A 111,204-nucleotide genomic window follows, 5' to 3' on the forward strand; every position below is an offset into this window, starting at 1 on the left:
AGGAAGGTTTCTGATGGACAAATACATCAGATTAAGAGAGCAGATGCTAAAATGCCATTACAAAGCAGCAAACAGGTATTTGAAGCTGCTGGTACCTCTGGAGTCCCACCAACCTTAAGGTGTAGGATCCTCCAGAGGCTTGCAGTTGTGTGTAAACCTACTATTCAGCCCCCCTAACCAATGCTCACAAGCAGAAACGGTTGCAGTGGGCCCAGAGACTCATTTTCAAACAGTCTTGTTGACTGATGAGTGCCGTGCAACCCTGGATGGTCCAGATGGAGGAGTAGTGGATGGTTGGTGGATGGCCACCGTGTCCCAACAAGGCTATGACATCAGCAAGGAGGGGGCGGAGTCATGTTCTGGGCCAGAATCACGGGGAGAGAGCTGGTAGGCCCCTTCAGGGTTCCTGAAGGTGTGAAAATGACCTCGGCAAAGTATATAGAGCTTCTGGCTGGCCACTTTCTTCCATGGTACAAAAAGAAGAACAGTGCCTTCTGTAGTAAAATGCACCATCTCATGCTGCAGAGAATCCCTCTGTGTCATTGGCTGCTATGGGCATAAAAGGAGAGAAACTCATGGTGTGGCCCCCATCCTCCCCTGACCTCAACCCTGCTGAGAACCTTTGGAGCGTCCTCAAGCTAAAGATCTATGAGGGTGGGAGGCAGTTCACATCAAAACAGCAGCTCTGGGAGGATATTCCGACATCCTGCCAAGAAATTCAAGCGGAAACTCTCCAAAAACTCACAAGTTCAATGGATGCAAGAATAGTGAAGGTGATATCAAAGAAGGGCTCCTATGTTAACATGGAACTTGGCCTGTTAAGATGTTTTTGATTGAAATAGCTTTGATTTCAGTAAATATGACCTCCTAATGCTGCAAATTCAACAAATGACCATTTTCAGTTCTTTACAACCTATAAAATGTTTTGAAACTCTGTTGTGCTTAATGATGTGGAACAGTGCATTTTGAGGTTTTTTAATTTTTGAAAGAAAATAGTTATCATTGGGAGGTTTGATAAAATTTGAATTATGCTCTAAGACGAACACCCGCTCACATGAACTGGCATTGACACAAACATGCTAAAGAGTGTTACGATACCTTCTGATGGGGAAAACAATCTGCATGAAGTCGATGAGTAAAAGTAAAATCAGTCCTTAGCTTCAACCTGGAAACCCACCAAAGAAATAGTTCTCATAGTGTGTTGATTTACACTAGACTATCTTTAAACTGAAATGATCCTGAAGGAAATCTAATCACAGAGCATCTCTGAACTTTGGAATAAACCACCTGAACAAGTGCAGTTAAACATTAACAGAATAAAACTTTATCAGATGGAATGTAAAGGTCTAATCAGTTTCAGTCGTTTACAGCATTTAATACTTCAGTCTGTTGTTTGTTTATGATTTGTGTACCTGACCTCATTATTAATAAAGTATCTGACTCTAAAAGGGTAAAAATAATCAAAATTCTTACTCTAATTCACTGAGTTGCAGTGACAGTAGGCTAAGTGAGCTGGCACATACACATCTTTTCTAAGCAATGTTTCCAGCCCTGGCCTGTTAAGATTCCTGAAAATCCCAGGAAATCCAGTGTTACTTTTGGCACATATTTTTAATTTAAATCACAGTTTTAGTCTTTAAATGAAATGCATTTTAGTTTTAGTCACATTTTAGTCATTTCTATCTTTTTTAGTTTTAGTCTAGTTTTAGTCCATAAAAAGGACTCACATTTCAGTCTTTACTTTTAGTCCAAGCATTTATTTTCTTGCCTTAATCTGGAACCAAATCACAGTAGTGTTTTATGCACTCTACTAAACCTGGGTCCCTGCTTTCTACAGCTGAGAGGCAGAAGAGCTACAGATGCATTGTTTTCTGACAGATTTACCCCCATTGGAGAAACTTGACCAAAGCTGGTCACGGCAGGTCATTTTTAAGTTTTTTACACATTATGAAAGTGTAGGTTCCAAGCTTTCAAATGGTGTTTATACACCTTAATCTGAGCGTATTTTACAAAGATATGCTCATTTGAATGTTAACTTCTAGTTTCTGTTTGTTCTGAGAAAACCAGGCTCAAAGTTTCAGGACTTTTCTTACCTTCAGGCAGGCCAGGTAATGTTTGAATGACAGGGCCACATTTACATAAAGTCCACCCGAATCTAACTGGTGATGCTCATTCAAATATTCCCATAGGAAATCCGCTGTCATCAAACTTACACTTTCAAGTGATCCTGAAGTCATCCCAAGTCTTTTGATAATTCTTGCCGCTTCTTCATTGTCTCTTCTACTTTTCTTCCCTGCAGGGTGGATCATGAGGCTTGTTGATAAAGGTGATAACTAGAAACAGCTGTGTTTAGGTGCCGGGGGAGGGGTGGTATTTGAGCCATGCGGTGTTTGTTATTGTCCATCTCAACTGGCGAAACTGGTTGTGCTACTCATCGGATGATTAGTTTAAATGTCGGACTTGCATAAAATGAGAAAAAACAAAAAATGATAATTTTGAAGAAAACGACTTTGTATCCATTTTTCTCAACCACCAGAATGCCGACTTGCAGGAACTTTATCTTGCTTTGGTCACAAATATCGTGGATTTTGAATGTCCAGCGAAAACTACATTACATTTTAGTCCAGTTTTAGTCATCTTGATGAAAACTAAACTTAGTTTTTGTCAGTTTTAATCATCACAGATCTATTTTTGTTAGTCGTAGTCTAGTTTTTGTCATGGAAAAAAAGGCTGTTGGCGAATATTTTTAGTCATAGTTTTAGTCAACAAAATTAACACTGCAGGAAACCCAATTGGACATGCCCAAAGACCTCCTAAAAGAGGCCTGAACCACCTCCAATAGCACGTTGGCATGTAACGGAGTTCCGTCTAATGTCCGAATCCAGACACTCAGCAGAGGAAACTTGTAATCCCATTCTTTCAGTAAACCCAAAGCTCATGACCACAGGTGAGGGTTTGACATTGGACCAGATGGTTATCTTAAAGCTCCATCTTCACTGCAACAGGCTGGTACAGCGACTGCATCACTTTTGATGCTGCACCTACCTGAAGAGATGAAGATAGCTCCAAATGCCATTTATGCACAGACCTTAGACGTTTTATGAAATTTAGAGGCTGAAATGTTCCAGAGGTGTCCATTCAAACATGGAGTGGGCACAAGGGGAATGTAGGAGGGCGGGGAGGGTTCTGTGGTGTTCTGTTTGTGTGCCAGTATCACTACATGTTTAATGATGTTTTTACAACACACCCAAATGGGAAAATGCAGATTCTAGCCTTGGTTTATGACAGAGAACAAGCTTTCAGCCTTTCAGGTCTACTTGGGGGAGTATGGGAGATTAGTCATCCAGTCTACATGTATTTTCAGTCTCGTGTTTGGGGACATAGAAAGTCTCTGCTTTTTAAAAATGATGAGGTTCTGTTGGCTACTCTAGCAGTCATTGAGAGGAGTAGGTTTCTGCCTTATGTGAAGGAGTTCAAGTGTCTCTGGGTCTTGTTCATTAGTGATGATATAATGAAACTTCAGACTGACATAAGAGAAGGTAAGCATCAGGATCATAAGGGTGTTGTGCTGGACCCTTGTGGAGTCGAAAGACGAAGATTTCGATCTACAAGACCGCCTACACTCCAGCACTCACCTGTGGTCAACTGTGCTGCAATGAGTCCTCAGAGAGGGACCTGGGCTCAGCCTTAGAAATAGGTGAAGCAGCTCAGGCTCAGATTGGTCTTTTGCATCTTCCCAATTGGGACGAAACCCTGGGGTAGGGTTAGGATAGGCACTCTATGATGTTTAAGATAGGTCAAGGTCAGTGTTTAAAAACCATTTTCCTTGGTTCCTCAAAGTTTTTCTTACAAAACCTTTGTTTAAACTCTAAATACCTGTTTATTAGGGTTTTAGTCAATTTTATGCCAATCTAATTATGGCAGCCTAAGAGGAGGCAAAGCCTCGTGCCCCACTAAGATCTTAAGCACCGCCTTAGGGGGTTTGGGGACCAATGGTCTAGGTCACTGATCATCAACTGGTGGCCCGGGGGCCACGTCAGGCCCCCCAAAGCTTCTTGTCCGGCCCCCGAAAGATCATTAAATTCAGAATAGGAGGAAAAGAAGATTTTAAGAGTATCCTTTTGCTTGGAAATGTCTGCAGCTGTTAAATCCATCCCACAAACAATAACATTGAAATAGTTTTAGAATGGCTTAACATTTGATATGTTTTTTCAGAGATTTACAGTCATAATTAGTTAGTATTTTAAAAAGGGTTAGGGTTGGCAGAGGTGCTGCTAAAATGAAAAGAGGTTAAATGTGGCAAAAAATGGTAAAAGAGGAAAAAAGGCACAAAAGCTATCAAAATTGATAAAGGAGTGGCACAAAGAGGATAAAACATACAGGAAAAGTGTTTTAAATTGGGTTAAAATCTTTCAAAAATTGGGTTAAAGAGGCAAAAATATTAGCTAGGGTTAAAAGTGGGAAAATTGGTTTTAAAGTTGCAAAAAATGTTGAAAAAATGAAATGAAAAGGGGTTAAAAAGTGGAAAAAAAAAAAGAAGAGAAGTGGCAAAAACTGATGAGTGTCACAAAGGGGATAAAACATGCATGAAAAGTGGTTTAAATGGGGTTAAAATCTTTCAAAAATTGTGTTGAAAAGGCAAAAGAGGGCAAAAAGAATCAAAAAAGGGGTTAAAAGTGTCAAAATTGGTTAATATTGGTGCTAAATGGCAAATGGGGAGGGCTCATTCTCTGGGATTTTCAGGGGTCCGGCCTATTCTGTTGTCAGGCCTTTCTCCTTGTGGCCTGCTGCATTATAGATAATAGAGATAGATCTCACTGGTAATGCCTCAAATAATATAAAACATTTCTTTTTATTTGAAAGTCCTGCCCCCACAGTTTCTGTTGAGACTAAATCCGGCCCTTGTGCAGATGTACTTGATGACCCCTGGTCTAGGTCAACAACCAACATCTAAATCAACAATTGATGGTTACTTTGACAATGAAAGAGAGGTATTTTGGGTGCGGAGCAGCAGACTTTACATAAATTTAAACAGCAAATTATCTCACTTTCTTAAACGAGACACTTTTGAGGGTAAAGGATGTTATACTGTCAGGCAGCCCAGCTCTGAATCCATGCCTGCTTACTTCTGTTTTTGAATCTTTATGGGAGCATAATTTACTAAATGAACATCACCCTATAATTAAAAAGACCTAGAAGTAGAGACTGAGACCATAAACTCACAAGGATTATGTTTATTCAGCAAATAAATCAGGTATTATTACTGTTTATAATACAGAAATGTACAACAATGCAAAAAAAAAAAAACGATAAAAAATCTGTCATCTTGTATTTCTTTAATAAACATGCAATGATAAAAACTGTTAAAACAATAACAGTAATAGAATGAAACATGTTTTTGCAGTTAGTTTTATTTGTTATAAGAATTAAAGCTTAAACTGACACGTGCATTTAAATTAGACTGAGATGACTGTAAGGAATTATTTTGCCAACACTTTGGGCCATGTCTGCAAAATGTGTTTTGTATTTTTGCTGATCTTGCCCTGTGTACATCTTAAGCGAGGCATACACTGTGCAATTTCTAGCCAACAACGTGCATGATAAATATGCTTACACTAAACAGTCCGATGGTCGAGCATGACCTGAGTGTTCACAGTGTAAAAGTAAAGTTGGGATGGACTGTGACAAAACTCTGTGGAGTTTACTTTGATAAAGTCTCACATACTGGGGTTGAAGTCGTATCGAGTAATATCATTTCTCTCACCATCTCTCTATACAGCATTGCCATCTGTGTCAGCTGGAGGTCTGCTGTAGGCAATTTTCCTGCTTGGACATGTTCTTTAAAGTCATTACTGCTGATGTTATGGTGGTTTAGGATGTTGTCTGACAGTTTTTAAAGGTGAAATTCCTGATACTTGGCAATTGATGAAAAGACTTGATTTTCGTTTTAAGTGCAGAGTTTTAAGGTGGTTTCTAGTTAATGGAGCACTGGTTAGTTATTAGTTCTGATGATTCCTTGGTGTTTTCAGTGGAGGATGGTATTTGGCTGGCGTAAGCTGCTAATGAATGGTAGCAGCTAATGTGCTAATGGACTCAAATAGAGATAACTGTGCTAATGTGAAGCTAAGTGCTGCTGTTGGCATACATTTTGCAACTGCATGTATGTAAGGAACAGCTCAGGGGTTTTTTTCATGTTTAAGCAACCTTACACAAAGACAAAAAGTACGTCTTTCTCAGTCATTTCCAAGGACCACTCAAAAGTAATATGTGTCTAACAGGCTGCAATAACAGGGTAACAATGACTGGTTTACTGTTGGTTCGGTTTCTACTGTCTCGATCTTGGGTCCGGCTCAAGAATAAAAATGTGTCCCCAGTCCCGTTTTAGTGCAGACCTGAAACTGTAGCACAGGGTTTCAGTTTTTGCTGCCGTTAAATGCAGGTTACCGGTCATATATGGCTATCTAAAGCAAATGTCTGGGAGTTGTTCTAAACAGCTGGAATTCTTGAGGACTGTCTGCCATTTTGGCTGGAGACTACTGTCTTGTGGCAACCGTCTCAAAGTACTCTTGTTTTGAATATTGCAACTTCCTGTAGATATTTCCAGCAGTTTGGCATGATGTGTCTGTCGTCCTTTTTGCAGGAGACCTGGGACCATGAAGTTTTATTCTGATCTGTTGCTGAGCCTTGCAACCTCCAGACAAATCTCAGAGGAAACTTGATGAATCAAAGCTGAAATATGGCAGAACACCTTCTACTTACTGCCCATGTGATTAATAAATGTCTAAAATCAACTGTCTTTTACTTTGATGCAGCAAATGTACCCAATGAAGGGAGCAAGAAACAAACTGTCTTTGCAGTAGCCTTGCAGAAAGTATCTCACAGAGAGCACAGAGACACTGAGGAATCATAAGACCAGAGTGTAAACCCGGGATAGAAGGGTTCAGCAGATGTGGTGTTGAAGGTGTAGAGGTGGATCAGAGAGTCAGGGGTGACGCAGTAGAAGGACAGAGAGCCAGAGGGACAGTCCACATACACTGCTGCTCTGTTAGGGACAGGGAACAAGGAGAAAGGAACTTGAGTTTCTCTGTTGTTGTGATAGACAGAGAAACCAACATTAGAGCACATGAGACTCCAGGAGTGATCATTCCGTCCAAACACACAGTCGGCGCTGTCTCCTTTCCTTCTGATTCCTACGTGAGTCACTGAGATATAGACACTTCCTCTCCACTCCACCTCCCAGTAACAACGACCAGTCAGACCATCTTTGCCCAGCAGCTGAGGAGAGAAGTCAAATCTGTCTGGGTGATCAGGATATGGCTGATCCTCTTTCACCCGAGTCACCGTCTTCTTGTCTTTTGACAGTTTGAGGCGTCTGTGTGCCATGTCTGAGTCCAGGGTGAGTTCACAGAAATCTGATGGAGAGAAAAAGACACAACGCAGCAGCAGGTTATCATCCCACGCACCTGAAGGTTTTATTCAGGGAAATTAGTCAATCTTTACTTGTATAGCACAAATTCGTAACCAATGTTAGCCAAGGAGGACAGGTCTAGACTGTGCACTCCATTATACCAATCTGATTCCACACTTACACTTCTTCAGGCCAGGTATCAGCCTGTGCTCTCCACCGTGGTCCACACTGGAGGAAGAAACACAGAAAGAATGATTTTCTGTCCAACATGATGTTCAACATGAAGCAGTCTACTTCAGACAGAGAAGTCTGTGTAGGTTCTCATTCATCCAGAATATCAAGGGGGTAGCTGGACTTAATTAAGGTTCTTGAAGGTGTTTTGCCTTTACTCCAAAAGGGCTTCTTCATTTCTAATGAGACTGGGGCCAAAGTTGGAACTTATAGCCTCAGTTGACCACACATCTCTCTCAGAGGATCACTGGTTTGAGAAAGGTGGCAAGGAAGCCGTCTATGTCAAGCTAAAAAAAATATCCCTGAACAGAAGTGGTGGACTTAAGGCTCAGACTACACGAATTCCGCCAGATTTAAGTCCAACTGCAACGTTGCAGCTCATTGTCAAAACCCGGGCCCGATTTAGAGCGTCAGGAATGACAAACAGTCTTGTAGTGTGACATAATTAACGACGCATCCAAGACGCCCCATGACCATGGTTCAACAAGACTAGCATGTCAGAATTTTTCATACATCGTCGTCCAGTTTGACACCCTGACCTGACGTCAACGACGTGAATCCTGACGTCTACCAACAGGAGAACATTTGCTCATTATCTTTGCATCATTAACAAGATTTACCACTTTATCCCCTTTCATTCCCTAAAACTAATGTGTACATTTTATTTTATTTACATTATCACATGTATACTTTTAGTTCTCTCTGAAGGAGAGCCAGTCCATTTTTCCTCCTTTTGATACATCCATAACTCTTATCCATAATCCAATCTATAGTTGTTTCTCATTTTACTTTTTTACAAGCAAAAGACCGCTACAATCACACAGAGCGCTTCTGTTGCAGAGTTATTGACACTCTTTGGCCCGCCCCCGACAACCTGTGAACTCGCACTCAGTCACAGAGACGCTGGTGATGTCATCATACAGTGAGCGGTCAGGATCACTCTTGTAGTGTGGCCAGGCTTTCCGCCAAGACGAGACAAGATTTGGTCGCATAGTCTGACATGGTGCCATCGTGAATGACCAAAAAAATCGTGTAGTCTAAACCGGCCTTAAGACACCTCTTATCCTCTACGTTCAATGCAGCCTTGGATTTCTTTCACCAATCCAAACAATGCTTTTACGCTGGATCATAGGACCCAACATCATGCTGACATGGCAAACCAGAAGAGGCCCAGGAGGACATGCCTTCAGGTGAAACCAGGCCAACAACTCTGCCACGACTCTCAGGTGACCCAAGTGACTCAGCTGTGAACGACTCTAAGGTGACCACCCAGATCATTGACTTGTTTACATGTCAACAGAGGCTATAAATTCCTAGAAATGAACACACCTTTTAGAGGAGAGGCAAGACGTTGTCAAGAACCTCGATCAAATCTAGTTGCCCTTTTGATGAACAGGAATTTTCCTTTGTCTTTGTCATTTTATCCAAGCAGCTTATCTTCCTTCTCTACCTTCCCCCACACATGTCTAAACTGATGGAACTTATACTTAAGTTTGGGCTGTAGATTACCAGTTGTCCATTTTTTTATATTTTTTTCTCATCAGTTGGTTTTTCTCAAGCAGTCTTAGGGAACGATTGGGATGGGGACTCTAATGACCAACTGCCTGGTCAGATTTTCCTATCATCTCTTTTTTATGCTGTTTGACCAGCACTTTTTAGTTCTGTGAGCTATCAACACTTGCATTTTTGATTGGACACTTTTGTTCATTAAACTTGTCTTTATATGATCGGATCTCTATTAGGTCTTTCAGACTGGCAGGGTCCGTGTCGGTTCCAGTTCCTGAACCTAAATTTAAACTTGCATTCAAACTGGGAAAAAATTTGTTCTTAACCTGAAAAGTTGGTTCTCAGCTGGAACTAAAAATTGTTGGTACTTTCTTGGGAACCGTGTTCATCATCAGTGGGCGTGTTACATTCTAGGTTGTGAAAATGAGCAGAAAAAAATGAAAAAGTGGTCTGCTGGGGAGACAAAATGTTTGGTTGTGATCTGGGCATTGACAGAAATCCAGGTGAAGCTGAAGAGAAGAACAAGGAAGAGCACATTATATGCCGAACTTGCGGAAGAGATGGCAAAGGCTGGGTTCACCTGAACACCAGACCAAATAATTGATTGACTCAAGAAACTGAAAAAGGAATACCGGGACTGCATGAAAGACTTGGGCAAAAGTGGAGCAGGAGGTGGTTATACATGTCCATCATGTCCTCCCTCTTTGATTCTGATTCAACTGGTGTGAACACAGGCTGGTTCGCCAGAAAGCACCAAGGTTCTGAGACTACAGGATAGAACCAGTGCCAGAACCAGAATCATGTCTGTCTGAAAACACCCTTTGGTTTCTTAGCCTTAGTAGTTAAATTAGGAAGCCATAAAAAAGTGAAGTAAATAACATGATTGTACATTAGACAGTGAGCTCTTATTCATTCCTACCTGAGAGTGTCCAGTCTACAGTTTGAATCCTCAACTACTTCAAACAGCAGCTTCGTTCTTGAGCTCATTAAGTGATTGTAGCTCAGGTCCAGTTCTCGTAGATGGGAAGGGTTGGAACTCAGAGCTGAGAGCAGAGAATCCCAGCCTTTCTTTGTGATCAGACAGCCTGCCAGACTGGAAACAGAAAAAAATATAGTCAGTTTAGTGATTGTGGATATCCAACAGATGGTGGTTTTCACCATGTGAGCATGTGCACTCGTTGGAAAACATGCAATCATGAAAAAAAATGAACTGAAATACATCATAACTGAAGTCATTGATGCAAATCATAAAACTGACCATTTTCTTCTTTACAATAGACTATATTAAAATAGGTATTGAGAATAAAGTAGGGACATCTGGCAGAAGCCCCTATCCCCTGAAGAATTTCTTGTGTCTTTCAGGAGAGGTTTGGAGCATGGAGGCAGGATAGTCTTTTAAAAGCTTGGAGATGTGGCCAGAAGACTTTCATTACCTGTCACAGCAGCAACCCAACAGCCCAATGGTGGACAATAGCTGCATGGAAACTATAAGGCAGATGAAGGAAGCCTTTTGGACTTGGCTAGCCCAGGGGTCTCTAGAAGCAGCAGACAGGTATCTGGACGCTCTGAGGGCTGCAGCATTGATAGTTGGGGAAGCTTTCTATTTGCCCCAAAAATATTTGGCAAACACATTACTGGTTTGGCCCTGGCTCTGCTCGGGAGTGGAGAAATGCTAACCATGACTGGGGGATTGGGATGGGTGGGGTTTAGTTTTACCCAAAGCCGTTTGCAAAAGCTGCCTCCAGTGCAGTGATTAGCTCGGATATAGCTCTAGGATAGCTTTAATTTTACCAGAACTTGGCCATGTTTCTGCATGAAATGAAGAATAAAAACAACACTAATAGCTCTTAATGATGAGAAAGATGTTTTTGCACTTTTGAACCTGCTTTGGCATTACTGTATGAGAGTTACAGGGTAGTGGTTAGTTGTACTGTCAGTGGTTGTATACATTGGCTGCTAGTGGAGTGATTAGCTCGGACTTAGCCACAGCATAGGATGTGGCTGTAGGAAAGAGGCAGTTTAATTGGAACTGGTGCACATTCCTTTTTAAAACAAGAGTAAAGAGCCACACTGAAAATGTTCTTGCATGTCTCCCGACCAGCCTTGACATCAATTTTATCTACTGAGGAGCATCGCCATTAACAATTTATGGCAGCAGTAGCCTGTCAGCTCAAAATTAGCACATGCACACAATGTCATTTTGTTTTGTCACTCTGATTGTCCCATCATGAATGTGACAGACCGAATGTTGCTCCAATCACCTTGAGAGAATATTTTGAAAATTCCTGCCCTTCCCAAATGCTTTTTATGGGAGTTTTGTACCTAAGTTGATGACTGTTGATGATCCAGATGACTGTGAAGAACATCCATACAACGGATATTTGGAGCAGTCAGTGTGCCATGTCAGGTTATGCTCCAGCAATCACCTATAGTGACTTGAGCTACAATTTTCCCCTGAAGATTAGCTGGGCTCAGCCTTAGAAATAGGGTGAGGAGCTCAGACACAGGTTAGGGCCCGTGGTCTCTTGTATCATTCAAATTGGAAGGAAAGCCCAGTGTAGACCAAGACATCAGTGAATTGACTACATATCCTTTCTGGCCTAGGGCTCAAGTCTAGCTTGGAGCTCCTTGTCCACATGCCCAACTCTTGCATCCCTGTTTCTGACTCCAACCACCATTTTCCCAAAAAGGTATGTAAGGTAGGTAGATAAAAAGACCTGGATCCTGACCTGAGAGATTCCAGTTTGCAGTGAGGGCTGTCCAGCCCAGCAGACAGATGCTGCAGTCCTGCATTGTGCAAGTCATTGTCATTCAGGTCCAGCTTTCTCAAACTGGAGGACCCGGAGTTGGAGATTGAAGACAGAACTTCACAGCTTCTCTCAGACAGGTTGCATCCACTCAACCTTGAAAGAAATGGCATTTATCCGTAAATGTTTATATGTGAGTCAGCCTTGAGGAACTGACTGAATGTGGTTACATCTGTGTCCTCACAGATAATCTGAGAAACATCATGATCATGTGGAAGTAAATTTACTACAAAAAGATGTTGGACAGTGTGAAACTTTAAAAACAGACTGAAACTGACTTGAGAGTTTCCAGTTTGCAGTGTGGGCTCTTTAGTCCTGAGGACAGAAGCTCAACTCCTGAATCCTGAAGGTCATTGTGACTCAGGTCCAGCTCTCTCAGACTGGAGGACTGGGAGCTGAGGACTGAAGACAGAGCTTCACAGCTGCTTTTTGACAGCTTGCATCCACTCAGCCTGAAGAAGAATGAGTGATTAGCTTGCACAAAGTGTTTAATTTGTCATGAACTTATAAATTAGTGTTTGATTTATCCACCTACAGAGCTTTGTTGGATGCTTTGACCACTGGCAGCAGCTTCAGAAGAGTCTCCTCTGAAGCAGAGAATTTCTTCAGGTCAAATGCATCCAGATCTTTTACTGATGACAGTAAGATGAAGACCAAGGCTGACCACTGAGCAGGAGACAGTTTATCTGTGGAGAGACGTCCTGATCTCAAGGACTGTTGGATCTCATTCACTAGAAAACAATCGTTCAGTTCATTCAGACAGTGGAACAGATTGATGCTCTTCTCTGCAGACACACTCTCATTGATCTTTGTCTTGATGTACTGGACTGTTTTCAGATTTGCCTCTGAGCTCTTTCCTGTCTGTCTCAGCAGGCCTTGGAAGAGGATCTGATTGTCTGGGAGTGAAAGACCCAGGAGGAAGCGAAGGAACAAGTCCAGGTGCCCGTTTGGACTCTGTAAGGCCTGGTCCACTGCAGTCTGATGGAGATGATGAAGCTTTGGTTTGTCTATCACGTTTTTAGGGATCCAAGCTGGCGTTGGTTTCTCTGTCATCAGGTTGACTCCAGAGTTGGTGAAGATCTGATGGACATGAAGAGCAGCCAGAAACTCCAGAATGCTCAGATGGACGAAGCAGAACACCTTGTCCTGGTACAGTCCCCTCTCCTCTCTGAAGATCAGTGTGAACACTCCTGAGTACACCGAGGCTGCTCTGATATCGATGCCACACTCCATCAGGTCTGGTTCATAGAAGATCAGGTTTCCTTTCTGAAGATGCTCAAAAGCCAGTTTTCCCAGAGACTCAATCATCTTCCTGCTCTCTGGACTCCAGAGTGGATCAGTCTCAGCTCCTCCATCATACTTGATTTTCTTTATTTTGGTCTGGACCACCAGGAAGTGGATGTACATCTCAGTCAGGGATCTGGGCAGCTCTCTTTCCTCACTCTTTAGTGTGTAATCCAGAACTTTAGCAGTGATCCAGCAGAAGACTGGGATGTGGCACATGATGTGGAGGCTTCTGGATATCTTGATGTGGGAGATGATTCTGTTGGCCTGCTCCTCATCTCTGAATCTCTTCTTGAAGTACTCCTCCTTCTGAGGGTCTCTGAACCCTCTGACCTCTGTCACCAGGTCAACACACTCGGGAGGGATCTGATTGGCTGCTGCAGGTCGTGAGGTTATCCAGAGGCAAGCAGATGGAAGCAGGTTCCCCCTGATGAGGTTTGTCAGCAGCACATCCACTGAGGTGGACTCTTTCACATCAGTCAGGATCTGGTTGTTGTGGAAGTCCAGAGGAAGTCGACACTCATCCAGACCGTCAAAGATGAACACCACCTGGAACTGTTCAAACCTGCAGAGTCCTGCTTCTTTGGTTTCATTGAAGAAGTGATGAACAAGCTCCACCAAGCTGAACTTTCTCTCTTTCAGCACATTCAGCTCTCTGAAAGTGAATGGGAAGGTGAACTGGATGTCCTGGTTGGTTTTGCCTTCAGCCCAGTCCAGAGTGAACTTCTGTGTTAAGACTGTTTTCCCGATGCCAGCCACGCCCTTTGTCATCACTGTTCTGATTGGTTCATCTCTTCCAGGTATGCCTCTAAATATGTCTTCCTGTCTGATGGTTGTTTCTGGTCTGTATGGTTTCCTGGATGTTGTTTCGATCCATCTAACTTCATGTTCATCGTTGACCTCACCAGTCTCTCCCTCTGTGATGTAGAGCTCTGTGTAGAACTCATTCAGAAGGGTTGGGTCTCCTGCTTTAGCGATCCCCTCAAACACACACTGGAACTTCTTCTTCAGGTTAGACTTCAGCTTACGTTTGCACTTTGCACCACCAGTTCCTAAAGGACAACAATGATGTTTTTATTAAGGTACAGATTAAATTAGTCTTATTGATTTAAACTTGGGAAATATGTCTGGTCATTTTTTTGTTTTCTGGAATCTCTACACCACATCAGTTTTGAATAGTTTCCCACAGTTTAAAGCTCTGACACCAATGGCTCCTTCATAATAACATCAGATTTTTTCGCAGCACTTTATTTGAAGGGGTATGCATAAGACTGACATGACAATGTCACTATCATGTCATGACACCTACACATAATAAAAGCTTTAAGAACATTTATCAATGATGCCATTAAGTTTCTTTCAGTAAATTATGTCAACTTACATGCAAAGTTGACATTGCCTTAGAAATCATTGTCTTAACCAAAACAAAAAACTACCCTGTGTGTTTGTAATGCCAACTTGACCTGTCATAGGAGATGTGATAATCAAAATTGAAAAAAAATATTCTTTAGTTTTATCTTTTAACTATGGAAGCCCATTTAGTCACTTAAACAATAACAATATGAAAGTTAGGCACTTCTAAAAAAAAAAAAGAAGAAGAATCCTAAGTCACAATTATGAGAAAAAAAAATCATCATTATGAGACAAAAAAATTGTACGATAAGCCAAAATTATGAGATAAAAAGTCAGAATTAAGAAATAAAAAGTTGAAATGATGAGATAAAAGTCAAACTTTTGAGATACAAACTCAAATTTTGGAACTAAAGTTAAAACTACGAGATAAAAGTCGAAATTATGAGATAGAAAGTCAAAATTCTGAGATAAAGAGTCAAAATTATGAGATAAAGAGTCAAAATTATGAGATAAAAAGTCAAAATTACAAGATAGAAAGTAAAAAAAAAATGAGTTAAAAAACCAAATTACGAGGTATTAAGTCAAAATCGTGAGGTAAAAAGTCATAATTACAAGGTACAAAGTCAAAATTATGAGACACAAATTTGAAAAGAGTGTATGGTCAGGTGTCATAACTTGATTATGGCGATGTCACGTCAATCTAATGCAAACCCCTTTAAATTAAGTATTACCAGAATTTTTTTAACCTGTTCTCTGGTTCCTCCATTTTCCATCATATTAAATCTGTTAAAATCCTCTTACCGTTGAGCAGACAGTCAGCCAGCTCCACCTGCTTCATTTTCCTCAGGAAGTACTGAGCGATCCTTTGAAAAGCCTCTCTGCTGCTCCGCCTCTGCTTCTCCTCTGCAGCGTCCAAAACTTTGTCATCCTCTCCGCTACTCTCTAAGCATTCTTGGTTGTCTAGACTCAGAATTTTCTGGATCTTTTTCAGCTCGTCCTTCACATAACAGACAATTTTCTCCTCAAGGAGCTGGAACAGAGCATTATGTAAACTTTAGCTTGTAGAAGTCGTCATCAGATCTGAAGTCTAGCTCACTGTGAGATATCTATCCTTACAGACTTCTGACCATCATAAATGTGATACAGTCAATGAAATAACAACACAATGAAGGCTGAGAAGATCCAAGAAACATATCAGCAATTTAAACTCATATCTGCTTCATAGTAAGCACAAACAATCTGTAGATATTTACACACCTTAGATATGGAGTCCAGCTCTGTTGGATCATGCTGGGGAGAAAGGACAGAGGGAACCTCTGATCTCGTAGGCTGACCCCTGGGGAAAAACATCAATATAATGTAATATATGCAAGGATGGCACACACTCTAACTTCTTATAGATCCTGAAATTATCGGCCTGCAGTCCACATATACCCTAGTTCTCCAATCATTCATTACCTGTTTGCATGTGTTGACATATTTAGGCCATTTTAATAACTATTGCATTGAAGTATTATTTGTCCAGTGTGGTGCAGCTCAACTGATAGAGCAGGCTATGCTGAGGTCATAGTCCTCAAAGTGCTGGCCACAGGTTTGATTTCCGGTTTTGGCCTTTTTTTAGCCTCACTCTATTTCCTGTCTCTCTTTGGCTGTCCTCTCTAAAAAAGGCAAAAATGCTAAAAAAAAAAATAATAATAATAATCTTTAAAACACTATATTTTTCATATCAGGTATGAGAGCACATGCTGGTTGGTCATGTCCTGACCAGAGTTCAGTACATGACAATGATGGCAGTAATCAGGCCTGGGTGTGGCCATTGAAACTGAACTCAGCTTTCCAAGAACTGTGGTTAATCACAGTGAACTCATGATTTAACAAGGGGAATTACTTTTTCACATAGGGCTGGATAGGTTTGGATTTTTTATCCCTTAATAAATGAAATAATAATTTAGAAACTGCATTTTTGTATTTACTTTGGTTGTCTTTGTGAGATACTAAAACTGGTTTGACAATCCAAAACATTTAAGTGTGATAAATATGTAAAAAAACAGTCAGGAATCAGAAAACAGGCAAATACTTTTTCATGGCACTGTTTTCCCATGTATTCGAGATTTAAGTTTTCAGTGCCATTAATGAAGAGTAAAGACATCAATCTATACATTCATACTGCATAGAAATCTCTTCAGTGGTCTCTTTACCTGGTTGGATATTGTGTGTGCGGTAGACAGGTATCACCGGGACAGGCCTGATAAAAACACAGAGTTTACAGACGTGAAATACTGATAACTGCTGAGCTGAATCAAGAACAGTAAGAATCTATTTCTAGTAAAGCTTTCACCTTGGATCAACAGAATTGAACTTTATTTGTTTACCCACTGACCAAATACTCTTGATGTGTTCCTCCTTATTCAATTTGAGATGTGAGGCCTAAACAACAGATCCTGATCTGGCCTCATACCCAATTCAATTTTCAATTTTTGCATTATTTAATGTATACAAGGTGACATCAAGATGGTCAGTGCTCTGCCATTAAAAAACATATTTTCTCATAGAGTTGTTGGAAAACATTAAAATCAGACTAAGACAAAGTTTGACACTGGGAATGCTGAGGAATATAACATTGTATCATCTACGTAAAGATGAACTTTACAGTACTTTAATTTTTCTGCCATGTAATCAATATTTGATGTAAATAGAAGCGGACCCTAAACTGATCCCTGAGGGACTCCTTTGCTGATCACCTTGAAGATAGACCTTACATTGTCTACAACAGAGGTTCTCAACCTTGGAGTCGGGACCCCATTTGGGGTCACGAGACACTGAGAAGGGGTCGCTAGAGACCTTTAAAAAAAGAATACTTTTTGAAATTACACTGTAGCCACTTTCCACCAATTTTACCAAACTGTAGTCACTTTTCATCACTTTTTAACACAAATTTTGCCAATTTTAGAACAATTTTGCCACTTAAAACCCATTTGTGTCAATTTTAAACCCTTTCCACCACTTTTTTCTGCTTGTTTTTGTCACTTCTAAACTAATTCTTGCCATTTTCTGCCTATTGTTGCCTCATGATTCCCACTATTAACCACTGTTTACACCTCTTTTACCCCATTTACCACAGTTATCCCATTTTCACCAGTTTATATCAATTTCTCATCCCAGTCTACATAATTTATCCCAAGTTTTTGCACTTTAAAGCCCTTTCAGCCACTTTTTAATCCCCTTTTACCACTTTTTGTGCCTGTTTTTACCAATTTAATCCATTTTCGGTTATTTTTTGCCACTTTTTACCCCTTTATGTTCTTTAAAAATCTTTTGCCATTTTTGGCTATTTTAAGTATTTTTTTCACCGATTTTATGTATATTTTTAACAAAACTTATTCTCACTTTAAGAAGGCTATATACTACACTTTGATAAGAGTGGGTATTATTTAGGTCAAATATAAAATATGGTTTTCACAGCTTAACTTCACAATGAACCATGATTTTCCTGCCCTCCATGGGCCCCCAGTTTGGCTGGGTCCCAGAAACCTCCCCCTTTATCCCTCTTTATGGGCGGCCTTGTCTCCACATGACTGTTCTTGTTCATGGCTGCGTTCAACCTTTCAGGTACAGTGGGGGGGGGCCCAGTCTCTGGTACCTTTATTTTTGGGGGTCATGGCTGAAAAGGCTGAGAACCTCTGGTCTACAACAATTGTTTGAGTCCTGTCTGTTAATAATTTACCTGTGGTAATTACCTCTGATCATTAGACTGAAGCTCCTATTTTAAACCAAAATGCTGGGCTCTTTTTTGTTCACATCTTAAATTTACAAAAAAAGGCCAAAAACATGAGTTCACTATACAGGACAGATTAGACCTCTTACTCATGATCAGCAGACTGGTGTCCTTCTCTGAAGACTAGAGGTTGAGCAATAGACCGGTCACTCTTGAGAGACACACCGCTAGGAGAAGGTCCACGTCTGTTTGAAGAAGGAAGGATGGACTCCAGTCAGTTCACAGAGTTTTTAAGCTTTTAAACCAAAATCAAAATATTGGTGTTTTGAATGGCTGTCCTCTTTTTTTTTCTCAAACCAGCATCAAAATAGTCCTGTTTTTTAACCTTTATTTCAACAGGAGCATTTCTATTGAGTTGCAAAAATCTCTTTTACAAGGGAGTCCTGGCCAAGATGGCAACAAGACAAGTTCCACATATGAGAAACACCAGATCATACATAGAGCAAGAAAATAGCACAGCCCAACAATAAACTTCTTAAATACAGGACAACAAAGACTTAAAAGCTGAGGAGTCAGCACTTAAAAATGTCACTTTCAAGCAGTTTTTTTTCTAAGCAAGCCAGTAGCCACAAAAGACATATTTTGACTTGCGGTCTTCTTCAGCGTGGTGAACAAAGACATCTTCTGTTCTTTGTTCATTTGTATTTTAAATCCCGGGCTCAGTCATTTCCTTACATTTTCAAAATTTCAAAACAAACAAAATGTCAAGAACTCAAAGTGATATGAAGAAATGATTAAAATCTCAGCAGAGAGATGAATGTTTTACAGTCCTACCTTCCTCGAAAATCCACACGTCCATCCTTAGACCAGTCGCTGCTGAGAGACAAAGCACTGGGAGAAGGTCCACGTCTGTAAAACAAAGTAAAGTTGGAGTCCTGTCAGTTCACACTGTTTTAGATTTTCTCAAACCAGCATCAGAATTTCAGTGGTTTTGAATGCAGGTTTGTTTTCTTTGATCACATCTGCACATTCACAAAACAAGAAAAATGCCAAAAACATGAGGTCATAATATTCAGATTTAACTTCTTACTCATGATCAGCAGACTGGTGCCCATCTCTGAAGGCTAGAGGTTGAGCAATAGACCGCTCACTCTTCAGAGACACACCACTAGGAGAAGGTCCATGTCTGTTTGAAGAAGGAAAGATGGACTCCAGTCAGTTCACATTGTTTTGACATTTTCTTGAACCAGCATTGAAAGGCCTACAAAACTAACAGGAGACAGCTGATAATTTTACATTCCTACCTTTCAACACTAGAGTGCTGCTTATCACAAAAAACCATATCTCCACCCTTAGACCAGTCACTGCTGAGGGACATACAGCTGGGGTCAGGTTTTGGTCCAAGTAGCACATAGTGGGGTCTGAGTTTGTGCTCTATGCTTCAACACACAGCGTCGAGTGTGAATAATGATAGGCTAGTGATGGGAAGACTGACATAAGGAATCATGGACAGTTAGAGATCTTCGTCTCACCTCTTAGCTCTGAAACGGCTGTAATCTTCCTCATACAGAGCCGATTTAGAGGGATGGACTTCCTCTTCTCTGTCATCATAATAATCCATCGCAGATCATCCACCTTCAAACAAACAAGAACATTTTTACTTAATACAGCAAGCTTTAGTTCACATAGACACACTGCTTCTTACAGCATTGTTCCTGGTTCTGCCACAAGAGGGCACCAAAGATACACATGCTTATGAAGATTTCTACTGAGGATGCCTTAAGAACAAACCCTCAGCTGCTCTCTGTGCTTACAGGAGAGAACATTTAAGGGCAGTTTATTTCTTTTGTGTCAAAATTACTTTAGTTTGTCTTCAAAAATATCAGTTGGATTAAAATCACTGAGAAAAAAATAGTTATGATTCGAACAACATCTAAGTAAATCTTAGACCAGGTAAGTTTAGGGTGCACAGGACAGCAGGTCAGTTTAAAAACTAAGACTTTGAAATGGGAACTTCTGACCACTCCTCAAAATATGAAAAATCATTTTAGAAAACTGTCTCAGCAGCTAAACACACATGGACAAAATTCTTAGTACCCTAAAGAAAAAAATCCTACAATGGTCAGTGAAATAACTTCAAACTGACAAACATAACAATACAAAAAACTAAAACTAATGCAAAAGGTGTTTAAAGCACCAGAATCCTCCATTTATTCAACTGTTTCTACAAACACAACTTTGTTCCAATAATTATTTTTTTATTATTTCAAACCAACATACAAATCTGATGCCTTTTTATCACGGTACATTGCATTTTGTAAAGTTTGTTTCAAATTAATATGTTTGTAAGATTAGAGTCTGCTCTTCAAGTTCTTCATAAGGCTAGCAACAGTGGATAGTAGAAATGCAGTATTAACATGAATTATTCCCATCTGACTGGTGAAATACCCTTTGAAATAAATATAAAGAATACTGTAATAAATCCAACCTGTGGAATTAAATAAATCATAAATCAGACAACAAAGTCACACAAAGCACCACTCTAATCTGCACCAATCTCAGCTCCATTCTCACAAATATAATAAAAATGGTTACATTACCCTCTGCCTGTGAAGCTGCATGAAGCTGATGAGTGAATTTGATTTAATCCTGAAGTTCAATCAAGAAACCCATCAGAGAAAGAACAAGAATTCACAGCAGGAGGTTTTCAAAGAACCACCTGTACAACTGCAGTCAAACATTAACAAACAGAAAAGACCCTTATCAGGGGGCTTATTAAGGTCTAACGTTACAGCATTTATTACATCACAGTTTGTCTAAAAAGAGTCTAATCAGTACATGGTGAAGGGACTGGAACTTATCAGTGTGTTACACATCTTCAGACCAGTCAAAAGGCCTTTCACTGCAGGTCAAATCTCTGTTATCACACCACACTCACACTGATGGTATGCTGTGCATAAGCAGAGCGAGGGGGTGGCTTGTGGGACAACACCAAATGTTTTCTTCAAAGCCCAGAATCTTTCAGGTTGGGTAAAAACTACAGGTGCATTTCAGTAAATTAGAATATTATCAAAAAGTTTATTTATTTTAGTAATTCAATTCAAAAAGTAAAACTCATGTATCATATACATCAGTGTCAGGCATCAGGAGTCAACACCACCTCCTTCAGAGAAATTGCAACCCAAATTTTTGAAAATGTTCAACCATCCATCCATCCTCTATGTCGCTTATCCCATTGGGGGTCGCAGGGGGGCTAGAGCCTATCCCAGCTGTCATTTGGCGAGAGGCGGGGTATTGAACAGCAAAAACACTGGCAGCCTACCAGGGAATCTGTTTTTAAATTGAATAAAAAATGTTGAAGTCTGGTATGTTTCTTTTTACAACATTTATAGAAGACTTGTTATTTTAAAATATAAGCACATTTAACATGCAGGGCTCCTTTTAGGAATCTTCCCAAGACAGTACAAAATTTACACACAAGTGTAAAGATTTAACAGAGATGTGGCTTCATGTTCAATTGTGAAAAAATAAAAAGAAGAAAATTGTAACTACAAAGAGGTTTAAGGCAATCATATTTATTATTTTGATTAATGATAAAATGGTTAATCCTATAAAATAGGGCAGTACTGCTAAAAAATGAAATTATCCCCGTGTGAAAGAGTAAAAGACAGGTTTTTAAATTATTCTAAGAATCATATCTTTTCATAATTTACATCAAAAGGAAAGTTAAACACCAAAATAACTTTGTATGTTACTGCAACAACTGAGGAACTATCCCAGAAATACTTCAGAATAAAAATACCGTACAAAAACGCGAGTCGTCTCAACACAGAAACAAACTAATCAGGACTTTGAAAATCCCAGTGGAGGATTACCGTACCTTCATCCTGTCAGCCTGGAATGAATTAACAGACGAAGCACACAAACACTCGGGTGCAGAGATCTGACTGCAGCTCTAAGCAAATAACTTTTTCAGTCTCTTGAGTTCTGTCCGGACATTCAGCGGCTCTGGAACGCTCACGTTAATATTTTGAAGAATGAAGTGAATTAACGTGCTCATACACAACACCAGCTGCCATTGGTTGTTGACGACTATTGCGTCACTGAGAAACACAATTTGCATACAATTAGACTTAACACTTATGAGCAATATCAAATACATTTGATATTATCGTAAAGCCAAAAATCAAGGCCTATGACCACCTTACACCTAACAACTGAGACAATGGGAGCGAGCTACAACTTTAGAAGGACTCCCATGATTTTACTCCGACTTTGGACTTTTGTCTGTGACTTTGAAACTGAAAGAAAAGTCATAAGGTATAAGGCTGGTTTAAGACTCATTCTACCACTGGGGACAACAGTGGAGAAGAGTCTAGCAAAGTACATGGTGTTCAATTAAGAGCTGGGTCTGTTGCTCTGTCTTGAAAGTAGAAAGTGTCTCTGTGGATCGAACGGAGTTAGGTAATTCATTCCACCATTGAAGGACAACAGAAGTGAAGTGTTGGGCTTGTGAATTAAGAGTCCTGATGTGCTAGAAGTACCAGGCGGATTTCGCTGGCTGAGCATAGTGGGCAAGAAAGAGTGGTGATGAGGGTAAACAGGAGCAGTTTTAGCTACTGCTTTGTGAGCAGGGACTAAAGTTTTGAATTTGATACGAGCCAAAGCCACTGCAGAGAGATGAACAGAGGAGTGTGATGCCATCAAGGGTTGGTTGAAGACCAGATGTGCTGCTGCATTTTGGATCATTGCAGAGTTTTAATTGTGCATACAGGGAGGCCTGCCAGAAGTACAACATTGTTAAAACACTAAACACATGCAGGTGCAGTAGAAAATGTTTAATGCTGCCAGCATCCATAGTTGTCAGGATTTAAAGATAAAGAGATGATTTTTACTTTTGGTTAATTTCATTTACAGTCATGGACGAAAATAGTGGCATCCCTGGAATTTTTCCAGAAAATACACCATTTCTCACAAAAATTGTTGCAATTACAAATGTTTTGGTATACATGTGTTCATTGCCTTTATATGCGTAGGAGCAACACAAAAAATCTGAAGAAAAAAGACAAAATTGACATAATTTTACACAAAACTCAAAAAATGGGCCGGACCAAATGATTGGCACCCTCAACTTAATATTTGGTTGCACACCCTTGGAAAAAAATAACTGAAACCAATCGCTTCCTACAACCATCAACAAACTTCTTACACCTCTCAACTGGAATTTTGGACCACTCTTCTTTTGCAAACTACTCCAGGTCTCTCAGATTTGAAGGGTGGTTCTTGCAACAACAGTTCTGAGATCTCTCCATAGGTGTTCAATGGGATTTAGATCTGGACTTACTGCTGGCCACTTCAGATCCACCATGTTTGACCGTAGGTACTGTTCTTTTCTCTGCAGGCCTCATTCTGTTTTCTGTAAACAGTGGAATGACATGCTTTTCCAAAAAGCTTTACCTTAGTCTCATCTGTCCACAAAATGTTCTCCCAGAAGGATGTTTATTCACCATTCCAACTATCCTCCGTTGCATTCTTTTGTCAATTTTTCTCTTCTGTCAACGTCCAGGGAGATTAGCCACAGTTCCATGGGTTATAAACTTCTTGATTATTTTACGCACAGTGGATAAAGGAATGTCAAGATCTCTGGAGATGGTCTTGTATCCTTGAGATTGTTCATATTTTCCCCCAATTTTGCTTCTTAAGTCCTCAGACAATTCTGGGCTTTTCTTTCTCTTCTCCATGCTTGGTGTGACACACACAGGCACACAACACAAAGGTTGAGTCAACTTTTAGACATTCTAACTGGCTTCAGGTGTGATTTCTAGATTTCCAGCACCTGTTACTGCCACAGGTGAGTTTAAATGAGCATCACATGCTTGAAATAAAATGATTTACCCACAGTTTTAGAAGGGTGCCAATAATTTGGTCCGGCCCATTTTTTGAGTTTTGTGTAAAATTATGTCAATTTTGTCTTTTTCTTCAGGTTTTTTTGTGTTGTTCCAATGCACATAAAGGCAATGAACACATGTATACCTAAAACATTTGTAATTGCAACAATTTCTGGGAGAAAAGATGTATATTCTGGAAAAATTCCAGGGATGCCAATATTTTCATCAATGACTGTAAGTGGATGGAAAATTACAGGAAAACTGACACTGACAGCAAGAACAATAATGATTCTGATAAAATTTTATTTTCAAAGCATCTTTTATATAAGATATACAGCTTTAAATGGAATGTGAAGAATATCTGTACAGCGTTTTGTTGTAAATACAAACTAAATACGAACAAAATGATAAATTGACAGAATCTGAAAAAAATAAAAAAGTTTGCAATGAAAGAATTTCAGACAACCACTTAAACAAAAAAACTGTATAGAATATAATGTGTTCTGTATTTCTCTATTATTCAGACTGTATATACATATAAATGCATTTATTGTTTTTCCAGAAGAGGCTGTGATCTGGTCAGCATGGACATGACTTAGTCTTTGAGTCAGTTTCTGTCATTCAGTAGTTTATTTTTACAGAATCTCTCAAATAAATATGAATCATCACTTTAACAAAGATTCTGTCATTTAAGTTTGATTACCTCTTGTATTATACTTATTTTATTAATCCCTCTATGAATAATCTGATGACTGATTAAAAGAAGTACTGTACAGTTTCCTAGTTTCAGTGAAGCCAATGCAGAACAATCTTATACCTGTGTTTTTATCAGCCTGTAGGGGGCGCCTTCACTGGATGTAAATGATGGCTGTGAGGTCCATCCACTCATTTTCTACAACACTCATCCTGTTTAGGGTCATGGGGGCTGGAGCCTATCCCAGCTGTCATTGGGCGAGAGGTGGGGTACATCCTGGACTGATCGCCAGTCAGTTGCAGGGCTGACATAGAGAGACAGAGATTCAGGCACCCAACGACTGTGAAGTAATATTTACAAAACAACTGTAAAGCCTTTACGGTCACTAAACCTGTACAGGTGAAACAGAAAATAAATAAATAAATATATAAATGAGCTTCTTTGCATAGTAAGTACAATTCACAGGTAGCAACACTAAATACAAGCATACCTATCCATCCATCATTTATCCAGACTGTTTATCATATCAGGGGGTCATGGGAAGTTTGGGAAAATCCTTGCTTTTGTTGGGTGAGAGGTGAGTTACACTGCGCCAGGTGACTGGCTGTCAGTCAAAGGGCCAACAAGTAGAGAAAAAATATCAAACTCACTCCCACAGGGAGGAAGGATCCATAGCAACTGAGGGTGCAAGGGCGCAATTGGAGTTGAATGAGTTACTATTATTAGGGTCTGAGCACTGACAAAGGGTTGGCCAAGTCCCTATTGAAATTGAAATTGAAATTGAAATTGAAGGAATTCTTCTTAATCTTTTTCCTCAAAACAATTGCCTTTTTAAAATAATAATAATAATAATAATTCATTTTATTTGTATGTGCCTTTCAAAGCACTCAAGGTCACCTTACAAGAAAAGGTTAAAACAAGACACATAAATAAGTCCACAAAATATACAGTGCTTAACAAATGTATTAGACCACCTGTCATGTTTGTCTCAGAGACCATCCAGCATCATGAAGTGCTTTAATGTGGACTCTTTCATTTTCAGTGAGCTCTCCACGTTTTACCATTTTGAACAGGAATGAGGAATTTCAAATTGAATACACCCAAATTTGCTCACTGGGCTTCTCTGAGAAGTCAGAAATTAATCAAGCATAACATTCAACCACTAAATTTTTTTTTCTGTTCAGGAATGCAAGTAAATAACTATAATTTGACATATTAATCAAGAAATAATAATGTGCTTTACTATTTTTTCAGGTTTTTTTTTTTTTTTTTGTAAATCAGTGAATTTAAAAAAATCATGGATAACAATAATAATTATATTTTAGCATTAAAAATATCATTTGGGTTAAAGAGCTTCCACATATTGGTGTATTAACCATTGCAGAAACATAAAAAATGATTTTGGTAATTACCAATGCTGTTAATTTAGGGCAGCTGTGGCATAAACCTTACTTTAGTTAGGGTTAGGGTGGTCTTATAAATTTGTTAAGCACTGTACATAAGTTACACAAGTTAGCAATGAGTTAAAACAATGAATGAAACCATGTAGGTAGACTGAAAGACATCAGTCAGACTGAATATGCCAGTTTGAAAAGATGGGTTTTAAGATGGGATTTGAAAATGGAGATAGTTTATATTACAGATGTCTGATGCAAGGTTATAATAGTTTGGGATTTTTCATTAGTGTCTATTTTTATTTCGTTTTCATTTTTTGTGTTCGATTTTAGTTTAGTTTTTATTAGCTTTGACTGCTGGTTTGTTAGTTTAGTTTTCATTTGCAAAAAATGCTTCGTTTTTAGTTTAGTTTTATTGGTTTTAGTGTTAGTTTTAGTTTTTTACTGTTAGATGTTGGGGCTGAGTGAGCATCAGGCATTTTTAAAAACATATTAAAACAAGCTACTCTTCACTTATCATTTATGTATTTAAAAATGATGTTTGAATGCAGTTCCAGCCATAAAACTACCACTATGTGAAGTCTTAATCAGATCAGGCAATTTTACACTCCCCAGACTTGTGTGAAGGTGCCAGTCAGTATGGTTGTGTCAAAGACTAAAACTAAAGATATTTTGTATCCATGTTTATTTTATTTTAGTAAGTTTTGTGAGCGCACATTACAGTTTTATTCAGATTTCGTTGTTTTTTGGGGTTTTTTTTGGTAAAGATTAGGGTTTTTTTTACTTTCAGTTAACCACAATGATTTTTGAATTTTATTTTTACTTATTTAGTTAGTTTTAGTTAATTATAACAACCTTGGTCTGATGGGAGGCAGTTCCAAAGTCTGGGAGCAGAGCGACAAAAGGCTCTGGAGCCCATGGTGGTCAAGCGGGCAGGTGGGACAGCGAGGTGGGGAGAGGAAGAACACCTGAGAGTGCGAGAGGGGGCGAGGTTATGGATAACAGGGTCTCTGCAGGTTTCAACAAGTCAATTTAAGACTTTTCAAGACTTTCTAAAGACCATAATAAATACAATTAAGGACCCATTTTACATCCATACTGGCAAAAATGTTTTTAAAAAAAGACATGAAGGGAAATTGGAGGCCCAGAATAACTTGCAAAGTATATATAGGGCCCTATAACCCTGATACAAAATAAATATAACCAGTGTAACAGTCAGATATTTCCAACATTTTAAGACACATTCACATGTATAATCACATCCTGACTGATGTTTATAATGTAAATGAAGAAATCTTTCTGTTCTCTCAAACACTGAGTGATAGTAACTTCATAAGAAAGTCACATTAAAGTTAAATGGTTAAAAGTAAACCTGTTACCTAAACTTTTCTTTACTCTCTCAGTCTGTAACAGTCCATGCAGTTTGACGCTGCATTGTTCTACTCCTGACTGTAACGGTTCTCTCCTCATCTCTACATCCTCACTGTCTGTCCGTCTGCCTCACATTAGACCGCTACGTTAATGCAGACATGTGTTGGCTTGTTAAGCAACCAAAGGGAACTACAGTATCTACAGGAGGAATTATTAAAGTAACTGTTACTTGAATTTTTTTGAGCCTCTGAAGGGTGAGTGGTTAGGTAAAATAACTCAAGGCACGGATGAGTTTTCTTGAAGGTGCAACATTAAGTCCCACAGTACTGGCCCGTATGGGACTACGTGATGTTTGCCGGTGTTTTGTGTAGCCACTTTGACATGCTGTTATTGTTTAAGAGGGGGCGGGGTGAGTGAGGGACAAGTTGTGCCCCACTTTAGTGTTCCCCCGGGGACATATTCCTTAGATATACGTTCCTCTTTCTAAAAAAACACAGCATTTCAGTCAAATTCATTCAATTTCTGTATTAAATTTTATTTTTTTATTGGCCAATTCCGCGATTTCATTATGATAATACATTAATAATACATTTTTAAGACCCTTAAAATCGTATTTAATACATTTTATGAGATTTTAAGAGAATTTTTGACATTTTAAGGCCTTAAATTCAAATTACTGGATTTTAGACTTTTTAAGACCCCACAGATACCCTGTTAAAAGGTCAGGAGCAGAATCTTAAAATCAATGCGGTAGCTGACTGGGAGCCACTGTAGCTGCTGAAGAATTGGAGTGATGTGATTGCTGGATGGGGTTCTGGAAATGATGTGGGCGGCAGAATTTTGGACTAACTGAAGTTTGTGGAGGGTGGAGAGGAGGGAGTTTTGGGGGGTCTTATTATGCCCAAAACTCACCAAATTCCACGGCTTGTTAGACCCTGGTGAAAAATTTCACATTCTGTTGATTCCATTCATCTGAGGTAAAAACAAATGGTCCCATAGGGGCCCCAAAACCTGGTAGTCAGGAGTCTCACTAACAGGTTTCTCTCTGACGTGATGAAAGTCACCGAACAGGTTTGCTAACACCCAACAATTCCCACATAGCCGTAAGTGCTCCAGGGTGCGAGGGTCCTCCAGTGCTGCTTGCAGCCCTAGGTTTGTTTGGTCCTGATTAGTCTGATCAGACTTTTGAGAGTCACCATAAATGATCGTGACAATGATTCCCATGAATGACTCAAAAATAAAATGGTATCTAAATAATGTGTTTTGATGACTGAACATTATTAAAACTAGGAGTTGAATTTGTAACAGATTTTATATGATCTATGAACACTTTGAAATAGTTTTGTTCAATAAGTCAAGAGAAAGTTAATGCGGAAAATATCCTGTTTGCTGGTTCACTACAGTAGCAACTATTGTTCCAGCAGCTGTTTCTGTTTTTAGTGTTTGTGTAGAGGAGGAGACTCTACTTCCTCCAGAGAGCACAGAGACACTGAGGAACCATAATACCACAACCTAAACCCAGGATAGAGAGGTTCAGTGAATGTGGTGTTGAAGGTGTAGAGGTGGATCAGAGTGTCAGAGGAGACTCTGTAGAAGGACAGAGAGCCAGCAGGACAGTCCACATACACTGCTACTCTACCAGAGGAGGAGGACCAGGAGAGAGGGAGGACTGTTTTTCTGTTATTGTGCCAGACAGAGACACCTTTATTGGAGCACCCCAGACTCCAGGAGAGATCGCTAAATCCAAATACACAGTTTTGACTTTGTACTTTCCTTTGTTTTCTTCTGTAGGTCACACAAGCATTCACACAAGTTCCCTTTTCCCCCTAAATCATGCCAAAGCAGCTCAGCAGGGGAGTGAAAACATCCTTCCCCACATGAAAAGCTTGTAGGGTTGTTTTATTCTTTGTCATACATAAATGTGGCCCAGTTCTGGTTTAACAGAGGCTAAAGCTATATTGAGTATTTAGAGCAGGGGAGGCAGCCATTACAGGCCTTTCAGCACAAGTAAACCCCGCCCATAGAGCATCGCTGTATGGATGAGCCATACATGATTTTAACTGGAGCCTAGTTAACACAGTGGAGGCAGCCATCACTGCCAGCATTCAGTCCAAGCAAACGCAACTCTGTTATGTTAGGCCTTTGGAAGTAGAAGTAGGCTCACTCACTCAGTTACGCAGTCAGTCAGTCAGTATATGGACAGAGCCATTTGTAGAGCTGCCCTCAGCTGTCAGCCAAAAACCTTAGTTTGAAATAGTTTTGCATGATGGGATGGCAGAAGGATTTTATTTAGACAGCCATCTCTTCACTGGTTCACTAGCATAACTATTGTTCCAGCAGCTGTTTCTGTTTTTTTAGAATTTGTGTACAGGAGGGGAGTCTACCTCCTCCAGAGAGCACAGACACACTGATGAACGATATGAGCAAAATTTAAACCCAGGATAGAGAGGTTCAGTAAATGTGGTGTTGAAGGTGTAGAGGTGGGTCAGAGTGTCAGAGGAGACGCTGTAGAAGGACAGAGAGCCAGCAGGAAAGTCGAGATACACTGCTACTCTGTGAGAGGATGAGGAAGGATGAGGGATGGGTTTTCTGGCATTGTGACAGACAGAGAAACCAATGTCAGTGCAGTACAAACTCCAGGTCAGATCACTGTATTTACACAGACTATCCATGTTTTCTTTCCTTCTGATTTCTCTGTAACTCACTGATACATAAACATATCCTGCCCACTCCACCTCCCAGTAACAGCGACCAGTCAGACCATCTTCGCACATCAGCTGAGGCCAGAAGTCAAATCTGTCTGGATGATCAGGATATGACTGATCCTCTTTTACATATGTCACTTTTCTGTTGTTTTCAGACAGTCTGAGGTATGTGTTTGTTGTGTTTGGGTCCAGTGTGAGTTCACAGAAATCTGATGGAGAGAAAAAAAAAATCATCAGTTTATCATCTGACACACCTGAAGGCTTTATTCTTTGCTGTTTGGTCATCAGGAGTCAAACTGATTCCACACTTACACTTCTTCAGACCAGGTTTTAACCTCAGCTCTCCACCGTGGTCCATCCTGGAGGAAGAAACACAGAGAGAATGATTTTCTGTCCAACTGCTGTTTTCTAATAACCATGAAGCATGTTATGCAGGCTGTCATTGTAACAGAAATGGGCTAAAAATCACCTGAATACAGTTTTTTACTTTATCTGAATGAAAAACACATGAAGAAGATGGTGAGAGGACAAGATCATCATCACATTTTTGAATCAGTGTTTCCTGAAAATGTAAAGATCGCTCAAACCACCAGGTATATTGTTTAGCTATTTCCTCTGTTCCCTCTTAAAGTCTCATAAAAGAGCCTTGGTAGACAGACCAGGTCCAGGTGCAGACCCAAGAGTCATGGTAAGGCTGGCTCAGACAAAACAATTTTTTTGGTCGTTCAAGATGGCACCATGTCAGACTATACAACAAAAACTCTTGTCTGTCTTGGCTGACAGCCTGGCCACACTACAAGAGTGGTCCTGACTGCTCAGTGTATGCTGACATCACCACCGTCTCTGCGACTGAGTACAAGTTCACAGGTTGTCGGGGGGCAGGTCAAAGCATGTCAGTCTACAACAGAAGCGCTCTGTGTGGCTGTAGCGGTCTTTTGCTAGTAAATAAGGAAAATAAGAAACAACCATGGATTGGATTGTGGGTTGTAAGTATGGATGTATCAAGAGGAGGACAATATGGACTGGATTTCCTTTAGATAGAACTTAAGATACACATGTGAAAACATATAAAAAATTACACATTAGTTATCTGAAGGGAGAAAAGGGAATCTTGTAAATGATGATGCAAAGATAAGGAGCAAATGTTCTCCTGTTGGTAGACGTCAAGATTAATGTTGATGATGTCAGGTCATGGTGTCAAACTAGATAGATAGATTTCTTCTATTGTCCCAACTAGGTGATGATGAAAGAAAAATTCTGACTTGCTTGTCTTGGTAAATTGTGGTCGTAGGGCGTCTTGGACACGTTTTTAGTTATGTCATGCTACAAGACTGTTTGTTGTTCCCAACATCTAAATCAGGCCTGAGTTTTGATGATCAGCTGTGATGTTGCTATCAGGCTAAAATCTGGATGAATTCATGTTCAACTTTCAAAAAAGGCCACACATTTCGAGCATCAGAGCATTTGACAGCCTTGTGTGGAAACACATAAGCGTTTGTTACCTCCGCCAAGGAGGTAATGTGATCAGGTGGGTTTGTTTGTTCATTTGTTCATTTGTTAGTTTGTTAGCAACATAACTCAAAAAGTTGAGGACAGATTTTGATGAAATTTTCAGGAAATGTCAGAAATGGCATAAGGAAGAACTGATTAGATTTTGGGACTGATCCGGATCACCATGTGGATCCAGGAATTTTTTTAAGGATTCTGTACTATTGGGAGATAGGGCTAATGGTGGAGGTCTGCACTGTTACCACTTTACACCAGGAGATGGCAGACATGAGTAACTTCAATCCCAGCAGCAGTTTTTGGTGCAGCAGTTTTTGGGTGTGTTTCTATCCAAAGTTTTGGAGTTTATAGAGTTTGAAAGATGCACGCCTGGTTGAGGAGATGAGTCGGAGCGTAACAGAGAGAAAGACAGCGAATTGTAGCGACAATACTCACAATGCTGTGAGGAATAAAGGAATATTCACCCTCTGCCATGACTTCCAGTCGTCCGGTGAGACCATGGGTGCATCTGTTGGCACACGTAGTGAAGCCAGTGCTTTGCCTCACCATGTTTCCAGCCCACTGGGGAGGGAGTAATCGGCAAATGCCATGGTGGGGGGCACATGGGGACGGATCCAGGAAATTTTTGAAGGGTTCTTCACTATTGGGAGATAGGGCTAATGGCGGAGGGCTGCGCTCTCCAAGTGCTTTTCTAGTTCTTCATGTGAATATGGGTGAAATGTTATTGCTTTGTCCTCCCTAACTTGGATTTTGAGATGTGCTGCCATTTTTTAAACTTTTAGAACGAACTAAAACTTTTGAGCTTGGGCTTGGCACTCCACTGCTGGTCTACATTAATGAGAAGTACAACTTTCCTTTCCAACTAAGTCTTTATTCGCATGCTTCAAAATCTTCTTCTCTCATTTTTTGTGCATTTCTGTGGCAACATTTCAATGCCACTTACAGGCTTGGTATATATTTCACAGCGTTTTCAGTCGTTTTCTGTGCTTACGTGGACATCTCCTGAAACAATCCCGTGTTTATGGGAAACCTTTTTAAAACGAAACTGAAATCGTTTTCATCTCAGTGTGGACAAGGCCTAAGGATCCTGCTCTTTCTTACAGTGAGTGGACAGCTTAGAAGGAGCAAGTCTGGTTTCCATCCCATGTCCCATCTCCATTTACCGTTAGGGAAGCAGCCAGGTGCATATACTCCCCAACAACTGTTTTTGTTTTGAGTACAGCAAAGGCAGGAGGCCATGTTTTTACACACTCACCTCTTCAAAGACACATGAAAGACATCCTTAAAAAGATCCCCTTTTTCACCCCTGAAATGATTAATGCATGCTTACAGATTCACACACACACACCCCGGCATGCACACACCCACAAACACAGCCATACTCCCACACATAAAAACTCTCCATAATATAACGGGCAAAAATAAAAGAATTTCAGGCATGGTCCTACAATGGGTAAATGGTTGAATCTGATGGAATACGGTAAAAATGTCACTATATTTCACTATATTAATGCACACTGAAATGCTGACATTAGAGAATGCATGATTTTATACTGCAATGACAGTGAGATTAAAAAACATAGTTTTAATGGAAGTCAGTGGGGGCATGTTTGCCTCAAGAGTGTAAAGAGGGTATTTCTGGCACTACATAAAACTACAAATGCAATCAAATCAATTTTGTTGCTAATTTTTTACCCATCCAAGACTCTTATCAGCACCAAAGCCCCATCTTTCTACTATTCATTTTATGGAAAATAATTCACTTTTTGTATTTTTTCTAGTAAAAAATAAAACATCTCAAATAATCAAACTGGCATTTAAAGGGTTACAATTCTGAGAATAATCAAATGTTTTGTAGTTTTGAGCAGGTCTGAAGTTGTTAAAGAGATTTATAAAAAAAAAAAATTGAAAAATATATTGATGTATGGTGATTTAATAGCAGTTTTTTTGTGTACATTTTCGGCCATGAAGGTGGAAAGAGGGTACAAAATTCATTGAGAGAGTATAAATGACATGTAAGAGTAAAACATGTTGGATTTTAAAAATTTAACTAGAAAGAAAAGTTCCTGTAAAAATTCATGCCACAAGCTTTAAAACAGACAAAATGATCACAAGTTTAAAAAAAAAAAAGTTAAAAAAAAGGCCAAAAATGCCAGAGGAGGGCACAAGTGTTAAATCAAATTATGGAGGTTGGTATTGATGAGGGTATTGGTACTGATACTGGTATCGATAAAATCCTAATGATACCCACCTCTTAATATCACAGATTATGTGACAAAATAACTCATTAAAACAAATTCAAAAAATCAAATTAGATGTACAGATGAATTGAATACCAGCAGCATACTGCTCAAATGATATTGTAATTAAGTATATAGCTAAGTTAAATACACATCAAGTGTTGTCTACCTGAAAGCGTGGCTCAGAAGTTTCACTCCTGAGTTTCCTGAATGATTGTAGCTCAGGTCCAGCTCTCTCAGCTGGAACATGGAAATAAAAAAATATAATACTGAGCTTGTGATGTTTTTTATACCTGAGAGTGTCCAGTTTCCAGAGTTGATTCTCTAGTCCAGCAGACAGAAGCTTCACTCCTGAGACTCCTGGATGGTTGTAGCTCAGGTCCAGCTCTTTCAGATGGAAGGGGTTGATATTCAGAGCTGAGGCCAGAGCAGAACAGCCTTCCTCTGTGATCAAACAGCCTGACAGCCTGAAAGAATTTTAAAAAGGGGGGTGCACCAAATCAAAGTGTTTGGTACAAGGAAAAATATGTTTAATTCATGCAGAAACAGCCAGACTTTCCTGTTGAATATGTTTCCTTCTTAGCATTTACCCTTAGCAACTGAATATGTTTAAGTGTCTGAAAGGTGAAGACCACTGGTAGATAAATAAGTGTAATTGTTAATGTGGGAAGATTTCAACAACATTATTGCAAGACAAGTTTTAAACAAACTGCAGAATCCTGACCTGAGAATTTTCAGTCTACAGTGTGGACTCCTCAGTCCTCGGAACAGCAGTTTCACTCCTGAATCCTGCAGGTCGTTGTTACTCAGGTCCAGCTCTCTCAGACTGGAGGACTGAGAGCTGAGGACTGAAGACAGAGCTTCACAGCTTCTCTCTGACAGGTTACATCCACTCAACCTGTAGAAAGAGAGATCAGTACAAACCATAATGTTTTGTCTGTCTGTCACAACGCAGAACTATGGTTTTATTTTCATTTTGCAGTATTTTTACAAGTGTTCTATATTTGGGTTTTTTATTTTATTGTGATTTTGGTTTTACCTTGACTGTTTTAATTGTCTACCTTTCATTGCATTTGTTTAGAACCATTCTGCCTTGTCGGGACTGATTTTAGATTAACTGCACCTGTAGCTTTGTAAAATAACAGGTCAGCGCACCAATGAGGTGCAGCAGTGGAGTCGCAGTGGGCAATCAGTGGCCAGAGGGAGGGCCTACAACAGCAGGAGGAAGTAAAGGACACAGCAGAGAGGAGCAAGGCTGGCTTAATTCCAAATTTCTAACTACCAATTGTTTAATTTATGGTTAAAACTTATCTCAACTCTTCCAAAAATTCAGTCGATGATCCCAAATTGAAAATCTATCCGTGGTTGGACAGTTTGAGGTGGACGGAACCAATTAAAAAATGGGGAAGTCTTTGAAGAAAACTATGGCGGGTAGGCACGACTGTGTTGTGAATGGACCAGAGTGGGAAGATATTGATGGGTCAGATGGGACTGAGGACATGGAGATTACTCAAAGTGGTCATAACTCAAAGGATAAAGGAGAGAGTGAACCTGCTGAGGCGATGGTAAAGAAATTCAGGAGTATTCAAGGGGACGAGGAAGGAGGTTTGAGAAGAAAACAGGCAGGGCCAGAATTTAAAATCGTTCTGGGTTTTGGAGAGTTGAACGATGTTTCTTCAATGAGTCCAGTAAGGCTAACAAAAAGAAAAAAAAAAACAAGTTGGGGACATCCAAATGGTGAAAGTCCTGTGAGGTGCATTGACAACAGAGCTAAGTGGATTAAAGGTGTGATTTGGGGAGTACCTGTCGGTGTGCACATGGATGAGATCATTGCCAATGTAAAAGGAGGAGTGGTGAAAGACGTTTTTTGGCTAATGGACAAGAATTTAGAAGTTTGATGAGGATTTAATTTGTAAACCTGATATCATCTATGTGCAAGAAACATGGTTAATACCCATCTTAGAATTCAGGATAGCTGAATACAATTCTGTTAGATCTGATAGGAGGGATGGAGTAGGGGGAGGTTGTGCAACATTTGTTCAACATTTGTTTAGGAATGGAACAACAGTACAAAACTGTTGAAATATGGTCAGATGAAGGTGAATTTGTGATTATTAATTTCTATAATCTGTGTTTCAAACTTGATTTTAATACGTTTACACAAGTAGAAGGGCTAGATGGTAATAGGGTGCTTATATGTGGGGACTTTAATGCACATAGCACATTATGGGAAGGAGTGAAAACAGATGTAAGGTGATGATAATGTGAGGTAAGGGAAGAGCTCCTGGATGAAAGGAACACGGTGTGTTTAAAAGATGGTAGAGGAACCAGAATTGATGTGCGCACAGGAGAGACTTCAACGCTCGATTTAATGCACTGAAAAAAGTAAAACATTGGTTGAACTTTTTAAAAAAAAGTGAAGTAATCAATCACATGAAACATTTTAAATTTAATAATTTTTTTTTTTTTAATTAGGTAAATTTGCATTTTTTAAGTTCATAGAAACTATGTTTAAAGGTTTAGCAAACCTATTTTAGATTGTCCTAAACTAAAAATAAAAATTTCCCTTAATCAACCGATATAAATATTCCACTCATTTGAACTTAAAATGTTTAAGAGTACCTGGAGAGAACCCACACGTGCACAGGGGGAACATGCTAATTCCGCACAGAAAGGCCCAGAATGAGAAGCAAACCAGTAACCTTCTTGCTGTGAGGCAATAGTGCTAACCCCTGCGTCACCATTTCTCCCGCAAGGCTTGAAAGTCAACTCAACACATTTTCCTGAAAGCTCTTGCTACTTTGGCCCGATGGGAGAGCAGAAATGTATTAAAGGGGACATATTTTGCCCTTCAAGACAAGTTTATATTGGTCTCAGAGGTCCCCAAAACGTGCCTGTGAAGTTTATTGCTGAAAAAACACTAGTATAGGATTCTTGCAGGAAATAGATATCGCTCTCCAGATGTTTCAGGCACTTCTAACCGAAGTTTAGGACCTGACTGGGATTTGAACCATCAATCTCCCAGTCAAAAGTCAGCTGGGTAACTCATTGAGCTAAACTGGAAGCAGGAAGGTCAGCACTCAAAATATCCTTTTTAATGTTTATTCAGGTATAAAAGGCCACAACGGACGCGTTTCCACACGTAGGTCAACACTGGATGCCTGTGCTGGAGTGTAGAAGGAGAGCCACTCAGAAAGCGACGGCTGCTGTTGCATCAAGTGTTTTTTGAATCCACTCGGGACCTACAGGATGTTGTTACGAATACGCATGTGCACAGCAGGCTTAATGCAATAAAAATACATTGATCCAATTTGGTGTCCAGCTGCCAGTTTAAATAAAAATATAGGTTTAACCATTAAGATAATTTAGAAGATTTTGATTTAATGAACAAATCAATAATTTTAGGCTGTTATAAAACGAAAAATCACATCAATCCTACAACAGCATTGTTTTACTTTTTTCAGTGTGTTTGTATCTAAACATCTGGCAGAAAAATGTAAATGGGATGTATTTGAGAAGTCTTTCATTGGTAGAGATCACTTTCCAGTGTTTGTAGAATGATGTGTTAAAAAGTAAGAATTAAAGAAATGTGATGGGGAAATGAATGTTAGCTTATGTTAATTGGGAACTGTTTAAATTTATAAGTGAGTATGAAATACATAAAGCTGATTAAAATAAAAGCACAGAGGAAATTGAGAGAATTAAAACTGTATTACTAGATGCTGCCCATGAGGCAATTCCTAAAAATAAAGGAAAAATTAAGAGAACAGCAGTTCCCTGGTAGACTGAAGAGTATGATAAGGCAGTAAAAGAAAGGAATAAAGCTCTTAAAATATTAAAACAAACCCATAAGTTCCAAAACTTGATAAATTATAAACAAGCCCAGGCAAAGGTTAGAAAAAACATTCGCAAAGCAAACAGGGCAAGTTGGCAACAACTCTAGTTAGTGATGTATGGAATATGATATAGAGTAGGAGAGGGATCCAAAGGGAGAGACAATACCCAGTGTTAAAAAGTGGGATAGAAACAGCAGCCTCTGATGGAGAGAAAGCCGAAATGATTTCAAAAGCTCTTGTAAAAATCCATTGCTCTGAAAACCTGAGAGGAGGGGAAAAAGGGACAGAATTTAACAAGTTTATAAAACTCAGACCTTCTTGTAAAAAAAACAACTTCAACAGTTTAATGGATGCTCCCTATACAATGGAAGAATTGGGAAGGGCCATATTAAGATCTAGGTGCTGTGGCAAGTGCAAAATTGCTTTGATTGTATGTAGGCCCGGGTGATATGGCCTAAAAATTATATCACGGTTTTTTTCTTGCCTTTGACGGTAACAGTATTATATCACAGTATTACAAAATTAATAGGAGATAATCTTTTTAATCCAAATTCAAGTGTTATTTACCCCCTTCTCCCCTTAAAACGAGCCTTTGATGGCAAACTCCATTTATCTCCAAGTATAGGAACACAGAAAAAAATGTTGTTTTTTTAAAGTCTTTCTAGGTTTACTTCTAACCGCACTCCAATTTTCACATTTCATCTCTAACCTGATGTGGTGTTTTAAGCTGCTAATGACTTGAACGTTTCCAAGTTTCCGACTCTATCCACTGTCCTCCTCTATCTAATATAGGCACAAAAATGCCCAAAAATAAATCTTAAAAAAATAAACAATTACCGGTGATGGTATTAAAACTGGTTTACCGCCCACCTCTAATAGAATATGGGATGAAGGGATATTACCATCTGGGTGGAAAGAAGCTGAAAAAGATGGATCAAACCCAATGAATTACAGACTAATAGCTTTGACTTCAAATTTAGGTAAAGTGATGTAAAGAATGATTGCACAAAGATTAACATTCTATTTGGAAAGCAAGGTATTAGTGTGTCCTCATCAGAGTGGTTTTAGGAGAGGAAGGGGATCCATGGATCCTGGTATATGTCTGGAAACAGAAATAACAAAAGCTCTAGTTAATAAAGAATCTGTAATGGCTCTCTTTTTGATGTAGCGAAGGCATATGATATGGTGTGGAAAGAATTATTGATTAAAATAAGTAAAGTTGGAATAGAGGGTAAAACATTTAATTGGATTAGGATTTTTTGTTCAATAGGTTTATTCAGGTAAGGATAGGATCAAACCTGACACGCCAGATGCATTTTTTTCACACATCCATTTGAAAAACCTCTCATACACAGTGTTTGGGAAAGGGCAGAGCCTTGGAAAGAAACTCAGAGGGTGATTGGATGAACATTCTGTTCGTCACATCTTCATGGGCCAATCAGATCAACAAAACACATGACGTCGTAGCCCAAAACTGAGGTGAGCTGCTACCGAGAGTAAACTCCATAGAGAACTGCATGACATGAACCATGGTGACTGTAGACATGTCAGTACACGACTTTTGTCGTGTTTGAAAAGAAAACAGCTTAGTGTTGTTCTCTGTTCTTCTTTTAAGGAAGAAATGTCGTCAAGTTCTGATAAAACTGGTGTTTTAGCAGCATCCACGCTAATATCCTCTGCCATAATTGAGCCGGCCTCTTCTCACTGCCTGCTTACGTAAAGACTTAGGTAAAGTGCTGCCCCTCATCCCTGATTGATCCTGTGACTTTCTAACTGGACCCAAACGGTTCAGACGGGAGCTTTGCAAGATGGATTTGCCAGTGAAAAACAAGGAAACAGGTGTATCCATCTGCTTTGCAAGGTTAGATAGGATCTACATTTTCAGAGAAATACATGGTGGATAATGGCACACCCCAGGGGAGTGTCATTAGCCCATTTCTCTTTTCAGTCATGATAAATAATGTTTTTTCTGATGTTGAGGAAGAGAAAGGAAGATCGCTATTTGGTGATGATGGCGCCTTGTGAGAAAGAGGAAAAATGTATATATTATGAAAAAAATACAGAGGGCTGTTGATAAAGTTGAAGAGTGGTCAAACTCCTAGGGATTTAAGTTCTCTGTTGATAAAACTAAATCAGTTTTTTTTACAAGGAGAAGAGGAGTTAAAACAGATTAAGATGTATGGACAAATCGTAGAGGAAGTGAATTATTTTAAATTTCTTGGTGTGTGGTCTGATTCAAAGCTTATTTGGAAAGAACATATTGATATATAAATGTAAAACGGTATTGAATGTAATGAGATGTCTTATAGGATCAAAATAGGGGGCAGAAAGATCAGCAATGAGATATGTATATATGTGGCATTGATCAGGTCAGCGATAGATTATGGCTGTATTGCTTATGGATCAGCAGCAAAAACATTATTGATGAATCTGGACGTAGTGCAAGCCAGGCTTTAGGATTGTGCTGTGGTGCTTTTAACACTACTCCTGTGCTCTACAGGTAGAAGTGGGTGAGATGCCACCACCTCTCAGACGTAAGCAGTTAATGTTAAATTATTGGGTCAATTTTTAAGGGCAATCTGAGCACCACCTTACCACAAACCCTGAAATTTCCATATACAACGTGCACGCGGCACACCGAGGCACCGCAGGTTTTCTGTGACCAAAAGGTGAGCAACCTCGCCCACTGGAAGTGAGTCTAGAGTGCTGCGCTGCGGCACGCAGCCCTGATCAGCAGGAAGAGATCACGGGAGAACAGCGAGTTCACAAAGGAATAGCATGTCAACCGTGGACTGTTATACCTTTTGGGGTTAATTTATCATCCTTTCCAGTAAGGCCACGATATTATTGCTTCCTCCATTGAGTGAGTACATTAGGAAGTTCAAAGGTTAATGTTTGCTTAAAGGATCTGAGGTTTTATGCAAAATTCCTTGGCTAAATTTCCCCAAAAGTGAACTTTTCCTCATCAATGGCGCCATTGTAGCTCTGTGACCCACTGACCTTTGACCCTTTGCTCTCGCTGCAGGATGAGACATAATGTTGATAAAGTGATGATTTACGATTGGGAGTCTGTGCATTGTGTTTTATTTTGAATGAACCGGATGTTCTACGCTTGTGACTTCCATGGTTGGTGCTTCCTCAACAATAGTGAATTTACGAGGTTTGGCAGCGGCCAGTGCTGAAATAGACCTGCAGCGTATCTGACACAAAGTGGAGCAAAGTGCCGCTCCAGGCACACGCCGCTGCTGGTCTAGAGCGCCAGCTATGGAAATGCTCTGATAGACTAGAGAGCGGGCAGAGTGCTCCGCAGTATGATTCGCCAGCGTTCTGCAGCGGGCACGCTGTATATGGAAATTGGGGTTAAGGCAGTTCTTCCATGTTGGGAGAGGGAAAGAACAAAGCATGAATGTTTTGCATGGAACAGTGAAAGGACTTTAAAGCCTCGTATCAAGCCAGTTTTAGTGGACATTTTAGTGCTCTTCTAAATATATTTTAATCCTCTTACCCTGGCTGTTATTGTTGCAAAAGAAATATCTAATTACAGTTAAATCACTGTGTTGCACCAGAATTCTTGTCTGTCCTTTGATCACTGTTTTTAAGCTGTTCTAACACAATTTTAAAAGACCTGAGAGTTTAACTTATTTTATCCCACATTGTCAGCATATAAAAAAAAGTTTAATATATCCACCTTAGTGGGGCAGCTTAACTAGAAATTCCATAACAATTGTTTACTTTGTGATACAAGTATGAAATTTGGTACAGTTATAGCCAAAGATATTCCCAAAAGATGTGGGTATGGAGGCATCTTGAATTTTCAGCATGGCGCCCATGGCAGTCATTTTTCAAAATGGCCACCAATGATAACCGTTTTCTAATCAATTTTCTTATCAGGAATGGATATTTACTGATACTAAGGACCCATTTAGTTTAATTTGTCTACCATACCATTGGAGAGAGTGGAGGTTAGGTAAGAAATTGGCAGGGCTTAGATCATAAATGGGTGTGGCTTAAAAAGAGGTTGTTTTATTTTTGCAATTTCATATGACACATAGAAATTGGAAAGATGGAATGGAAATTGAGTTAGAAGTTGTTTTTTCAAGCCTGAAATTGATATAGTTTGAACAAAAGTTGCTACCTGCTATATTTTGTTTATTAGAAAATTAGAAACACCTCAGAATTGAGCTTCAGATCAATTCTTTTGATCTCAAGAGTAAGAGAACCATTTCAAATTTACACTTAATTTTATATGAACTTGAAACTTAAATCAAGTTTCAGATCAGTGTTTATTACAAGACTGAAAGAACTATTTACATTTTACCCTAAGTTTTATATAAACTTGAAACTTGAATTGAGTTTTCTATCAATTTTTTTGATCACAAGAGTAAAATAACTATGTACAATTTACACTAATTTGTATATGAACTTGCAACTTGAGTTAAATTTCATATCAGTGTTGTGTGTTGTCAGTGTCAATGCTTCTGCCTTGTCTTCTTGGCAAAATACAGAGCTTCCAGTCAGTCTTAGCTATCCAAGAAGTTGATGGTCTTTGACCATCAAGATGCACAAGTCTGAAGCACTTTGACAATGTTATCAACATTATCTGACAGCAAAGGCTGAGGGGTTATCCTTTTACCATCTTATCGCAGAAACACACATTCAAGTACGGGATACAACTAGGTTCAGATGTAAAAATTGACCTACACTTAGCCCGATCGTTCATCCAGTGCCATTTAATTCCTGTGCAATTGGTACACCATCCAAGTAACTACATGAATTCGGCAAAAACCCCTTACCTTTGGCTCGGCTCTCCCGCGCTAGCACATCCTGTCAATTCAGGTGCGGCTATCTAACTGCAGTCAAGGACGAAAAAATTGGCACCCCTGGAATTATTCCAGAAAATCCACCATTTCTCCCAGAAATTGTTGCAATCACAAATGCTTTTGGTATACACATGTTTATTTCCTTTATGTGCATTGGAACAAGACAAAAAAGCAGAAGAAAAAAGCCAAAATTAACATAATTTTAAACAAAACTCAAAAAGAGGCCAGACAAAATGATTGTCACCCTTCTAAAACTGTGGGTAAATCCTTTTATCTCCAGCATGTGATGTTCATTTAAACTCACCTGTGGCAGTAACAGGTGCTGGAAATCTAGAAATCACACCTGAAGCCAGTTAGAATGTCTAAAAGTTGACTCAACCTTTGTGTTGTGTGCCTCCGGTGTCACACCAGAAAGAAGAGCCCAGAATTGTCTGAGGACTTAAGAAGCAAAATTGTGGAAAAATATGAACAGTCTCAAGGTTACAAGACCATCTCCAAAGATCTTTAAATTCCTTTGTCCACTGTGTGTAATATAATCAAGAAGTTCATAGCCCATGGAGCTGTGGCTAATCTCCCTGGACGTGGACGGAAGAGAAAAACTGACAAAAGAATGCAATGCAGGATATGGTGGATAAACATCCTCAGTCAACTTCCACACAAATTTTTCTTCTGCTTTTTTGTGTTTTTCCAATGTACATAAAGGAAATAAACGTGTATATCAAAAAACATTTGTAATTGCAACAATTTCTGGGAGAAATGGTGTACTTTCCGGAAAAATTCCAGGGGTGCTTATAATTTCATCCATGACTGTACATCTAAATATGCACAATATCAACTAGATGTGGGACTAACATTAGATAGCATTTAGGAAACTAAACTTCACTACCTCTAAACTATCACTAAAAGGAGTAGATTGATACTGACTACAGAAATAATGACGTTAATGGCTAATATATTTAGCTGACGCTGAACCCCATGCTGATTTTCACAGCAGTGGTGTCACCAGTGTGCCCTGGCTGTGCTTCGACATCCACTCTATTACATTGTCTGTAACACATGACTATTGTCATAATAATTATTCTTCATTTATTTTTACTCTTTATCATCCTTTATTATCATCCCTGATAAGAAAATTGATAAGAAAACGGTTATCATTGGTGGCCATTTTGAAAAAGGGCTGCCATGGGCACCATGTGGAAAATTCAGGATGCCTCCATATGCAATTTTCTTTGGAATGCCTTTGGCTATAACTGCACCAAATTTCATGCTTGTATCACAAAGTGAACAATTGATGTGGTTCTCTCCTCCACTACCTACAGAGCTTTGTTAGAGGCTTTGACCACTGGCAGCAGCCTCAGAAGAGCCTCCTCTGAAGCAGAATATTTCTTCAGGTCAAACACCTCCAGATCATCTACTGATGAAAGTAAAATGAAGACCAGAGCTGACCACTGAGCAGGGGACAGTTCATCTGTGGAGGGACTTCCTGATCTCAGGGACTGTTGAATCTCCTCCACCAGAGAAGGATCGTTCAGTTCATTCAGACAGTGGAACAGACTGATGCTCTTCTCTGCAGACACATTCTCACTGATCTTTTCCTTGATGTACTGGACCATTTCTTGATTGGTCTCTGAGCTATTTCCTGTCTGTGTTATGAGACCTTTCAGGAGATTCTGACTGGTCTGTAGTGAAAGACCCAGGAGGAAGGGGAGGAACAAGTCCAGGTGTCTGTCTGGACTCTTTAAGGCCTTGTCCACAGCACTCTGATGGAGGTGCTGAAGTTTACGTTCTCGAGCAATTTTACAGATTCTTGAGGTTGTCTTTCCTTCTGCCATCAGGTTGACTCCAGAGTTAGTGAAAATCTGACAGACGTGAAGAGCAGCCAGAAACTCCTGAATGCTCAGATGGATGAAGCAGAACACCTTGTCCTGGTACAGTCCTTGCTCCTCTCTAAAGATCTGTTTGAACTCACTCAAGTACCGCAAGGCTACTCTTTCACTGATGCCACACTCCATCAAGTCTAATTTTTTTCCTTTCTGCAGCTGCTCAAAAGCCAGTTTTCCCAAAGACTTGATCATCCTCCTGCTCTTTTTATTCCAGCGTGGAATCCCAGTTCTTCCAGCATACTTCTTCACTTTGGTCTGAACCACCAGGAAGTGGATGTACATCTCAGTCAGGGTCTTGGGCAGCTCTCCTCCCTCTCTGGTCTTCAGCAGATCCTCCAGGACTGTAGCAGTGATCCAGCAGAAGACTGGGATGTGGCACATGATGTGGAGGCTTCTGGATATCTTGATGTGGGAGATGATTCTGTTGGCCTGCTCCTCATCTCTGAATCTCTTCCTGAAGTACTCCTCCTTCTGAGGGTCCCTGAACCCTCTGACCTCTGTCACCATGTCAACACACTCAGGAGGGATCTGATTGGCTGCTGCAGGTCGTGAGGTTATCCAGAGGCGAGCTGATGGAAGCAGGTTCCCCCTGATGAGGTTTGTCAGCAGCACATCCACTGAGGTCGATTCTGTAATATCAGTCAAGATCTGGTTGTTTTTGAAGTCAAGAGGAAGTCGACACTCATCCAGACCGTCAAAGATGAACATGATCTGGAAGTCTTCAAACCTGCAGAGTCCTGCTTCTTTGGTTTCAGTGAAGAAGTCATGAACAAGCTCCACCAAGCTGAACTTTTTCTCTTTCAGCACATTCAGCTCTCTGAAAGTGAATGGGAATGTGAACTGGATGTCCTGGTTGGCTTTGCCTTCAGCCCAGTCCAGAGTGAACTTCTGTGTTAAGACTGTTTTCCCGATGCCAGCTATGCCCATAATCATTATTGTTCTGATTGATCCATCTCTTCCAGGTGAGACTTCATAGATGTTTTCTTCTTGGATGGTTGTTTTTGGTCTGTATGGTTTTCTGGATGTTGTTTTGATCTGTCTGACCTCGTGTTCATCGTTGACCTTTACATCCACTTCCTCACTAATGCACAGCTCTGTGTAGAACTGATCCAGAGTTTCCAGAGTTGGGTTTCCTGCTTTAGTGATCCCCTCAAACACACACTGGATCTTCTCCTTTAGGTTAGACTTCAGTTCATATTGGCATTCTTGAAGAGTTTTTCCTGAATGAACAAACATGTAAAATGCAATTCAGCTCATGAAAATGAACACAGTCAGAAACTTTAAAAAGAAAAAAATATTCAGCATGATTCAAAGGGGCAAGTGGACTTGGTTGAGGTTTTTGAATATGTTTTGTCTCTCCTTCTAAAGGCTTCTTCAATTCTAAAAACTGACCCTGGTCCTGTGTAGAACTGAAGAATCCTTTTGGAAGAAGACAAAAAGGCCTTAAAAAATCTCAACCAAGTCCAGAAGCCCAGTTGAAATAAGCTTTGGATAATCTTGACTTGGATGAATGAGAACCTACAAAGACTTCAAGACATAAGGTTGTGTTTTTCCTCATCCCTAAAATCTCTTTAGCACATCAGTAAACAAATCTCTTGGTCATATTACCAACAGTGACTTTACTTTTTGCACCCTGCGTATTTATTTCTTTTCTTCCCCCATCATGTTAAATCTGTTAAAGTCATCTTACTGTTCTGCAGACGGTAAGCCAGCCCCTCATGATTCTTGATCTTCAGAAAGTCAAGAATGATCTTCAGAAATGTCTCCCTGCTCCTCTTCCTCCATTTCTCCTCCTCATCATCCCCTAACTCCTCATACACATCTTCAAAGCAGTTTGAGAAATACGCATTTAACTCTCCCTGGATCCTTTTCAGCTCACTTTTCACAAAACTGACAAGTTTCTCCTCAAGCATCTGGAAAAGAACAAATGTAAAATTCAACATGTAGAGGTCATCATCAGATCACATGGGGGAGACAGAAAGATTGTTGTTCGGCTGAGTGCAGCATTAAGATCACAGTAATGTGTCTGTGGCTGTAGCTATGTTAATTCATTTACTCACCACAAATATGGAGTCCCGATCTCCTGGATCCTCAGGTGACCTAAAACACAGAAGTTGTTCTTGCATAAGAAACCATGGTAGAAAAACAAAATGTACCCTTTTTGTGTCCAGTTCATCTGGTGAAGGTGTGAATGCATGAATGAAAAAAAGGTTTGAATCCAACAATCTATAGTTAAAAAAAAAAAAAAAAAACATTTCAAAAAACTGCAACTATTCATCAAAAAGCAATCCAAGGCACCTTGTAGGTTTGTGTGTTATTAAAATGCTTTTATTTTATATAACAAAACACACTTTTAAAAAGTCACCCCATTGCAATCTACTCAGTGTCATGATCCAGATTTTGATTTTGTTTAGCTTCTTAGTTTCCCAGGTGTTTCCTGTTGCCCTTGTGTTTCTGTGGACTGTGTGCTCTGTTATATCATATTTCTAGTGTTGTTTAGTTGACTACCTTTTGTGTTACATTATTTCTTACATAGTTCTAGTGGTTTATTTTGTGAATCCTTGTCCCTCCTTTAGTGTGTTCTTGTGTTCTCTCTGGTTATAGTTTGTTGTTGCCTTTGTATCCTCCTGTGTTTGCAGTGTTTCCTTGGATTTAGTTTCTAGTGTACTGTTTTGTTGCTTTTCAGTCCTTGTGTGTTTCTTGGTACTGTCTTGTAAAGTGTCCGTGTTTCCTGTTTTATTTTGTAGTTTGCATCTCTCAAGTGATTTCTGGTTTTCTTCCTGCCTTGGTTTCCCTCCAAGTTGATTGCCCTCATCTGTTTCACCAGTGTCTTGTTTGCCACACCTGTCTTCCTGTGTCTATTCACTCCCTGTGTATTTAGGTTCTTTCTGTCTTTGTCAGATCATTGTATGTCTGTCCCTGTATTCCTAGTGATTCTCCAGTGTGTCATTACTTTTTGGACTTTGAGTTTTTGTTTACTGTGGATTTAGTTTGAATTAAGTTCCTTTGGGTCCTTCCTTTTGTTTTTGCATTGTTTGGCAACAACACTCAGGTCTCCATCAGGACTATGTCAACAAGATCGTGCTGACAGGTTATGTTGGTGTGTCTTACTTATCAAGTGTCACCGAAACCTCAGTAGCATTCTATAAATTTTTGCTTCTTTCAGCTGTTCTTGGTCAAACTCTGCAGTCCACTGCTGTACTCTGTGTTGCTTTAACCAGGGATGGACTGGGAAAGAAATTCAGCCTGGGACTTTGAGACCTAATGCCAGGGCATGTAGAAAATAGTTTTTCATGAAATCTGTTATATGTACAGTATGTAAACTCACAGTTCTCGAACTGACTCACATAATCATTGCTGCAGTTCTCTAATGCTGCCATAAATAAAAAAAAAACTCAAGAAGAGTGGCACTCAGATTTATGGACATCTCATCATCAAACCCATGACAAATATTGGGAGACAGAAAAAACAACCACCTAGGTATAAAGGCTGATATATATTTGACCTGATCTTAGATGTAATTCTGTGAATAGTCTGATTGCCTACCTAGCCCATTTATTGCACCATGTACCTGTCAAAGTTGCTTTGCTGGTTTCTGCTCTGTTTGCCTCCTCATCAAAACTGACATCAATCTGTCCATTATTACCTCCAAAAGTGACTCTGGCCTTGGCAGCTAAATAATACCAGTATGAATTATCATTTATTTCATTTATAAAGGGTTGATTGGTCATTAAAAACTGTAATTTAGTAGCTTTTTGTGCACTTATTGAGTCATTTTTTTAAAAAAAACTACTTTTAAAATTATTTACTCAGAACTTGAGTAGATTTTAAATGACTTAGTTTTTACTTTTATTTGATTAGATTTATAGACACGTACTGTTACTTCTACTCGTCAATTTTAACCTGAGTAACTGTACTATTGTACTACATGAGTACAACAGTCTGATACTTTTCCACCTATGATCTTGGTTTATGTAGCTCATAATCATATCATATATTCAATTAAGCTGTTTTCCTCAGCTGTATATTTGGCATTTTTCACTGAATATCTGTTAATGATAAGTTAAGAGAGTATAATGCCCTCTGAGCTGTCACTGTTGTCACATCTGATTGATGTGTGCTGCTGTCCATGGTGCTGATCATGTGATCGCATGATCAGCAAAAATAAGTATTAGGTATTCTTGCTCTTTGTATGTATTTTTGCTGTTTTATATTTTGTTTTGTAAAGCACTTTATGACTTGCTCTATGGTGCTATATCAAATAAACTTTACTTACTTACTTACCTATAGTCTCACAGTCAGTGTGTTGCTCTGAGCCGCTGTCTGTGCTGGGCCAGACTGGTTCGGCCATACAAGTATTTACAAACTAGCTGCTGGTTCAGCCTGGAATAGGTGGGCCATCGGAGAGTGGTCCCATAGCTCCTGATGGCCACCCTGCCCCTGGCTTTAGGCCTTAGTAAAGACTTCTTTGAAACTCATGAAGATAAGTCTTGGTGTGGACTTGATTTATTTTTTGGGATTTCTGGAATGTTTTTTGTCAAGTGTCTCTAGTTATATCAGGTTTTCACTTGTCTCTGATAAGAAGCTACAGGGAACCACTAAAGAATACTGTGGCTTCCTGTGTGTTTTTTAATCTGTGCAAAAGGCAAAAAAAGCTGTCTGATCCACAGACCACATCCAAAGGGCAAAACCTCATAAATGCACAAAAAAACTGCTCAGCTGGGAAAACAGCACCCTTTCCTATATACATGTATGTTAATCAGGATTAGGAGGAGGAAATTTCACAATTTGGCACAAAATTGCTCCCCTCATATGCAAATCAGCCACATTGTAAATAGCAACTGGTCCACAAAGGCCAGAAAAAAAGTACGTTTAAAAAAGAAATCTGTTATTTGCCAGATATCTGACTCTGCTGCTATATGTACGCCTCATCTCTCAGAAAGCAATAAATTATTTGCCTAAAAACACTTCACCTGAAAGTGAGATGAAGTATCTGAGGAGCAGTGGTGAGTTTCAAATAGCATTTAAATTTTACAGCAGGAGGTCAACCATTGGAGCAGCATGCTGTAATATCAGAGACCATTAAATAAACTTAAAACAAAAAGTAAGGCAATTTGTGTTTGGTACATTATTTCTTTGTTGTAACAATGCTTCTTGGAAATAAATCTTATACTGTTGAAAAGCCTGTTTATTACCCTTTTAAATGGTGCCACATTTGTAAGGATCATGCATTTATGGGATGAGCAGCAGAGCTGAGTATGTGGGTTGCGCCCATGAAAAATATGCCAAATCTTCTCTGCCAATGCCAAACAGCTTATTCTGCCATTGACTCTTGTTTGGTGTTTGGTGATTGGATGACCTTTTACATGTTTCTCTTAAAATTTCTCCATTTTGTTTCTTTTTCCCTTTGTTGTTGTATTTTAATGTCATGTGTGAAGCACTTTAGATTGCCTTGTTCCTGAAATGTGCTATACAAATAAATTTGCCTTGCCTTACGAATGCCAGACCTCTGAATGTCATATGAATTACACCGTGTTCCACATTATTATGCAAATGATATTTTTCTCTGATTTTCCTAAATATGAATGCAAATGACATTCAGAATATTTTTCAAGTCATCAGCCGTTAGAGCATAATTCAAATGTTTTCAAACAAACTTCATAAAGACAAAAATTATTTAAAAAAAAATAAAAACCTCAAAATTCACTGTTCCACATTATTAAGCACAACAGCTTTTTAAAACATTTTATAGGTTGTAAAGAACTAAAAATGGTCATTTGTAGAAATTGCAGCATCAGGGGGTCATATTTACTGAAATCAAAGCTATTTCAATCAAAAACATCTGAACAGGCCAAGTTCCATGTTAACATAGGAGCCCTTCTTTGATATCACCTTCACTATTCACACCATGAGTTTCTCTCCTTTTATGCCCATAGCAGCCAATGATACAGAGGTATTCTTTGCAGCATGAGATGGTGCATCGTCATGCATGAAGAAAATTTTGCTACAGAAGGCACGATTCTCTTTTTGTACCATGGAAGAAAGTGGTCAGTCAGAAACTCTATATACTTTGCTGAGGTCATTTTCACACCTTCAGGGACCCTAAAGGGGCCTATCAGCTCTCTCCTCATGATTCCGGCCCAAACATGACTCCGCCCCCTCCTTGTTGATGTCCCAGCCTCGTTGGGACATGGTGGCCATCCACCAACCATCCACTACTCCTCCATCTGGACCATCCAGGGTTGCACGCACTCATCAGTCAACATGACTGTTTGAAAATGAGTCTTCATGTATTTCTGGGCCCACTGCAACCGTTTCTGCTTGTGAGCATTGGTTAGGGGGGGCTGAATAGTAGGTTTATGCACGACTGCAAGCCTCTGGAGGATCCTACACCTTGAGGTTGGTGGGACTCCAGAGGCACCAGCAGCTTCAAATACCTGTTTGCTGCTTTGTAATGGCATTTTAGCATCTGCTCTCTTAATCTGATGTATTTTTCCGTCAGAAACCTTTCTCATTATGCCTTTATCTGCACAAACCTGTCTGTGCTCTGAATCAACCACAAATTTCTTCACAGTATGATGATAATGCTTAATTTTTCCTGAAATATCGAATGTTTTCATTCCTTGTCCAAGGCATTACACTATTTGACACTTTTCGGCAGCAGAGATCCTTTTTCTTTCCCATATTGCTGAAACCTGTGGCCTGCTTAATAATGTGGAACATTGCAACAGTGCATTTTGAGTTTTTTATTTTTAAAAAATAATAGTTATCATTATGAAATTTGTTCAAAAACATTTGAATTATACTCTAACTGCTGATGACTTGAAAAATATTCTGACTGTCATTTGCATTGATATTTAGAAAATCAGAGAAAAACGTTGTTTGCATAATAATGTGGAACGCGGTGTAATTACTTAATGCAGTTACAAATGCTGTCAGCTAGAGGGAGCAGTGCCACTATGCAAAGGATTGAGAGTAATCTGTGCTAGAGCTAGGAGCTGCAACTCAGTCAAGTAACTGAACTCTTCTTAATGTCCCTTGACTCAGCAACACAATACTTACTAAATCAGGAACCAGAAATGCTGCCATCTTCTCTGGACAAAAGCTCATTTAAAATAGACTGAGGCTAAATGGAAAACGATTCTCTGGTCAGATTAATCAAAATTGGAAATTATTTTTGGAAACCACTGACACCATGTTCTGTGGACTGAAGAGGAGAGGGAGCATTCAGCTTGTTCTCCTGGCTCAGTTCTAAAGCCTGCATCTCTGATGGTATGGGGTTGCATTAGTGCCTATGGCGTGGGCAGCTCTAACATCTGGAAAGGAATCAATGCTGAAAAGTAGAGAGATGGTTTAGAGCAACATATGCTCCCATCCAGACAACGTCTCTGACGGGGAAGGCCTTGACTTTTTCAGCAAGACGATGCTAAATCACATACCACATCCATCACAACAGCATAGCTTCACAGGAGAAGAGTCCAGGTCCTGAACTGACCTGCCTGCAGTCCAGACTTTGAGCAGCCAGAATTCTACCTCAGACAAGAATACAAGAACATTCTAGTCTCCTCACTTCCCAGACGTTAACAGACTGTTGTTAAAAGAAGAGGGGATGCTACGCAATAGTAAACATGGCCCTGTCCCTACTTTTTTGCTGTGTTGCTGCCATCAAATCCAAAATGAGCTAATATTTTTCATGAAATGTTAAAATGTTTAAGTTCATCACCTGTTATGTTGTTTATGTTCTATTGTGAATAAAATCTGGGTTTGAAATTTGACAATCTTTGACTTCTGTTATAATTACACTTTACAGTGCTCCAACTTTTTGGACTTTGGGTTGTAGATGTTAAATTGGATAGGAATCATGTTTAATGATTTTGATATGAAGATCAGTCAAAATGATCATGAATATGATTTTTTGCTAACAGCTCTGTTTTAAAACTAAATAAGTAGGCTAATCAACCACATTTAGTAAAAAGCTCCCCTAGAAGACCTGTGTGGCACTGCTTCTATAAAACAACAGATTTCAAACTAATATCTGTGAGGAATCAAGACTATTACATCAGCATTACAGCCCTTTGGGAATTTAGTTTGTGTAAAGGTTTATTTTGAAAAAACATTATCATGCAGAGTTCAAATGTAACATTCCCATTCAAATCCCTGTAAAGTCACGATAAATCTTTATTTTAGGTTTTTTGCGTGACAGGCCATTGTGTAATGAACCACCAGGCATAATTTCAGTCATAAAAAAACATCTCTAGGTTTATAAGATTTAGCTTAAAAACCATAAAACTTAGGTCATGATATGTTTTAGTATAGTGTGGGCGTGTCAGTGGAATAAGCTGAGGTCACACCCACCACCCTCTCATGAGAAATATGACCCTCTCAGATTTTAAAAAATGCTTCTGATCAGAGTGCAGCTGCCTGGATTTGTGCCAGAGCAAAGAAAGAAGTTGAGGATTACATTTACTATTTTCTGACACAAATCTCTCTGTTATGATATTTTAAATGATCCATAGACCACTGTGGCTCATAGATTTGACAAATTCACCTCACAGTGAACAAAAAAACAGCATTTAACTGACCGTTAACTTTCAATAAAGGCAGTGACATCAGCTAACAACAGGCTCGACTGTGATGAACTGCTCTGTGATTTTATACCATTGCAGTCCTGGGGGTGGGATAATTCCTCATCAAGACCAGTGATATCATGGGCTCCTACACAGGAAAATCTGGTGAGTCATTTTTCCAGAATAAAAAATAATAAAAAATAGTAAAATGTACTCTTTATTGTCTATATTTATTACCAGCCACCACAAGAGTTGGGAGTAAAAGCACAGAGTAGATTCTGTGGGGGTAAAACTTTTAACCACACCCACTTAAGTTTCAACTCAGCTGCCATCGCTCATGGACCGTCACAGCTGCAGCTCATTCAGTGTTCCACTTGCAGCTAATCCTTTGCAATCAAGATCTCCTCATCTGGTGGTGAACCTTCAGACACATTTGTACTACAGCTTCTAGTCAGGTAACTCCTCTTCAACCTTTGATAATCTAGTGATTTTTGAGTTTTTTGTTTTTTGGTTGTTTTTTTTTTTGCCTTGTCTAACTCCATTTGTCTTCTTTTTTTTGCAGTGTCTCCATCTCTCTGCCCAGCCAGTACTCTCACTATCATTTGCACTATTGTTGTAAAATAAACTTCTCTAACTTTACCACCTTGTCTCATGCTCTGGTCCTGAGTTCTTGTCATATGTTTATCATGGTTGTTTCAGTAATATTAGAACAATGTGTCTAATATGTATACTGTAGGCAAAAACACCTATTTTGTTGTTACGCCATTTATAGGTGGAAAGGCAGAATTATCTATTAAGAGGAAAATGTAGCTCTATATAAAGAGAAAGATCAGTCTATTTGGAGTAAGATACAGCTCTACATAACCATTACCAGTTCTATATGGAGTAGAAAATGTTCTGTAATGAGTAGAAAAATTTCTATAAGGAATGAAAAACAGTTCTGACAGGACTAAATAAAACACTGTACTGGGGGGGGGCTCTATAATTAATAAACTATGGTCTGGATTACTCTGTAGTGAGTACAATTGCTGTAGAGTTGTTTTTATTTTGTTCATTGTTGAGCACATAATTCTCATTTAGAGTTAAATAAAAACACCTTTTAGTGTAAAAACAACTCTGAAAACATTACTCTGCAAGCAGATTAATTTTTACTCCAAATAGACTGGGACCAAATGTTATATTTTTCAGAGTAAAATTTTACTCAATTTGGGTAAAATTTACTCTGGTAAATTTGCTGTGTATATTTTCCCCTCTCAAATTAAACCCAGCCAGGAAAGAGGTGAAAAACTTTCTAACAGTCTAAATCTGGAATTCAGTCACATGTAGATCTCAGTGTTTTCACATGTTTACAGCAACCAGATTCCAACATATCAAGTGTGTTATGACAAACATTTTGGATTTCATTTTACAGGGTCTTTAAGTAGTATTAAATCTCAAGAATGGGACAAAGAGCCTGTATTATTTTTGATTGTTTGTTTTTCCCTTCCAGTTTCTTTTAAATTTTTTTTTTTTTTTTTTTTTTTTTTTTTTTTTGGCAGTCTCATGACCTTTATGCAATGAGGGTAGTTTAGTTAGTTAAGTACACCAGGCAAGATTTTTTAGCTTATGCAAACATGGTTGTCATCATTTTAGGAAAAAAGGAGAGACAATTCAGCACCTTTGTGAACCTGACTTGTAATTCAATTGTAAATATTCCTCAGAACAAATTCAAGGAAAAAATGAGGTGATATTAACCCCTTAAAGCCTGAAAACACAAATTATGGCCATAAATATCTAATTTTTTGGAACTGAAATGTTTATTTCACTTTCTACTGAAATCCCAAAACTCCAAATTTCCATAAATTTGACATCTATATTTTTTTAATCTCATTTGATACATCAGGTGTTTTTGGTAACTGATAATCCACTTGAGGGCATTTTTTAGATCATTTCTCAGATTGTATTCAGAAGGTTTTTTTTGTTTTTTTTTTTTTTTTAATTTATGGTCGTGTTGATTAGATAGAGGTATCACAAAAGTATGTATCAAATGTGATACAACAGGCTTTAAGGGGTTAATGAACAATATCCAATATTATTTCTATATGTTTACACTGATGGAAACAAATTGTAAGAGGAACTACTTACAATACAGTGTCATACTGGTTTTCAGCATCAGCACTTCCAGATATCAAGTTCATGTATACTGGGCTTTTCTCTTGAATCCTGGTGGAAACACAAACATCGATTAGTGCTCAGCCACTGAGATATAAACATAGACAGGTTAATTTCAAACACTGAAGAATGAAATAATGATGTGATTTTAAAAAAAAAAATCTTGTCTCAATAATAATAATAAGAAGAAGAAGAACAATAATAATAATTTTCTGCCCAAAACCTGACCTGTGGTAAAAATGTGGTAAAAAAAAAAAAAAGTTAGGCAGTCTGAAAGCCCTGACATGTAATTATGCATGCAGAAATAAAAACCAATTAGACATACAGCTATACACCTAGTTAGAAGCAGCCATAAGCCCCCCTTATTTCACAAGCCCCTCGACTTCAGTGTCAAAGGTTAATTTCTTGTAATTTTCTTCTATCACAAAAAACAAATGATTTTCCAGCTGATTTTACAGAGCAAAGAATATGGAGAAGAGTAATGGACAGTTAGCAATCTTCATCTCACCTCTCATCTCTGGTAGGAATGTAATTTTTTCTATTTAGAAATGGTTGGAGAAAGACTTCCTCCTCATCCATCCTCACTCTGGTCCAAAGCAGAGCCCCTACCTTCACAGAAACACGTTCATTCATTACAACAATATTTACATCACAGACATTCATAAACTACTAATACATCCATCCATCCATTTTGTATACCGCTTATCCCATTGGGGGTTGTGGGGGGGCTGGAGCCTATCCCAGCTGGCAATGGGCAAGAGGCGGGGTACACCCTGGACTAGTCGCCAGTCAATTGCAGGGCTGACATATAGAGACAAACAACCTGGCACGCTCACATTCACACCTACAGGCAATTTAGAGAGCTCATTTAACCTAACGAGCATGTCTTTGGTGGTGGGAGGAAGCCGGAGTACCCGGAGAGAACCCACGCATGCACAGGGAGAACATGCAAACTCCACACAGACCGGCGAGTGAACCAGGAACCTTCTTGCTGTGAGGCAACAGTGATAACCCCTGAACTGCCATGTAGCCCATTTCTAATACATGCCAGTTTTAATTCTACCACCAGATGACACCAAAGAATGTCATGATATAAAATATCATTACTGGGGTTAAGGATGAAACATTCTTTTGAGTATCATTTTATTTTTGAACAGCTGTTCTTTACATTAACCGGACAGCTAACATTCATAGCTTACTTTTTGTCTTAGATCTAAAGATAATTTAGTTTTATCTCTGTAATAAAGGAAAAATCACCAGTCAAATTCAGATGTACAATAATGCTCAGTCTTCACCTGTGAGAAAGCAAAGTGTAAAGTAAATACATAGGTATTTATGCAAACTATACATTAATAAAAACTAAATAAAACACAATTAACTCATGAATTAACTGTTTTTGTATGCACATTTAACACACTTCACTGAAACACTGCTGTACTCTTTAAGGAGAACTTGTTGAAGATACACTGCCTGGCCAAAAAAAAAGTCGCCACCTGGATTAAACTAAGCAAATAGGTACGAGCCTCCTACTGGATAATTACTGCATGGGTGATTATCTTTCAGCTGGCAACAAGTTATTTAACCCCAGCTGATGCAATGAGTAACTTCTCATTTCTCAAACAATGGATTTTTTCTTCCCTAATGGCACGGGCATATTCCAAGATGACAATGCCAGGATTCATCGAGCTCAATTTGTGAAAGAGTGGTTCAGGGAGCATGAGACATCATTTTCACACATGGATTGGCCACCACAGAGTCCAGACCTTAACCCCATTGAGAATCTTTGGGATGTGCTGGAGAAGGCTTTGCGCAGTGGTCAGACTCTCCCATCATCAATATTAAAATTAATGCAACACTGGATGGAAATAAATCTTGTGACACTGCAGAAGCTTATCAAATAATGCTACAGCGAATGCGTGCTGTAATCAAAGCTAAAGGCGGCCCAACGAAATATTAGAGTGTGTGACCTTTTTTTGGTGGCGACTTTTTTTTTGGCCAGGCAGTGTATCTTCAAAAGCCAAAAATGAAGAGCAGATTCACCATTAAAAAAATTTAAAACCTGCCAATTTCTAAGTCTTTACTCAACAGCGCAACTCACCTTTCACACTCCTCTGTATTACATTAATCTTCTAATACAATAATAAAATCAAAGGAAAGCTTTGTTTTAATCTGGCCACGAAATAAGAAGGATGCACTAAACATTCACAATTACTGTAACAGATAAATCAGAAATCAGACAATGCCATATTTAAGATAAAGAACACATCTTTTGTGTAAGCTCCTAAAAGTACACAATGAACAATATGTATGAAGTACAATAATAAAATATAACGTTTGTTGTCCAATGTCCAAGGAGCTTACACTTATCAAACAGTAAAACCTCTTGGCACACACAACTCCAGACAAAAAAAGGTCTACAAATACAAAATTGGAATTGCTTAAAAGAGTCTAAGTTGTAAAATAAGTACAATGAATCAGAGCCATGATAAATTACATTCACTAATTTTTAATACCAGATCAATTGTTCCACTTCTTTTCTAGCTAGCCACAGATACAGTCATGGATGACAGTATTGGAACCCCTGGAATTTTTCCAGAAAATACACCATTTCTCCCAGAAATTGTTGCAATTACAAATGTTTTTGGTATACAGTACATGTGTTTATTTTTTTCATGTGCATTGGAACAACACAAAAAATCTGAAGAAAAAAGCCAAAATTTACATAATTTTACACAAAACTCAAAAAAAAAAATGGGCTGGACAAAATTGTTGGCACCCTTTTAAAACTGTGGGTAAATCATTTTATTTCCAGCATGTGATGCTCATTTAAACTCACCTGTGGCAGTAACAGGTGCTGGTGATCTAGAAATCACACCTGAAGCCAGTAAGAATGTCTAAAAGTTGACTCAACCTTTGTGTTGTGTGTCTGTGTGTGTCACACCAAGCATGGAGAAGAGAAAGAAGAGCCCAGAATTGTCTGAGGACTTAAGAAGCAAAATTGTGGAAAAATATGAACAATCTCAAGGTTACAAGACCATCTCAAGAGATCTTGAAAGTCCTTTGTCCACTGTGTGTAATATAATCAAGAAGTTTATAACCCATGGAACTGTGGCTAATCTCCCTGGACGTGGACAGAAGAGAAAAACCGACAAAAGAATGCAATGCAGGATAGTTGGAATGGTGGATAAACACCCTCAGTCAACTTCCACACAAATTCAGGCTGTCCTGCAGACTCAGGGTGCAAAAGTGTCAGCTCGAACCATACGTGGTCATCTGAATGAGATGAAGCGCTATGGCAGGAGACCCAGGAGAACCCCACTGCTGACAAAGAGACATAAAAAAGCCAGACTGGAGTTTGCAAAAATGTAAGTAAGCCTCAATCCTTCTGGAGAACATTTTGTGGACAGATGAGACTAAGGTAGAGCTTTTTGGAAAAGCACATCATTCTACTGTTTACAGAAAACAGAATGAGGCGTACAAAGAAAACAACACAGTACCTACAGTCAAACATGGTGGAGGTTCAAAGATGTTTTGGGGTTATTTTGCTGCCTCTGGCACTGGGTGCCTTGACTGTCTGCAAGGAATCATGAAATCTAGAGATTATCAAAAGATTGGGTCTGTGTCAGAGGTCATGGGTGTTCCAGCAGGACAATGACCCCAAACATACCTCAAAAAGCACCAAGAAATGGTTGGAGACAAAGCGCTGGAGAGTTCTGAAGTGGCCAGCAATGAGTCCAGATCTAAATCCCACTGAACACCTATGGAGAGATCTCAAAACTGCTGTTGTAAGAAGCACCCTTCAAATCTGAGAGACCTGGAGCAGTTTGCAAAAGAAGAGTGGTCCAAAATTCCAGTTGAGAGGTGTAAGAAGCTTGTTGATGGTTATAGGAAGTGACTGGTTTCAGTTATTTTTTTCCCAAGGGTGTGCGACCAAATATTAAGTTGAGGGTGCCAATAATTTTGTCCAGCCCATTTTTTGAGTTTTGTGTAAAATTATGTCAGTTTTGTCTTTTTCTTCAGATTTTTTGTGTTGTTCCAATGCACATAAAGGCAATAAACACATGTATACCAAAAACATTTGTAATTGCAACAATTTCTGGGAGAAATGGTGTATTTTCTGGAAAAATTCCAGGGGTGCCAATACTTTCGTCCATGACTAAAGCTGAAGTAATTGCAGATTTCCACTGCTTTATGATACTTAAAATGAGTGCTGAATAAACTATTTTATCTTATATGTTCACCTCTACATAAAATTGCAGTACAGTTAGATTCCACGACCCTGAAACAGGGTGGTACAGAAATAACATGAACCATAATTTAAAAGCAATGTCTGATTTTCCTAAGTTAATTTTCAGTACAATTTTATTTCTCAATACTTTTGTCAGCTTCAAGTTGTTTCAGTGACCACTGGGGGGGGGGGGGGGGTCTTGAACAAGAGGGAACCAACAATTTTGTCTGTAGCTGGGTTTCCATTACAGTTTTTCGCAAAATAAAAGCGATATTCCTTAAATTTCGATTAAGTACAATTGCGCTTTGAATGTGTTTCCATTGAAGGGAGTTTTGGGCATAGGCCTTGCAATTTTCATAAAATCTCGTCTCGCGTGAATCCGCTGCAGGGAAGCTTGACACTCAAAACCTGTTGCGTGTCGGTACGGTTTTGGTTACATCTACGGCAATTGCCTTGATAATTCTGAACAAAAGACAACGGATGATAGTTCAGAGGTAAAGTCCGTATGTATGGCAAAAGCTACGCATAAGGGTAGAAGTATGATGTCAAGAAAAGTCTCGTCTCTGCTTCTGTCTACACGTACCGCACCATGTTGTCTCGGAGTGACTGATCACGTGACACCGTACGTCATGTCCCATGACTTGTAAATGCGGAAAAAGTGTTTCCATTGCACTTTTGTGATATATTTCTATATCGAAACGCCTGATAAACCTCCTCATGAAAGTGTAAAAACTTTTTAGTTATATTTTAGGGTTTTTTCGAAATTCTGGTGTTTCCATTACCAGTTTTTTATTGCGCTATTTTGATTTTGCGCATTTCCAAGTGTAATGGAAACCCAGCTTGTGTTTATAACCTACACCAGAGAACCTAAAAAGCACTGTTACACATACACTCACATTTAACTCACATGTGCATACCATAACAACATGCAGAAACCCTAAATTGTTTAAGTATTGGTTTATTGAATACTACATCTTTAATCACTATCTTTGAGGAGAACTTTAGACCTTCACATCCTTTATTACATTCAACCCTGAGCAGCAGTTATTTCATTCTAATATTGTTGTATGGATTTGTGAAACACAAACATGATCTATTAGTTGGCCTAATGCCGTTCTTAATTCTCAGTCCTGTGTTGTTTTCTAACTACTGTCTGGTGTTTTGTTTTGTTTTTTTTCAATAGATCAAAAATAAATTATGATGATTTCCCTAGTATATCTCAGACATTAGTCATTAAACATTTTTAGAAAACTGATTCTTTTACAGCTCTTAATTGTCACGCCCCCAGTGAATCATAGTCATATTGTTATATAATTAAATGTGCATCAGTTTCAAAGGGACTCAATGAATGACCTTTGATTCTATCATAAAACTTTTATTCTATCATAAAACTTTGATTCCATCATAAAACTTTGATTCCATTATAAAACTTGACCCAAGTTAACAATTGCACACACAACTCCAGATCACAGAATTGATCACACATAAGAATCTAACATGGCTCTGTCAGAACCATGTGGAAGTACAGTCAGTGTTATATAAGTCAACCAGATATTGATATTGAGTAGACTGTTCTACTGTCCCCTTCTGAGCGATGGATGTGGCTACTGCGGCTGTCTCTGATTTTTTCTGCTTTATAATCCTAAATGCTGATAAAACAATCTCATCTAACATGGTAAACTTTTCAGAGTACTTAACTTTTTTAACCCTTTGGATTCCATTTACTTTAAAGATTTGACCCAGAGCTTTAGTAACAATGACATTTTTTGATACAAGTTGTAAAAATGTTGAAAATGTCTTTCCACTGGTGCATGTCATATGTTCATAGACTGTATTGTTGCAAGAACCAGCAGAAAGTGAACATTCAAGAGCCAGCATAGTAAGAGTATAAAATGACAAGTGATAAGTGAAAAAATATAAAGTATGCAGGTAGCATCTTCTCTAACCCATTATTGTCTCTTCTGCAGTAATTAAGAATATTCAGGGTGAAACGGGAATTAAAATGGCCTGCCAGAAATCCAAAACAAGTAATATTGTTAGTTGGTGAGAAATTAAGATCATGGTTTTTCTCAAATTTTTCACCTTTGTACTGAAGTAAATTGAGACAAAACATCAACCAATCAGTCAACAGAGCATACACATTACACCAGTGCTACAAGGATTCTTACATTACCTTCTGATGTTGAAAATTATCCGCATGAAGCCAATGAGTGAAGGAGAACTTAATCTAGAGCCTCAACTTGGAAACCTACCCCAGAAAGAACAAATGAAATGGACAGCAGCAGGTTTTCAAAGATCGGATGTTTCAAAAGACTTTACTCCGCCTGTCTATCTCTGGACTGAGGTGTTATTGAAAGAAATGTGAGAATCTGTGAACTTTGGAATGATGTACCTAGACAACAGCAGTTAAACATTCATAGACAGAAAAAAACCTTATCAGATAGATTGTCTAGGTCTTATTACACAGAATTACACTCAGTTTTTCTAATTTCAGTCAACTGTGTGCTCATGATTTGTGTAAAATAGTGTACTTATTTTTACTTTCTTTTATTTTTCTCCCCTTTTCAGTGACTGGGTAATGGTGGTAAAGATCTTGAGATATTGCCAAGTTAGAGGGGATGTCTACCCAACCAGCATGACCATGTGCACAGCAAAATTGCTAGAGTTAGATTAACACTGAGTGTTTAATCTAACAGAACAAAAGTGTTTATATGTGTCCACACTTTTGAGTTTTAATTTAACACTTTTCAAAGGGCTACTTTTTTTTACACTGAACCAGTGTTACTCCAACACTGTATGGTGTTAAAAATGTTCATTGGTGAACACCAAGTAGTGTTCAAAGTACTCTACACTAGTGTCATTGTTAGAAAATATCTCTATCACACAACATGCAACTCTGTTGAGGTTTCATTTTTTTAAGGTTTATTATGGGCATTTTTGTGCCTTTATTAGATAGAGGAGGATAGTGGATTGAGGCGGAAACAGGGATGAGAGTGGGGGAGAGGTGAGATGAAATGAGGTAAAGGGCCTCAAGCCGGATTCCGGCTGGAACCACTCAGCCACCTGCGCCCCAACTCTGGTGAGTTAACACTAATGAGTGTAATACAATTAACCCCAATGGGTGTAGACTATTGTGGATAACCACTGCCCCTCTCCCACAAACCTAGTAATAACAAGAAACAAGACATGTACAGTGCTTAACAAATTTATTAGACCACCTGTCATATTTGTCTCAGAGACCATCCAGCATCATGAAGTGCTTTAATGCAGACTCCTTCATTTTCAGTGAGCTCTCCATGTTTTACCATTTTGAACAGGAATGAGGAATTTCAAACTGAATTCACCCAAATTTGAGCTGGCTCAGTGGGCTTCTCTGAGAAGTCAGAGCTGAATCAAGCATAACATTTAACCACTAAAACTATTTTTTCTGTTCAGGAATGCAAGTAGATAACTATAATTTGACATATTAATAAAGAAATATTAATGTGCTTTACTATTTTTTCAGGTTTTTTGGAAATCAGCAAATTTGAAAATTCATGGATAACAATAATAATTATATTTTAACATTAAAAATATCATTTGGGTTAAAGAGCTTCTACATATTGGTGAATTAACCATTGCAGAAAAATAAAAAGTGAGTTTGGTAATTACCAATGCTGTTAATTTAGGGCAGCTGTGGCATAAACCTTAATTTGGTTAGGGTTAGGGTGGTCTAATAAATTTGTTAAGCACTGTAAGTTCCACAAAAGATGTGTATTGAAAATCAGCAACCACTGATATAACTGATGTCACTGAGTGCCACCTCACATTGAACAATTGTAGCAATGTGAGGTATTTTATGACAACTATGGAGTTGTGAACATGTTGATCACTGGTCCATTAATAGTCAAATAAATCCAACACTGAAGGCCATTTACCCTGAATGGAGTTAAAATTACACTTTGAGTGTTAAAATCAACACTGAAATGTTTAACAGTGAGCATTCAACAATGCAATTTTTGCTGTGTGGGTCCCATATGGGTTATATGTAGACTGCAAAAGTGGGACCCAACCAATGTGGGTTATTCTGCAGGTTTCATTGTGTGTAACCCCTCCAAAAAATAGTAAGGTTTATGCATGTCAATATGTCTTTGTGTTGTATCCAATTAAATATTTGTTAAATAGGATTTGTAAAATCACTGCATTTTGTGTAACTTCTCGTTTTTTGGGCAAGAGGTTTGTATTGTTCTTAGGTAATTTTTTGAGTATCTTTACTTGAGAATAAATGTTTTTACAACTTGTTACTTTTATTTCTCTTGCTTTGAAAGAAGAATGTTGTACTTTTGACTCCACTAGTTTTGCTATTGTTTATCTAAAATCAGCTTATGAATTTTACTTTTCTTTACTAAATTCTGATTTTTAAAATCTAAATAAAATTTGTCTAATGCCAAGGTCAGATTATAACAATTGGCACAGAGACGTAAAATTATGCTGTGACTTGACCCGCAGACATGTCAGTCCACACTGTGGTACCCAACCAATTATTATTACCAACCTGATGATGTTGGGAGGCAGAGTGATACAGGAAAGGAAACTGTAAACAAACATTCTGTGCTGATTTTTATATTGTTTTGTCTCCCCAAACCCAAACATGATGAATGATATGCTAGCTGAATGTTTAAGGGCGGGTACTCATCAGGTTGCTTTTTCTTGCCTTCTATTCTCATTTTTGTTTGTCATGGTAGCCCACAAGGAAGGGATATTGTTGCCCAAGTTTTACAAACTTTTTCTCCATCTCATAGTTTCACCTTGAAGCACCAACTTCATTTTTGTATTTCACTTCACTGTTTGGTTTGTTAACACTTGCAACTTTTAATCATGCAGAGTGATCTGGGCTGTAATTTGTCAGCATTTCAGATATGACTTAACAAATTGTAAAAGACAGAAATAAAAGTCAAACATGCTAGACTTAAGGCTGGATCATTTCAAACCCTTGTTTTATTTATTCTCGAAAAGACATTGAGGTTTCCCTCATTTCCAATGCCATCAAGATTACAAGCACATTAAAACCACAGCACAATAAACCTAAGTACATCAAAACAATTACTGAGAACAATAACAAATAGTCAGTGACAAAGGTAGATGAACTAAAATGTAGTCAAGCAGTTGTGAAACAGGGTGGCTAGAAATCAAAGTCTTTAACTTTGAGAGAGAGGGAAGACATCAGTCTTAGAGTTTGCTAGAGAATATTCCTTGATATTTGCCTGACAATCAGGTATTTCTAGTTGTTCCATTTTTTTGGAGCAGGAAATGTATAAATGTGGAGCAGTGGGTTTAAAAATAGAGATAACTTTTGCTAAGTAACTGCCCACAGGTATTTTTGACTGCACTAATTCATTGTGAAAATACACTATTTTGATATTTGTTTCAAGCAGATTGAAAACTTGGGTGTTTTAACTTGGGTGATAATTCTACTGAGCACTATTTTTTAATTGAAGTAATGTTTGATCAGAGTATTAATGCTTCAAGTCAGAGATGCACACAAGTCATTTTTTTGCAAATCCAAGTCAAGTCTCAAGTCTCTGATGGTTGTAATGAGCGTTCTATGATCTGCCTTTGACTTCCAGTCTGCTTAGACCACTGCATCATTCTATCTAAGGAATTTAAATCCTGTACTGTATTATCACCATCAGCAGGGTGGGGTATTGTCTGTAACCGGCTTGTTGTGGTGTGTGCATGTATACACAAACATATGAACAGGGCTTGACATTAACTTTTTGAATGTATGTGCTATGTATCATCTGTACCTCTGCTATAAGATCAAACACATGCTCTCTCTTTTATTCCCTCATCAACATGATCAATATCAATACAATACAATACAATAAAATACAATACAAGAACTTTATTTATCCCTGAAGGGAAATTCAATTCAATATCAGCAATATCAGCTCTCCTCTTAATAAAGCTCCTCTCTGTGTACATATGAAACAATACAGACACGAGTCATACTTCACTAATAGAGACAGACACTGAGACACTGGAGATTAAATGTTCTTTTTATTTGTCAGATATATTTATTTAATGGTAGTAATTTTATACTATAAAAACTCAATGATCATTTTTAATTCTCACTCAGATCTTCAACAGACTATGCTGAGTATTTCTCCTTCCATTCTCCTTAAGAAAATTCTGTTATCATTTATGGTGTAAATTTCTTTAAATGGGTAAATTGTACTTTATTCGGCTGAAATCTCATTAAGTTACTCATTTGTCTGTTACAGCCTCTTATCAATCTGTCTCTGTTTCTCGCTGCCTCCATGAAACATATTTAAAGTTTTCAATGATCCTATCGTCTTTAATGTCCGTTCGTTATCAATAAGCGGCAATGTAGAGATTCTAACATTAATTTGTTCACCATAAACATAAGATATTATGAGATTATGAACCAAATAATATTTTAACATCGCGCACACCCATGGCTCACGTGGGCGACACAGAGACACACACAGCTGGAGCGCACACACAAACAGCGCTGACGCTGGTCCTCCGTAGTCAGAGAAGAGCTCTAATGCAGAAGAAAAGAGTTTAGGTATTCTGAAACTCTTGCCCTCGACAGACTGAAGTCTGAAGTCTGCACTACCAACATGTTAGCATGCCTTTCAGAGTAGGTGTGTGCTTGAGCGTCACGTTTGTGTGTCATTGTTATGCAGCATGAACAAAGATGAGGAAGAGAGGAGAACAGCCGCTGATGCTGCGTACAAGACGACAAACTGTTGAACGGGGGGGGGGGGGGGAGTGACAGGGGGACAAGAGATTATGATGGAAAATTAAAAACCGAAGATGGTGCACGAGTCCCAAATCACGAGTCCGAGTCAAGTCTCGAGTCTTTTGTGCACGAGTCCCAGTCTAGTCTCAAGTCACTGATGTGTGCGACTTAAGTCCGACTCGAGTCCAAGTCGTGGACTGGAGTCCCCATCTCTGCTTCAAGTAAGTAATGAAGTTATTTGTTGGAGCTCCGTTTGTAAGCATATTTAGTTTTAACGGCCTGTACCAGCAATGCATAAATTCTGTCTTAAGTCAGCTATAAATAACTTATGCTAAGTGCCATTAATCCTCAGACAGTGTCAAATGTGTTTAAAAAATATGACAAAGAACTTGACTAAAGCCTAAAGCCTAAACTTAGAACCAGTATCAATAACAACACTGACATCAAAGGTTTAAATCACTAATAATGCAAGATAATTAAAAGGCGGTCAGCTGAAATGGAGAACACACTGCTGACACCAAACTGCCAGTAAAATCCTCAGCTCCCCGTCATCCTCCAGGTTATCCCATCTCCCAGCACTATCACTTTGACAGCCATATTCTATCTCAGCTGGTGCAACACCTTCAATGTTAGTAGAGCGTACACTCTGTCGTAAGAACTTCAAACTAGGCTACCTTTGAACTTAGGCACAGCTAGTACAACCCATTGCAGGTTTACACAAAACTGTGGCTTATGCTACCATGCTGATTTTACCTGAAACTTTGAAACAGGGTTAATAATGGTAAACACAAGAGTTTTATTTACACAGCATCTTTCTAACAAGAAAAAGAGCTCAAAGTGGAATGTTAAGAACACTACCACTTCATTTGATTTTGATTAAAACATAGCTGTCTGACAAGGCCTCAGCTGCCATGGCTTTGCCTTATTCTCTGTTAATGAGGCTACAGACACACTCTGCTCCTCACTGACATCCTCTGGACAAATTCTGCCCACTGGTGTCTAAGCCGACTCAAAATACTCCACCTTGTCCCGAGCTCACAGAGGTCATCTGAGCACAAAGGGCAGGGCTCAGGGTGGCAGAGAGAAAATGGCATACTGTAACTCTAAACACGGATCATAAAAATTCCATCATACCATTTTACAATCCGTCATTATCCACAATAAATTGTGCCATTTAAGATATCATGTACAGTTTTGAGGATACAATTAATGTCAAGATGTCGTAGTTTGACGACCATAGCTGATAACAAGTTGTTAAAAGGCTGCACTGTGGAGCTGTGCGCGTTTTTGTCTGCTCCACAGGAATCAAAAAAAACGTCACGCACTCGGATCTTGCACACTGATTCGTAGAATGTGGGAAATAGTTTTGTACTGCAAGCCTGTGTCTCTGGCACTTCTTTAAAATCCCGCTGAATCCATCCATCCTGATAGAGAGCTTCATACAGCACTCACTCATAGCGCCGAGACAAGTTGGAGAGATGGAGAACAACTTTTTAATTCTGTCTCTGTTATGACCTGTGAGTAGGCTACAAACTACGCCTTTATCTGTTATATTTCCATGACCGATATCCACATAATACACGGGCAAACTGCAGTGTTTAAAGTGAGGTTTTGGTGTGAGAGAGAGTAGGGGGAGGGTTGGGCGGTGGTGAGTGAGTGGGGTGGAAGCAGTGGGAACTGTTTTGAATCAAGCTATGACAGATACTAAAATGAATGAGGTTCCTTTAAAGTTACTGTATGTCCTCTCAAAGGGCATAAGCTCACACACAAAGCAGTCAGTCTTTGTTGTGTAGAATTGTTGTGTAGAGGAGGAGATTCTCCCTCCTACAGAGAACACAGAGACACTGAGGAGTCCCATCTAAACCCAAACCCAGGATAGAGAGGTTCAGTGAATGTGGTGCTGAAGGTGTAGAGGTGGGTCAGAGTGTCAGAGGAGACGCTGTAGAAGGACAAAGAGCCAGCATCATAGTCCACATACACTGCTACTCTACCAGAGGAGAAGGACTGGGAGAGAGGGAGGTCTGTTTGTTTGTTATTGTGACGAACAGAGAAACCTTTAGGGGAGCAGAAAAGTCTCCAGGACTGATCATTATGTCCAAACAGACAGTCATCACTGCCTCCTTTCCTTCTGATTTTTCTGTAACTCACTGATACATCAACACTTCCTCTCCACTTGACCTCCCAGTAACAGCGACCAGTCAGACCATCTCTATGCAGAAGCTGAGGTGAGAAGTCAAATCTGTCTGGATGATCAGGATATGACTGATTCTCTCCCACACGTGTCACCTTCCTGTTGTTTTTAGACAGTTTCAGCTTTCTGTGTGCCGTGTTTGGGTCCAGTGCGAGTTCACAGAAATCTGATGGAGAGAAAAAGACACAGCAGCAGTTTATCATCAGACACACCTGAAAAGTTTTTTTTTTTTTTTTTTTTTTTTTTTGCTGTTTGGTCATCAGGAGTCAAACTGATTCCACACTTACACTTCTTCAGACCAGGTTTTAACCTCAGCTCTCCACCGTGGTCCATCCTGGAGGAAGAAACACAGAGGGAATGATTTTCAGTCCAGCATGAGTCCTACCTTTTGCATGGCTTGAACAGCAATGGCAATGATAATAATGTGCACTTTTAAATACTCAAAGACACTTTAAAATACTGTACGTGGTTACAAAGATCCAAAAAGAGAGAGCAACATCGTACACAGATAAAAAAAAAAGTCAAAACAACATTAGATCACAAATTAAAGGCTTGTTTAAAAAGGTCTTGAAAAGGGAATTAATTTTAGACAAGTCAGTGCAGTGTTCAATATTTTTTGGGGAGCCATCCCTTCAATGCATGGTGCTGAATGATGGAGACAGGATATACTGCAGGTGTTAGAAGGACGGGGGATAGTTATAGGAGTGTGATGATGTAGGAGGTCAGTGAGTTATGAGGGGGGCTGGTGATCAAGGGCCTTTTAGATGAGGAAGAATTTTGAACTGCATTTGGCATGGGATGGGGAGTCAGAGGGGATTTCAAAGGACAGGGGTGATGTGCAGGGAACAGGTGTGGTTGAGAAGGCATGCAGTGGAGTGCTGAATATACCAAAGTTAACTAAGGACTTAAAGAAGATGCATTACTATAGGGCTGCAACTAATGATCATTTTTAAGTAGACTAATCTATCAATAAATTTCCCGATTAGTTGACTGATCGCGATTATTTGGCATACTGTTTTGGATCCCCATTTTACGTAAATAGTAGCAATTTAAATAGTAGCAGTTTACCTGCCTTGCAGCTTACAAATAACTAAAGGATGGCTTTTCTTAAAGTGACTGGTATGTCCATAAAAGTAAATGAAGCAGACTGCCCATCCAAAGTCCAAAAGGGCAAATAAAGATTAATGTAAACAAATCAAACTTCAAGCCCAAGTGACTAAACAATAGATTAGAATTTCTTTAAATTGCAGTGCAGGAACATGAACATGTCAACATGTTCCAGTGTGAGGTTGGCTCTCTTCTTTGAGTAGTGAACTGCAAGTACGGACGAGTTTTTACCAGCCAGTATTTGATTTTACCAATATCAAAAACAATCATACGATTAGTCGACACTTGAATTTCTGTGTTGACTAATTTCTATAGTTGACGTGGTCGATTATGTCAACTAATCGTTGCAGCCCTTCATTACTAAACATGTTATTGTAGACTTCAAGTTTGGAAGTGTCAATAGCATGAAGTAAGGTTTCAGAAGCAGGGGAGGGGAATAATGGATGGATGGCTATGATCTTTGAGCCTCAAAGAACAGATTTGGTGAGTGATTTGAGGCAGAATTTCATAATTTTAGAGTTATTGTATTTTTATGAAAAGAAATGTGAATTCATCTATGATTTATTTCAGTAAGGCAGTTGGTAAGACTGGAGTGGGTGACTGTGGTGGAGTTGGGGGAAATGTACAGCTGGATATGGACATTTCAGCAGGGTTCCTACGCTTGTTAAAATCAAATTAAGATGTCCTAAGACTTATTAAGAGCTGAACTCATAAAAATAAATGCAGTTTTTGGGGAGCAGGTTGCCGAGTGGTAAAGGCGCGGCCCATGTACGCAGACAGCCTGGGTTCGAATCTGGCCTGAGGCTGTTTACCGCATGTCTCTCCCCGTTCTCGTCCTTGTTTACTACTCAATCCACTATCCTCCTCTATCAAATAAAGGCACAAAAATGCCCAAAATAAACCCTTAAGAAAATAAATAAATGCATTTTTTGCACAGCCATCAAAAATAAAAGACATGCAACAATTCTCAGTCTACCCAACCAAGAATGAATTTTCTGATTTAATATACTGCAGATAAAACTTCAAAGGATTTAGGACAAGACCTTTCTCGCAAATAAATGCCTAAATTTGGTGATTTTTATCAATTCAGTTTATTTACTCTTTCTGCTGTATTGCTGTTATTCCATTAGTCTATGAGGTGCATAAAGCCCAAGATTTTAGACACAACAAAGTCTGCTGGCCCAGACTAAGTGAAGCCCCTCTTTCAAGAGTAAACTCATATTTTTAATCTGTCCCTGGTCACATAATCCCTCAAACCTAGAAATCTGTCCATTCACATTTTACATAACTGCAAGCCTATTTCCAGAATTTCTGTTTTGGCTTAGGTACTGGAAAATCTTGTTAATAAACAGTTGAGGGGAGGACACTTCAAATAATGAGTCATATTTCTACAGATAATATTGGTGCAATTTTGGTCAGCCTAGATGCTGGAAAAGCCTTTGACTCGATGAGGTGGGAGAATCCGTATAGCAGGGGTCACTAACTGGTGGACCGGTCTGGGTCCGGGTCCGGGTCCGGTTCCGGACCCAGACGCCATCCGATACAGACATGGACCGGGACCTACAATCATTAGAAAGACAGAGAGTAGACGAAAAGACGAATGAGCTGTGACAAGGAGTTGAGGGCCCTATGATTTCCGCGTTAAAGGAATCGTGGAATCGGTCAATGAAAACGGAATCTACTATTTAATGCCAGAATCGCAGAAATTGAATGAATTTGACTGAAATGCTGTGTTTTTTAGAACGAGGAAGGTATATCTGGGGAATATATTCCGGGGGGACACTAAAGCGTGGCACAACTTGTGCCTCACTTCACAAACACTCACCCTGCCCCCTCCTAAACAATAACAGTATGTCAAAGCAGCTGCATGAAACACCGTGTGACACAATGTTGCAACTTCAAGAAAACTCATCTGTGCTTCGAGTTATTTTACCTCACCACACCAGAGAGTCACGGAGAGGGAGAGGTGTGTCTGTGCTGAAGCTGAAGTCATAACTTGAAGACCTACTCACCCCTCAAGGGCTTCAAACTCGAGTCGGACTCAAAGTCCTGCAGTCTAAATGATGTTACATTCTAGTATCAATTAGCTTAATAATTCCTCCCGTAGATACTGTAGTTCCCTTTGGATGCTTAACAAGCAAATACTGCATAGTGCGTTGTCTCTGGCCCCATACCGTCACTGTGTTTTGGAGACATTTAAGTCATCTCCAACAACTATATGTGTGGCTCGAAGGCCATTGTTTTAACCATGGCGTCCAGTTTGTTGACAACTTCAGTGGCTTTTGGAATAGATTGGATTTATTTGCCTGTGATGGTCAACATCTAAACATAAAAGGTAATAATCTTGGTCCATTTAAATCCAGAAAAGGTTTGGGATTAATTCATCTCAACATCAGAGGCTCGTGTAAACAAGAAAAGCTGGATCATCTAAATATACTGGTATCAGAAGCTGATCCCGATATTTTAGTAATATCAGAAACTTGGCTAAAAAAAAAAAAACTGGATGACTCAGATGTGGCAAGTGATGATAATAATATATGTAGAACAGATAGAGCTAGTAAAGGTGGGGGAGTCTCTATCTATCTAAAAAGTCTGTGTCTGTTTTTAATGCTGTCAGTGAACCTAAATGCTTTGAATTTATCACCTTAAATGTTAAATGTGGGCATAACAATTCTGTTGCAGTAGTAGGAGTATATCAACCTCCTTCTGCTGACCCATGCTCATTAGGTAAGCTGGGGATCTTCTTGTTCGCTGTGCTCACAAAGAAATGATAATTCTAGGTGACTTTAATCTTGATTGGTTAACCAATGCCTCTGAAGTTCTTTAATTATTGTGCTGTGATCTACATCTTAAACAAATTATCACTGGGCCCACTAGACCCAATCCAAAAGGCCACACCAGATCTAGGTCTACTTCTGACCAACTGGAGTGACAAAATTTTAGCCCAGAGTGTGTTTGATCTAGGGATAAGTGGTCATTACCCAACAGCCTGCGTTAGAGATACACTCCTGAACAAAAGTAAATCAAAAAATGTTTTTAAAAGGAATTTAAAACATTTTAAAGAACAAGTTTTTATTAATGACCTTTATCAGAGAGGCATTAACCCCACTGCTGAAATTGCTGATGTTGATAGAACTATTTCTCAAATACATTCCTTTCAGTTGATAAACAAGCACTTCATAAAAAGCTCAGAATCAAAGATAGAGCCAACCCTTGGTTCACTCCTGAGCTGTCAAATTTCTAGCCATAGACCAAGCTGTCAAAGCTTGGTCTCTGACTTTAAGGCAACTTCGTGACAAATGCACTGCATAGACCATCACAATAGTCTCACATTTCACAATTTACACGTTAAATAGTATAGTAGTTCATCTACTCTCTTTGTCTTTCTAATGATTGTAGGTCCGGGTCCAGGTCCGTATCGGATGGCGCCTGGCTCCGGATCTGGACTGCGGTCCGCCTTTTAGTGACCCCTGACATATGGGTTCACTGCTGATTCAATTCAATCCATTACCTTTTTCAAACTCTCAAGGGGCAATTGGTTCAGAGCAGCTTGTACATAAAAACATAGATAAAAACACAGTGACAAAGACAGCAACAGTAAGTGTAAGCTAAAATACACAGTAAGACCTAAAAAAGTGAATACTGATATAACTTAGGCTAAAAGGGACTTGGTATCGAAAAGACTGAAAGAGATACATAAGATCCTAAGGAGCATTTAATAATCTGATTGCAACAGAATAAATTATTTTAAATGGCAGTTGGTTCTACGCACAGGTAAAACATAACGACATCTTGATGGCAATAGAAAAAATTCACCATAAAGTACATGATCAGGAGAAGCCAGAATACACTCAGCCTTACGAAGGATCTGCTAGTTACAAACGGAATTTAAACCTCTCTGTTTAACACCAATGATTTTAGAACAAATTTTAACAATACTGTTCAGACTGTTTCTCTCCTTCACCGATAGACTTCGACTCCAGCAGATGAAAAAAAAACAAGAGGACTCAACAAGACTGATAGAAACGAAATTCGCTCTTGCCCCTTCTTGACAGTCTCAGTGTTCACATCAAATTTAAGTTGATCATCCAAATATGTACACAAATATTTGCATGATCTTACAATCTCAACGTTTTCATTATGAATGGTGCACTCCTCCACGGTTTCTCTCTGACGTCTGAAGTCAAAGATCAGTTCCTTAGTTTCTGAGTTTGAAAATGTAACGATGCTGGGACAAATTATACAATGGAAGTAAAGATTAGACAACAGCAGAGCACCATGGTCTCAGTAATTGATGGGAAACCCTGTATATTGTTGTCTCATTTGTTTGTACCTGAGTGTGTCCAGACTCCAGAGTGGATCCTTCTGTCCTACAGACAGCAACTTTTTTCCAGACTCTCCTGGATGATTGTAGCTCAGGTCCAACTCTCTCAGATGGGAGGGGTTGGATCTCAGAGCTGAGGCCAGACAAGAACAGCCTTCCTCTGTGATCAGACAGCCTGACAGACTGGAATTAGAAAAGCAATAGTTTAAAATCCTGCAGATATTGACAGTCATTACAGGGGCTGAGTACCAAAATCCAGTACCAACATATCTGATACATACTGAGTCATCAAAATATTGATTTCAGTGCTTGATTTCAGTACCCTGCCACTCCAATGTAACCCCTTTCCAGTCCAAGATGCAAAAAACTTTAAGAAATTAAAGAAACTGATATTTGTTTTCTTTCAGCAGAGCAGTGCACTGTGCAGTTTATTAACGAACATGAAAATTCATACATTTTCAGAATAAGCATAAATTCATTCACTTCTTTTTATCTTTTTATGCTTGTTTCTCTGATTTTCTATTCTCAGTGTGAGATGTTTTTAAAGTCTGGAAGCAGACATAGACATTCTCAGCAAGAGCAGGGTTACTCACTGTCAATCAGATCAATGAAGGAGAGGGAAAAAAAAGTTTAGACCTTTACCTGGGTCAAAGATTCCCTTCCTTTGTTGCCCACTCCATCCCATCAACAGACCTCTATCCTGCAGCTGGACAGTCACTTAACTTCATGTGTGTAAGTTTAACAACAGGGGGTGAAACTAGACTGGTTGGTTGGAGGGACCCAGCCCTAACTATTTGGGTATTTGAGTTCACACAAACAATGGATTATCATGTTTTATGTTTTTTTTTTGTTTGTTTTTTTTTACTTACTGTTAAAAACATAAAATAAAACAAGATTTTAAAACAACTGAAAGTGAACACATTTTTATGTCTGTGAAAAAAATCATCCTTTTAAAGAATGATAAATATATGGTGTAGAAACTTAACACAACTTAACCTTTGAACTTAACCATTGTGCACATTGCAGCACAATAACAACAACCCTTGTTGTTTAATGCCTGTCATTTTTGTTGTTTGTCCGTGTGACATCAATTTAATGCACCTCATTAATATATCATACAGTGAACTGACACTGTGCAGAGGCTCTCGGGACATTTTGGTTAAGCATCTGTGTCGCCTGAATTTTATGAGTTTTGTTCATGCCACGTAAGTTGCGCAAGCCTGTGGTTTCATACTTTCTCTTACTGTTTGGCATATAAATTTATCTACCACGGCTGCTAACAAGGGCAATTGTGCTGTGAATTGTGACAGGAGTCTGAATCATTTAGGTGTGTGTTTGTTTGTGTGCCTGTTTATGTGTAGGCATTGGGAGTCTGTAATATTGAATCCAAGAAGAGGAGATGTATTGGTTGACAGTTATGCACATAATCACGCTGTTTTTCTCTGGAGCCAAGTGCACCAGCTGGTCATATGTTTACTTCCTGTGCTACTTCCTTTCTATGGCCTGTCCTACTTATTGGAGCACTGAACTACATTTACGTTCCCTAAAAAATTTACGGAATTTTGATGAATATTCCAGTCATTAGTCAAGCATTCAGGTGTTGCTAAGGAAAAGGAGTTGGTTTTGTAAAACTTTCTATTTTGACCGCACAACACATGAAAAAATAAATTACTGGTTTTATTAATTATTTTTGTTGGCAAGTGACTACAGCATAAGAAGTTAACACACACAACACAATATGCTTATCTTTGAAAGCTTCATCAGCTACTGTAATCTTAAAATGTTTTTTAAATGTTTACATGATCTAGTTCTATCTATGTTTGGTGAATTTGTAAGCAGATATCAGGACTCTAATCAAGCGAGCACATGGGTTTCTGTAAATGGTAACTTTCAAATTCCAATGCGCAAAACGTCCTTTGGACAATCAGCCTTCTCTGTCACAGGAGCAAAACTCTGGAATAATCTACTGACCAAGCTGAGCCATCTCTAATACAGCTTTTTTTTCATTATTATTATTATTATTGGACTTGTATTTTATCTGTCTTGGATATTTTAATTCTGATGTATTTGCTAATGTCCTGTGTTTTAGGTATCTCTGTTATTTTCTAATTTTTCCCTTTTTTTACAGCTCTGATCTTTAAAGGTAGAATATCCGACATTTTACACTTTAAAGTATTAAAAATCAAACATATGCTATGTAAATGTTTTTCTGAGTACAGTTTTAACACACTGAATTAAAACTTCAGTACCCTGTAGTTTTGTTTATATGGGATGTTTATAACTCTGTCCGGACTGGATTGGGGCGGTAACCTTCTCCTCTGGCACACATCCCTCTCCTCCTAGAAGCGCCCCCAGGGGTATAAATTCGCAGTGCTGCTGCAGGTAACTGTTTCACCCAAACAGCTGAGAGGAGTGTAAATGGCAGGCTCCAGTCTGAAGCGTCCGACCAAAAGGCCTGCCACTGACTTCCCCCCCACCTAAAATGCCTCGACATTTGTCTAGGAAACCCTCTGACAAAGCGAGAGGAAAAACTAGAGTTAATATCAGACTTGCTTTTCCTCGGTGGCGAGCCCTACGCGATGCTAAAAAGCTCTCGCATGACTCAGAACTGGCTTTGCTTCTCGTGGATGCATAAGTAGGCTACATCTTTTCATTCATTGTGCACGTTGTCTCAACATTTGTCCAGAGTTGATTTATTGACACAGCACTATTCTTATGGTTGGACATTTAAGCTGAGTATGAAAGTGCGGCTGAAATAAACGTGGGGTAAAAATGAATGGAAGCTAGGCGTGCTAATGTTAGCCTGCTGCTAATAAATGGAGGCTGCAGACGGAGGTAGCTCTACTCAAATCAGGTAGTGTCTCAAATTTTGTTTAACTCAAATCACCCAAGTCTTGTTTGAAGCTGATGTTTTTATGTTTAATTGATGCTATAACACAACTGGCCAGGATAAGAAGAACTCGTGAAATGGTTAACTGCAGCTGAAAAAAGATATTAGCAGTAAAGGTTGCCTCGAGCGTTACATATAAACTTGGATATGATCGGTGTTTAGGATCAACAGAAGCTAAAGTGGCTAAAGGGGGAGGCTTCGAGATGGTGGAGGTGTGTCAAAAACTCCTCTTTGTTTACATTTTCAAGGCTTTGCTCTCCTACGACACCTAGAGGGAAAAAAAATTTGCATAGTCTACCTTTAAAAGCCTCCCATGGACATGTGTTGAAAATTAGCACTTTGCTATAAACATTTAAAGCAGTATAGTATTAATGGACTCCATGGAAGAAAATATCCACTGTGCATCAGAGGATGGCTCAGGCCTCTGTGTCATCCATTAATCCCTGACAACTGGACACCTTATCCGGCATTAACCCTTACATTTTAGGCAAAAAATTGATGTTGCAGTGTTACTTTTCCCCAAATTTTGCAGCCCTGACTAAAAGGATGATGTATTCAAGAAAAAAGCTTAATCCTACCTTAGACTTTCAAGAATACAATGTGGACTTTCCAGTCCAGTAGACAGCCGCTGCAGTCCTGAATCCTGCAGGTCATTGTTACTCAGGTCCAGCTTTCTCAGACTGGAGATCTGGGAGCTGAGGATTAAAGTCAGAGCTTCACAGCTACTCTCTGACAGGTGACATCCACCCAACCTTAAAAGACAATTAAATATCTTATATTTCATTTACATGAATATATTTTGCTCTAATACTTAAACAAATTTCTTTCAAATAAAAATTATCTTCCCTTGCATTGATCTGTGATGTCTGTCAGCCTAAACAAATGAATGAACTTGTTGACTGTATTTATGTATTTTCACTGATGGCTTAAGGCAAACCAAGGCACAACCATTCAAACATTGGGCGATCTTATCAGAAAATTCCTAACTTTGTCTTAGATATCCTAGCAAGAATTACAAGTGAGGGAATAATAAAAGCCAGAGACAAAATCTACCCGTAATTGGCAAGTGGCGAGTGTTAGTTTTGGACCCTGTAGGTGACTGAGGAGTCGAACGGAACATTCAACGGATGTTTGGATTGATGTAAAATTCTGTGGTTTTCCCCCTCAAAGTTAACTTTTCTCTGTCAACAGCAACGCAATTACTCTTTGACCCACTGATCTTACAATGAACTGTGCTGATGGGTGAGATGGAATGTTGATGTAGTGGTGATTTATGATCTGGAGTCCATGTATTGTGTTGTATTTCAAAGTTGACTGGATACTTTGTGCGATTTTCCAATTGTTTGGATCACATCTGGGACGCACTGGAGCCAGACCGGAGGGCAGTGGAACTGCCCTGCTGACTCAAGAGAAGGTGATTTGCCCCACAGTGTGTTTTGCCAGTGAATCGTGGAACAGCCATAGTATGATGGAATTAGAGGGGAGAGTAGATGCATCTATTTGCACCAGCGTCCAAAAATAACTGAAATGTCTATACAAGTAATTACATGTCTGTAAAGCCAATGCTGACTTTAGAGGGAACACGTTCCAATGTTTGGAGATCTATCTCATGTTTGTAGTTCTCTGAGTTTTGTAACTTGGACCAAATCTTTCTTCTTTGGAAGTTTTATGAATAACACACTAGGATCATAAGGGGCCACAAACATAAATATATTTTATTGGGATTTTGCGTGACAGACGAACACAAAATGGCACATAATTATGAAGTGGAAAGAAAAGTAAACATGGCTTTCAAAATTTTTTAAAAATTAAAATCTAAAAAGTGTGGTGTGCAAAAGTATTCAGCCCCCTGAAGTCTGATACCCATGAATAAAATCCAGTGCAACCAAATGCCTTCAGAAGTCGCCTAATTAGTAAATAGAGTCCACCTGTGTGTATCTAATCAGTCTAAATACAGCTGTTCTGTGACAGCCTCAGACATATGTTGGAGAACATCACTGAACAAACAGCACCATGAAGACCAAGGAACACACCAGATAGATCAGGGATAAAGTTGTGGAGAAGTTTAAAGCAGGGTTAGGTTATAAAAAAATATTTCTAGCTTTGAACGTCTCAAAGAGCAGAGTTCAATCCATCAGCCGAAAATGGCAAGAGCATGGCACAATTACAAACTTACGGAGAAATGGCCATCCACCTTAACTTACAGGCCGGGCAAGGAGAGTATTGATCAGAGAAGCAACAAAGAGGCCCATGGGAACTCTGGAGGAGCTGCAGAGATCAACGGCTCAGGTGGGAGAACTATTAGCCATGCACTCCACAAATCTGGCCATTATGGAAGAGTAGCAAGAAGAAATCCATTGTTGAAAAAAAAAGCCATAAAGAGTCTTGTTTGCAGTTTGCAAAAAGCCGTGTGGGGGACACACCAAACATGTGGAGGAAGGTGCTTTGGTCAGATCAGACCAACATTGAACCTTCTGGCCTAAACCCAAGGCAGAAAACTAACACTGTACATCACTGTAAAACATTGGGGTGGCAGCATCATGCTGTGGGGATGCTTTTCCATCAGTTGGGACAGGAAAGCTGGTCAGAGTTGATGGCAAGATGGATGGAGCCAAATACAGGGCAATCTTGGATTATAACCTGTTAGAATCGGCAAAAGACTTGAGACTGGGGCGGAGGTTGACCTTCTAGCAGGACAATGACCCTTAACCTACAGCCAGAGAACCTCATTCCCATTGAAAATCTGTGGTCAGACTTAAAAAAATTGCTGTTCACAGATGCTCTCCATCAAATCTGACTGAGCTTGGGCTATTTAGCAAGGTGGAAGAGAGACTTGCAGCTGTAATTGCAGCGAAAGGTTGCTCTACAAAGTATTGACTCCAAGGGGCTGAATACTTTTGCACACCACACTCTCAAGATTTTCATTTGTAAAAACTTTTGAAAGCCATGTTTAATTTTCCTTCCACTTCACAATTATGTGCCATTTTGTGTTTGTCTATCATGCAAAAAAACCAATAAAATATATTTATGTTTGTGGTTGTAATGTGAAGAAATGTGGAAAAGTTCAAGGAATATGAATACTTTTGTAATGTCTCGGAGAGAATTACTAAAAATAAAGAGCTTCTTTCTGACCTGAAAGTTGCCAGTTTACAGTGTGGACTCGCCAGTCCAGCAAAAAGAAGGCTCACTCCTGAATCCTGCAGGTCGTTGTTACTCAGGTCCAGCTCTCTCAGGCTGGAGGACTGGGAGCTGAGGACTGAAGACAGAGCTTCACAACTTCTCTCTGATAAGCTACATGCACTTAACCTTAAAAGACAGTTAAAAAAAATATTGGTCTTATGAATAAGAAATGTAGAAGCTATATTTGTCTTGTTTATAAACCTTCAAAATATGAGCAAAGCCTGAGAGACTGACTTAAGAGTTTCTAATTCACAGCATGTACTCTCCAGTCCAGAGGACAGAAGCTCCAGGCCTGAATCCTGCAGGTCATTGTTACTCAGGTCCAGCTCTCTCAGACTGGAGGACTTGGAGCTGAGGACTGAAGACAGAGGTCCACAGCTTCTCTCTGAGAGATTACATCCACTTAATCTGAAGAAAATTGAGTGATTATCATGAAAAAATATTTCATTAATCATGAACACAAAACAGATATTAAGATATTCACATACAGAGCTTTGTCTGAGGCTTTCACCACTGGCAGCAGCCTTAGAAGAGCCTCCTCTGAGGCAGAGTATTTCTTCAGGTCAAACACATCAAGATCATTTTCTGAAGACAGCAAGATGAAGACCAGAGCTGACCACTGAGCAGGGGATAAATAATCTGTGGAGAGACGTCCTGATTTCAGGGACTGTTGGATCTGCTCCACTAGAGAACGGTCATTCAGTTCATTCAGACAGTGGAACAGATTGATGCTTTTCTCTGCAGACACATTCTCACTGATCTTTGTCCTGAGGTACTGGACTGTTTCCTGATTGGTCTGTGAGTCACTTCCTGTCTGTGTCAGCAGACCTCGGAGAAGATTCTGATTAGTCTGTAGTGAAAGACCCAGGAGGAAACGGAGGAACAAGTCAAGGTGTCCATTTGGACTCTTCAAGGCCCGGTTAACACCACTCTGATGGAGGTGGTTCAGCTCATTGTTGTAACCAACTATTTTAGGGGTCAGTGATGGAGTTTGTTCTTCTGCCATCAGGTTGACTCCAGAGTTGATGAAGGTCTGATGGACATGAAGAGCAGCCAGAAACTCCTGAACGCTCAGATGGATGAAGCAGAACACCTTGTCCTGGTACAGTCCTCTCTCCTCTCTGAAGATCTGTGTGAACACTCCTGAGTACACCGAGGCTTCTTTGATATTGATGCCACACTCCATCAGGTCTGGTTCATAGAAGATCAGGTTTCCTTTCTGCAGCTGCTCAAAAGCCAGATCAGCCAGAGCCTCAATCATCTTCCTGCTCTCTGGATCCCAGAGTGGATCAGTCTCAGCTCCTCCATCATACTTGATGTTCTTCCTTTTGGTCTGAACCACCAGGAAGTGGATGAACATCTCAGTCAGGGTCTTGGGCAGCTCTCCTCCCTCTCTGGTCTTCAGCACATCCTCCAGGACTGTAGCAGTGATCCAGCAGAAGACTGGGATGTGGCACATGATGTGGAGGCTTCTGGATATCTTGATGTGGGAGATGATTCTGTTGGCCTGCTCCTCATCTCTGAATCTCTTCTTGAAGTACTCCTCCTTCTGAGGGTCAGTGAACCCTCTGACCTCTGTCACCATGTCAACACACTCAGGAGGGATCTGATTGGCTGCTGCAGGTCGTGTGGTTATCCAGAGGCGAGCAGATGGAAGCAGTTTCCCCCTGATGAGGTTTGTCAGCAGCACATCCACTGAGATGGACTCTTTGACATCAGTCACAATCTCACTGTTGTGGAAGTCCAGAGGAAGTCGACACTCATCCAGACCATCAAAGATGAACACCACCTGGAACTCTTCAAACCTGCAGAGTCCTGCTTCTTTGGTTTCATTAAAAAAGAGGTGAACAAGCTCCACTAAGCTTAACTTTTTCTCTTTCAGCACATTCAGCTCTCTGAAAGTGAATGGGAATGTGAACTGGATGTCCTGGTTGGCTTTGCCTTCAGCCCAGTCCAGAGTGAACTTCTGTGTTAAGACTGTTTTCCCAATGCCAGCCACGCCCTTTGTCATCACTGTTCTGATTGGTTCATCTCTTCCAGGTATGCCTCTAAAGAGGTCTTCTTCTTTGATGGTTATTTCTGGTCTATCTGGTTTCCTGGATGTTGTTTCGATCTGTCTGACCTCGTGTTCATCATTGACCTCTCCACTGTCTCCTAATGTGATGTAGAGCTCTGTGTAGATCTGATTCAGATCTACATTACGTCTATGGTTTCCTACATAAGGAATCCCCTCATGCAGAAATTGAAACTTGTCCTCCAGGTTAGACTTTAGTTCATGTTTGCACTTGGCAGCAGCAGTTCCTGAAAGAGGAAACATAAAATGTATATGATAAGCTGAAGCTACAATCTATTTCTTTTATTTAAACTTCAAGACTTCAAGATGGTGCTTCTTTTCCTTGTCCTTTTCAGACAACCCATTTTAAACTGTTTCTGACACTATACAGATCTACAAAAAGTTAGAAATTTTTTCATCATATCAACAGCAAAGATTCAAATGAATCTCTGTTGGGTTACATCCATTTCCTCTTTCCATCACATTGAATCTTCTAAAATACCCTTACTGTTCTGCAGACAGTCAGCCAGCTCCTCCTGCTTCATTCTCCTCAAGAAGTCAAGAGTGATCTTCAGAAGTGCCTCTCTGCTATTCCTCCACTGCTCCTCCTCTTCACCTTCCAACACTTCATCCTTTTCCATCTGACTCTCAAAGCATTCTGGGTAATCTAGACATAGAACTTTTTGGATCTTCTTCAGCTCACTCTTCACAAAACAGGCAATGTTCTTCTCTAGAGCCTGGAACAGAACACAATATAAACTTTAACTTGTAGAAATCAAATTCAGGTCATGTGTGGCAGACATGAAGCATTCTGCTCTGTATAGTGAAGGACTGGTTCAAAGTTCATTCTTTAAATGCAAAGCAGGTGTGTGTTCTTGATCATTTACACACCATAAATATGGAATCCAGCCTTTGTTGAATAATGGGATCCTTTGGTCTGTGGAGGAAAAATATTCTTTTCATTCATAGCAAATTCTGTCAAAATCATAAAATGAGGGTTTTTGTAGTTAAATAACCAAACAATTTATCCTTATAAAAGGTTGGTGCATAGATCAGAATTGTCAGATTTCAAGTTTGCTTGTCATCATCAGTGGGGCCTGGTGGTGGGTTTCAGGGCTCCAGCCACAAATATCTTCAGAAAAGACCTGAATCTTTAAGGTTATTCATAACATTATAAGCCCAAACCACCTAGTCTCTCCCTGATTTGAATACCAGCAAATCAATGTAAATTTTTTCAAAAACCCTTAAAGTCCAGAGGCCCATTGGCAGACCAGCAGATTCTTTTGCAACTATTCAGTTATTTACAAAATGTAAATATATCATGTTATACACCACCAGAAAACTTTGATTCTGACGATTCTGACTATGTAAACCATATAACCATAGGATAAAACCACCGCAGCCACAATAAATGCAAACCGATTACAGTTGGACTTTGGGAAATGTCCCTATCTGCAGAGTGAGAAATTAATATTTTTGTCTAATATATCTTTAATCAGATAAATATAATGTTGTGAGGGGCAAGCTTGGTTAATTATGTCATGTATCAAAACATGCTGATTAAACATGATAATAGTACTGAATTGCATGTGTAAAAACAGCTTTACTGAACAGCAGATGATGACATTTAACAGAAAAAATTAAAGAATAACTTGTCTTCACAGATCTCTTACACCAAGGAATTCTGTGTTACACTGTGTGTACTTTTTAATACCTCGTGCCACTACTCCACTCTGCCTGACAGCCACACCCACCACATCAACTTCAACCCTGCTCACCTGTGCACCCAGCTGCTATTCATTATCAGTTAGGCCAATATTTAAGCTGCTCGTGGGCTGTGGCCTGAGCATGACATTAACTATAACATCAATAATATGATTAGAGAATGGGAAGCTGGAGATCTCTACATATTAATAGTTACTTTCAAAAAATGTAATCAGTTACAGTACTTAGTTACTAAAGTAACAAGTTACACTCGTAACAGCAACATTACTTTTGCTGTGTCACCTGAGATTTTCTTTTATGTTATTGCCAATAAAAATACAATGCTAAACCTGACATATTCCCATATTAGTGTAATATAATGTCATGGTACAATTGTATGCAGTTAGTGTTGTAAGGATATGTGAGAGATGTTAACAGCAGAAGCAGTGTTAGGAGACAAGACCAGTGCAGGGTGCAGGGGTCAGCAACCTGCAGCTTTGGAGGCACAAACAACCGGCTTGCTCAGACTGGAAGTCTCGCGTGATCTTGTTGTCTAAGCAGGGGAGAAGAAAGACGATTCAACTGCTTGCTGCCAGCTGGCGGTGCCTGCCGCCAACTAGCGATCAGGGGGTGAAATTACACCACAAACTACCGCACCAACAAGGTAAATTATTCATTAAAAAAATATCGATACTGCATTTTAAAATATCGATAGAGTAACGTACCGCAATATCACAATATATCAGTGCATCAATATTTTCTTACACCCCTACCAACTACATCCGGTGTAGCAGCATGATGTACCTCATCCGTCCTCCTGTCTGTGTAGCCGACCCTCATCAGCCTATTGCCTTTTAAAGGGACTCTATAAATAGAAGCTGTGTTCGTCTCCTCTCCCTATTGCTCGTTGGCTTGCCCACACACCTCTTGGTTGCCTTGTGTCCTCTCTGCCGCTGCCACTAGCAAAGATGTTAAGCGTAGCTGCTTTTTTGAATGAAAGATCACCCTGTCACATTCAGCTTAAACGTTCATTTTTAGATGCCTTGTTGTGGATGTGTGTCTGACGTGCGTGATGCTGGCTGCTCGTCGGCGCTGCAGAATGTGTGTGACGCTCTTCTCTTCCTCTCAGGTGTTCAGGTGCAGCCTGTATAAATGTGTCGAAACATACTTGTATCTTTACTCTTTTAATTCTAAATATTAATGGGGTTTATTTTATGGTTGACAGGCTCATGGTTTTGCTGGGGAGCTGTGGTCATCATCATTTATGTAAAGAACTACTGCTCCTTTCCTTCTGAAGTTTTGCCGCTGCTTTGCTTCAGCCTAGCTTCTACTTTGCCCTTTGCTTCATCAAAGCTCTGCTTGCCTCCGGATCTCTGACTTGGTGTATGCTGCACCTGCACACTACATTAATCTGTGGAGCTTCCTCCACGCTGCTTACCTCACCACTTTAATTTGCTATTTGTGCCACTGCTGTAAGGTGCTTCACAGAAGAGTGACCGATTTTCCCTTAGTGGACTGGGCATAGACTTATAGGGTGCACTCACATTAGGCCATCCGTACCATGCCTGGGCCCGTTTGAGCCTAAAGTTTGGTATGTTTGGCCAGTGTGAGTGCATTTGTTCCATGCTGGGGTGCAGCATACTTCACGGCCCTGGCACGAGAGATCTATATATTTTGTCTCACTGTATTTCAACAAGTTACAAAGATTTTATCAGAGCTGAAGAATGTAAAAGAAATCTTTGCAGAGCTCCACTACGACCTCATTCTAATGGATCGCAGTCCTATCCACATTTCTGACCAGTTTCCAGCAAAGTCAGGCTTTAAGAGAGGATTTTTTGTTTGTGAAATAAAGCTTCTTCCCTTGATTGAGCCACAAACCACAGCTCACAGCATATCAAACACCTTTCATCCTCCGTGGGTAAAGGAGAGTGCTAAATAAGTGGACTAATGTGTGCAGAGGTTAATCTAATGGCTGATTTAACCACTCATTATCATGAAATTATAATGCCAAACTATTATCCACTGAATGAATTTAACCTGTTATTCTATTTTTCCAATGGCATGACATCTTGTTGGTGCAGCACTGAAAGTCATCCATAATAGAGTGGTGCAGTCGTGACGTAATTTTGTAGGCAAACCCTGAAGTTAGCATTACATGGGTTCCCTTGGCGTCGGGCCTATGGAATTTTTCAATGGATTTTTGGATTATTGCTGAAAATAAGATCTGTTTCCAATAAAAGCTCATGGAACTTACACGTTTTGTTCATGAAGATAATCTTCATAAACTGATATAAGAATCATATCTGGTTTGTTAATCTAACTGGCGAAAGTAAAAAGCTAACGTCATGCTATATTGAACTACAACACAGTCAACTGAATTTACGTCATCACAAGCAGATACAACTGAACGCCTCAATTGCCGCACTTCGGATGATGACGTATGTAGTCCTTGTTAGCTATCTTTTAGCAACCGCCTTTATTAAGACGTGAAAAGATACACAATTCAAAGGTGGGGCACATTTCATATGTATTTTATGTTGTAGGATAAAACGTTAAACTCTCCTGAACTTGTGTTCACCACAGACCTTATTTTAGGCATTTAACCGAAAACGCGTTCAAAATTCCCATAGATTTTCAGAGCAGTGTGAGTGCGGGCCAAAGGGGGGACAGAGGAGGGGGTCAAATACTGTAGGCTTTAGCATGGTTAGAATACAGCACCATACGGACGGTCTAGTGTGAGTGTGTCCTCAACCTTCTGCTGGGATAACCATCAGCCTATTTTACATTGTTCTGTCTTTAATGTATGCATGAACTGTAGGGTTAATTCAAATACCATTCATTTCATGGTATTTGTTTGATTATGGTGTTGATTTCCTTGTTTGGTTTTGATTTGGTAATTTCTTTGAATAATTTCATTTTTCTTGTTTCTTGTTAAGGGTTATTGATTTAGTATCAGTTGATCATCTGATAGTTCATTCTAATTCTCTGTTTTCTATTTTGGTTTAATTATAAATTTAACATCAGTTGCCTTACATGATTCTGCAATTGGCATTCATTTGTTTGGTTGATCTACTTTGATCAATTTAGGTAATTTCCTATTTACCTCAATTGCTTTTCACCCCAAATGAGTGGTGTGTTTTATATTGAATTTTAACATTATTTTTGTAAAAGGTTTTGCATTGTTAATCTTGAACCATGTCTCCTTCTTTCCACAGTTAAACGAACCTGAGTACCATGTTATTGGTACTGTCATCTAACTATTTACTTGGGCTAAATTTTCAAAGTAGCATTCTCTGGTTTGTTTAAACAAAAAAATAACTGAGAAAAAAATACCAAACCACCCTTGAGCATAAACATTGCCACAGTCACCTAACTCCATACAGCACCATAAGTTTAGTGGGATTTCATCCTGGGCTTTACTTTTTCTTTCATTTCATTCTCCTTTTACTTTGTTTATCTGGCATTCTCAAATTTGGTAAAAAAAAAAAAAAAAAAAAAAAAGTGCAGAACATGGCGTAAAAAAAACATAAATAAAGATACAGGAAATAGTTAACATCATGAGTAAAGGCCAATTTACATCCTCACCTTTGACCAGGAGAGGGCTGTCGATCCTTCGACACACCACTAGAAGCAGATCCAGGTTCAGATCTGTATGGAGATATTTGGATGGCAAGTGAAAAATATAGATTAAGATGTAGGAAAGTTTTTACCTCATAAGTGAAGGACAGTTGAATTTCTTACTGTTGACCAGGAGAGGGCTGTCGATCCTTTAAGTTTATAAGTTTACTCTTAGACATGTCACTCTTGAGAGACACACCACTAGAGGCAGATCCAGGTTCAGATCAGTATTGAGATGATATTTGGATGGCAAGTGAAGAATATGGATTAAGATGTAGGAAAGTTTTAACCTCATGAGTGAAGGATAATTTACATCCTTACCTTTGACCAGGAGAGGGCTGTCGATCCTTTAAGTTTATAAGTTTACTCTTAGACATGTCACTCTTGAAAGACACACCACTAGAAGCAGATCCAGGTTCAGATCTGTATTGAGATGATATTTGGATGCCAATCAGATCAAAATCTATAGTGATTTCTCCAATCAGCACCCAATATAATTTGCAAATGAAGCAAAATGACTGGAGCATGCAGTCACAGTATAGGACAGAGTATGTCTTGGGGGGTAAGAACAATCACAGTCATTTTACCCTAACTTAAACCATCATCAAACATTTAGTGGGATTTTATCCTGGGCTTTACAGATCATTTTGTTTTGATTTAGATTCTCATTTCACTTTGTTTTTCTGGCATTTTTCAATTCAGTATAAAGTGCAGAACATAAATAAAGATATAGGAAAGTTTTAACCTCATGAGTGAGGTCTAATTTACATCCTTACCTTTGACTAGGAGAGGGCTGTCGATCCTTCAAGTTTATAAGTTTACCCTTAGACATGTCACTCTTGAGAGACACACCACTAGAAGCAGATCCAGGTTCAGATCTGTATGGAGATATTTGGATGGCAAGAGAATAATATGGATTAAGATGTAGAAAAGTTTTAACCTCATGAGTGAGGGACAGTTGAATTTTCTTACCGTTGACTAGGAGAGGGCTGTCGATCCTTTAGGTTTATAAGTTTACTCTTAGACATGTCACTCTTGAAAGACACACCACTAGAGGTAGATCCATGTTCAGATCTGTATGGAGATATTTGGATGCCAGTCAGATCAAAATCTTATAATGATTCCTTCAATCGGCACCCAATATAATGAGGAAATAGATTCTGGAATTGACTCTACTTAACAATAAGAAGAAGAAGAATATGCCATTGCTGATGATCAATTTCGCAAATGAAGCAAAATCTTTGGACACTTTCTTCAAAGCTTTTCTTTTATACATGACTTCCTTGGAAATTTTAACAAAGGATACATTTGACACTCCTACCTTTTATGGTCAGACTGGTGTCCTTTGTTGTACTCAGTAGATTCAAACATCATCTGTATTTTCTTCACAGACAAATGGCTAGGATCAGGTCCAGGTGGAGTAGAGCATGAAGAGAGCCTTTGATCTTTGCTTCAACATGACAACCATAGTGCTTTACATGTGAATTTTGATGATGGAGTGATATGAATTATGGTGATGGAGTTATTTGAGTGCTGACTTCTGACATGGAGAAGAGTCATGGTCAGTTAGGGATCTTAATCTCACCTCAGAGCTTTAGGTTGGCCCACATGTTCCACATTCAGTATGGATTTAGATGGAGGGCCTCCCGCCTCCTCCTTGTCCTCAGACTGGTTCATAGCAGAGTCCCCACCTTTACACAAACACAACACAATGTATATTCATTACAACAAACTTTAGTTCAGAGAACAAAATTCTGCTTTGTTTTGGAATTTCCCCTTGTGAGACTAATAAAGGAATATCTTATCTTTGTAACCGTATCATTCCTCATTCTACCACCAGATACCACCACAGCAAAATGCAGTTATTAGAGAGGGCCAGCCAAGACCGTACTGTTTTGTATGGGATATATATTATCACATGTCTCTTTACAGTTTTTATTTAAATCTCCAAGAGAGCTAACATGGAGCGGCTATACTGAGCAGCTGAATTTGGATCCATATTTATTTTCTGCAATCACCTGTAGAGGAAAAAAGAACAACTGCAGCTGTTCATCTCTATTTAGTTCATCAGCACTAATATGAGGACACTCACATTGTAAAAACTTACCTTTAAAAATATGACATTTGGTTAATGTACTCCACAACCAGATTCCAGTGAACATGTTTCTAGTATGTCTTAAAGTTTATACTTGTGTTTTGTTTTGGGACAGTTAACCTAGACTGAAGAAAAGGTTATTAATGGTGTTTTCTCTTACGTACATACTGATATCTCTGATTAAAAACACTGAAGCACATGATATGATAGGGTGCTCATGTTCTTCCTTTGAATACACACAGCCTTAAATATGGCCCCCAAAAGTCAACTGACCTATAATAATATTTTCCTTTTTTAGCCCCCACAGTCCATCAAATCAGCAGAGTAATTGGAATGTTTCAAAAATATTTAAAAACTAATCTGGTTAGACAAGCACTCATGTAATCTTTTAACTTGCATTTCTTGTGGTGCTCAAGTCACCTCGATATTTTACTTGATTATGTTCTGTTTGATTATAAGATTTACTGCCATTTAATTTTCTCTTTTTGTTGATTTTTTTATCTGTTTTTATTTCTTTATGTTTTAAAACTTGAAAGTGTCTCAGTGTTTTTAAAGCACTACATAGTTTTACTTACTGTTCTTACTTAATAATTAGAATTATAAAAGTTGCTGTTGTTGTCATGATTATTATTATTTATTAATTTTTTATTATTTTATTATTATTTACGCTGATGTTGTCACTATCAGAACATTATTAGTAACAGTTGTGTTCAAATAATAGCAGTCCAACCAGATCAATTGCTGTTTTTGATAAAAATTATATTCCTGCCTGGCAAATAATTTACTAGTAGTTGTAGTAGAGTAATAGAAAACCAACAGAGCCAACAGCAATAGCAGTGTGGAATTCAACTAATAAGGTCATTCATTCCGTGAAAAAACAGGTGTCAAACAGGTGGCCCTTATTTAAGGCTGAAGGCAGCAAACTCCTGACCAAAATTTGAAGACCAGTTGAAAAATTGCAAGAATTTGCATTTTCCACTGTTGGATCTTAAGAAGGAAGAAATGGGAGTGAGAAAAAAATGTACAACCATTAAACTGAAATAGGCTGAAAATAAAAAATGTTTTGATTTGAAATAGAATGTGTTCCCAAATCATTTGTGTGCGCGGAATTAAAGCTGTTATAATGATTTTGAGCATCATTCACTTGTTTATACACACTGCTATTATTTTGAACACAACTATATTTTAACATACATTCTCACAGTTCCAGTATACACATAGAGGGATGTGCTCTATACTCTCCCTGGTAATGAAAATAACATTTGTGGCACCTCTGTGTCATGCTTTTTGGTAAGTTGCATGGGAAACGGTAGGTCACAAGTATTTTTCCAACAATACAATGCCAAATAAAAATGACAGGCAATTTCTATCAAACAGCCACCCCTTGGTTTCGGGAGCTTTTCCTAGAGATTAAATTCAGCCATTTGCCGGAGAGACGTTCACTGTAATGATTAAAAAAAGAAATTCTCTATCAGAAATCTTTAATCTACAAAAAAAGTAATTGAAGTGGTTCTATATTTATCAGATTTTTTCACTCTGCCATCTAGATTTTGTTCTTACCAGTGGGGTCAAGGCTTTCCTTTTATTGCTCCATAATACCGGCATTGATTCCATGTTACTGATATGTTGGTGATGCTACCCATGACACCTGGAAGATCATGCAATTTATTTATTTATTTTGTTACTTAGTCAGTTAGTTGATCCCAAAGTCTGAGCTGAGGTAGGACAGAGGACCTTTAGGTTTTCTGTAGATTTTGCTAGGAACAATCTTTAGACTGATTTTAAACCACCAAACCTGGTGACTCTGTAGATTTATTAGATCTTTAGCGAAAACTCTTGATTCCAAACTTTCAGAATGATTTTGTTTTAAGTAAAGACTTATTAATTGTTGTTATTATTTATCGTGTACTATACATGTTCAGGCACATTGGTTGTTGAATCTCTATTGCTGCCATTCTTGGCCAGGCTTCCCTTAAGAAAGAGACGTCTGATCTCAACTGGACTCACCTGGATAAATAAATGTTGAATAAATAAATACATTTCTTACTTCACCATTCTCACCTACTGTATTCAACCACCCATAGCCCCTACCAAATAGCCACCTACAGTGTTTCTCAAATGGTGTGGCAAGGCATACTGGTGTGCATTGCAACAAATTTTGGTGTACCATGGAAATGTGTACAACTCTAAATTATTACAAGCACTAAACAATAACTGAAGTCACTGTAACGGGTTTTACAGAGGCTATTTTGCATGGACATTGATATAGTGGACCTTGACATTTAAGCTTGATCTTAGGTAGTATGCCTTGGTCAAAGAAAGTTGAAAACCTCTGGCTTACTACATACACACACAAAAATGTCATCATAACACAAATACAAAAGCCACAGCTGTAATAAATAGTTATATTAACTTGTGAACATGAACATGTTCTTTAAACTGGCCTTTACTTATGTGTTTTTTTCACTTGCTTTGACTTGCAAAAAAAGAAAAGAGAAGAATTAAAGATGATTGACAGTATGTATTAGTCATCATTCTTATATTGTGGTTATAAATGTTTAGGGGACTGCTAACTGGGAGACACTTCATCAGTTCATTTCATCTGTTAGTCAGTAACTGAACACTCCCTGTATATTACCTTCAGATATAAAAAATGTACGGTAATGTTGAACAAACTCATGACCTTTCACACTGGCATCAAACTGGTTTGCACACAACCCTCCAGAACAAAAAAAGTTTTACCCAAAGCTCTAGGCATTTTTTGAGTTTAAATGAATGCATGTACCATCAGATAAACTTTTAAGTGCAGTCAATGTTATGTTGAAGCCTATTAAATTTTACCAGTAATTAGATTAATCTGCTGTTAACTTGTAATGTGAATTTTACTCAGAAAACTGTGGCAGTTGTTTGCCATTTTATAATCCTGCGGTGCTGACTGCTGATTTAAAAAGTCTTCTTTACACATGCACTTCTGAAGAGAATCATCTTCATTTGCTGAATTAAGTGTCATAGTACTGGAATACTTTGACACCAAGTTATAGTTAATTTTAGCTGTATATTTGTAAAGTTAATGTTTGAGAATAAAATTATTTGGAAAGACAAAATCTATTAATGCATGAATGCATATTAATTAAGCACAGGTAGTCAATGAACATTCTACATATAGCTCTGAGGGCATAGGGGGGAAAGAATATTTTAATCTTTTATTTTAATTAAAGATAAAATAACTGCTAATGTGGGTTGCAGATGGTCTTGCAGTAAGGTGATGCCCGATGTGTGCAGGCGGCCCTGGTTCAAGTGTGACCTGGAGCAACTTCAATATCTTACCCCCATTATTTCATCCCTGTTTCTGATTGAATCCACTGTCCTCTCTGAATAAAGGTAGGAAAAGCCCAACAATACATCGAAAAGAACCTCTTTTGCAGAGACTGAAAAAAAATACCAGGTAAACGAGAAATAAAACATTGCTGTGCAAAGAACAACCTTTTTGATTTTAGTTTTAAGTGAGATTTGGACATTTGTTTTTTCTAAATATATTTTTCCCTTTGGATATTTAGGTAAATTGATTTAAAAGAATATCCTCCAATCAGCCAACACAGCATAAAAACCACAGCAGCAATGTCTCCATCCGCACTGTTCTCAGCTCTGATAACAGCCACTCACACAAATTTGATTACAAACTGTTACATTACCTCCTGGTGTTGAAAAAAAATCTGCATGAATGCAATGAAGGAAGGGGTAAATCCTCTTCAGCTCAAACCAAGTAACCAACCACAGAAAGAATAAACATTCAACAAGCAGGTTTTCAAACGTCTGTTTTATAACACAGTCCAACTGTGTATCTTCAAACTTCAAGGAAATGTGCTGAAGCATCTCTGAACTTTGGTATGACACATCTGAACCACAGTCAAATATTAACAGAGGAGGACAGATTGATATCAGGTTGATGATCAAGGTCTCATGATACAGATTTAGGGTTATTGCTAGATTTGAACACTCCAGTGTATTGTTTCTTCGTGATTTGTGTAAAATAGGACACATCATTTATCTTTCCTCTTTTGTCATTATATTAAACCTTTCTCTACAGACCTTTTGTATCCTTTGTATTCTGTTTTACATTTTTGTATTCATTTTACAATTTTATTTTATCTGAGTTGCCTTTCAGCTTAAGTATTGTTATTTTATAGCCTTTGAAAGTTTTGAGCAGGAGAGATCCCAAGCATGGGTTCGCATTTTCCACACCTTCACTACCAGGTAACTGGTAGATCTCTCGATCTCCATCTGCTAAAAACTTTCGAATGAAGTCTCTCTTCTCTCTCTTTCACCATGCTGACTCTCCATCTGCATAAGTTCTTCTTCAGTGTTCTCCGGTTCTTACAAAAATCTTCTTGTATCCACAATAAACGGCACATTATCATCACTCAAGTTGAAATCGCTCATATTATCTTTGTTTTAGCTTGGTGTGGTGTTACTATTCCTGTAGAAGCCCGCAGACCCACACAGCTGATCAGAGGATAAGTGCACGGTCGAGGGAGACAAAATGGGGAAAGCTGTGTTGTAAATTAGTGCCTGACACAGAGGGTTTTTTTGGAAGAAATAAAGTGCTTTGTACGTTTTCGACACAGCGTACAGGTGAGCCATCATATTTTCCTGGCCCATTTTTACGTGAAACTAGTTTAAACTGACTGCTAGAAATGCAAATGGTGGACTAAATAGCAAATGCTAATGAAAATGATGAGTGTTCTATTGGTCTGTATATTGATCTGCAGAAGGCTTTCGATACTATAGATCAGAGACAGTTATTAAAGAAATTAAAGATGTAAGGGATACGAGGGATCATTCATTCTTGGCTGGAAAGTTGTTTAGGAAATAGACAGCAGTGTGTACAAATTAATGATACTGTGTCAAGATTTAGAAAGATTACCTGTGGAGTACCGCAGGGATCTGTGATTGGTCCAATACTGTTGATTCTTTATATCAATGATATCGGCAATGTTACTGATTTTTTTTTAGATACACAATATTTGCAGATGATACAAATTTATTTTGCTCCAGTTAGAATTTAAAAGAACTTTTGTGTGGTGTCGAAAGGGAGCTGGAAAATCTCAAAACTTAATTTGATGTGATTAAATTATCTCTACACATTAAGAATACAAAATGTATGGTTTTTGGGAATCTAAAAGACAGTGATGGAAATATCACACCCAAAAAATGTAATGTTGACATTGAAAGAGTTTTTGAAACCAAATTCCTTAGGATTGAGATTGACCAAAAGTTAACATGGAAACAACTTGTTCAACACATGAATTATGGGGATCCACCTTTAAAACAACCACAAATCCAATAATAAAACGGCAAAAACAAGCCATAGGTATCATCAATAAGGCTGATAATTTTGCTCACACTGAACCACTTTTTCTAAATTCTCATGTTATGAAATTTTGTGATGTTTTTTCTACAAAATAATGCCAGTGATGTTCAGAGTAAAATCAAAAACGCTCCCTGACTCAGGACAGAGGTTCTTTATAATTCATTAGTCGATACAATCTCAAAAGTGTCTGTAAATTTACTGTACAAAAAGCTATAAAGGTATGAAAGGAGATAGTTTCTTCTAGCTTCTAGCTTCTTATAGCTTCTATTGTTGGAGTTAAATTCTGTAATGATGTCAATATAAATTTAAAAACCATGTAATTCGCTCTTGGTTTTTAAGAAAAATGGTTTGTAAAGCTATTTTTGAAGCTTACAAGTGTGACTGATTATCTGTTTTTTGTTTCTTTGCATTACTGGAAGTTGGTAGCTTAAATAGTTGAAAATGTAGGATAGGCTTTTTTAAGTAGTTTGCTTCTGCCAAACTGCTTCCGCCTTTCACTAAAGCACTGCTAGCCTGTATAGTTGAGGTTGGCATTAGAGTTGCGCCCATCTATTACTTAATTTTGTCTTGTCACTCTAGTTTGCCCATCTTCAATGTGGCAGGCAGAATGTTCCTCCTGTCACTTTCCTATAATTTTTTCAAAAGTCCTGCCTGTATGGGAGGTTTCCCTGATGAATGTGAAATACATCCATGCTATGGATATATGAAACAGTCTATCTGGCATGTCCAGTTAGGTGAATGAGGCCCAGTCAACTCCGGCTTTCAATAGTCTACTCAAGATTAAGGACATCTTTATTATGGCATAGGGGCAGATGAAAATGATGGGGAATCGCTTTGATACAGTCTTGAAGCTCACACATTCATATCAACATTTTTTGTAAAACTTCATCATTCTCCAAGGAGAAAGATTCTGTACAGCCCAGTTAGGGTTTACTTCAGCAACATCTGTACATCTTCTTCCCTATTTTATCTGCATTCATTTGTACATAGTGCACTTGCTCAGCAGCTCAGGAATTATGATGTGGTACAAAGCAACTGCTGTCATACGCATTTGCAGAAGAAATTCCTGAAATAACCAGTGACAGATATTACCCATAGGAAGGAATATGTCATAAAAAGAAAACAAGTTGCCTCCTTCTTAGAGAGAACCCAGGAGCACTGAGGAGTTATATGACCGCAGTCTAAACCCTGAATAGAGAGGTTCATTGAATGTGGTGTTGAATGTGTGGAGGTGGATCAGTTTGTCAGAGGAGATGCTGTAGAAGGACAGAGAGCCAGCAGGACAGTCCACATACACTGCTACTCTGTTTGAGACCAAGGCTGAACTTGAGGACAGCTCTGTTTCTCTGCTGTTGTGCCAAGCAGAGCAGCCACCATCAGAGCAGAACAGACACCAGGACTGATCATTTCTTCCAAACACGCCGTCATCACCATTTCCCCTTCGACTTATTCCTTTGTAAGTCACTGAAATGTAAACCTCTCCTTTCCACTCCACCTCCCAGTAACAGCGACCAGTCAGACCATTTGTACACAGCAGCTGTTCCCAGCATTCAAATCTTTCTGGATGATCAGGATATGTCTGGTAGTTTCTCACCAGTCTCACATTCTTGTTGTCAGACAGCATGAGATTTCTGTTTGCTGTGTTTGGGTCCAACGTGAGTTCACAGTAATCTGATATAGGGGGAAAGACAAAACGCAGTAGACATTTACCATAAAACAGCACTGATTATTTTATTCTGTATTGACAGTAATGTGCATTGCCACATTGACTCCATACTTACACTTCTTCAGGCCACGTTCTAACCTCTGCTGTCCACTGTGATCCACCCTGGAGGAAGACAAAAAGATTTTTTTGTCCAACAGGAGATCTATTGCTGTTCAACATGAAGCAGTGTGCTTACGTTCATCACAATAACAAACAAGTCTAAACTCATCTTGGTCTGGCTGTCACAGCAAAATAAGACAACTGCACACCTGGTTTACAGGGTTTCTTTCCAGTAGGGCCATCCTATATGGAGGAAATTTTACTACCTTCTACACTAGAAACTGACCCTTTAAAACATGATCACTTCCAGCAAATTACTTAGGTCCTAAACTCTTGTCAATGAACACTTAGCTCTCACTACACTCTGAGGTCATTTTTACACCTGATAGTAGGGGGGACTGAGTTTAATTAGGGGCTGAAATTGCAACAGTGTTGCACTTTCATATGGTTTGGCTCACTTTTACATTGCACTTCAAGAATCAAAAGGGCTGGACAAAGTGAAGCAGTTATAATTTCTGTCTGTTTTTGTCACTACCATCCCGAACAAACAGCAATGGAGAAGAAGACAAAGAAGACGAAACTGCCTGTGGCAAGGACAAAAAATCCATCTCCTTGCAGTCCTTTTGCCGCGTAACAATGGAGCAACACCAAACTTATGCTGTCCTTGGATTTCTGCCTTTGTGCTCATATATGTGTTTCACAAAAGGGTTCCCAGAATGAGCAGCAACCGAGGCAGTGAGCTGTCAAGCATGTTGTTCTTTGCATGAGATGAAAGAGTCAGTTCACAAGTTGCTCTGCTTTGCTTTCATACTTCAAACGTACTTGTTTGCTTGTTGTGTTTTCAGTGTTTTCACTTATCATCCTCATATTAGCCACTTTCGCCAACAGTTTTAAACCCAGCATCAGTCTTCCAACCGCACTGCCTCTTCCCCAAACTTTGTTCCATTTTGCTTTAGCACAAAGTCACCCTCTAATGTAAAACAGATTGTTGATCAAAAGCTGTACATGCTGTATTTCCACAGTCTTACCTCAGCTCAGGAGACCTTGTGGAGAACTACTCATCTGTCTCTAAGATATACAAACTGTGCCTGACAGAGGTCCCCCTTTTTTTAGGACTAAGGCGCATTCACACCAGAGCCGTTTGGTCTGCTCTAAATGAACTCTGGTTTGTTTCCCCGGATGGTCCAGTTCATTTGGAGTGTTGTGAAAGCTCACACGAACTTTGGTGCGGACCAAACAAGCGGACTCTGGTGCACTTGAAAACAGGGGGTCTCAGTCCGCTTCCAAACAAACCCTGGTGTGGTTCATTGGAGGTGTAAAAGCAAAGTGGACCAACTTGTGAACCAAAGGCAGGAAGTGACATAAAGCGTAATGATTTACGGATCTATATGTGATTTAATACATTCAAATACATGTCAGTACCTTGCCTGGCATCTGTGTAGCCATATCAACAGGTTGTAGTCGGTGCTGATTTATTTGTATCATGAATAGAACAACATGCTCGACAGCTCACCGCCTCACTGGCTTTTCATAATGCCCCAATGCAAAACCAGAAACCCCAAGACAGTGTAAATTCTGTGTTTTTTTGTTGTTTATGTGAAAAAAAAAAAGAAATAGAGTTCTGGTTTCATCTTCTTCTACGCCTTCTTTTCCTATTGGTTGCTGTTTGTTTGTGACGACAGCGCCCCAAATGGGCAGAGGTTGTATGAGACACTTGGGCCATTTGATGAGCAATGTGAATGCGAACCAAACCAAAGGAAAGTGCAACAATGTTGCAATTTCCATTCCAAAATGGACAAGTCCCCTGGACTATCAGGTGTGTGTTCCCTTGTAAAATGAAACAACCGCCAACATAGTGTCTAATCCATACTCCCACCATTACTACATAACAAGTAGATTTAATCCGTCACAGTCAGTCAGCTTTACCCCTTTGCATCTGGAATGGAATGGAATGGAATGGCCTTTATTGTCATTATACAGAATGTACAACAAGATTGGAGAGCTTCTCCTTTTCAGTGCAATAGATAGATAGTTAAGTTAAAAAGAGAGTATACAAAAATAGTTATAAGTATAAAAGGTTGTAAGAAGACTTTATATATACAAGATATATACAAAATAAAATAAAAAAGAAAAATCCTACTGGACAGCGCAATTGAAACTCTATGTACAATATGAGGTAGAGGATAAATATTAAGAATAAAAAAATTCCTCTTTTCTAGTTCTCGATATTTCTATTGTATATAAAAATGTATTGCACAGGATATAGAGATGTATTGCACAGGACAGCTGAGTATATACTGAATACTTATAGTGCAAAAGGTTGTTAGTACTTACAGATGATTATATGTCACATATGATTGTATTATACGGGATGAATAAATATAAGTATTGAGGTAGTATTTAAAACACAGTAGCAGCATCAGTGACAGTGGTAGAGATATTGCATATTTTTCATTATATTGATGGCTGGGGCCGTTGCATGTGAGAGTTCAGGGTGGTGGTGGCTCTCAGGAAGAAACTGTTTTTTAGTTTGTTTGTCCTTGTTTTGATGGACCTGTAGCGCCTGCCAGAGGGCAACAGGTCAAAAAGCTGGGCACTGGGATGTGAACTGTCCTTGATGATGTTGTGAGCTCTGCTGAGGCACCGGGTGGAGTAGCCGTCCATCAGGGAGTGGAGAGGGCAGCCAATAATCCATCTGTGCTGTATTGACTATCCTCTGAAGCCTCCTTCTGTCCTCCTCAGTGCAGCTCCCGTACCAGGTGGAAACACAGTACATCAGCAGGCTCTCGATGGACGCACGGTAGAAGGTCAGCAGCAGCTCCCTATCCAGGTTGTTCTTCCTGAGGACTCTGAGGAAGTGTAGACGCTGCTGGGCCTTCTTTATGACAGCTGAGATGTTGGCTGTCCAGGAGAGGTCATCAGAGATCTGGACTCCCAGGAACCTAAATGTGTGGACCCTCTCCACACACTCGCCGTTGATGTAGAGGGGGAGCAGGTCAGTTCTGTTCCTCCTGAAGTCCACGATGATCTCCTTTGTTTTTTGGGTGTTCAGTGTGAGGTTGTTGTCTGAGCACCAGGTCGTTAGTTTCTGAACCTCCTCCCTGTAGGCTGCCTTGTCTCCCTTTGATATCAGTCCAACCACTGTGGTGTCGTCAGCAAACTTGACAATGATGTTGTTCCTGTGGGCCGGACTGCAGTCGTAGGTGTAGAGGCAGTACAGGAGGGGGGTCAGCACACAGCCCTGTGGTGATCCGATGCTCAGGGTGCGGGTGGAGGAAAGATGGGGGCCAAGTCTCACAGTCTGGGGTCTGTTGGTGAGAAAGTCCTTAATCCAGGTACATGTGAGAGGGGGGAGGCCCAGGGTGTCCAGTTTGGAGGTCAGGATGTCTGGGATGATAGTGTTAAATGCCGAGCTGTAGTCCACAAAGAGCATCCTGGCATAGCTCTGCTGTTGTTCCAGGTGGCTCAGCACAGCATGCAGGGCTATGGCGATGGCATCCTCTGTGGATCTGTTCGCCCGGTATGCAAACTGGTGGGGGTCGAGTGTGGGGGGGAGACTGTGGTGTTGTCAGCAAACTTGCTCTCTCAACAACAGGTGCCAAGTCAACATGGTCTGGCAACTCCTGGATGTGCAAAGCTGTGGTCAGTGTTGGCAGTGTCTGGTAAAATTAGGGCAACGAATGTGTTGTAAAGAATTTGTTTCAGCCCTAATGTATGGCATTTGGTCTTATAGCTCTTGCCCTCTATGCTTTACCTAACATGCAATTCCCTCACCTCATCTAGACTCCACAGTCAAGTCTGTGCAAGTAGGTTGCATTTCTACACTTGCTGGGGCAAAATCAAGGTCCATGCAGCTGCCACCCATCAAGAAGTCAAGATATGTTAGGATTTTTTTAATGTGGTGTCAGTCTGTCCTTTTACATTGTACTTTTGTATCACCAGAAAAGTCTTTCAGGATTTTGAAGACTTAAAGGTTTAGGTTTCAGAATCCAATGGACTTCTAGGGGTCCATGTCGTGACCACCTCGTGCCTAAGAACTATATTACAAGACATCCAGACAATTAGCAAGTTTTTCTTTTTTTATGAAGGAAATTATTGAAATCAGAGGCATTTTTTGTATGACTTCTGATGGCTGTCCATACCTTAAAGTGTCAAGTCTCCAGTGTGGATCCTCCAGGACAGTTGACAGCAGCTTTACTGCGGACTCTCCTGGATGATTGTAGCTCAGGTCCAGCTCTCTCAGATGGGAGGGATTGGTGCTTAGAGCTAAGGCCAGAGAAGTGCAGCCTTCCTCTGAGATCATACAGCCTGACAGACTGAAATGACAAAAACAATATAAACAACACGAAGGGGAATGAGGATATTTAAGGTATTTTTTAACTAAGCCCAAGAGCCTGACCTGAGAGTTTCCAGTTTACAGAATGGATTCTTTAGTCCTGTTGATAACAGCTTCACTCCTGAATCCTGCAGGTCATTGTTACTCAGGTCCAGCTCTCTCAGACTGCAGGACTTGGAGTTGAGGACTGAAGAAAGAGCTTCACAGCTTCTCTCTGACAGATCACAGGAACTCAATCTGATGGATTAGAAAGAAAAATGCTTGTACTTCTCATAAAATCCAATTCTTAAATATGGTATTTAAACCCTGTAGCAGTGAATGTAACTGCTAACAAGTATTCCTATCTGTACACATACAGGGCCTTTTTGGAGGCTTTCACCACTGGCAGCAGCCTCAGAAGAGCCTCTTCTGAAGCAGAGAATTTCTTCAAATCAAACACATCCAAATCTTTTTCTGATGACAGTAGGATGAAGACCAGAGCTGCCCACTGAGACAAAGAAAGCTCATGTGGAGCGATCACTCCTGAAGTGAGGTACTGTTGGATGTCCTCCTCTAGTGACCAGTCCTTCAGTTCATTCAGACAGTGGAACAGATTGATGCCTCTCTCTGGAGACACATTCTCACTGATCTTCTTCTTGATGTAGCTGACTAAGATTTCAGTGGTCTTTAAACTACTTTTTGTTTCTGACAGCAGACCTCGGAGAAGACTCTGATTGGTTTGCAGTGAAAGACCCAGGAGGAAGCGGAGGAACAAGTCCAGGTGTCCGTTTGGACTCTGTAGGGCTTGGTCCACAGCACTTTTGAGAAGATGATGAAGTTTAGGTTTTTCTCTGAAGATTTTAGGGATTGGCTGTGTTGTTTGTTCTTCAGCCATCAGATTGACTCCAGAGTTGATGAAGATCTGATGGACATGCAGAGCAGCCAGAAACTCCTGAACACTCAGATGGACGAAGCAGAACACCTTGTCCTGGTACAGTCCTCTCTCCTCTCTGAAGATCAGTGTGAACACTCCTGTGTACATTGAGGCCTCTTTGATATTGATGCCACACTCCATCAGGTCTGGTTCATAGAAGATCAGGTTTCCTTTCTGCAGCTGCTCAAAAGCCAGTTTTCCTAAAGAAACAATCATTTTCTTGTTCTCTTTGTTCCAGTGTAAATTTATCTCAGCTTCTCCATCATACTTGATGTTCTTCACTTTGGTCTGGACCACCAGGAAGTGGATGAACATCTCAGTCAGGGTCTTGGGCAGCTCTCCTCCCTCTCTGGTCTTCAGCACATCTTCCAGGACTGTAGCAGTGATCCAGCAGAAGACTGGGATGTGGCACATGATGTGGAGGCTTCTGGATATCTTGACGTGGGAGATGATTCTGCTGGCCTGCTCCTCATCTCTGAATCTCTTCCTGAAGTACTCCTCCTTCTGAGGGTCCCTGAACCCTCTGACCTCTGTCACCACGTCAACACACTCAGGAGGAATCTGACTGGCTGCTGCAGGTCGTGAGGTTATCCAGAGGCGAGCAGATGGAAGCAGGTTCCCCCTGATGAGGTTTGTCAGCAGCACATCCACTGAGGTGGACTCCGTAATATCAGTGAGGATCTTGTTATTTTTGAAGTCCAGAGGAAGTCGACACTCATCCAGACCGTCAAAGATGAACACGACCTGGAACTCTTCAAACCTGCAGAGTCCTGCTTCTTTGGTTTCATTGAAGAAGTCATGAACAAGCTCCACCAAGCTGAACTTTCTCTCTTTCAGCACATTCAGCTCTCTGAAATTGAATGGGAATGTGAACTGGATGTCCTGGTTGGCTTTGCCTTCAGCCCAGTCCAGAGTGAACTTCTGTGTTAAGACTGTTTTCCCGATGCCAGCCACGCCCTTTGTCATCACTGTTCTGATTGGTTCATCTCTTTCAGGAGCTTTAAAGATGTCTTCTTGTCTGATGATTGTTTCTGGTCTGTATGGTTTCCTGGATGTCGTTTCGATCTGTCTGACCTCGTGTTCATCGTTGACCTCTCCAGTCCCTCCCTCTGTGATGTAGAGCTCTGTGTAGATCTGATTCAGAAGGGCTGGGTTTCCTGCTTTAGCGATCCCCTCAAACACACACTGGAACTTCTCCTTCAGGTTAGACTTTAGGTTGTGTTGGCACTTTGAAGTTACGGTTCCTAAATAAATGACAAACATGTTACTTTTACAAATTTATTATTTCTGGCATTTTTGTCCAGAGTGAAAGCAAAGCTCCTTTTACACTTTGGGAAAGAAAATTTGTCAACAACCATACTTTTGATAAATTCCTTACAACGGTGAGTTGCATATTTGAGGGTTAAGAAGAAGCAAATACTTTGGGATATGGTTATAGATAAGCTGGATCTTCAGATTATTTTGTGCAGCTTCATTAGAGCTCTGTGAGCAAAAAGAACAGAAAACTGTACCTTTAAGGTCAGCCTTATTACAAAATACAATCTATAAATGTATTGGGCAATCTTTTCGAAGGCAATCAAGAAAAACCAGGGCCAAGAAGCAACCATTATAATCTTAATGATAACTTATCTTTTGGTAAACAAGTGTTTACTAAAATCAATTTTTAATGGTTATTTTTAGACATCAAAATGCCATTTCCCCAAATCCTGACCTCTGTAAATCTCAACAAATCTGATCCAATCAAGAAAATTCAAATGACAAAATCTTTCAGCAGTTCAAATGTAAACCTCTTATTGTTTCCTTTGCTTCCTTTTTCCATCCTAATTATCATTACATCTGTTAAAATCATCTTACGGCTCTGCAGACAGTCAGCAATCTCTTCATGCTTCATGATCCTCAGGAAGTCCAGAGTGATTTCCAGAAATGCCTCTCTGCTGCTCTGCTTCTCCCCCAACACCTCGTCAACCTGACCCTCTAAGCATTCTAGGTAATCAGGACTCAGAGCTCTCTGAATCTTCTTCAGCTCTTTTTTCACAAAAATCACTATTTTTTTCTCAAGCAACTGAAACAGAGTAAAAGAAACAAACTTGTAAGCTTTAAATTACACAGGACTGACACAAAGTCTACTGTAGAGCGCAGCATGGAGAGTGGATGACATACTGTAAACAGTTTAACATGTAAATTTGAGCTGGTTCAATCAGCAATGATGACTGAATTCGTACATTAACATAAAACAAAGATGGAGTCTGGCTGTGTTTGTATATTTACACACCACAAAGATTGAGTCCAGGTTTGTCTGGTCACCGGAAACATTTATGTTCTGCTCATGAGCTCTGTGAAGGAAACAAAAACACAGAAGGTATCAGTTAGTTATTAGTTATTAGTTAGTAGGGAAAAAGATTAATTTTATGCACTGTAAAACAAAATTAGTTGAGCTTACTTAAAAAAAAATATGGAAACTCATTTCCTCAAAAATAACAAGTAAACTACACTTGACTTTTGTGAGTTGAAACAATTTGTTTATTTTTAGTGTGCAGTAGTTGTTCTACATTAATTATTTAATTATTCACTACTAGTTTAAAATCGATTATTTTGAGTGCTCAAACCTGAGATTCAAATGTTTCTTTAAGTTTGCAGGACTTAGGCTAAATCATCTACTTTGAGTGTTTAATACTTAATATTTTTAATGCACTTCAAAGATTATAAACAAATAACCACACAGTGTTAAAAACTAATTTTGTAAATAGACTTAAACAATCATTTTCACAAATTATTTTTGTGAACTTCATTTATAGGCTTTTCTGTCAATATAATCATCATCATCATCATCATCATCCTTTGGTGGAATTTCATGCTAAGTTGATTTTTTTTTTTTTTCAATTCTCATTTAACCTTATTCTTCATATATTTCTACATTTGTTTACAAGTAAAGCACAAGGAGGATTAACAATAAAGGACTGGACATTAAGAGTACAGGACAAATAACATGCATACCGTTGATCAGGAGAGGGCTGTCCATCGTCAAAGTGTAAGAGTTTACCCATAGACCTATCACTCTTGAAAGACACACCACTAGGAGCAGGTCCAGGTTTAGATCTGGATAAAGATGGTAATTCGGAGGCCAATCAGATCACAATCCTGAAACACTTTCAATGACCAGCACCAAATATTATGTGAACTTTATAGGCTTTTCTGTCAATATAATAATAGGCTAATACCATAATACAAATAATACTTACACTTATCCTACAACTACTACTATTACTACTACTTATAATAATAATAATAATTATTATTATTATTATTATTATTATTATTATCATTATTATATATACATGGGTGGAGTTCTGTCAATTTTTATTTCACCATTTTTTTCATACTATTCCACATTAAGTTACATGTATAGAATATGAATTAACAATAAAGACAATAAAGAAAAGACCGGACATTAAGAGTACAGGACAAATAACATGCCTACCGTTGATCAGGAGAGGGCTGTTCATCACCAAAGTGTAAGAGTTTACCCATAGACCTAACACTCTTGAAAGACACACCACTAGGAGCAGGTCCAGGTTTAGATCTGGATAAAGATGGTAATTTGGAGGCCAGTCAGATCACAGTCCTGAAACACTTTCTCCAACCAGCACCTAATGTTCTGTGAACTGCATTTATAGGCTTTTCTGTCAATATAATAATAATGCTTATACCGTAATACTAAAACTAATACTTCACCTTCTACTACTTCTTATAATAATAATAATAATAATAATAATAATAATATTAATAATACGTGGGTGGAGTTCTGTCAATTTTTATTTCACCATTTTTTCATACTATTCCACATTAAGTTACATGTAAAGAATATGAATTAACAATAAAGGACTGGACATTAAGAGTACAGGACAAATAACATGCATACCGTTGATCAGGAGAGGGCTGTCCATCATCAAAGTGTAAGAGTTTACCCATAGACCTATCACTCTTGAAAGACACACCACTAGGAGCAGGTCCAGGTTTAGATCTGGATAAAGATGGTAATTTGGAAGCTAATCAAATCACAAACTTTGAACACTTTTTCCAACCAGCACCTAATATTCTGTGAACTGCATTTATAGGCTTTTCTGTCAATAGAATAATAATGCTTATACTGTAATACTAAAACTAATACCTTACCTTCTACTTATAATAATAATAATAATAATAATAATAATAATAATAATAGTAATAATACATGGGTGGAGTTCTGTCAATTTTCATTTTACCATTTTTTCATACTATTCCACATTAAATTACATGTATAGAATATGAATTAACAATAAAGAAAAGACTGAACATCAGGAGTGAAGGGCAAATAACATGCATACCGTTGATCAGGAGAGGGCAGTCCATCGTCAAAGTGTAAGAGTTTACCCATAGACCTAACACTCTTGAAAGACACACCACTAGGAGCAGGTCCAGGTTTAGATCTGGATAAAGATGGTAATTTGGAGGCCAATCAGATCACAGTCCTGAAACACTTTCTCCAACCAGCACCTAATGTTCTGTGAACTGCATTTATAGGCTTTTCTGTCAATATAATAATAATGCTTATACCGTAATACAAATAGTACTTACACTTATCCTACAACTAATACTATGACTACTACTTATAATAATAATAAAAATAATAATAATAACTATTATCATTATTATTATTATTATTATTATTATTATTTTATATACATGGGTGGAGTTCTGTCAATTTTTTCATTTTACCATTTTTTCATACTATTCCACATTGAGTTACATGTATAGAATATGAATTAACAATAAAGAAAAGACTGGACATTAAGAGTACAGGACAAATAACATGCATACCGTTGATCAGGAGAGGGCTGTCCATCATCAAAGTGTAAGAGTTTACCCATAGACCTATCACTCTTGAAAGACACACCACTAGGAGCAGGTCCAGGTTTAGATCTGGATAAAGATGGTAATTTGGAGGCCAGTCAGGTCACAATCCTGAAACACTTTCTCCAACCAGCACCTAATATTCTGTGAACTGCATTTATAGGCTTTACTGTCAATATAATAATAATGCTTATACTGTAATACTAAAACGAATACCTTACCTTCTACTTCTACTTATAATAATAATAATAATAATAGTAATAATACATGGGTGGAGTTCTGTCAATTTTCATTTTACCATTTTTCTCATACTATTCCACATTAAGTTACATGTAAAGAATATGAATTAACAATAAAGAAAAGACTGGACATCAGGAGTGAAGGGCAAATAACATGCATACCGTTGATCAGGAGAGGGCAGTCCATCGTCAAAGTGTAAGAGTTTACCCATAGACCTATCACTCTTGAAAGACACACCACTAGGAGCAGGTCCAGGTTTAGATCTGGATAAAGATGGTAATTTTGAAGCTAATCAAATCACAAACTTTGAACACTTTTTCCAACCAGCACCAAATATTATGTGAAAATTAATTTTAGGTTTTTCTTTAGTCATTACTTTAATTATTATTAACTATCAAATGCTCATTTTGGCAAATTTAGCAAAAAGGTAAAAAAAAAAATATGACAGATTGACTAGAGATCAAGGGCAATCAGTAGAATTTCTTGCTGGGCTTTAATTTTTTTTTTTTTTTAATTCTTATTTAACTTTATTTTTCTCACATTTCAAAATTTTGCAAAAAGTGAAGAACATGGATTCACAACATAGGAAAGATTTAACCTCAAGAGTGAAGGACAATTTGCAATCTAACCTTTAATCAGGAGAGGGCTGATAAAACATTTTACACTCCTACCTTTTATCAGCAGACTGGTGTCCATCTTTGTTCACACTTGATTCAAACATCATTTGTATTTTCTTCACAGACAACTGGCGAAGTTCAGGTCCAGGTGTGGAGTGTGGAGTGAGCTGCTGCTCTGGGCTTCAACACACCAAACAAAGTGCTTTGAGTGTGGAAAAATGATAGCTGAGTTTAGTTCTGAAATGCAGAGAAGTCAGTAAGATATCTCACCTTGGAGCTTTGGTCTGGTCGTCATGTTCCCCACACAGAGAGGTTTTAGAGGCAGGGAATCCCTCCCCTCTGTCCTCACTCTGATTCATAGCAGAGCCCCCACCTTCACGCATACACAACAAGGTTAAGTATTACAACAAGCTTTACACAACAGAGACACACACTGCTTTTTAAGTGTAGTTCCTGATTCTACCACTAGATGCCAATAGAGTACATGTTTTACAGAGGGCAGGCCAAGACCATAGAGTTGTTCTGAAATTTATCATAATGCCATTTTATAGTTGTTTTCATGTCTGCTAAAAAGTGAATGTGGAGCGTATATACTTACCATCTGAATTCAGATCCATATTTATCTTCTGCCTTCACCTGTTGAGGATAAAAAGAGAACTGCAGATGATCACCTTTCATCAGTCCATAAGCATCAGTATGGGGATAGATTGATGCTTAAAGAAAGAACTCACTGAGAAGTAAGGTCTCTCTTCCAGGTGTTCTTTGCAGTAATACAATGAAAGAAGAACAGAAAAATACAGAATGAATGATTACAAATACATTCATAGTCGCACATTCATTCTTCTCATCTCATGCCCGGCATAATAAATCACATTTTGAAACAGTGGCAATCACTTTCTTCAAGCAGTTCAGACACAAAATCTTTAAAAACACTTCATGATACCAGAAACTGCATCCTTGTCATCATTTGGAAATTATGCTACATAATAGATGCAGTAATACTAATGGTAGTCTTACCCCATAGTGTGAGAATATTGTGCTTTCTATGGGGGGGGGGGTGCAGCAGGACACCGGCTTCTTTAAATTCCAGCTGTCAATATAGCATTCTATCTGTCTATCTAGCTATCTATCTTCAGGACTGTATCATACCAGTTTTAAGTGTAAAGTCAACCTATGCTGTCAAAAAAGCCTCTCCAGACGCAAATGAGTCTGACATCTGAAAGACTTAACATATAAATAACCAAAAAAATATTTAGGAAACCGTTTATTGTAACATATAACATATTTATAATAGGTAAGATTATGTATTTTGGTAAATGTGCTTCATGATGATTTATTGTCCTCCACTGACTTTATCTTCTCATTTTCTCTCTCTTCACTGTTATCCACACACATGCATGTCTCCGTCTCCTCCCGTTATCTCTATGCCTGTGTGATCTTTTGTTCTATCCTAATCTGCACGTGGACGAGGTTTATTTACGTGCATAAATAACTCATTAAGCTCTGACATCGGGAGGAGGCGGGGCTCTATGGTCAGTGAGCGTGTGGGTTTGCTTAGCTCTGGTCATGGAGTCAGACAGAACAAGCAGAAAACCAGGACTCAAAATTTAACTACATTCATGTAAGCAAGATAAACAACATGAGGCTATTTAGTTTGTTTAATAAAGGGAGCAGGTATAGACCTGCTCTGTACAAAAGATGTCCTTAAATGACTTCTGTTGTGATCTGGCACTGTATAGAAACTCCAACAGTTGCGTGCACAGACTTTTTCAAGGGCAGTGGCGAAAAGGAAAAAAAGGGCACATACAGCATGTTCTCACCACTGAAGAGGGCACTAAGTTTCCCGTGTTTTCAAGGGCACTTTAGACATGTTTATATGTTATACAAATGGCACATTATATAGCCTTAAAACAGACTAACTAGATAGACTACTCAAGTTAGTTTGTAGTTAGGATCAGCATCCACAAGAACTGTGTAGATTCAACATTGGACTGTGAAGAACACACAGAAAGAAAGAAAGAAATCTCTAGGGGGTCTGGGGGTCTTCCCCCAGAATATTTTCACTGAAGTAGATGTCATTTCCTGTATTCTAGTGCATTTTAACACCATATTAGCACCAGATAATCCAAACTGGTTCTGTGGGATATAGTTCTGGCTCAATATAGATCAAAAAAGGGCCCAACATAAGTCATTGCAACAGTAATGTTTAATAGTATTTCTTGGTCCTAATGGTCTTCTGGAGTTTAGTGTGTTTTTTCCACCCACAAGGGCAGTTTAGTGGCATTTTGGCTCCCAAGAGGGCACTTTAACCTGTGTTTTGGCTCCCAAGAGGGCACTTTAGAGTGCATTTTACCTCCCAAGAAGACACTTAAACAAGCATTTTGGCTCCCAAGAGGTCTCTTTAGTGTGCGTTTTTGATCAATTGGGCCAAGAGGGGGTTGAGGGCCAAGAGGGGGGTGAGGGGGGCGACCCCCCCCTGCACACAACTGAACTACAATTACATAAAATTGTCAGGATATTCAAGGGGAACGAGGGGTGCCATTTTGGGGGCTGGGTGCCCCCCTGATAGATTGGTAGGGGAAACAATGACAAGTTTATATTGATCTCAGAAGTCCCCAAAACATGCCTGTGAAGTTTGTTGCTGGGAAAACACTCCAGCATCAGATTTGTGCATGTCTAAAAAACGCTGTTTCAGCCCTACTCAGAACAAGCCATTTCTGTGTCTGTAGCTTTAAATGTTAATGAGCTGTCATACTCCACCCTTGACCACACCCCTCTCAGGAAATAGATGCAGTCTCTGATAAACCCTGCTCTGTGGGAGCAAGTGTTGTCATCTTGGAGGACAGAGTTCAGTCCCAGACTGTGGAGATATGGGATTGCCACTGGTTGCAGAATCTCACCTCGATATCTCTCTGCATTGAGATTGCGTCCAATAATGACAAGCCTCGTTTTTCCAGTGAGGGAGATGCCGCCCCACACCATCTCACTGCCTCCACCAAAAGATGTTACCCTATCAGTGTAGCAATCAGCATAACGTTCTCTGCATCTTCTCCACACTTTGACCCGACGTTCCTCCACATGTTCAGGTTCCAGTGCATGTGCTGCCGACACCAGCACAAATGTGCCTGACGGTAGTGCAGTCTGTCGGGATTGTCTGGGCAGAGAGCCATCGGCCATATCGTCCTCCAAACCTTGACTGCAAATCTGTAGAAGACAATGCTGATGACGCTTTTGAGCATCCTGTTTCTCCTCAACTCTCCTGGCAAGGTCAGGCTTAAGCAAACTGAACAGAGTTCGGATCTGGCATCTCAGAAACAGCTCAGCTGGTGTTCTTCCAGTCACAGTGTGAGGCGTACTGCAATACATGAGAAGAAAATTTGCCAGTCTATGGTTGAGTGATAATGCTGCCTGATGATCTCCTTCCAGCACATTTTCCTTAGTGCTTGTTTCAGGATTTGTACAGACCTCTCGGCTGCCCCATTTGATGCTGGGTGGTAAGCTGGTACATGAGTGTGTTCCTCTCCAGGAATTGAGTGAATTCTGATGACAGCAGCTGTGGCCCATTATCCGAAACT

General features: G+C 39.1%; 5 protein-coding genes across 6 annotated transcripts; all 5 read right to left on the reverse strand.

Annotated features, from left to right (window-relative positions):
* Window positions 1-6,876: 6,876 nt before the first annotated feature.
* Window positions 6,877-19,925, reverse strand: LOC121521184 (NLR family CARD domain-containing protein 3-like). The gene is made up of 10 exons (XM_041804940.1): window positions 19,837-19,925; window positions 19,139-19,213; window positions 15,847-15,925; window positions 15,391-15,619; window positions 12,488-14,288; window positions 12,231-12,404; window positions 11,875-12,048; window positions 10,065-10,238; window positions 7,590-7,636; window positions 6,877-7,412 (listed from the first exon to the last, which is right to left on the reverse strand). The coding sequence occupies exons 1-10, from the start codon at window positions 19,923-19,925 to the stop codon at window positions 6,877-6,879; spliced, it is 3,378 nt and encodes a 1,125-aa protein (XP_041660874.1).
* Window positions 19,926-27,682: 7,757 nt separating this feature from the next.
* Window positions 27,683-43,788, reverse strand: LOC121521185. The gene is made up of 7 exons (XM_041804942.1): window positions 43,762-43,788; window positions 40,534-40,664; window positions 38,105-38,200; window positions 34,827-35,000; window positions 34,396-34,569; window positions 30,669-30,715; window positions 27,683-30,565 (listed from the first exon to the last, which is right to left on the reverse strand). Exons 1-7 carry the CDS (start codon window positions 43,786-43,788, stop codon window positions 30,006-30,008), a joined length of 1,209 nt encoding a protein of 402 aa, XP_041660876.1. The 3' UTR covers window positions 27,683-30,005.
* A 283-nt stretch (window positions 43,789-44,071) lies between these two features.
* Window positions 44,072-61,875, reverse strand: LOC121521186 (protein NLRC3-like). Its single transcript, XM_041804943.1, has 6 exons — window positions 61,761-61,875; window positions 55,868-55,968; window positions 55,333-55,410; window positions 46,702-46,741; window positions 46,332-46,554; window positions 44,072-45,861 (listed from the first exon to the last, which is right to left on the reverse strand). Exons 2-6 carry the CDS (start codon window positions 55,936-55,938, stop codon window positions 44,072-44,074), a joined length of 2,202 nt encoding a protein of 733 aa, XP_041660877.1. The 5' UTR covers window positions 55,939-55,968; window positions 61,761-61,875.
* Window positions 61,876-67,934: 6,059 nt separating this feature from the next.
* On the reverse strand, window positions 67,935-93,326 carry LOC121521360 (NACHT, LRR and PYD domains-containing protein 3-like). Of its 2 annotated transcripts, none has more exons than XM_041805309.1 (16): window positions 93,190-93,326; window positions 88,988-89,093; window positions 88,724-88,852; window positions 88,375-88,476; window positions 88,179-88,280; window positions 87,526-87,825; window positions 87,370-87,432; window positions 82,972-83,017; window positions 82,589-82,817; window positions 80,516-82,328; window positions 80,262-80,435; window positions 79,980-80,153; window positions 77,426-77,542; window positions 73,967-74,140; window positions 68,814-68,860; window positions 67,935-68,692 (listed from the first exon to the last, which is right to left on the reverse strand). In XM_041805309.1, exons 6-16 carry the CDS (start codon window positions 87,579-87,581, stop codon window positions 68,160-68,162), a joined length of 3,426 nt encoding a protein of 1,141 aa, XP_041661243.1. In that variant the 5' UTR covers window positions 87,582-87,825; window positions 88,179-88,280; window positions 88,375-88,476; window positions 88,724-88,852; window positions 88,988-89,093; window positions 93,190-93,326; the 3' UTR covers window positions 67,935-68,159. The 2 variants fall into 2 exon arrangements, with proteins under 2 accessions (XP_041661243.1, XP_041661242.1); XM_041805308.1 differs by having other exon boundaries at window positions 77,426-77,599.
* LOC121521187 (NACHT, LRR and PYD domains-containing protein 3-like) lies at window positions 88,175-104,040 on the reverse strand. Its single transcript, XM_041804944.1, has 10 exons — window positions 104,010-104,040; window positions 103,737-103,925; window positions 101,326-103,126; window positions 101,033-101,206; window positions 100,776-100,949; window positions 96,650-96,696; window positions 96,018-96,539; window positions 88,988-89,093; window positions 88,375-88,476; window positions 88,175-88,280 (listed from the first exon to the last, which is right to left on the reverse strand). Exons 1-10 carry the CDS (start codon window positions 104,038-104,040, stop codon window positions 88,175-88,177), a joined length of 3,252 nt encoding a protein of 1,083 aa, XP_041660878.1.
* Between the last annotated feature and the right edge of the window lie 7,164 nt (window positions 104,041-111,204).

The sequence above is a fragment of the Cheilinus undulatus genome, linkage group 14, assembly GCF_018320785.1.
Source record: "Cheilinus undulatus linkage group 14, ASM1832078v1, whole genome shotgun sequence".
Taxonomy (NCBI): Eukaryota; Metazoa; Chordata; class Actinopteri; order Labriformes; family Labridae; genus Cheilinus; species Cheilinus undulatus.

What these genes read in the sequence shown, in the direction of transcription:
- LOC121521185 (XM_041804942.1), bottom strand. Translation starts at nt 43,788, where the DNA reads ATGTCGAAGCACAGCCAGGGCACACTG. An exon ending in TGGAAACTGGACACTCTCAG is followed by an intron (nt 30,716 to 34,395) that starts GTATAAAAAACA and finishes TTCTTCCTCCAG; the next exon opens with GATGGACCACGGTGGAGAGC. An exon ending in AAAACCTGGTCTGAAGAAGT is followed by an intron (nt 30,566 to 30,668) that starts GTAAGTGTGGAA and finishes TCTCTCCATCAG; the next exon opens with ATTTCTGTGAACTCACACTG.
- LOC121521360 (XM_041805308.1), bottom strand. Translation starts at nt 87,581, where the DNA reads ATGTCTAAGAGTAAACTTATAAACTTAAAGGATCGACAGCCCTCTCCT. An exon ending in CAGCCCTCTCCTGGTCAACA is followed by an intron (nt 87,433 to 87,525) that starts GTAAGAAATTCA and finishes ATCTCCATACAG; the next exon opens with ATCTGAACCTGGATCTGCTT. An exon ending in TGTGAATTAGAAACTCTTAA is followed by an intron (nt 80,154 to 80,261) that starts GTCAGTCTCTCA and finishes CTGTCTTTTAAG; the next exon opens with GTTAAGTGCATGTAGCTTAT.
- LOC121521184 (XM_041804940.1), bottom strand. Translation starts at nt 19,925, where the DNA reads ATGGATTATTATGATGACAGAGAAGAGGAAGTCCATCCCTCTAAATCG. An exon ending in CGTGTGGATTTTCGAGGAAG is followed by an intron (nt 15,926 to 19,138) that starts GTAGGACTGTAA and finishes GTTTTTCCCCAG; the next exon opens with GGGTCAGCCTACGAGATCAG. An exon ending in GATACCTGGCCTGAAGAAGT is followed by an intron (nt 7,413 to 7,589) that starts GTAAGTGTGGAA and finishes TCTCTCCATCAG; the next exon opens with ATTTCTGTGAACTCACCCTG.
- LOC121521187 (XM_041804944.1), bottom strand. Translation starts at nt 104,040, where the DNA reads ATGTCATCCACTCTCCATGCTGCGCTCTACA. An exon ending in TGTAAACTGGAAACTCTCAG is followed by an intron (nt 100,950 to 101,032) that starts GTCAGGCTCTTG and finishes TTGTCATTTCAG; the next exon opens with TCTGTCAGGCTGTATGATCT. An exon ending in CAGCCCTCTCCTAGTCAACG is followed by an intron (nt 88,281 to 88,374) that starts GTAAGAAAATTC and finishes ATCTCCATACAG; the next exon opens with ATCTGAACCTGGATCTGCTT.
- LOC121521186 (XM_041804943.1), bottom strand. Translation starts at nt 55,938, where the DNA reads ATGGATGAGGAGGAAGTCTTTCTCCAACCATTTCTAAATAGAAAAAAT. An exon ending in ATTCCTACCAGAGATGAGAG is followed by an intron (nt 55,411 to 55,867) that starts GTGAGATGAAGA and finishes TGTTTCCACCAG; the next exon opens with GATTCAAGAGAAAAGCCCAG. An exon ending in AACCAGTATGACACTGTATT is followed by an intron (nt 46,742 to 55,332) that starts GTAAGTAGTTCC and finishes TCTGTGTTTTAG; the next exon opens with GTCACCTGAGGATCCAGGAG.